Below are 143,842 nucleotides of genomic sequence, written 5' to 3' on the forward strand. Positions count from 1 at the left end.
CAATGTGGGCATGGACAACTTTGGTGGCCGTTATTTAGCCACCAAATGGAGGGGAGTTATGGATAAGAGATACAGGAAGGAGTCAGAGCGACTGAACTTGGTGGGTGTGGGTGGTGAGGGAGTGCCTACAATTCCTAGGGCTTGCATGGTGGGACCAGTCCCCCATGTGGTCTGATGCTTTCCAACAGTGTCCCACAGTCTGGCACAGGCACAGAGCAGTCAGGCAGATGAATCCACTGAGGTTGGAGTTCTTGCCAGATGGGAGGTGCAATGGGAGGATGACAGGGCAAGAGCGCGGGGGGTTGAAATCATGGATCCTGGAATGTAAGGGGGAAAGGGAGGAAAGTGACACTTTCCTCTAACAGGTAAGAAAGTAGACCTGTCAACAGGAGAAGGAACTCACCTTTGTGGGTGCCTGCTGCACACCTGGCCCCTGCTGTACCCTGGGCCTGTGTCCACTCTAGTCCATGGCCCTGCCTCCTGCCGATGTGACAAGCACTTGAAGGTCAGTTGGGAGCCTCAAACTCAACAGGCCCCAAATCAAGCTCCTGACCTCTCCCCATCCTGCTCCTTCTGCAGCCTTTCCCATTCTTCCTTCTGACTACTCAGGCCACAAACCTGGTGTTATTCTTGGCTCTTTTTCTCTTATGATCCCCCACCCAGAGCTTGTCATCTCTTCCTTCAAAGTATTAGCAGAATCAGACCACTTCTGCTCCTTCACTCTGGCCCAAGTGACATTCAGTCTTGCCTGGACTGTTGTGAAAGCTCCTGAGGCATCTCCTTGCCCCTCAGTCTATTCTCCAAGCCCCATACCAATTCTCAGCTTATTCGGCGTAGAATTCAGTCCCAAGATTGGCCCTCAGGGCTCGACATGTTTAGGCACCTGTCGCTGCATGACTGGTGCTTGCCTGTCCCCCCACTCCTGACTCCACCCTGGTCACTGTGGCTTCTTCCCTTTCCACAGGTGTGTAGCCCCACCCTGCTTCAGGGCCTTGCATCCTGCTGTTCCTTCTGCCTGGGACCCTCTTCTCCCAGATACTCGCATAACCTGCTTCTTCACTTCACTCAGGCTTTTGCTCAAACTTACCTTCTCAGTGAAGCCTTATCTGGGCATCCAATTTAGAAAGATAACATCACCTCCATCCCTGCATAAGGGAACGGCTCCGCCCTGGTGCCCTGCATGCAGCCACATGGCCATGCTGCAAAGGCTCCCACCTGTGAACCACAGCCTATCCCAGCTTGGCACAACACCCTGCAGTCCTCCTGGAACACCGGAGGAAGGAGGCCTCTCCCCTGGGAGGCAGCGCTGAGGCAGCTCCACAGTGCCTCCTGGGTCCCCAGCAGAATTGCTGCAGAATCAAAGCCACTTAACTGCAGTCAAGCTGTGTCAGCCTCCTTGGTGATAGGGTGTCCCACAACTCAGACCCAACTCGGACTGTGGTAGTCCAGGCCCTTGGCTTTGGTGGCATCATTTTAGGTGTGCAGGACGGGACCCTGGACGTGGCGCTGTCCCTGAGTCTTCCTTTCACTATCCATGCAGGTCACACACTGTCAGAATCTAAAAGTGGCTCATTGTGTCTGCTCTGCCCGGATCAGTCAGGGCCAGCCTGGTGTTGCTGCAGGTGCCTAACTACCACTCTTTGCTATGTTGTGTATTTTAATTATCATGTTCTGTTGTTTCTCCCTCCGTGAGGACAGGGGTTTTGTCTCCTTTTAAGTAATTCTATGCTCAGTTCCCAGTCCTGGGGCTGGTACACGGCAGGTACTCAGCAACTGTTGAATGAATGAAGATGAACCATCCTCAGGCCCTTTGTCTATAAAGAAATCGAGGCACAGAAAGGTCACACAGCCAGTCCCTGGCACAGGTGGGATTTGAACCCAGGCAGTCCAGCTCCAGAGCCCACCCCTACGATGCACAGCTTCCCATTAGGGGAGAGTTTCTGCAAAGGTGAGGAATAGGTATGGTGGAGCTTGGATGAAAGCAATCAGGAAGAACTGGTATTTGGGTGGAGATCTAGTAGGTTTCTGGTGCTGACCCTAAAGGTGTGGTTGAGGGCCTGGGAGGCTGGAATGGAGTGGAGGATTGAGATCCTGAGAGCCCAGGGTGCTGGACTTGGCATGGGCTGTCCGCGTGGTCACTGAGTTGTCAGGTGGAAGGGCTAGGGAGTAGGGAGGAGGCCTGCAGGCTGGGCCAGAGCCTGCAGCAGAAGGGCCTGGAGTGGGGAGCAGTGGGCCCTGGTGTGGCAGGTGTGTGGTAAATGCCAGGGTGGCCACCCTAATTCTAAGTTATCTTTGGTAAGATTATCCCATTTTTCTAAAAATACCTAAGTCTTGGGTTCATAATTTTTACACAACATTTGCTGGAGTCCCAGAAGGTAGATTTCGAGACGCCTGTAATTCTAATGAACCCATTATCAAAAGATGCCTACGTGGCCAGGCATGGTGACTCACGCCTGTAATCCTAGCACCTTGGGAGGCTGGGGGGGGGTGTGGATCACCTGAGGTCAGGAGTTCAAGACCAGCCTGGCCAAAATGGTGAAACTCCATCTTTACTAAAAATACAAAAATTAGCTGGGTGTGGTGGTGGCACATGTATGTAATCTCAGCTACTCAGGAGGCTGAAGCAGGAGAATCGCTTGAACCCAGGAGGTGGAGATTGCAGTGACCTGAGATCGCGCCACTGCACTCCAGACTGGGCAACAGAGCGAGACTTCATCTCAAAAAAAAAAAAAAAAAAAAAAAAAAAAAGGACCTATGCAAGCCTCTAACTGGGAGAGTGGAGAGGGGACTGGGAGGTGAGATGGCCATCAGGGTGTTCATCTTGGGCTGTGACTGAAGACAATAGGACAACAAGGTCTCGGGGTGGAGAGAGTGGCAGAGAGGGTCAGAGCCAGGAAGCCCCCAGGGAGGGATGAGCTCATTCCATAACTTAGACTCTGTGTCAGTGATGAAGCTGCACTCAGTGGGACACCTGAGGTCCAGGGCCTAGAGGGGCAGCTGCTCCCCCAAGGTGACACTGAAGAGCCAGGTGAGGACAAGGAACCAGGCTTTGATCTCAGTCCTTCCCACCTTAAGCTCCTTTAACCTGTGGGCGCTGGCAGGTGTTCTCCCTCCAGGCCATTCACATGAACCACCTCAGGAGACAGCCCTGGACCAGGTCCAACCTGAGGCGGAGGCCGGAGAGTCTGAGTCCTGTCAGGGTCTTGGTATTGGCTAAGGGGGTACGGCGGGAGTTTCTCCTGGGGTTCAGGGTATTCCAAAGCAACTACTGCAATAATACAAGCAGCGAATAAGCTTGGTCTGTGAACATCCCTGCGTTCTGTGGTTGGTCACTCCCTCCTTGGGGTTCCTTATTTTGGTGTGTGGTAGATGTCATGGCGCCCCCCTCAATACACCTGCCTCTGTTTGACTCCCCAGCCTGAGCCTGGCTGTGGCTGTGCACTTGGCCCTGTGGCTTGCCTGAAGTGGGGAATCCATGTCCCTGAGCAGCCCCTGATCAAGAGGCTAGGTGTTCATGCCCAGCTCCCTGGCTCCCGGGGGTAACTCAGCTCTCTGCTGTGTCAGGCACCAGCTGCCCACTGGGGTGACTGGCAGTGATCTCTGTGCCGGCCCTCACTGTCCCGGATTCACACCCTTTCCCTGCTGGTGTGCCTGGGCCATCCCCATGACCCCCTCCACTGGGGCCCTTGTCTAGGGCTGGCTTTGGGAGAGATCAACCCAAAACCTTGCCTTCTCCTGGTTCTTAAGATAATCAATCCATATTCAGGGCAGAAAGGTGAAAAGTTGGAAAGGGAACAAGGTAACCCAAATCACCCCAATCCCAGTGACACGTGTGCGCTCCCTCTGGGCCTTTCCTCCTGGCAGCACTGTAACTGGCATTTACACAGTGCCGGCTACTGTCACAGACGCTTATCTCCTTTCTCCGACCAGCAACTTCGTGAAGGAGTTACTATTTTATTATCCCCATTTAGCAGATAAAGGAACTGGGACATAGAAAGTTCAGGGAACCTTCCCAAGGCCACAATGCTAACACGTGACAAACAGAAATTCTAACCCAGCAAATGTGTGACTGGCCTTGAAATAGGTGTATTTTATAAAATTGGCGTCACGCTGACCTTCCAATTAGCTTGCCATGAGCATTTTCCTGTCTTAAAAGGCTGTAAAAGCATGATGTTTATAGCTGTTTGATAATTCATTTTCTAAGGGTACTCCAGAATTTATTTTTTGCTCTTCTCTGTTTTTTCTCTCTCTTTTCTTTTTCTTTCTTTTTAAAATTGCTGTTATAAACAACAACTAATGAATGTCTATCTTTGGGATGTTTTTAAGGCTAGTACATCTTTTGGACAATGTTTCCCCAGCTCCTCTCTTTCCCCCCAACAATAGCACTTGGGGACTAAGAGATGGTGTGTCCCCCACTCGCCCGGTCCCCTCTCTACCCTGTGTACTCCAGCCCAGGTGCCACGAGATGGAGCCAGGAAGCCCCAGCGAGGGATGAACTCATTCCGTGACTTAGGCTCTGTGACAGTGATGAAGCTACCTGCAATGGGACACCTGAGGCCCAAGGCCTAGAGGGTCAGCTGCTCCCCCAAGGTGACACTGAAGAGCCAGGTGAGGACAAGGAACCAGGCTTTGATCTGAGTCCTTCCCACCTTAAGCTCCTTTAACTTCTGAGATGAGGCGTCCTCGTGCTGAGTGGTGCTTGGGGCAGGGGGTCTGGCCTCCCCGCTACCAGGGCAGTGGTCAAGATTCATGTCCTGTGTTTTTGTGACCTGGGTGCAAAGACCACTCCCTCATTCACCTGGCTACAGAAGCTCCCACTCGTGGAGGGCCTACTGTGAGTAGGGTCTTGAATTCCCATCCCCAGGGCCCCTGCTGGTACATAACCCATGGCAGGTGAGGTGTGCAAAGTATCCTACTTTTAGCTTCAGTCAACTGATTCCAAGAACAGGGTCCCCGTGGTTCAGACTTGGACTTCTCAGAAAAACTTACAGGTCTGAGCTTTTGATGTGTAATCTCCCATTTTTTTAAGTGTTAACAACCAAATCCACTTTCTTGTTGACTAGATTATACATATAGACAGGCAAGAGCCCTCATCCCTTCCTGTCTCCTGTGCCCAGTGACCACTCCTCCATCCTTTTATTATGAAAGAAGTGGTGTCCTAGTCCATTTTCTGCTACTTATAAATAGAATACCTAAAGCTGGGCAATTTAAAAAGATGAATTTATTTCCATAGTTCTGGAGGCTGAGAAATCCGAGGTGGAGGGGCCACATCTGGTGAGGGTCTTCTTGCTGGAGGGAACCCTCTGCAGAGTCCTGTAGGGCCTCACATGGCGAGGGGGCTGAGCATGCGATCTCAGGCCGCGCTTTCTCTACTAGTCCCACTCTCACGAGAACACATTAATCCCTTAACCCATTAATCCATTAATCCACAAATGGATTAATCCATTCATGAAGGCAGAGACTGCATGATCCAATCACCTCTTAAAGACTCCACCTCTCAATACTACCACATTGGGGATTCAATTTCAACACAAGTTTTGGAGGGGATATTGAAACCATAGCAGCTGGTATATATGTGCTATTCTGCACCTTTCTTATTTTACTTGGTAACAGGTCCTGGAGCCCTTTTCTTATCAGTATTCAGAGAGCTTCCTCTTTCCACCCTAACAGTTGCATAGTATTCTACTGTGTGGAGGTACCAGTTTACTTAACCCAGTGGTTCTCACTCAGGGGAGATTTTGCTCTGACAATGTCAGGAGGCACATTTGACAGTCACTAGGTGTGTCTGTGTGTGTGTGTGTGTGTACTGTCATTTAGTAGGTAGAGACCAAGAGTGCTGCTAAGCCTCCTACAATGCACAGAATGACCCCCATGAAAAAGATTTTTTCTGTCCAAAACGTCCAATAGTATGGAGGCTGAGAAACCCTGATTTAATCCACCTAGAGTTCCCATATTTAGCAACAAGAATACAGGAATAAGGTATGAATGCACCTATTGCCCTAAACAAGCATTCATTGTTTATCTGAAGTTCAAATTTAAATGGGCATCCTGTGTATCATCTGACACCCCTAAATCCATCCCCTGTTGATGGAGACATGAATTGTTTCCAATCTTGTGCTATCACAAAAAGAGTAATGACGAACATCATTGCATATCTCATTTTGTTCACGTACAAGTAAATCTATGGGATAAATTCCTCAAAATGATTAAAGATCACAATTTGTAACTTTTATAGATACTGCCAAATTCCCCTTCATTAGGGTTGTATCAATTTACACTCCCACCAACAAGATATAAGAGTGCCTGTTTCCCTACTGCTTGCCCACCAGAGTGTATTAATAAATTTGGGATTTTTGCCATTTTGATTGGTGGGAAATCTGAATAGAAAACTTGAAGACATTGTGGAAAAACTTGGGTGGAAATGCATATGTGAAAAATGTTAAAATCCTGGGCCAAATTCAGCCTGCGGTGAGCCAGTTTGGTGTGTCCATCGTATGCCTGTTATTGCTGATCTTCTCCATAGCTGTGTGCCCAGGAAGGTTCAGTCACCTGCCCAAGATCACACAGCTGGTCCATGATCATCATGTGAATGCTCGCCTAGTGTTAATACTAAGGTGGCTCAGGATGGGCACTGGAGGGGTGGTCTGGACTCCAGCAAGCTCACATCCCCCACCCTCAGCCCCGAGTCTCCCTGGAAGCGTCCTCCAGCTGCATCATCACTCAGCCTTAAGCTGGCCCACTTGTCTGAGCACATGGCATTAGCAGCAACTGTGGCCCAAGAGTGGGTGTGGAGGGCCTTGCTGAAGGCTGAACAGTCATGTTTGCTTCAGCTAATTGGTTAAATAGATTCTTCTACATGCACAGCGTTGAGCTTTCTGCTTTGATAAGGCATAATATTAATTTTAATTAAATCTCTGAAGGCTTGGCCAAATATTTCCATTTTCTGAACATGTACCTTGATCACAGAGTTTACATTCCCCAGAGACAAGGTCGCTGGGAAGGGCTGTATCCCCCAACCCCCTTCAGCCTCTGAGTGTAGGGGAAATGTGAGGGTGGGGTGGGGAAGGAACTGGCTTGGCTCATGAAAGATTCACATGAACTGAGGACCTACTATGTGCCAGGCACTTCCATATCTTGTTTTCACTTGATGATACAAAATGGAATCTTAAATCCTCACTTGAGCAGTAAACACCGGATCAGTAGATTAACAAGTTTGTTTAGAGTTATGTATCTGCTAAGTGTGGGGTCAGGATCTCCTTGACTGAAGGGATCATGGGTGGTGACACCTGCAGTTTTGCCCCGAAGGCTCTGCTTTCCGGAAACAATGCTTTGCTTTTCCTTTAGGGAGCCACCCCTCTCCCACTCAGTGCAATTCCCATAGAGCTGAGCTTCCCCTGTTCCCAGGCAGCTCCTGCAGCCCCGGCTCTAGAGGCGGGCACCACCTGGACCGGCCTCGGGCTGTCAGAGCACTTTATCCCACGGCCTGGTGATTAGGGATGAACGTGAGACTCAAGCCTGGCCTCTGAGATCTAGTCCCAGGACTTTGGTTGGAGTCCACGGGAAAGAATTGTTGTCTTCCTAGTTGTTAGAGTGCGGTCTGGCACTATGGACAACAGCTTGTGGAGAGGAAGACAAAGCCAAGAAATGGAGGCATGGGTAGGGAAAAGAAAGTAAATGCCTAGGGTGTATCATGTGAGCCCCGAGATTCAGCCGTGCCTGAAGGAAGACTGCCCTTGAACTTTTAGCATTATTTAAACCAGAAAATTATTAAGGTTTTCTTCTTCCTCCTCTTCCTTCTTGATCTTTTTCTTCTTCTCTTTCTCCTAGTCTTCTCCCCCTTCTCCTCCTCCTTGCTTAAGCCATTCTGAGGTACTTAAAATCATTTCCTTGAGTGTCACTTTCCAGGTTCAACTCCAACAGTTGTGAAGGGCAGCCATGAAGAGGTGGGACACAGTGACAAAGGTCCTTCCAGTCAGCTAGTCATCTTAGGTGCAGCTTCCATCCTGGGGTGGCCTGCCCGCTCCCTCTGATAGCCGCACTCCCTCTGATAGGCATCTCAGCAGGCACACCCCTCACCGCCAGCTCTGGCACACATCCCTGGCCTCCTGTTTGTGTGGCACTTTCGCTCCTGTTCTGGGCCCCTCAGTAGCTTGTCTTCTTAGCCAATTTTGGGCCCAGGCTCCCCACCCATGAGCTCGGGAGTCACCACTTCTTGGAGGTGTTGGGAGAGCTAGGGTTTACTTTGGTATTGAGTCCAGGTCAAATACGGAAAATATCCAAGGTTGAGTAAGGGGTCCAGAGGTCCAGAGACCCCCATAGTGAGACTGTGTTTACCATTCACACATATGCATGTGAGCACACTTCACACATGCACACGCACACGTGGCCCTACAGATCCATTTGTGTGTGTATCTGTAGAGAGGGAGTCTGTGGTCAGGCTCAGAAAAATGCTGGGGGTTGTTCTGGGTGGCATGGTGTTTGCTTGCAGAACGTCTTTCTGGGTTACTGGAGTTTTCTAAAATGAGTACGCATTATCTCTGCAAATAGAAATATATATGTGTGTATATATATCTCATATAATGTTTCAAAATTAGTTGCAAGTGTAAAAAATTGTAAGAAGAAAATGTAAAACAATTTCACACAAAATATTCCCAGGGGCAGTGGCTCATTAGCCAAGCATGGTGGCTCATGCCTGTCATCCCAGCTACTTGGGAGGCTGAGGCAAGAGGATGGCTTGAGCTCATGAGGTCGAGGCTGAAGTGAGCTATGATCGTGCCACTGCACTCTAGCCTGGGTGACAGAGCCAGACCCTGTCTCAATAAATAAATAAATAAATAACCACTGTCACCAAGAGAGGAGTGCCCATTTTCTCGCCATCTTTCCAACACAGGATATAATCAATTCTTATAGTTTTTGCCAATCAAATGGGCAAAATCTGGAATTAGATTTTTTATTTTAATTTGTAGTTGCATAATTAGTGAGATTGAGCTTCTTTTCATATGTTTATGGGCTGTTTGTTTTTCTCTGCAAGTAAATTTCCTCTTTATATCCTTTGCCATTGTCTCCACTGGGTTGCCTGTCTTTTGCTTATTAGGGACTTCTAAAAACATCTCTTCAGAGTATTGATGTTTTTCCTGTAATAAATGTTGTTATTTTCTCCCAACCTGTCATTCATGTTGAATTTGTTTATGGTGTCTTTTCCCTTATAGAACTTCCCATTTTATATCGTCAAAAGGATTTCCTTTATGGCACCTCAGTCTTTGGTATTGCTTAGAAAGGCCATTTCTGCTCCAAGTTCTATGGAGCTTGTGCCACATTTTAAGCCCATGCTTTTATGGAATCTTTGTGTTCAGAATATTGATCTATCTGAAATTTATCACCATGTATGCTGTGCAGTAGAATGCCAATTTTATTGTGTTCAAGATTCCCATATATTCCCCAAGTGGTTCCTGAACTTTCTGTGTCCTGTTGCTGTTATTATTTTTAATTCTGGGCTGTTCCAGTGCCTTCCACATGACCTGAAGGAATCAGCTTGTCAAGTTCCTCAGAAAAATTCTGTTGGGTTTTGATTGCTATCATACATAATCAACTTGGAAACCAGGGGCCAATATTGAGTTTATTTATTTATTGGACACCAGAGGCAAACATTAAGTTACTTATTACTCCTCATTTCATGGCCCGCTATTATCATCCATGCAATGCCCTTTTCTTTCTTTGTAGTAATTATTTCCTCCTTTCCCTCTTAATTCTCACTCCTAAGTTGGTACTTACTAACTTGTTTGAAAATTGTCTTTGGATAGTTATTAATCCTTATGAAATATTTAGTGTTGTTTCGTGTCAAGTGCTATAAATTTTTCAATGATCATGTTTTAAAACATGTCTAGGTAGCTATATGTGTATCCAATTTGTTGCTTCTAGTAGTGGCATAGCATTTCTCACACAGCATCTATCATTGTTTTCTTTTTAAGTTTTAAATTTTTTGTAGAGTGAGGTCTTGCTCTCTTGCTCAGCTGGTCTTGAACTTCGGGCCTCAAGCAATCCTCTCACCTTGGCCTCCCTAAGTGTTGGGATTACAGACGTGAGCCACTGAGCCCAGCCTATCACTGTTTTCTTAAACAGTCCTCTGGCAATGAGTACCAAGGATGCCTCCAGCTCTTGGGTTCCTTAAACAATGCTTGGTTGAACATCTTTGTACTTATTCTCCTGTGGAGCTCAGCTCACATTTCTCAAGCGCCTGCAGCCAGGAATGGGTTTGTTGCATCACTTAATTTCCACTAAACGCTGCCTGATTGCTCTTCAGAAAGGCTGCACCCGTTTCGCTCCCACCCAATGCATGCACCATCCTGATTTCCTGTGTCTTTGCCAGTGCAGAGTTTTTTCTGACTTCCTAATTTTTACCACTGTGATGGGGTAATTGTTTTAATGTGCATTTTCTGATTACGAATGAAGTTAAGCATCTCTCCATGTACTTAAGAACTATTTGGGTTTCCCTTGCTATGAGTTGCCTAATCATATCGCTTATCCTTTTGCTGTTGGGTTGATTATTTTGTTGTTAATCTGCAGACATTTCTTGTATATTCGTGGTGTTAGATAATGCAAATATCTTCTCCAGTCTGTCACTTGACTGTATCTTTGTGTGTCTTTATCCAACAAAATGCTTCATTTTTATATAATCAAATCCATCTTTTTTCTACTTTGTGATTTATGCTTTTATGTCTTAAGAGGTCTTCCTCCACCCTTAGTCACAAATATATTCTCTTACATTGCTTTTTTCTATTAGATTTACCTTTTATATTTAAGTTCACCTTAGTAAATGATTAATATATACTTTGGATATGAAGTTCCCTTAGTATGTGATCAAAAGTAGGGATTTAACTTTATTTTGCCACTTATAATGAGCCCATTTCCCTACTACTGTTTCCAGGACACACTGTGCTGAATAGAAGTGCCTGGTCAGGCATTCTTAATTGATTTCTAATTTTAAAGAGAATGTATTTAATATGTCTATATATAAGGGCTTTTGGGTTTGGGTACACACCCTTTATCAGGTTGAGGAAGTTTCCTTCTGTTGCTTTTCTTGGTGTTCTTATCATGCATAGATAGGAACTGGACATGAATAAAGTCATTTCTGTGTCTATTGATATAATCCTGTGACTTTTCCCTTAGGTTATTAATTGGTGGATTTCACTGATAAACTTTCTAATATTAAACTTAATTTTAATTTCTTGCATAAATCCTATTAGGTAAACTACTTTTTCAAAAAGGAAATTGTTTGTCGAGGTGTAACTTGCACACAAAAAAGAGATGAAATGATAAATGAATGCAACAGTGGAAGCAGCGTCTCCATCAAGAAGCAACATGACCATCTGTCTGGAAGCTTCTCAGCCCCTTCCCAGGCCTCCCCCTCCAAGGGGAACCACTGCGTTGACTTCTAACACCATTGGTTAGCTTTGTCTGCTTGTAACTCTTATGTTAGTGGAATCATGAGATGCATTATGTTTTGAAATAGTCTGTTGAGTTTGATTCGCAAATATTAGTTTAAGAAACTTTGCATTTATATTCATAAGTGACATGGCTTGATGATGTTCTTGTCTTGTCCTGTTCTTCTCCAATTTGGGATCCAGATTTTTCTAGCTTCATAAAATAACTAGGGCAGCTTTCTCTCTTTTCTTTGTTTCTGAACAACTTGCCTATAATGAGTATTTTCTTTTCCTTGAAAGTTTGCTTGAACTCCCTTGTGAAACGATTTTGGCTTGAGGTGTCTGAAGAAGCGGGTATTTGATTACTATTTTAACTTCTTTAATTGTTATTGATCTATTTAAGTTTCTGTTTCTTTTTGTTCCAATTTTGGCATTTTATGCTTTAACAGAAATATATCTACTTTGTCCAGGATGCCAAATTTGTAGACTAAACAGTTGTTCGTAATAGTGATTACTTTGGAATTTTATATTATGCCTGTAGTGATTTTCTCTTTTTTGCTCTATATTTTGCTTATTTGCAATTTTCTCCCTTTTTCAGATATGTGGGAATTTTTTAAAAAGGCATCTTCCTGTTGTTACTGCTTTTGTTTTGTTACATTATGGTTAGAGAACGGGTTTATATGATATTGATTTCTTATTTAATTTAGGGAGGCTTCACTTGTGCTTTCATACGTGGTTGATTTTGTGAATGTTCCATGTGTGCTCAAAGATAACACGTTTTGTCTCTGTTGGGTGGAAATTTTTTTATCTATATATCTTTCATATACATTTGCTTATGTTTGTTGTCTGGATCTATTAGTTCCTATGACAAATATGTTACAATTTTCAGCCATAGTTTTTGAGCTCTCTATATCTCTCCATAGTTCTTTCAGTTGTTATTTTATATATATTCAAGGCTGTATTTTAGGTGAATTTTAGGTGAACATATGTTCATTATTAGCATGATATATCTCAATTCGTCATTCTTTTTAACAAAGTAAAATGTCTCTTTTTGTCCTTTTTGATTTTTTTGCCTTGATTCCTGTTTTTTCTCTTCTGATATTAAAGTTGCTGTATTCTTTGTTCCTTATTTGCCTGATTTTTTTCCTCTTCATTTCTTTTATTTTCATCTCTTTCATTGTGCCTTCTATAGACATTACTGGATTCTTTTCAAAAAAATCTCTCTAAGACTCCCTGTCTTTGTTTGCTGCAGTTGCACCATTTATATTTGATTGAATCCTTGTTATATTAGGATCTATTTCTCCTACAGTCTTTTTGTTTTCTATTTATCACATTTTCTTATTTTTAAAATGTTGCCATATTTCAACAGATAGATCAAAATTTCTACTATTGATTTGAAAGTTGGGCATTCCATTTTCATCTTTTAGAGCTTACCCATAACATACTTAGACTTTTACTCAGGAGTATTATTTTTAAATTTATTTTTTGTTATACTTTAAGTTCTAGGGTACATGTGCACAACGTGCAGGTTTGTTACATATGTATACATGTGCCATGTTGGTGTGCTGCACCCATTAACTCGTCATTTACATTAGCTGTATCTCCTAATGCTATCCCTCCCCCCTTCCCTCACCCCACAACAGGCCCCGGTGTGTGATGCTCCCCTTTCTGAGTCCAGGTGTTCTCATTGTTCAATTCCCACCTAAGAGTGAGACCACGCAGTGTTTGGTTTTCTATTCTTGAGATAGTTTGATGAGAATGAAGGTTTCCAGCTGCATCCACGTCCCTACAAAGGACATACTCATGAGTATTTTTATCCAGTGTACATTATTAGTCGAAGTAGCTTATACTTCCAAAGGAATATGGACTCCCAAGGGGGAAAAAGACAACATTGTGTGAGCCTGGGGACTATCGTGGAGAAACAAAGATGGCTGCCAACGGCAAGGTGCTCCTTATATCCAGAGGTGGAGCCACATTCCTCTCCCTCTGATCTGGGCTGGCTTTAGTTACTCATCCTCCTCAATAGAATACGGAGGGATGGCGTTTTGGGCCGGGTCGTATAAAAACTTAGAACTTCCCTGGGTCTTTTGGAATGCTAGTGTTTGAGAGGTTGCCTCTCAGATCTTAACTCTCATGCAGTGAGAAAACAAGCCACGTGGAGAGACCACGTGTGGGCACTGTGACCAGCCACCCAGCTGACCTCCAAACCAACAGCCAGCGTGAACTACCAGCTCCCACTGCAGCCAGGACAAATAACTGCTTCAATATTGTTTCGTCTGGGCGGGTGCTGTTGTTTCATTCCTGCCTTATACAGGTGAGGGGACTGACAACAGTCCTCTCAGTGTGCCAGGGAGAGAAAAGAGCACGGTTAGGAAGCATTACCCTGGCTGGGTACTGTGGTGCGAGCCTGTAGTCCCAGCTACTTGGGAGGCTGAGGAGTGAGAATCGTTTGAGCTCAGGAGCTCAAGGTTACAGTGAGCTATAATCATGCCACTGCACTCCAGCCTGGGTGACAAAGAGACCCTATTTTAGAAAAAAGAAAAAAAAAAAGCATTCTTCTAACCTAATCCACTCCTCCATTGACTGGCTCTTTTCCACTCTGGACTGTCATCCTTCCCTCTCCCTGCACACACACGTGCACGCAAACACGCACACACAAGCACAGGCACACACAAGCCAGAACTCAACCACCTTCTGTCTCATAGTTTTATGCTGGCTTCTCAGATTCATCAACCTCCCTTTCTCTGCTGTGGTATCTCTAATGCTGGGTTTTGGGCAGGGAGCCAACAGTCTGTGCTTGGTATCTTGTTTGCAGTGAATTTATAGACTCCTTGGGGGAGAATCGATCCCTTTGTGTTCAAGAATGTAGTATGTTTCTCTGCTTACTTAAGTTTTTGTTTATGTAAAGTTTGATCATTTTTTCATATAGATGTTGTTACATGTATTATTAATTATTTTCTAGTTTTTGTCACTTTTGTGAATGGGCTACATCTTTTCCCCCAAATATTTTCTAACTGGTCATGGCTATTGGTTTGAACTTGCTAGGTCATGTCTGGTCACTTGCTGAACTCTGTTATTTGTTCTTATAGATTTTCTAGATAGGCAGTTATATCATTTGCAGACGATGACAGTTTATTATTATTACTTCTCTCTAGAGCTTCTTTCTTCTTCTTATTGCAGGGCTTCTTAGGGCTCAGCCTTGAAGGTCCCATAGTATTCCTAAGTCCCAAATTCAGATTCAACGCCTGTTGGCTTTGCATTCCCTGGAATCTCAAGTCCCTTGAATAATAGTGTGGGAGCGGGCATTTGTTGTTTGCTCCCGACTCTGATGGGGATGCTTTTAAAATTTCACCGTTAAGGGTCTAGTTTACTAAGAGTTTCTAATGGACAGTCTCTATTAAATTAATGAATTTCCCTTCTATGTCCTAGCTTACTAATTGGAAGTTTTACAAGTCAGAAACAAATGTCAGATTGTATAAACTGCTTCTTTGGGGGTATCCATGTAAATTATCATATGAGTTTTCTCTTTTAATATGTGAATATAATGGATAATATTACATTCATTATCTTGAGCTGTCTTTCAATTCCTGGATTGCAATCTATTTTATCATGACTGATTAATCTTTTGATTATATTCTGCATGTAATTTGTTAATATTTTACTTAGGCTTTTGGAAAATTTTTAATGTGGGATATTGGTTTACATATTTCTTTTAAAAATTATCCTTGCCTAGTTCTTTTAGAAATAGGTGGAACGTTTTTCATTTTCATTGGTTCTCAAACATACACAATCAAAAAATTTTTAAAAATTGATCAAGAACTCGAGTTAAAAGATAAATCAAAACAAAAATTAAAAATGACCTAAAGATGAACAGCAGTGATAGCATGACATATCGAATTGTACAGGCTGCTGCCAAATCAAACATTTATTTGAAAACAAAATGCATTTATTTGGAAAAATATGGTTGAAAGTAGAGTTAGCTAAGAGTTCTGCAAGACAGGCTATAAAATAGAAGAAAGTTTTTAAGCTCTAGGGATGAATATATAAATATATGCTTAGATTTAAAAATAGGGTCGAAAAATATACTCCAAATTATTTACAAAGGTTAGCTCTGAATGAATGGGAGACTGAAGCTGAGAGAATAAGAATAATCACAAAGGGAAACTCTCATGTTTGGCTCTATGCCCTTCTGTATTGATTGGCTATTTTACAGGGAGGATATGTTTTTACACTGCCTTTGATTTTTTAAACCTGTTTTTTAAAAATTAAAAAGATCATGCCAGTCACATTTCCCAAACACAATGCAAATAAAACTAGAAATGAACAAGAGGGGACCATCCTCAAATCCATCCACTTGGAGATTTAAAAACAAATCTAAATATTGAGAATTAAACAATAACTCAAAACTGAATTATCAACTATTTTGAAATGAACAGCAATAAAGGCACTACATATAAAAACCCACAGGATACCACCCAAGCCGTGTGTACTTAGAGGAAAATGAATAGGCTTAAATGCAGTCATTAGTAAAGAGGAAAGATGAAAAAGATAAGAGAACTAAGCATTTACCTCAATAAGCTAGGAAATCAACATCAAAATAAATCTGAAGAAAGCAGACTGAGGGAATCAATGAAGAAAAGGAGCAGAAATTAATGAAACAGAATAAAACAATAGTAGATGAGACATAAATAGGAAAGATAATTCTTTGAAAAGACTGATAAGCCAGACAAAACTAGCAAATCTGATCAAGAAAACACATCAGTAACCATGCAGAAGGGGGATTATAGATACACAGATATGTTAAAATATGGGAGAATGCAAAGCACATTTTTTGGCCAATAAATCTAATTATCAAAGGTAAAATGAATACTTTTTAGGAAAAATGACATATATACAAAGTGACAGATGCTGCAACTTGGCTAACCCGACCTCCGCCCCAATCCCTTCCAGCATGCCTGTCTCCACCCCATAAGTGGAAAAGCTAAAAACTGCACTTTCCATATGTCCTTGCAGCTCAAGTTGAGTGTGTGACTTGGACTGAGCCAAGCAGGTGTTTCAAAGCAGGACTCCAGAGGCAAAAGTGAGCCACAGTTGGTGGTTGAGGGGACTGTGTTTTTACCAGGGGAGGAGAGCCTGCCTGAAAATGAAGCCAGCAGCAGAGACAGGTGTTGCTTAGAAGTGGCAAAAGATGGATTCCTGGCACTGTTCCTGGATCCAGCTGTGCCTGAAGTCCCAAGGCTTGTCTGGCATACGAGCCAATAGATCTCTTTCCTTTTATTTGTGCCTGTGTAAAATGGGATTATGCTTTTTACCATAGCAAGAGATCTCCTTAATACAAGAGGAGTGACGAGCAATGGGCTGAGAGGATGGCAGGAGCTAGGTCATGTGCAGAGAGATTGGCTCTTGTGGCAAAAGCATTTGGCTCAGCCGAGACAGTTGTGGTGGAGGTACCCAGTGGTGAGTGGTGGAGGCAGTGGGTTTCTGTCAGGACATCGTTTTGGAGGGAATGGAATGTCTCCTCCCTTTTGTCTATGTTGCTCACCTTCACAGAAACTCAAGAAGCTTTCTAAACTCTGCAGTATACTGTGTTTTGCCCTTAACCAGTTGTGGTCTGCAACTCTGGCTCACACTGAAATTGAATCAAGAAGAGGCAAGGGGAAACATTATGAACAGACCTATTCAAAAAAGGAATTAAAAGGTAGCCTAATAAAAAAAGAAAGAAAGAAAAAAGAAGGCACCAGGTCCAGACAGTTTTATGGGGAAGTTCTACCAAACCTTTAAGGAACAGGTAACTCCTTTGTTGGAAATCCTACTTTGTGTGTTCAACCTTCCCATTTTTATATGTTGTTAATGAATTCAGGTTTACACATGCCTTGCAGGTCAGCATGCTGTGAGCTGAACAAAACAGGCTTATGGATTGGGTTTTGCTTGTGGGAACCTCCAGTTTGCCCCTCCAATGCCCAGAACCCGGGGAATGGTCATCTGAGCATGGGAATACAGCAGTGAGCTAAACAGACAAACCCCTGCAGTTGTGGGAGTGACTGTGGACAGTGCTCCAGCAGGGGAAACAGCCTGTGCAAAGGCCCTGGGGCAGGAGCAGCCTGCCTGTCATGTTCATAGAAGGCGGGAGACCAGGGCTGCTGGAGTGAGTGATTGGGGGTGGGGCAAATGAGTCAGAGAGGAAGGAGGTCCGACCTAAGCATGCCCGGGAGGCCACTGAAGGGCTCCGGCTTTTTCTTTGAGTGATGTAAGGAGAAACAGGATGTGGCTTGTGCTTCAGTTAAGATTTCTCTGGCCACCGCGATGAGAAGAGACTGTGGGGGGACCAGATCAGAGCAGGGCTAATGCTATTGTACAGATGAGGGACTTGGGCCAGGGTGGCACCTGTGGAGGTGTGAGAGGGGCCTCACACATGTACGTTTAAAGGGAGGGCTAGCAGGACTTTTCAGTGGGTTCCAGGTGGGGTTGAGGAAAGAGATGCCCGTGAGCTGTGCTCCTGTCCCCTCAGGTGAGTGCAGAGGCCCCCAGGCATTGGGAAGCTGGCACTGTGTAATGAGAAGTGGCACCTGCCTCTGGGTAGGCTGAGGACGTGCAGTTTGGGAGCAGGGGTCAGGGCAGGGCTCCATGGCTCTCAGTGACCACAGGGTCCAGTGCAGAAGGGGATAGTGTACGTGCCGGGGAGAGATGACTGGTGGGTGGTGGAACTGGGGCTGTTCCTAGCCCCTATCTTGCATCCAACTGCATTTCTAAGCACAGCTTTCTCCCCCACCATGCTGGGAAGTGCAATTTTGCTGCTATTGAAATACAATGTGCCTTCTCTTTCCTCGATCTCTCTGCTTTAATTGTGTAGCCTGGCTCTGCGCCTCAGTGCTGGCCGGCTCGGAGATTCAGAATTTCAGGCTGACACCATAGTAACCACTTAGTTTGATTCAAGATTCCAGTGTCATCCCTGGCTGCGCTTGAATAGTACAGGGAGGGGTAGGAGCAGGGAAGGGGGCAACTGAAGACAGCTCCCTAGAGCAGCAGCAATTATTTCTTCGTTTCCAAGGAAAATGTAAACAGAAGGTCAGCTTTGGCCAGGCTTCTGAATTTTCCTCCCTTTGTGGCGACAGGTTGATTTGGGGAAATTGGGTCTGTTTGTTATTTGGCCTTCTGGGCTTCCCCTCCCCCTCTGCTGGGACAGAGGCAGTGGCAGCTGCAGTGACAGGGATGGGGCCGAGCACTGCAGAGTAATGCACGTCTGATGGGAGATGAGCCTTGAAGCAGCTGCAAATGCAGTCAGAGCCTGCCTGGCATCCTGAACAGCCCTCATCTCGTGCTGGCCCCACCCCAGCCGGCGTGGGCCCCTGGGCTGGGGCCAATGCTAGCTAACGCCCAGGGAGTGGCCTGGAGTTGGCCCTGCTTCCCCCTCCCAGCAGAAGCCATGAAGCTCTACCATCCAGTCCCCCCAGTCCCCCAGCTTGTGCCAGCCTGTCCTGGTGGGATTCTGTAGCCCTTCTCCCAGCAGCTGGGGCATGGAGTTACTTGTGCTGCCTTAGCTCTGGGCCCAGGAAGCCGCAGCATCCCGCAGCCCTCCCACCATACCGCTCTTCTGAGTGGCCCCCTGCCTTGGTTGCCCTGCTTGTTCTCCAGGCCTCCTGTGGGTTCTGCCTCATCAGCTGGCCTGTGCTCCTGGAGCCACCCTGCTGGAGCCTGTTTTTGTGAGCCCCTCTAAACCACTAACGCCACCAAGACTCCCAGTGGCTGTGATTCCTTACCTGTCCAAGCCTCAGTTTTTTCATGTGTGAGATGGAGATAATCATAGTGCCCTGCCGGTGTGTTGAGGTCTCAAGTTCTCATGGCACTCAGAGACGGTGGCTCCCCACAGAGCTACACCTTCACCTCAAGTCCAGCTTCCCCCAGGACTCACTGGAGGTGGCAGGCCTGGTCAGCACCCCGTATTGTGTTACCCAGCTCCCTAGAGCCCCAGCCTAGCAGACATGTGATCAGAGTCCCACGATACAGCCAATGACAGTGTCACCCACGTGGCATATCAGGGACTGGCGGCTTCATGGAGTGCTTCCTTGACTCAGCTCGGCCCCTTCTACATCTTGAGGTCTGTCTCTTGTCACATTGCACTTCCAGGTGGCAATTTCTGAATCAGCGAAGCCTCTTTTGGTTGCAAGCGGCAGTGCTGGGGAGGCCAGGTGAAGTCCTTCAGGCACCGCTGGGTCCAGACCCTCGGTGGTAATGTCATCCTGCGCTCCTCTGATCTAGCGGCCAGCTTCCTTCTGTGGCTCCGAGGAGGGGTGATGCAGCGGTCGGCTGCTCTGGATTTACTTTCTGTCAGTCTAGCAGAAAGAAAACCTCTCTGCCCGGCATTGAATCAGGCAGCCCCAGGGAGGACTCCAAGTGACCCTGGTGGGTCTTTTGCCCACCTGCTTGTTTTACTGAGACCAACTGCAGTCTTCGGGGTGGGCAGTGGTCTACGGATGGCCCATCCTGGTGACAGAGCTCACCAGGGACTGGTGTGTGTGTGTGTGTGTGTGTGTGTGTATGTACGTGAGAGATTTTTTCCCCAGGTGGGGTGTGTGTGTGTGTGTGTGTGTACGTGAGAGAATTTTTTCCCCAGGTGGGGTGTGTGTGTGTATGTGAGAGATTTTTTCCCCAGGTGGGGTGTGTGTGTGTGTGTGTGTGTGTGTGTGTATGTGAGAGATTTTTTCCCCAGGTGGGGTGTGTGTGTGTGTGTGTGTGTGTGTGTGTGTATGTGAGAGATTTTTTTCCCCAGGTGGGGTGTGTGTGTGTGTGTGTGTGTGTGTGTGTATGTGAGAGATTTTTTTCCCCAGGTGGGGGGTGGGTGTGTGTGTGTGTGTGTGTGTGTGTATGTGAGAGATTTTTTTCCCCAGGTGGGGTGTGTGTGTGTGTGTGTGTGTGTGTGTGTGTGTATGTGAGAGATTTTTTCCCCAGGTGGGGTGTGTGTGTGTGTGTGTGTGTGTGTATGTGAGAGATTTTTTTCCCCAGGTGGGGGGTGGGTGTGTGTGTGTGTGTGTGTGTGTGTATGTGAGAGATTTTTTTCCCCAGGTGGGGTGTGTGTGTGTGTGTGTGTGTGTGTGTGTGTATGTGAGAGATTTTTTCCCCAGGTGGGGTGTGTGTGTGTGTGTGTGTGTGTGTGTGTGTATGTGAGAGATTTTTTTCCCCAGGTGGGGTGTGTGTGTGTGTGTGTGTGTGTGTGTGTGTGTATGTGAGAGATTTTTTCCCCAGGTGGGGGGTGTGTGTGTGTGTGTGTGTGTGTGTGTATGTGAGAGATTTTTTTCCCCAGGTGGGGTGTGTGTGTGTGTGTGTGTGTGTGTGTGTGTGTGTGTATGTGAGAGATTTTTTTCCCCAGGTGGGGTGTGTGTGTGTGATTTTTCCCCAGGTGGGGGAGGTGTTGTTGCTGTGGAAGGGAAGGGCAGGAGGTCTGGCCTTCTGTAGGGCTGCTGTTCCTGGCTGCCTGGACCCTCAGGGCCACTCCCTATCCTGGGCCTGAACTCCCTGAAACAAGGAGTGAATGTGCCATTCACATTTTATGGCTGTCTGAAGCTTCCCAGCTTCCTGGGCCAGGAAGCTGCCTCTGGGCTGACCTCACTCCTCACCAACCCCGGGAGCCCAGGCAGGCCCAGCAGACACCAACCATCCCCAAACACGCAGTCCCTCTCCTTCAGCTTCCCCCTGGAGCCGCCTTCTCCTCTCTCCTCTCCCATCCTGCCTTATTTCCTTTGTGCCTTCCACCTGTTTACCGTCAGCACACATTTACTGAGCACCTGCTGAATGCTGGTACTCTGCTATGGGCCCCAGTGAGCTGGCCAGGAGCCAGAGATCTGTGCCTGCCTTCTCAGCATTCACAGTCTGGGGTAGGGGAGAGAGACATGAATCGAAGGACCACACAGTTCTAGGATTCCAAACTCTGGAGAGTTCTAGGAAGAAGGGTGTGGGGGCAGTGTCCACCAGGGCCCTCTGCAGTCAGGGAAGCTCCAGGAGGAAGCAGCACTGTGGCCGAGAGTTAAACAATGAGTTCGCAGAAGGAATAGCATGCACAAAGGTCCTGGGGTGGGAGGGAAGGCATTGTGCATGTGTACAGGCAGAGGGGAGGCAGTGTGTGTGAACAGAGAGAGGGAGGCAGTGTGTGTGAACAGGGAGAGGGAGGCAGTGTGTGTGAACAGGGAGAGGGAGGCAGTGTGTGTGAACAGGGAGAGGGAGGCAGTGTGTGTGAACAGGGAGAGGGAGGCAGTGTGTGTGAACAGGGAGAGGGGAGGCAGTGTGTGTGAACAGGGAGAGGGAGGCTGTGTGAACAGGGAGAGGGGAGGCAGTGTGTGTGAACAGGGAGAGGGGAGGCAGTGTGTGTGAACAGGGAGAGGGGAGGCTGTGTGAACAGGGAGAGGGAGGCAGTATGTGTGAACAGGGAGAGGGAGGCAGTATGTGTGAACAGGGAGAGGGAGGCAGTATGTGTGAACAAGGAGAGGGAGGCAGTATGTGTGAACAGGGAGAGGGAGGCAGTATGTGTGAACAGGGAGAGGGAGGCAGTGTGTGTGAACAGGGAGAGGGAGGCAGTGTGTGTGAACAGGGAGAGGGAGGCAGTGTGTGTGAACAGGGAGAGGGGAGGCTGTGTGAACAGGGAGAGGGAGGCAGTATGTGTGAACAGGGAGAGGGGGCAGTGTGTGTGAACAGGGAGAGGGAGGCAGTGTGTGTGAACAGGGAGAGGGGAGGCTGTGTGAACAGGGAGAGGGAGGCAGTGTGTGTGAACAGGGAGAGGGGAGGCTGTGTGAACAGGGAGAGGGAGACAGTGTGTATGAACAGGGAGAGGGAGGCAGTATGTGTGAACAGGGAGAGGGGAGGCAGTGTGTGTGAACAGGGAGCGGGGCAGTGTGTGTGAACAGGGAGAGGGAGGCAGTGTGTGTGAACAGGGAGAGGGAGCAGTGTGTGTGAACAGGGAGAGGGAGGCAGTGTGTGTGAACAGGGAGCAGGGCAGTGTGTGTGAACAGGGAGAGGGAGGCAGCGTGTGTGAACAGGGAGCGGGGCAGTGTGTGTGAACAGGGAGAGGGAGGCAGTGTGTGTGAACAGGGAGAGGGGAGGCAGTGTGTGTGAACAGGGTGAGGGTGGCAGTGTGTGTGAACAGAGAGAGGGCGGCAGTGTGTGTGAATGGTGAGGGGGGCAGTGTGTGAATGGTGAGGGGGGCAGTGTGTGTGAACAGGGAGAGGGAGGCAGTGTGTGTGAACAGGGAGCAGGGCAGTGTGTGTGAACAGGGAGAGGGAGGCAGTTCATGTGAATGCAGGGAGAGGAAAGGCAGCATATGTGAATAGGGAGAGGAAACGCAGTGTGTGTGAACGCAGGGAGAGGGAAGCAGTGGCCGGTGGGGGCGCAGATTGGGGCGACAAGGCCAAGACCACACCTTTGGCCAGCTACTGCTCCTTCCGGAGTCAGCTGAGGTTTCATCTCTTGTGGTAAGCCCTCCCTGAATGCTTCCTTGAGCCTTTCCTTTGGCCCTTGCGGTCCTTCCATTTCCGTTCTGAACTGCGTTTGGTTGCGCGCTTGTCTGTTTTCATCTCCAGGCTTTGAACGCTTTAAGTGCAGGGCTGTTGGCTGTTATCTCTTTTGAGTCCCCAGCACCCGGTGCAAGTCCGGACTCACAAGAAGCAAGTGAGGGAGTCTGGAAACGGTTGGTTCAAATGGCAGTGGGGTCCTAGAACTCAGTCAGAAAGACACAGAACCAGCCATGGCCCTGCCGGTCCAAGGACATTCACTTCCTCATTGCTGCTAGGGTGGCAGGCTGTTGAGGCCCTAGAATTCTACGTCCAGGCTGGGGACCTCAGCCAGGGTCTCACTAAAGTCCTCAGAAAGATGTAGCTCAAAACATTGCGTGTCATTTTCCTCCACCAGTGTTGAGCTGATGGAGAATGACCAGGAAGCCCTGTGGCTTCTGCGTTTGGGTGAGTCCTGGGGCATGGTGTGATTTCTAATTTCTATTTCCAAAGTGCTGAAGGAGGGGAGCTAATGGGGCTCCTCTAAGGGGAAAAAGCTAGGTTTATTCTCTCTTGATACTATTAGAAAGTTAACCTCCTGGCTATAGGACATTTGGAAAATACTCAAAAATAGAAAGGAAGGAGGGAGTGGGGAAGGAGGGAGAGAAGGAGAGGGATGAAGTGGCAGGAAGAGAGACTTTGAAAGAGGAGGAAAGAGAGAGATGGAGAGAGAGGGAGAGAAAGGGAGGGAGAGAGTGGCAGATGGAGGAGGGGAGAGAGAGGAAGATAAAAGGAGGTGGGGGGAGACAGAGAGAGGGAAGAGGGCACAGAGAGAGAGGCAGAGGGAGAGAGGGAGGGAGTGGAGGAAAGAGAATGGAGGGAGGAAGAGACGAAGAGGAGAAAGAGAGCTCCATTTCCACTGCTTACAGAATATGGTGTGCTCCAGAATGGCTTAAACATTGACTTTAAAATCCAGCTGTCTCCTGCCAGCTTTGGGGCCTGCGGAACTATTCCCCTGTCCCTCTCTGAGTGGCTTCCCTGCCTGTGAAATGGGTGCAGGGACAGTCCTGGGGTGAGAATCCTGTGGCTCAGGAAGGCTGGGGCGCCCTGGCGGTTGGCATTCTGCGCTCCCCATGTTGCTAGAAACACTCTTAAACCATACCTTAATTCTTGTGAAGATTTTGAAACCCACACTAACCATGTTCTACCTGCTGCATAGGTACGGACTGAGGAGCTTCGGGTAAGGTGGGCACCTCCTGCCCCGGGCCTTCCCCAGGCGCCCCAGCCTCGGGCTTCCGGGCCCAGCCTCCCGCCTCCACCTCGCGGAGAAACAGCGGGGCTCCCCGCAGATGGAGAGGGGTGACCGTGTCTCGCAGCACTGACCCGTTTCCTAGGAAACCCAGCCACGGAGAAGGGACTGGTGGGTGCTCCTGGGGTTCGCCGGTGCGGGAGGGGCCTCTGCAAGGCCCCAAGGCTGGCCCGTCCGTCCGCGTCCGCGGTCTGCTGTGCTACAGACCTCGTCGCGGCCCCCTGGGGTCTCAGTTTCAGCACGTGTGTATAGGCCAAGGGTTGGGGGGGCCGCAGGCTCCTGGCTCTGCTGCAGTGGGCACTGCCAGCTGGCCGCCCACCAAGCTCCAGCGGACCCCTCACTCCGGATCTGCATCTTCCCTTAGGGGCTCCTCACACTCAGCCCGTGTCCCTTGGCACAACCTGCCCAGTCAGGGTCCCGGTACCTGCTAGTTGCTGGGCTCTCTCTACTCAGGGGCCTTCCTTGCCCCTCTGGGATGCCCCCTCGAGATTGAGGGGAACCTCATGCCATACTTGGTCAGTTCTGGGGCCACTCCCTGCCCCCACCTTCAGTCATACTGCTCCCAAGAGGTAGAAGATTTCCAAACAATCTCTCAGCTCACCTCGCCCTCTCCATTCTGGGAGCCCTGGCACACAGCACCCTTTTCTGTCTGCTCCTTGGAGTAATGGTAGTAGTAGGTCCCATTTGTCATGCTCCTGGCATGTGCCATGGGCATCCCATTCATCATCTCTGATTTTCGCAGCTACCTGAGGATGCCCTTTGTGCAGATGGTAAAACTGAAGCTCAGAGAGACCAAGACTTCACAGATTTCAGAGACTTGGTGCACATCAATGTGTCTGTTTTTTTGGACTAACTGCACAGATACCAAAATTGGTCCACAAGAAACAGGGCGCAGTGGGGCTGCGGCAGCATGATCCCCAGTCCAGGACCGGCCCTTCCACACCTGGACCTTCAGCTGCTGCTCTGGTCCCTGGAGAGACCACTGTGAGCACCAGCATTGGCTCTGGGAGGAGGAATAAACCCCAGATTGTCAGTGGCATTTACCAAGCTACTGCCTTGAGCCGGTTGCTATTTTTGGTGATCTCTGTGACCAACTTCTGCAGGGAAGGCATTTCAAGTCTCTGTCTGAAGAAATTGTCATGATTTGTATAAACGTGCATTAATGAGCCATATCTTGGCCAAGACACGGGTTTTTCCATAATGTTTAGCTAATTTGCAGGTAGCACCTACAAACTAGGAGCAGAGGCACCGATAGGGTCTGGGTTGGAGTCCTGACCTGCACAGGCTGGGGAACCATCAAAGCCTGCTCCTGCCCTCTTCCCTGGGCACTCACAAGGGCTCGCTGGAGCCAGGGTGCAAGGGCCGGGTCGGAGCCACACTGCCTGGGTTTGAATTCTGACTCTTCCACTTTGGAGCTGTGTGACTGTACACAGATCACTTACCATCTCTGAGCCCCAGCTTTCTTATCTGTTAAATGGGAAAGCAGTAGGATTTACTTCAGAAATAGGGTTGTATGCTTATAGTCCCAGCTACTCTGGAGACTGAGGCAGGAGAATGGTGTGAACCCGGGAGGCGGAGCTTGCAGTGAGCCGAGATCGTGCCACTGCACTCCAGCCTGGGCGACAGAGCAGGACTCCGTCTAAAAAAAAAAAAAAAAAGAAAGAAATAGGGTTGTATGAAGATAGAATGAGTTAATATATGTACAGTATTTACAGCAGTGCCTGGCACTACAGAAGTGTTTATAAAACAAAACCCATAGGCTGGTAGAGATGTGCTGGGCAGACAGGACACCCCAAGTGTGCTGTACCCACAGCCTCCTGCAGACGCTCCTGGGCTTTTTGCTCAAAGTGACTGGGTCCTTCACCTCGTAGTAGCCCTCTGTCCTGCACAGCTGATGACACCCCGGCCCCTGGGATCAGCCCGTGTGTGAGCCCAGGGCTCCTGGAGTCAGACAGCCACCTGGGTGAGTACCCGGTTGGAGGGACAGTGACTCACAGACGCAGAGGGCAAAGGACACTGCTTCCTGCTCTGGGGCCCTGTCCCTGCCCCAGGGGAAGGGGGAATATTGTTGGAATCTCCAGATGTTTATAGCTTTTCACATTGGCTATAATCCTCTTTCCTCGTCTCTGGCCCAGGGATTCTGACATTTTCCCCTAGGGAGTGCTTTTCAGAATCCCCGGGAAGTGGCCTGGAGTGTAGTTAGGAAAAAAAGCACCTCAAGGAATTCTGCTCCATTTCCATGCTATTACTGAGAGCCACAGGCAGAGAAAATATTTGATGTTAGAGAAAAAGCATTAGGGCAAAGACTTTTGATGCAAAAATGGCCTGAAGTCTTAGACCTGGAGAGACTCTGGAGTCAGGATGATACCTGGAGACACCCTCTAGTGGGGTGGGACTCGGCCCCCCAGCAGAGTACCAGGTTCCCAGGCCATGTACCTGCTCCAGCAGAGCTAGGCAGAGCACAGCTTGCTGTCCACCCGGCCCCTGGTCCCAGATCAGATGCCGGTCCAGCAGCTGGATCCTGGCCACAGCTGCTGGACCTGGCAGTGCCCCTTGCTGTTTCTCAGACCAGGGTGGGGTGGTCAGCCCCGAGTGTGGGTGTTCCTCTTGGCTTTCCAGCAGCCCTGCTCTTGGTCTAGCTCCCTTCTCTTTGTTTTATTTTGTCAGTTGCCCTCTACCTTCCTCCAGGACAGGATTGAATCTTACATGGCTCTCCCAGCCACCAGCTGTCTCAGGAGAGCATCTGGAGAGGTCAGCAAGGACCAGAGGGCTCAGGGCTTTGAACGCTGGGAGCTGGGAAGGCCAGACTGTGGGAAGGCCCCTCCTGCCCATGGGCTGCAGGGTGAAGGTGGGGACCTGGTTGTCGCAGGGAGGCCAGGGGCTTGTCTTGGCACGTGATGGCAGCCCTCTCTCCACCTTGGCTGATATGTTACTGGGGGAGTTGACGACGATCATGGAGGGGTCTACATTTCCCACCCCAGGGAACATCTTCAAAATATGAGGGACCCAGCCAATCAGAAAGGTTAGTGGGCCACATTCTTGGTGCCAGACACGAACCTGCTGGTGCCTTATGGAGAAGCCCAAGGGTCCTGGGGTTCAAGAGCAGTCAGGGATCCTCCAGGGGGGTTTGGTGGCAGTCATTTGCCAGTCAGTTTTGAAGTGTTTTAGTATTTTTAACAACTAGTGGAGCTATATTGGTGTGTACCAGCTCTGGTTCCCTGAGTCCTCACCTTGGGGCTGCCTCAGGGGGAGCCCTGCAGTGAGGGAGCCATTTCTGGGGACCTATGGGAAGGAGGATGAGGCCTGCATGAGGCTGAGGCCGAGAGGACTGGGGGAGAATTTGGACTGGGGAGATTTAGAAGGCTAATTACTAATCCAGTGACTAGATGCCTACATCTAGAGAGAGCTCTGGGATGGGTCAGGTGTGCCTGTGCAAGTGTGAGTGCGAGTGTGAGTGTGTGTGTGCCCAGTAGGCTGCTGGGGAGTCTTTCTCCTCATTCATCCTCTAAGCCCTGGCCCTGCTCCTCAGTCCCTGGCACTGCCCTCCCCACCCCCACCTGGGCCCCCCCCAGAGATCAGCCTCTTGACAACCATCAGCTCTGCTGGAGTGGAGGGAATTTATCCGCTTGACTGGATCCTCCTCCCTGCCACGGAGGACCGTGGCACCTTCAATTACACCAGGTGCAAATTCATTTCATCCAGATTCATGGGACTGGGCTGCAGAGGGCTGTTCTCTGGCTTTATTGCAAAATGCATTATTTTCCTTCCTCTCTCAAAAATATTTATCTATGCTAATTTAGCACTGGAGCCAGCTAAGTTCTGCATGGGGAATTGCCCTATTAATTCTGCCGCCTGGAAATACCGCGCTGAGCTGTAGAGATGTTTCTGTTGCCTCTGGCTGGGCAGCCTCCTCCTTCAGATAGGATCCCCCAGGCCAGAAGAGGAGCTGGCTGCCTGATTGGCAGTTTTGAAAGGTGCTGGGAACTTGTGTCTCACACATAAACTCCTTCACAGACTGAACATAAAAAATAACGCTTCACCTTTGGGAGGCTCTGTGGGAAGGGGTCGCCCAGATTTTTCAGGTTGCAGACATTGATTTCATTCTGGTACAGTCTTTACTATTTACCCACTGGGTGACCTTGGACAAATGATGCAACCTTTCTGATCCTCTCTGTGTGCATCTATAAAGTAAAACTGATAACCTTGCAAGGAGGCTATGAGGATTATTCATGGGATACTTTTGAAGCCATAGTTGTATGGCAGGGGAGTCATAAAGGGAGGATGTTAATGTCATTTGTCTCCGGAGCCACATTTCCCATCTAACAGATGAGGAAGCTGCCTACCTGACATCTCAGGTGAGTGTCTCAGGGGCCTCTGAACAGCAAGGCCACCCAAGGAGAGCTCCTGAGGGCTCCCACCACATCAAACATGTGATTTCTGTACTCTACCACCCACCGGCTTTGTAGTCTAGAGCCTGCAGCTCCCGTATCTTTCTTTTTCTTTGCCTAGGAGACTACCATCATCCCAACTGACATCGTCTGTGTCTTCCTGTTCATTTTCCACACAGCTGTGACCCTCTTAAAATATAAGTGGGATTGTGCCATCCCACTGGCAGAACTTTTCGGTGGCTTGCCTAGCTCTTGGGGTGAAAGTCAAGCCCTGGCCTCTCCCACCTTCAGCCAAGTCTCCAGCCCGCCTTTCTGTGCTCACTAGGTTACACCGTGGTTATGGGTTCTCCCTCCTGACTCTTGGCTTTTGCTGTGCTATTTTCTTCGATTTGTCCCAACGTTCGGGTCTAGGTTCCAAAGTCACCTCCCCAGAGAGGGTCCATCTGGCCTCCCTGCTGGCCCCAGAAGTCTCTGCCTCTCATACCACACTGCTTTCTTTCCCGTAGCACACAAGCCTACCTGAGCACTTCTGTTTACCAATTTGTTTGCAGTCTGGGACCTTCCATGTGGGAGACCCCCAGACCCCAGAGGCAGCCTGCTTCACACCCATTTCCCTCTCCACCTTTCTTTCTAACAAGACTCTCGATGGGTTCAAGTTACCCCTCCTGCATGCTCCCAGAAAGTCCTGATGAGTCTAAACCAGCCAAGACAATCCCATTCCTTGTGCTAGAAACTGTGGAAGATGCAAGTCCAGCCACTGAGATGGGAGGCTGCTTCTGAGAAATGTTTGTTTTTTCTTTCTTTTATTAAGGTATCACACAAAATAAAACTCACCTTTTGTACTGTACAGTCTGATGAGTTTTGACAAATGCATACAACCACATAAACACCACTATAATCAAGATATAGAACAAGTTCTTCACCCCCAAAACTACCTGTGTAGACACTGTCTCCCCTGCCCCGGTTCCTGCAACCACTGAGCTGATTTCTGTCTCCACAGTCTTCTGCTTTTTCTGAATGCCTAAGCAGCTTTGTGAGTTTGGTTTCTTTCATTTGGAATTTGTGACTCAGCCATGTTGCTGCATATATGGGTAGTTTATTCCTTTTGATTGCTGAATAGTACGCCATTGGATGAGGTACCAGAGTTTGTTTATTCATTTGCCACTTGAGGGACATTTGAGTTGTCCTAGTTTTTGATGATTATGAATAAAACGTCCATAAACATTTAGATAGAGTTTGTGTGGACATATGTTTTCAGTTAACTTAGGTAAATACCTGGGAATGGAGTTGCTGGGTCATATGGTAGATGTATGCTTAGCTTGATAGGAGACTGCCAAATTGTTTTCCAAAGTGGTAGCCTGTTTTGCATTTCCCCTAGCAGTATGAATATATGGAAGGTTAGCTGCTCAACATCCTCACAGGCACTCCGTACTGTGAGGTTTTTGTTTTTGTGTTTTTTAAACGTTAGCCTTTCCAGTATGTATGTAGACACATATGTCTCATCGTGGTGGCTTGGATTTACATTTCTTTAATGATCCTGAGTGTCTTTTCATGTGCTATTTACCATCTGTGTATCTTTTCTGATGAAGTGTCTGTTTAGATCTTGTGCCCATTTTTAAACAGGGTTATTTGTTTTCTTATCATTGAGTTTTGGGAGTGCTTTTATATTCTGGACATAGGCTCTTTATCAGACATGTGATTTGTACCTATTTTCTTTCGGTCTTTTCATGCTGAACTGTGACTTTCAAAGAGTAGAAACTCTAATTTTCATCAAATCGAATCCATCAGTTTCATCTTTTATGGAATGAATTGATTTTGGCATTTGCTTAACCTAAGGTCACAGAGACTCTCACTTAGGCTTTCTTTGGGAAGTTTTATTGTTTTAGGTTGGCACTTAGTTTTAAGTTCTGTTTTGAGTTAGTTTTTTCATATGGTTTAAGACATGAATTGAAGTTGTTCTCCCCTCCTCCTCCCCCTTCTCCTTGCATGCGGATGTCTAATTGTTCCAGCACCATGTGCTGAAAAGACTATCCTTTCTCCATTGAATTGCCTTTGCACCTTTGTCAAAAATCAATTGGCCATAAATGTGTGGGTCTATTTTTGGAGTCTGTTATGATCCATTGATCTATGTATACATCCTTTCTCCTACACCATGTTTCTTGATGATGGAAGCTTTATAATAAGTCCTGAAATCAAGTAGTATGATTCCTCTTTGCTCTTTTTAAAACAATATTTTAAAAATATTGTTTTAATTATTTTAGTTTCTTTGTTTTCCATTTCAACTTTAGAATCAGATTGTCAGTTTCTATAAAAATCCCAGTGGGATTTAACTGGAATTGCATTGTATGTATAGATTAGTTTGGGGAGACTTGACGTTTTAACAATACCAGATATTTTAATTCAGACACATGATTACCTCTTTCCATTTCTTTAGGTCTGTGATTTCTTTCAAGTGTGTTTTATAGTTTTTAGCATGCAGATTTTGAATATATTTTGTAAGATTTATACCTAAGTATTTTATAATTTCGATGCTATTATAAATGGCACTTTTAAATATCAACTTTGAATTATTTATTTTCAGCATATAAAAATAGAACTAATTTTTGTTTATTGGCCTTGTATCCTATGGTCTTGCTAAGCTCACTCATTAGTTCTAGTAACTCTTTTATAGATTCTTTTGGTTTTTTTTTTACATAAATAATTATGTCATCTGCACCTTTCTTTTTTGAGACAGGGTCTTGCTCTGTCGCCCAGACTGAAGTGCAGTTGTGCAATCATGGCTCACTGCAGCCTCACCCTCCCAGGTTCAAGCAATCCTCCCACCTCAGCCTCCTGAGTACCTGGGACCGCAGGTGCACAGCACCATGCCCAGCTAATTTTTCTATTTTTTTGTAGCCATGTTGCCCCGGATGGTCTTGAACTCCTAGGCTCAAGAAATCCACCCTCCCAGGGATTATGGGCATGAGTGACTATGCCCGGCCATGCATTTTTCTTCAATCTGTATGTCTTTTATTTCTATTTTTTGCTTTATTGTATTAGCTAGAACTGCCACAACAATGTTGAATGGAAGCAGTGAGAGTAGACATCCTTGTCTTGTTCATGACCTTAGAGGAAAGTATTCAGCCTTCCACCATTAAGTGTTGAATTAGCTGGAGTTTCTTCACAGATGCCTTTTATCAGGTCGGGAAGGTTTTTAATCATGCATGGATGTTGAAGATTTTTACTGTTCTTAAAAGGAGTTGGAACGAAGAAACTCTGTTCTCTGGAACATTTTTGTACCTGGTTATGATGCCTGGAACTGTGGCAGCCATTTTGTGACCAGGAAGAGAGCTAGTTTGGGGAGCAAAGCCAACCCATTGATAATGGGAAAGTGGAGAGATGGGAAAAACTGGGCCTTTCAATCATTGGTCCATTGAATTAACCAATCCTGGACACTCCTTTACCACCAGAATTCTTGTCATATAAGAAAATAGGACCAGGTGTGGTGGCTTATTCCTGGCCTCCCAGCACTTTGGGAGGCCGAAGCAGGAGGATTGCTTGAGCCCAGGAGTTTGAGACCAGCCTGGGCAATGTAGTAAGACCCCGTCTATATTTTTAAAAATTAAAAATAAAATAAGACCTTAAATAGCTCTATTATTTAAACTTTGTTGTGCTGAAGTTTCATCCCTTGCAGCTGACAGCTGCTAAACTGATACACACGAACACTCGAAGGTAGGAATTTGTTTTCTCACAGCTGCCCCATGCCTAGGATGGTGCCTGGAATATGGTAGGTGCTTGCTTAACATTTGCTGCAGAAATAAATGGAGGCCAGGGCCTGAGGCATTTGCATTCTGAGAGTCAGTTTTGCTTCAGTCTGGTGGGAAGCCCTGGGGAGAGAGGGAGAATTCTTTAGAATGTGTCATGTGAAGGGACGATGAGTACTCTGAGCTTCGGAAAGGAGACATCAGACACTCAAGCAGGAATGGACTGGGTTTAAAATCAGGTCTCAGTCTTGAAGTATGAAAGTGAAAAAAGAGGGGAAAGAGATGTAGAAAGCACCACAGGAAGACAGGAACTGCTCTGGGAGAGCCTTGTTCAAATTCTCCTTTATCAGTTTGAAAGCCCAATTTCTGCCATGTAAGGAATGATATTTTTTTCCTTTCTGGGAGTAGCAGCCTGGGAGACTTGTTCTTTAGTCACGAGCCCTGTTTCAGAAGATAAACTATACAGATTGCAACAAGGAAAGAGAACATGTAATGCTTGCAAATTTCCTGTGCAAAGTTGCTGTCTGCCTAGAAATTATGCTCACTGGCGGTTTAATGTTTCAGTTAGAGAATACCTCCAATGAGGTAATGCAGCTATGACTGGGCGTCACCTTGCCCATCAGCCCATCCTCCCTGGCCCTGGGGAGTAATAAGTGGGGTCAGAATGCCCCCATCCCACGCTGGCTTGTAGCAGCTGCCTGGAGGTGCCCCAGTGTATGTGGGGGTGTGCAGTCCTTTCTCTGTCACCATCCTCTGCACATCTCCTGTGAGAACAAGTGAATCATGCCACACTGGAATGTTCTGAACTACTCTGATTTATCCTTTTGGTTGGACAGTGTAGGGGTTTAAGCTGGGAACTCAAGGCAGAGTGGGTTCAAATCTCAGCTCTGCCACACTGTCTGCGGGCAAGTCATATTGAAACAGGAGGGTTCCCTGGCCCCTCTTGTAGGATGTGCAACAGGGGTGTGTCTCTCTATTGGGCCACCAGGAGCTCAAACCCTTTATGGCAGGGGATGGGGAGGGGGAGCACGCAGACAAGCAGGTGCATAACCAGGGCAAGGGCTTTTGGGCTTGGGCCCCATGGCTGGCCATCACTGATCTGCTGGTCTGCTGGTCTGTCCTGGAGTTTGGGATTTGGGGTTTATATGGGGGCAAGATAGGGGGCATTGTGGGCCAAAAAGGCAACTTTTGGGGCATGAAAACGGGAAAGTCTGTTCTCATTTATTGACCTGGGAATCCAGGCTTGAGGCTGGGGCCTTTGCCGGGGAACCACCCTCTTCTACCTAGTACTTCTCTGTCTCCTGTTTGTATCAGTATTTATGTTGGGCAAATCATTTACCCTCTCTGTGCCTCTGTTTCCTCATCTGTAGGAAAGGGGGATACCATCAGTGCCCACCCCAGATGGTCAAATGAGGATTAATCTACGTGGTTAGGACCCTGGGGCTTGCTGTTATTCTCCCTAGCAGAGGGTGACAGGGGCCTCAGGTTTTTGCATGGGGAAGAGGAGGTGATTCCAGACAGTGACTGGGAATGATTTCCACAGTGGGGCCAGAGCTCAAGAGGCCCCAGCATCGAAGCCTGGAGGTCAGGGACAGCCGTGGGTGGCACCCCCTTGGTGACCTTGAGGGCTGGTGTTCAGACAAATATGGGACAGAGGGGTGGGGACTCCAAACCATGGGTGAGCCACAGGAGGCTTCGAGGTGGGAATCCCAGGTAAAATGGGGCCTGGGGAGGGAGGGCAAGTGTGGTCTGTGCCCAGAGGTAGCAGGGTGCCAGGGAGGTTAATGAAGTTAGGGAACTGGAAATGCTGTGCAGGGAAGTCGGGTAGGGCCACAGTCATTGGCTTCAGACCTGGCCTTGACATCAGAGGCAGAGGAACAGCCTCACAGGAGGACGAAGTGGGCAGGACTCGCTCTGAGGACGGATCCTTCCACCAGTCCCTGAAATCCCTGATCTCTAGGATTGGGGAGAGGGTTAGGAATACCACTGCCCAGCCATAATGGACAAGGAAAGGGAAGCGAAGGTGAGGAGCCTCCAGCGAGGAACTTAACCCTCTGTGCAGACCAGAGAGACCGGTGAGAGGCTGTCAGGCCTCATCTCTGAAGGGCTGGCTCTAGAATGAGTATCCAGGGAAGGTTTGGGGCTAGGCTGGCTTGGACAAAGTGCTCTCTCCTGGATCTGGGCACCTGGCCATGTGATTGTCCCGGGGAGGGCCACATGCTGGGAGAGGGTAGGGCCAGCTGCAGAGGAGGGGCAGCTGCTGAGATAAGGCCCCTGGGGAAGCCACCCAGCTTATCTCTATGTAGCAGGCAGAGAGAAAGGCCCTCTGGACCAAAATGAGATAGATCTGCCAGAGTTCTAATGATAAAGGGTATCCTATTTCCATGTGTCAGTGTTTCCCATGTATATACTTTCCTCAGAGCTGCTCAGCGTGGTGTGAGGACCTGGAAGGTGGGAAGCCTCTGTCCCTGTAGATGCTCAGCTGGCTCTGGTTGGCTCTGGCTGGGCTTTGTGCACCAGCAGGAAGCTGTTCCTCAAGGGCCCGATGATGTCCCTTTGCAATCTCAGATCCTCTGGATCTTTGACAGTCTCCCTTATTTTGGTGCACTGAGCACGTGGCAAGTTCCCCAGGGCAGTAAGGTTGTCATCTTGAGAGGACAAAATGAACAAGGTCTCCAGAGCACCATGTAGACCTTGCTGTCGTAGCAGAGATCTCTCAGGGACTCACTCCTGTGTTCCAGCTGCCCCCTTTTCCCGAGGACAGTCAGAGCCTTGCTGAACTTCCTCGGAATCTGTGTGGATCTGCCCTGGGTGGCTGGAACAGCCCAAGATAAGACTAGAGAGACGTGCGGGCCCTGCAATGGTCCACCTCTGTGCCCAGGCAGGCCAGGCTAACAGTGGGGATGAGAGTGTGCAGGCCTGGGCAGCTGAGAGAGCCTCGTGCTGGCTTGAGCACCAATCAGCTCTTTGCCCCATTTTACCCTGACAGGAGCCCGCAAAGACAGCATCAAGAGTATGGCTATTGTCTTTCATATAAGAGGATGCCAGGTCCCAGAGTGGGCTGGTAGCCACCTCCTAGTGACGCTGTGGATCTGAGACACATCTTTCACTCCTTCTCCTTTTTGATGGTCATGGCTGGGTTCTTCTTCTTCAACAGTGGGGATGGTCTAGGATCTCTTCTCCCAAACAGAAGTCACCCTAGGTCTTATAAACAGAGGTGATTTGATACAGGGAAACTGGTAATCAAACTGGCTAGTGACTTAAGCAAGCCAGAGATTCACTACTACTGTCCCACAGAGAGAAGGTAGTGTCACCAAAGCCCAGAAACCAGGGCACCTTTCAGAGTCGTGGTGGAGGCTTTTGCATGGGAGCTGGGACCATGGAAGGGGGTTCAGTTTGGCGGAAGCTGGAGTTGTGAAGGAAACAGCACTGCCAGAAGTGCTGCCCAGAATGAATGGGGAGAAACACCTGGTTATCCTCCTCCTCCTGCCCACCAGCCTGTATCAGTGCCTCCCCGTAGACATACTTTCAGGAAGCCAGAGGGCAAGGCAATGCCCTACGGTACAGAGCAGGGCAAGGAATGAGATTTGCAAAAGGCAAATCTCAGAGCAGAGCAAGGAATGAGATTTGCAAAAGGCAAATCTCAGATGTAGTGTCCAACATCCCCATGACCAAGTATAGTCCAGGCCCAGCCTCGGACCAGGGCCGAGCCCAGCTCAGGGGTTCCTATGCGAACTGAGGCCATGTTAGTCTTGTGCTCTGAGCTCTGAGTTACAATACAGGCAGATGAACAGGAAGACAATCTGGGAAGCCCCACTGTGGGGCCAAGAGGGCACCACCCATTTCCATGTATACCTGGACTCCAAGCCTGGCTCCTTCACGCCTTAGCTGGGTGACTCTGACTGTCACAAAGGAGCTCCAGCACCCCCATGAGTGTCAGTTGTTCTCATCTGTTCAACTATGCCCTCATGGGCATATTATGGCGAGGACTAAATGAAACAAGACCCTGTGTGAAATGTCCTAGAACTGCCCTTCTCTTCCTTTGGCCAGGGGTTGCTTAGATCAGCAGCAGTCCTTCCATGCGACTGCAGGCTGGGAGGCCAGCAGGGAATTCGGCTCCAGCAGGCAGGGCTGCCAGCTGCAGGGCCTGCCCTGACCTCAGAGGGGGCAGCCACCACGGGGGGGCCGGGGGACAGGAGGCTACAGCTGCAGGCCCCATCTGTCAGTGGTGGATGTGGGGTGAGGGGAAGGGGATGAGCTGGGGAGGGAGGGAGGGAGACAAAGGAAGGGGAGAGTAAGATAAATGAGCAGGGAGCACCAGAGGGTGGGCTGCCTTCTTCCTGGAAGCCACCCTCCCTTCCTCTGCTCCCTGGTGGAAATGTCACAAGGCCACCTCTTAAAGACATAGAAATGATTTGCAAAAGTGAGCAGAGAGAGGGAGTTGTCCCCAGAAGTGAAGGGACAGTGATACCTGGGACAGGTTGTATGAACAGGCAGTGGTGGACAGTGGGATTTGCTAGGGTGGGGAGGGGAGGCAGGGAGGAGGAGGATAGTGGAACTGGCGGTGGAGGAGGTGGCAGGGGTGGGAGCCTGGAGGTATGGCTCTCACACTAGGCTTTAAGAGGGACTGAGGGGAGTGGAACGTCCCACTGAGCCTGACCCCACCTCTTCCAGGTGAGCTGGCCAGAGAGGTTAAGTGACCCCAACCAAGGGTCACTCAGCTAGTTGGTTCTGGAGTCACTCACTGAGCCTGGCTCTAGAACCCCAAAGACAGGGTGCAGCCACCTTGGTGAAGCCTCAGTGGTCACCTCCTAACAGTCCCAGTCACTGTGTCCCAGGGACGCCCAGGATCAACTCATTAACCAGCTGCCTGCACGGCTTGACCTGGAGGCCGGAGCCTTTGCCTCTCTGCACCCTGACACCCATGGGGGGCGGGGGGTGGTCAGAGAGGGAGCGTGGACCGCTGGCAGTGCATCTCTCCGTTGTCATGGCAACCCGGGCACCGTCTGCACCTGTCACTCATGAGGACTGGAGCTCCTGGGGTGGGGGCGGGGTTTTCGGATGCTTAATCTGCCCAAGCGAGGCTGAGACCCCTGGGCTTGCCCCATCCTGCTCTCTTCCCCCGTGTCTTCAAGACAGTCACGGCCTATTTCCACTCCATCCCTTTCCTGGGCCGCACGCCCTGCCCTGAGTGGATGGGGTGGTGGCCAGGCCCGGGTCTGTAGCAGCTTCTGGCCCCATTTTCTGAGTGACCTCCCTGGGGATGGTCAGCCTCTTGCGTTTAAACGCAAGTCCCTCGCTGCTGGAACTCGTTCATTTAGCCAGAGGAGGGTCTGGTCTGGGTCTCTCCCCACCAGAGTCCCAGCCCTGCACCGGCTGCCTACTGGGCAGCTCCTCAGAGGCCTCAGAGGCTCCAACCTCGCCCTGCATCTGAGCAGTGCTGTGGCCTTCTCTGCAGAGCCTGCTCTCCCCTTCCACACTGTCCTCATGGGCACACCAGTCCCCCGTCCAGGTGCTTGGGCCAGAACCTTGGCCTCCTTTCTCACCCAGGCACTCTGTGTCAGCACATCCTGCTGGCTCTACCTTCAAAACATGTCCTCAATCCAACCATTTCTCACTGCCCCACTGCCACCCACTGTCAGGGCCAACCTCCTGTCCTCCTTGGATGACTGTGACAGCCACTCTGCCCCACCTTCTCCACCCAGTCATGCTCACAAAAGCAGTCAGAGCGGCCCCATTGAAAAGTAAGCAAAGCAAGCATCTCCTCCACTTAAAACCCCACCAGCTGTCACCTTGCAGTGAACAAAGGCCACAGTTTTTAGGATTCTGTGACCTGTACCCCCACCCTCTGAAGGCCAGTCTGCAAAGCTGTGGGGCTTGCTGGCACCCAAACTTTCAGTCCTCACTCCAATGTCACCCTCTCCATCAGGCCCGCTCCCTTCAAACTGCCACACCCCACTGCTCCATTTATCCCAAAGCATTGTACTAATAATCACTCACTCTTCATGAAGACCGCTGCCTCCTGGCTGTCTCCCTACATGGGGCCTTTGTGAGGCTGGGGCTCTGGGCCCACACAGGCAGTTAGTTAGCATGTGCTCCGTGACTGAGCCCCAGCGGGGGTGGTGCATTCATTTGTCCACTCCAGGGCCTGCAGCATCTTGGTTTGAATCACACAATCCAGTGTTTCTGTTAATTTGAAGGTGGAGGCCAACTTTAGCCGAAAATCAAGGTAATTGAAATAAAAACCTAGACATCTAAGCTCTCTGGGAAAAAGGAGGAATCTGTCCACAGTGCCCACTCCCATCTGAATAAGTTGGCTGGGGCTGGGCCGAGGTCTTCCCCTTTAGGTGGGGCCACGGTCCCGCCAGCCCCTGGTGCTCACTACCGACCCTATTACTCATGTTCCTAAGCCTCCAGCCCTCTGGGGCTCTGAGTTTGGCTCTCTGATTACCCCAGTCATCTTCCCCCAACCCCGCAGTGGGTCCCTTCTGCTCTGTGGCAGGGTCTGCCTGGAGCCATGGGGCAGACTTGGTCCACTCCGGCTTGGGGTAGGAGGTGGTTGCTGTGCAGGGGTGATTGGAGGCCCAGAGGGTTCTGCATAATACACACAGGACAGTGGTCAGGCACGGCTCCCAGGGAGGCGGCCTCCAGGGAGAAGTCAGCCTAGGGGAGAGGAGACCATGGAGGAGCTAAGGAAGCCTCTGGGGTATTCTGGAGGTATTAGGTGTGAGAGGAGAAGGTAGGGGCAGGTCAGCCCAACAAAGAGCCGGAAGCCAAATGCCACCGACTGAGCAGCATGGAGGCCCAGCTGCATTCTGCCTCTGTGGGGAGACACTGAAGGCTGCAGCCAGGGACGGGACGTGGTGTGGTCGATACGGAGGTGTGCCTCCCCACTCTCGACATGCCTTGTTGTAGGTGTGCAGTGGAGACCACCTCTAGCCGTCAGCTTCTTCAGGGACAGCTTTGCCTGAGGCCACACCCTCCTGAGGGCTCTAGGGGATAAAGGCCCTACCATTTCCGTCCACTTGGGGCACTGAAGGGTGTGTTCTGTCTGGAGCTCCCCTCTGGGTTGGCTGAGGGTTCTCGATTTTGCATTGCAGACTGACTTCTCCCTCTGCCCAACGTACCCCCACCAACACTTCTTCTCACAAGGGTTGATCCCTAATAAACATCTTTCACCCCAAACTCATGTGGCCGGTGGGCCGAGGCAGGCTGGGGAGGAGGGTACACTGCAAAGTCAGGAGGTAAGCTGGGAAGTTCCTGCACCAGCTTGAGCCGAGAGGAGGAGACCTGAGTCGTGCCATGACTATGGGCATGGAAGACCAGAGAGTTTCAGCAACGATGCATCACATGGGATTCAGCCCGCTGCTACTGAAGTAGGAGTGACCTGAGTGCAGATCTTGCCTCCACAATTTCCTGGTGACTCTGGGAAGCCCCCTGTACCTCTCCGAGCTGCAGCGATCATATCTATAAAATGGCAAGTATAGGGACGATGACTGTCTTGCGGGGTGGTTGTGAGGGTTCAATCGGATAATAGACTCAAGAAGCTCAGGCAGGGCTTGGTATGCAGTTTGCACCCTTTTTGTAAAGGTTGCATTGACAGGTTTGGTATCAACCATAGAACCCCAGAGCCAATCATCAATATAAACATCTGAGCAATGTGAGCCCCTCTCGGCCCTGGTGTGGCCCTGAGAGGGTATTCCCACCGAAAGCAAAATACCTATTGTGGTCTTTTCCTCCACAGATGAGTGGGGTCTTTTGAAGTACTGAGAATTGGTTGGGGACACACATTGCTGTCTTTGTGGAGCCTGAGCGGGTCGGGGATCCAGGGCCAAGGGAAATGTTGCCAGAGGGCTCAGAAGGGTCACCAGAGGCCAATGAGATCCCAGCCCAGCAAGTTCCCAGGTTCTTGATACCATCCAAAAAAGAGTTCAGGGAGGAGTTAGAATGAAGCGAGGGTTTGGGTTTCTAATTTTATGGGTGTGTAATTAGTGGGCAGAATAATCATTAGGTATTCTGGAAAAGGAGGGGATCTCAGGGACCCCCCAGTTACTGCCCCCTTTCTCTCTTATTTGGGTTTGCCTGGAAATCCAAAAAAGACGCAGGCATGTTATGGGCGTGTCAGCGTGACCAGGATTTGGGCCGTTTTCTCTCCCTGATTTTGGGTTTTTGGTTATTCTGTGGTTTCTTTACCCAGTTCTCGTTTTATGTTGTTTGTGTTTCTCCATCCTCCTGTGACCACCCAGTACTACTCCTATCTAAGAAACACTGGCCACGTCTTTCCAGCTCCCAGTTGCCGCTGATGGGCCTAAGGGGTGTGTGTGGGGTATGAGCAGGCTGCAGCTTGGCTCTGGGAAACTGACTTCCGAAGGGTTCCTGGTAGTCATGAGTCCCAGTAGGGGAGTCCCAGCAGGGCATGTGATTGGGCACCTGGACGGCCGTGCCCATTATTAAGCTACTGAAGTCTTTGCACAGAGCAGGGTAAAGAGCCACTGCCTGGAGCTCCTTGAGTGTGGCTCCGTTCCAGATCCTCCCCGGCATTCCATCCCCCTTCCTACTCACCCGAGGTGAGTAGATGAACGCCTGGCCCTGGGCCCCTCTGAGTGGCTGGTGCTCTTGCCAAGATGTCACAACTGTCTGCAGGTTGCCTGCGGGACCATTCCTGTGGCTCATTCCAGGAATGTCCTGCCACGCTCTGTGCTACCGGGGACATGGAGCCGTGGTGGCACACAGCTATGACTCTGTTCTCCTGAACCACGTATCTACTGGGGGAGGAGGAGAGCCCAGAGGAAATCCAGGGCACTGTTTTTAGAAACAATATCGTCACCAGCACTTACTGAGAGGCTTTCCTTGAGCCTAGTGTTGTTCTTAGCACTTCCCCTGTGCTATCAGATTCAAGCTGCCCACACTCAGTGGGGTGGGGGCCGTCATTATTTTACTTATTCTCACTCATGTTCTGGGTGAAGGTCACACAGCTAGTGAGTACGGAGCAGGGACCAAACCCAGGCAGTCTGTTTCCAGAGACCGTGCTCTTGGTGGCAAAGGCCCGGCACAGCAGCGTAGAAAAAGGCCAGGTCTCTTGCCCAGGCATTCCGAGGCCACAGCTGATCTGGCATAGCTCCTGACTCCTGGGAGCTGCCCACTGGGCTTCCCTGGCCCCTCTGGGCCCAACCAGGCATCACAGGGAGCCCCCCCAGGTCCTCCCAGGCTTCTCTTTCTTTCCCCTGCACCCTATCACTGCCTCTTCGGAGATCTTGACAGTAGATGAAGTGACAAGCCTTTGCGCTTAATTAAGACACATTGTCCCACCAATTGGGAAGCAGAAATGGCTGGGCTGTTTTACAAATAGAAACAATTCTTGTTCATTATCCCTTAATTGTGGCAACAAAGGGCTCTGGAAAACATCCATCAGAACACATTCATGAACATTAGCAGAGAGGATTCGGTTTAGGACCACACAAAAGGAACAGCAAATGTTCCAATCAGGAGTTATACAGACAAAGGGAAACAAAGGCCTGAAAGCACAAATACTGAAGAATTAGCCCAATTACACACTGGATGTGGTGGGGAACAAGTTTCCTGGCTTCTGGCCAGCTCTTCTCCTTGCCTCTTTTTACCTTCTTCCTTTTCCCTGGTACCAGATGGATAGGGGAAAGAAAGGAACCTCCCAGACCCTCTGGGAACCCGGCTTTGGTCCCCGGGATGGGGAAGAGATGGGTTAACAGAGAGTCTTGAGGGACCCAAAACTGTAATCTGAATTCCAGATGTGGTCTGCCTGTAATTGTCACCTTCTTCATTTTGGTCACTATACTTCTTGTGATGCAACCTAAGATACTCTGTCCCAGTATGGATTTTAAGGTCAGCTTGTGGTTGGTTGAAGTTGCTGAACTGTTTTTATAATTTTTTTTTCAGGCTAGGTATTCCCCATCCTATATTTACACAATTGCATTTTGGGGTCCAAACAAGTTTATATCCATTCTTGTTTGTCCCAGCCCATTTGTCTGGTCACTCAGTGGAGCTGAGTGGATGTGGCCTCCTGGGACCACTACCCAGAACTATTCTTGGAAGCAAGCCTGCTTGTCTTTCTCCTCCAGGTTCTCTTGGGAGCTAGGTAAAGAGAAGCTTGCATGCATTAAGATAGGAAGAGCTTTTAAAAAATCGTTCCTGATTGGTTAGGAAATGACTGATCCTTGTGTCAGAGTCATTTGAACCAGGGCAACTCCATCTTGAATGGTGCTGGGTAAAATGTGGCTGAGACCTACTGGGCTGCATTCCCAGATGGTTAGTCATTCTAAGTCACAGAATGAGATAGGAGGCTGGCACAAGATATAGGTCATAAAGACCTTGCTGATAAAACAGCTTGAATTAAAGGAGCCGGCTAAAACCCGTCAAAACCACGATGGTGACAAGAGTGACCTCTGGTCGTCCGTCCTCACTGCTACACTCCCACCAGTGCCATGACAGTTTACAAATGCCATGGCAATATCAGGAAGTTACCCTATATGGTCTAAAAAGGGGCGGCATAAATAATCCGCCCCTTGTTTAGCATATAATCAAGAAATAATCGTAAAAGTGGGCAACCAGCCTCCCTTGAGGTTGCTCTGTCAATGGAGTAGCTATTCTTTTATTCCTTTACTTTCCCAGTAAACTTGCTTTCACTTTACTCTCCCTGAATTCTTTCTTGCTCGAAATCCAAGAACCCCCTCTTGGGGTCTGGATCGGGGCCTCTTTCTGGTAATATCTTTCTTGCGACCACTGAAGGGACTATAGTGCGGAAACCCCTGACCCAAAGGCTAACTTTGGGTGAGTGGTGAGGTCTGGTAATATCTTTCTAGTGACCCACAGAAGAGACGACACCGAAGAACAAGCCCCACATCGCCCCCCTCCCACCCCCACAATCTTCTTTTTTTTTTTTTTTTTTGAGTCGGAGTCTCGCGCTGTCACCCAGGCTGGAGTGCAGTGGCCGGATCTCAGCTCACTGCAAGCTCCGCCTCCCGGGTTCACGCCATTCTCCTGCCTCCACCTCCCGAGTAGCTGGGACTACAGGCGTCCGCCACCTCGGCCGGCTAGTTTTTTGTATTTTTTAGTAGAGATGGGGTTTCACCGTGTTAGCCAGGATGGTCTCGATCTCCTGACCTCGTGATCCGCCCGTCTCGGCCTCCCAAAGTGCTGGGATTACAGGCTTGAGCCACCGCGCCCGGCCACCCCCACAATCTTCTGAAGGAAATAGACTGCAGCACTGATTGGCTGACTTTGGGTAAGTGGTGGGCTACCCAGGTAAAGGGTGGGACTGGGTTAGAGATCCAGCTTAGGGGAGTTACAGTCTTGCCTAAGACACAGGGTTAAAGGCTCTTCTTGATAAAAGGGAAGGATGCTTGACCAACCTTGGGTTTGAGGACTAACTTAGGAGTGTTAGAGTCCCTCCTAAGACTTAGGCTGTTAGAGGCCCTTTTCAGTAAAGTTCCTCTTGGCTAAGAACAGGTTTGGCACTATGGGATGGTAACTGCTATTCTCTTGGATGAATCTGTCTTGGACTCTTTGCTGATGGTAATGGGTGACAGAGTTAGGCATGTACAGGATTGTTGGACATGGGGAACTTTTTCCTCCCTAAAAGGGGAAACTTGAGAGCTGATGGGACTGCTGGAAGAGATCCCTTCAGGATTGAGAAGCAGCTGCCTGAACTTTTCAGTGTCGCTGCAACGGGTGGATCTTTCCCTGGCCTCCCTGAGTGCCTCCCCTTCCCCACCCTGCCTCAGGCAATGCTTTCTCTCTCTCTCTCTCTCTCTCTCTCTCTCTCTCTGTGTGTGTGTATGAACTGGTTGAATGAATGGTAAAAAAATCACTGTTTATCTCCTCTGTAAAGTTTTGATTAATGGAAAAAATGATTTGTGAGGCTAGTTTCAAGCTGTAGTGAATCTGGTGTGCTTTGTGTGCCTTTCTGTATGGCTCTGTCATGGAGAGAGATACCTTGGGTTAGAATGCGGGCCTAGGACACCTGTGAGCCTGCTGTTCAAGACAGCCCAGCAAATTGATCAGTTACAAACTTTGCTGCTTGTCCCTAAAAAAAGCTGGAGGAGGTTTCCTTCTTGTCTTGTATGTCCTTGGGAGCTTGATCCTGTAACCATGTGGCCATGCTTTCTCTTTTCACAATGGAGGCCCGGGTTCAGGGTTCAATCCCTAGCCTAAGGGATGAGCCTTTCTAATTGATATTTGGGTGACCTTTGCAATTTTTAAATTCTCTTTCCCTCCACAAACCATCTTAAATTTTCCTTTCTCAGAGCCCCTGTGAGGTTACTTTTGGTAAAGTTTAAAAGCCAGAAATATCAGCCGTTTGGCCTGGCTAACGTTGGGTAATAAGAAATTTAAAAGGACTTTTCAAAAGAGTGCTATGGTCAAAAGTCTGCTTAATTAAAAGCAGATATTCAAGTTCTAACAGCCCTAGGGATTCCCTGGGAAAAACAGAGGAGGCACTAAAGACCCCTGTTTTGGGAAAAACCTATTTTCCTCATGAAACCTTAGGAATTGAAAGTGAATAACTCCCTTTCAAAACCTAAGGTGCTGTTTTGTTTTGTATTGCGTTATCTGACCCTTTTTACTTTTGGTGGTATCAGAAGTTACTTTGCATTATGAGAGAATTTAGTGTGTAATAAGTAGGTAGGAAATACACTTTTAGGGAAGTCGAATAGCAGTTATGGGGGATACTTGGCTTTTCGCACATTTGGATCAGAGAAGCATGCTCTTGGCCACCTAGGAAATGTGGAGCTGTCCCCATCCACTACTGAGAAATAAGACTTCCATGGGGTGATGGGGTGAATCTCTCTTTTTGGGGTCCAGGATCTTGTATAAAAATGGGACCCTTACATTTTGGGGATCTGTTTTGCCTTCCAGCTGTGCCTGCTTATTAGGCCCTAAAAACGGCACACTTTAAAGAGAAACTTAGAAACTGGTAAATAAAAATCCTTACAACTACATAATCATCTGTCTGTCTGGGTATTTATATGCATTGTGTGTGTGATGTTTATACCTAAAAGAACTTTACTTAATTGATTTTAAAATAATGAGAGCTTAACTCAAATATTTTAAAAGAAAAAAATTGTAATGTCTTTTCGTTTACATGACTTTAATAATCTTTGGGAAATAAAAACAGCTTTAAAGATTATTGGTAAAATAAAGACACTTGGTCTAAATCAGGCAGGTCAGATTTTAAGTTTGCTAAATGCTTTAAGGTCATAAACTGCTTCTTTGGTTTTTTAAAAATTGTTCAATTTATTTTGAAGCATTAGATTTAGATAAGGCTCGCGGACGTGTGGTGTTAGCCATGCCCCCAGCTGTGCTGAAACAAGACCTTATCTAGTGTCCTAGGCTCCACACCTAGTACATAATTAAAATTGCATACTTACCAAGGTTTTCACCGAAAGCAAAAGTCACTAAGAGTTAACAGTGTAACATGTATTTGAGACTACCGAAGAAACGGTTTTACATGCACGGTATATAAGAAAATGGAAATGTGTTTTTGGTAAAAGATTATAAGAAGTCATAGGAATGTGGATTTTTCTTGCCTAAACTAAAGGGTTAAAGGATTATTTTAAGTCAGATAAGATAAAGCTGAAGGTTTAAGCAAGTTGTGGAAGGTTTGTGAAAAATTAATTGTAAAAGAAATTCTGTGTGTGGACATTGACTAAAATTAAAGGGGTGTTATTCAGTTTTTCTGTAAACTGAACATTGAATAACAGCATGACAGGTTTTTCTTAGAGCGCTATTCTGCTCTTTAACAAAAAATTGTAAAAGGTTAGAAAAGGTTTATGAGAATCTTATGATCAAACACAAAATTGGATAAATTTATTTATAAAGTTTTATTAAGAATTGGGTTTAACATTAATAGTACACTAATGTAAAGGTGAAATTTGGCTTATTTGGTATAAAAGCACACAGGAAGCACTGTCAAATATGAAATAGTATTTGGCTTTCTTTGGGCTATATTTGTATAAATATGTTATTGGTATGGGTTTCAAAATAATGGGAAACTTTTAATTCTGATATGGCTTAGTGTAGGTTATTAATAATTATAATTGTTACATAAAATTATTGTATGCCAAAGAAGTAACCAAATTTGTCAATCATGTTTTTTACTGTGGCTGTCCTAAAATGTTTTGTCATCCATGGACAATTGTTACTTTGTTTTAATCCTCTTTAGAAGGTGGTTTATAATCAGCTATAAACTCTAATAGGTGTTCTTAAATGCAGGTTTCTGATAACTTTGGAAACTGTGATATTAGAATAGAGGAAAAAACTTTCAGTACTCTCATGGAGAGCTGAAATGTTCATGAATCAAACAAAACAGGAGTTAACGGCATGGACTGAACTTTAACTAGAAGATTAAAGTAATCTCTTCGACTTTTTGCTTAAAGTGTTGCTAATCCTTTGTTTTGTTTTACAGAGTCAAGAAAACTTTTCTTTTGAGCTATTTACAGCTTTTAACAATTGAGCAAGGTATATTCCTGTAAACAAAATTTGAGCATATTTGTTTCTGTCTACCTGATTTCTCAAAAATTCAGAAATTGTCTGTGAATAGCTTAACTTGTGGCAATATACTTATTTGCATAAGTGTAATAAGAATCTGTTTTCTTTTGTAACAGGACACAGTTAGAGAAATTGGCTATTTTACCAAGGCTTTGACTGGAATGGTATGTTTTCCTTTAAGGAATTAAACTTGACTTACAGAGCCAATAAAAGACCCTTGGGAAAGATGTCCGTATACCTTGTCTACACAGTCCCTGTACAGGATTCTTGACTTGTGGTAAGTGAAGAATGTCAGTTTCTAGCAGGCCCAGGAGCCCCAGGTCATCTTGCAACCTCAAGAGGAGCCCCAGGTTATCTTGGAACCTCAAGAGGAGAGGAATTTACTCAACTCTTTGATGGTACAAACTCATGGCGGGGCTCAGCTTTAAAAAATCTTATCTGAGATTCCTTATGGAACAGAGTTCCATCAAAGCCAATTAAAAAGTCTATGTGAAAAATAATTATTCTTGCTGCACTTTATACAAATAATTAGGCCAAGTATACAAAGCAAATCAGTTTTAACTGTGATTTGTCTTTAGTAAAAATGGGAAACTGGAGACAGAAATTATGTTTCAACAACTATGGTACACTTGTTATTAGATTCTAGTCTCATCAGTTGTTTTTGAGTTTTTTCCTGCAACTTAGGCTGACCCTGCTTATTCTTGTGAACTAACCAGTGATCTTTGGCTGCTGCTCAAAAGAAACAAAAAGGATGGGTAATGTCAAAAGCTGGATCAGTATTCTAATTCTGGGCACACTGGAATCATCTAGAAACCCCATATCAGCTTGGCCCATATCATCTTGGTTCCAACAGTTACCCAGTTTGTGGAAAGCCTTCTTATTTAGTCTACTTGGAATAATTTTTACTTATTTTGCTTCACTGTTTTGGAATATGTTGCTGTTGTACACTTTGTGTAGGATGCAGGACAAGTTTACACAACGTTTTCTTAAATTAAACACATTAATTTTCTAGATATCACCTTTTGCTGGAACTCAAGAGTTATGAATGGCCCTCAGCATACCTATGCTTTCTGACTGAGCTCCTCTCTGCCATGAATACAACAGACCCAATAGTTGGGTAGGAATAATATCGCCACTATTCAGCCTGAAGAAGTTATGGAAGATGGGTCTTCATCCTTCTGCAACCCTTAGAATTAAAGGTTCTCTTATAACAGGGATGGGGAAAATGTCAGAAGACTTTGAACCAGAGTAACTCCATCTTGAATAGGGAATGGGTGAAATGAGGCTGAGACCTACTGGGCTGCGTTCCCAGATGGTTAGTCATTCTAAGTCACAGGATGAGATAGGAGGTCAGCACAAGATACAGGCCATAAAGACCTTGCTGTTAAAACAAGTTGCAATAAAGAAACCAGCTCAAATCCACCAAAACCAAGATGGTGACAAGAGTGATCTCTGGTCGTCCTCACTGCTACACTCCCACCAGTGCCATGACAGTTTACAGATGCCATGGCAACATCAGGAAGTTACCCTATATGGTCTAAAAAGGCATAAGTAATCCGCTCCTTGTTTAGCGTATAATCAAGAAATAACCATAAAAAATAGGTGACCAGCAGCCTCAGGGCTACTCTGTCTATGGAATAGCCATTCTTTTATTCTTTAACTTTCCTAGTAAACTTGCTTTCACTTTGCTCTATGAACTGTGTACTGAATTCTTTCTTGTGTGGGATCCAAAAATCTTCTCTTGGGGTCTGGATTGGGATCCCTTTCTGGTAACACTGGTACAAAACTTGGAAATCACCAGAAAGTACAAAAAAGCAGAAGTAAATAAATGGATCCCTCTGGACTGCAAGACAGTTTCTATGAACAATTTTATTTCCTTCTAGTCTTTCTTTCAGGCACATTTTCCCATTTGTGGTTGAGAACATGGAACCTGTGACCTCAACTCTGTAACCTGTCTTTTCCCCCTCTACATTTTACCATCTGCATTTTTTCATGTGATCGGAAACTCTTTCTAATCATCATTTTAGTGACTGCACAATGTTCCGTCATATGGATGTGCCATAATTTTTTCCTTATCCCAGAACATGTGGGTTGTTTCTAGCTTTGTTTGTTATGAGTGATTCTGTCTTGGGCATCTTTGTGCAGAGAGTGCTCATATGTCAGATTAGTTCTCTGAGACAGATTCCTCGCAGTGAAATTGTAGGAGTTAAAATAACTATTTTAAGGGTATTGCTACATATCGCCAAATTACTTTGAAAAAAGCTACGCCAATTTATACTCTCATTAGCAAAGTAGGACAGTACTTGTTCCAGTTTTTTTGTTTGTTTTTTAGAGATGGAGCCTTGCTCCATCACCCAGGCCTGAGTGCAGTGGTGCAATCATCGCTTGCCACTGGAACTCTTGGGCTCCATTCCTCCTGCCTCAGCTTCCCAAGTAGCTGAGACTACAGGTACAGTTCCAGTTTTGTAGCACAGATGTTCCTTGAGTTGCGATGGGGCTACGCCCCGATAAATCCACAGTAAATCGATAATATTGTTAAGTTAAAAATGCGTTTAATCCACCTAACCTACTGAACATCGGAGCTTAGCTTAGCCTGCCTTAAACATGCTCGGAACACTTACATCAGCCTACGATTGGGTAAAATCATCTAACACACAGCCTATTTTTTAATAGTGTTGAATAGCTCATATACTGCATATGGCTAGCCCGGGAAAAGATCAAAATTCAAATTCAAAGTATGTCAAAATTGTGATGGTTTCACACCATCATGAAGTTGAAAAATTGTAAGTTGAACTATCCTAAGTCAGAGACCATCTGTATTTATTTTGGCAGTATGTATATGCGTGTTGGGTGTCGAGGGGAGAGTTAGCACGCATCTCACGTGTTTATCTGGCTCTAGGAAAGGGAGAAATCGCCCGAGCCCCCACCGCACTGCAGGGGGCTTCCTCCAAGCTGCATAATCAGCTGCCTGCTTCTCCCCAGTCCCCGCCCCCTCTGCATTCCTCCCAATTTGCCTAAACCTGGTGCAAACTGTGTCCCTCTCCTGTGACAGTTCAACCCTTACTCCTTTTGCCGGTCTGCCCCACCCTCCTCGGAGGCTGGGTCTATTGCTCCAGGACACCCACGCACTGTGTTCAAATCCTGCTCCTGCCCCCTGCCCTAACGTCTGCCTGTGTGACCTGGGCAAGTTATTTCATCTCCCTGTGCCTCCGTTTCTTCCTCCGTAAATGGTGATAAAAATTGTGCCTACCTCCTGGGGCTGTTCTAAGAATTAAAGGAATTCAACATATGTGAAGCATGAGCACATGGTAAGCGCTGATTTGTGTTGGAACCATCTGCTTCCATCGCGGGGAGTTTGTAGACTTTATTACAGGTTTGGGCCCCGCGGGGAGCCTGTGGCCCTGTGTATCTTCTACCTCTCTGTGTTCCCAGCAGGGCAACCAGAGTGGGCCCTTCATCCTCCACAAGAGCGACTTCTGCGGTGACACCAACACCTGGAATGCGGATGCAGGCCTGGTATGCGGATGCAGGCCTGGTATGCGGATGCAGCTCCAGCAAGCTCTCCGTACCTCCCGCCCTTTGAGCCCAAAAGTTATTGTTTGTCATCACCCCAGGCAGGTTTTGGAGAAGCTGACAGCAGAGAATGGCTGGCAGGATCATCGGGACAGCTAGATGTTCTCAGGGCTGCTGGGTCCTGACTTTTGCAGGCAGAGAGGAAAGAGTCTTCAAGTCAGAGGCTCCCAGAGGAGTGCTCAGCGGAGGCTCCTGCTGCCTTGCACCGCCCAGGGAAGCAGCCACTGGATGCTTCCTTTTAAGATGCCAACAGCTGTAGTCCTGACCCCTGTGGAGAGTGGTCAGGCCAGCAGGGGATGGACTAGCCAAGTCTACCTAGGGGAGCCAGGTACTCAGGGGATGGGTTACCCAAGGGCTAATAACCAACCAAGTCTTTCAGATCATGCATCCGAGGCCAAGCACTCCCTTGTATCTCAGACCTAGAACTGGCCTCCCTGTCTGCCAGCCACTTTCACTGTTTAAGCACGAAGGATTTAGCCCAGGTGGACAGGGGGAGCGGCTCTCAGCCCAATCTCCAGGACTGGCCCACAGTGGGCCTGCCCTCCTGCCATCACGGGGATGCCAGGGAATCTGAAAGCCTGGATGTTCCTGCTAGAGCCACACCAGCAGCCCTCAGAAGTCTCATTGCTCCCTCTCAACCCTCGGAGCTGTGACCATGTGCACTCAGGCAAGATGTGATGTGGACGGCAAGAGGGAGGCCCCATAGGCTCTGCTTTCACTGGAAGCCTCGTCATAGAGACCCTGGGTTTGGCTGCAGCAAAAGCACTGGCAGGGCCTCTTGCTCTCTTCTGTGTTCTAGATCTCAGCCAGTGCATGTGAGTGGCTGAAGCAGAAATCCTACCTAGAACGGGGATGTGAGGGAGCCTGGGAAAGGCTGGGCCCACCTCCAGCTTCTGCGTCATGGGGAGCACAGCAGAGGATGTCTTTCTCCACCTGCTTCATCCATCCAAGTGCTACTGTCCAGCCATTGAGGGGCGTCAACTGTCCTCTCTGCCTTAATGACATCTGTCTCCTGTGACAGACAGGATCATTTGCTCCCAGGGGTGGGGTGGAGTCAGGCCCCAGGGAATTCAGACCAAGACCTACTCCCTGCTGCCTCTCCCTTGGTGAAGTTGGGAGAACATCTCTCCCTTTTTCATGTATTTTTCTCACAACCAGTTCCCTTGGACTCTTACCTTCAAGCACCAGTGCTCTTAAAAATATTTCCTGCAAATAGAGACAGTGCTGTCCCCAAGAGGAATTCTGGGGATGAAAAGATTTTCCATCTCATTACAGGTGTAATTGCTCTTTTCTCCCTTTGTTTGCAAGTCATAGAAATGTGCACAGACTGGCTTATGCAAGAAAAGGAATTTATCGGCTCATAGAACTAAAAAGTCTGAGGTGGAATTCAGGTGTGGCTGGATGTAGGTGCTTCAGTGATGTCATCAGCCTTCTCTCTTTTCTCCTTGTCTCTGCTCTGCCTTCCTCCACAGTGCTCAGGAAAAAATATCCCAAAGAGGTGGCAAAAATGGTCATTATCAACTCTTTGTTTTCATTTCACAAGATTGGTCATCCCAGCAGAAAAAATATGTCTGCTTCCCAAGAGTTCTCACCAAACTCCCAGAGTGGATTCTTATTGTCCCAGCTTAGGTCAATATCCCTAAGTCTAACACTGATTGGCTGGGTCTGGATCAGGTGCCTGCCTCTGATAGCACCATGGTGGGCCCCATCTGGCCCCCTGAATGGAGGATAATGGACAGATGTTGTTGCCACACGGCCAGCTGCCATTTTCTCCACTGCAGTTACCCAACCTCTGTCCCACTCACTGGATCCATCCTCAGTGCTCTGCTCCTCCTTAATGCACCTGGGGATGGCACCTGCTTCCCAGGTTATTGTGGGCAGCAGGGCACTGGTGGGGTGGGGTCCCCAGATGGGCATTATGGGCTTGAGCCCTGGAACATGCCTTGCTTTCAGGCCCCTCCTCAGTGTCCCCTCTCCTGGGCTTTGAGATTAGGGGCCTTTCCAGAACAGTGAGGGGTGAAGCAGGATAGCGAGATTCTGGTTGTCACGTGGAAGGCACCCCCCGGTTATCACTGGGGGTGGCGTGGACATACAGAGGCTTCACCTTAAGGCCACCCCACATGTCGTGGTCCTTGCATTCTCCAGCTTATTTCTATCATGTCCTGAAGCACATTCACACCAACACAGGGCCAGAGATACCAAGAACTCCCGCAGCTCCCTGAAGACTCTGCTTACAGGGGGGTTTTGGAGAAAATATTCCCTACAACCTTCAGCTTTTCCTCTCTGTCCCTCCCACAGTGGTCAGCACTCACTTTCTGAAGCTTGGCCTGACTTCACTCCAGGCTGGAGCCTCTGCGGATGTCTCTGCTGTGTGGCCGCAGGCCTAGCTGCTAGGCCTGTTTTCAAGGCCTCTGGTGACTGAATCTGCACCTCTGTTCTGAATTCACCCCAAGGTGCCAGCCACTAGTGTTTAGGCCAGTTAGGCCCTTCTTGACTCTGAGCCTTCCCCTGGGGGCCCTGGTAGGAGCCCTCTGCCTCCTTTAGACCCCACTCCCATCCACAAGGGTCACCTCCTTCTGTCTTGCAGGACATCTGATTCTACATCACTCTGCAACCACACTTCTCTGGTCTGCCTGTCACTGTCCCTCAGAGATGCTGCCTGTCCCTCTCCCTCAGAGATGAGTTCCCAGTGACTCTTGCAGGATGACAAAGCACCATCAAAACAGTGCCTTAAGACAACGGCAGTCACATTGTTTTCTCTGGTGGGTGGTGCTGGACTGGGCTGGCTCGGCATCTCCGTGTGGTTGTTGCCAGGTGCAGAGGTGGGGCAACTGGGCTGGCTGCATCTCTGCATGGTCTTAGGGCTCCTCTGTGTCTCTGAGCCTGGGCTAGTTTGGCTTCCTCTCAGCATGGTGGCCTCAGGCAGCTGGACTGCCAGTGTGGTGGCTCAGGGCTTCAGGGGCTTGTCCTCCAGGGAGCAGACACCACAGCACCTTTTATGATCCAGCCTTGGAAGTCATGGACCATCAATTCTGCCATATCTGTTGGTTTAAACAGCTACACAACCCACCAATCCCAGTCACTCATAAGAAGAGCAGGTGGGACAGGAGATCTTGGCATTGTTGTCTTTGGACAACTCCTTTGTGCAGGTGAGGAGGGAGGAAGACACATCTCTGGATCCCCGGGAGCGGCCAGCACAGTCAGCCCCAGACATGCCGGGGAATTCTCTGCCCATTCCCCCTGTTGGGGGAATCACAAATTCTGCCTCAGTGAAGAGAGTTTACACCCCCATAGCATCTGAGGGTCAAAGGAACCTGATTTGTCCTCCCTAGCTCCCTCTGGAACCCGTTCTCTGCAGCCCAGGGGAGTGGAGCCTGTGTGGTCTCCTGAGCATCACTGCAGAGTTGATCTTCCTACCTCCAGGGAGATCCTGAGAGAGCTCGAGTGTGCCCATTGTGGATCTCGGCCCCACTGCTTTGGAGCTGGGAGACCCTGACACACAACTTAACCCGAGTCTCCATTCCTGCACTTGCAAAATGGAGATAATAATCCCCTCTTCTCAGAGCCGCGGCCAGGATCGATGGAGATAATAGATGAGAAAATGCTTGGCTGGGGCAAAAGTGCAGTCTCGGCAGAGTGTTCTCCCCCAGCACCCCTCCCACCTGATGCAGGACTTAATGAGAGCTGGCTGCTCCCTGGGATCTTTAATTAATTGCCCCAGCCCCACAGTCCCAGTGCCAGCAGATTAAATCCAGCCACGGTGGGAAGTAGGCTGAGGACCGCTTTGGATGCAAATGCCTGAAGCGAAGAATTTCTGCCTGTGAAATGGCTGAGTGGGTGATTTTAGAGCAGCTGCGCTTGGGGCTGCCCCCAGGGAAATAACCCTCCCCACCCTCAGCAGAATCAGTGCAGCCAGAGGGTGCCCTTTTCTTACCAACTCATCTCCGGTGCCTGTGGGGTGGGAACCGAGGCCTGCCAGCCGCAGCCCCAGCCCCAGCCCCAGCCCCAGCGTGCCTTGGCCAGCCCCAGAAACAGGAGGGAGGACGCAGGCAGATCAGTTCCACAGTGACCTAGAGGTAACCATCCAGGTGTCCTCCAGGTTCCCCAGCTGTTTTGTTCCCGAGGTGGTGCTTGGCCTGCCCTCTGCCCTCCAGCTTCTCCTGCATCAGGCCTCAGCCTTTGCTGTCTCCGTGGCTTGGGATACTGTTTCCTGGCTGTCACAGCAGGGCTGTCTCCTCTGCAGCCTTCAGGGCTCCATGTGAGTGTCTGTCCTCGAAGGATACCCTCCTGGGCACCCCCAGGCCGCTCTTTGCCTCACCTGCACAGCTCCTGCAGCAGAGCCTGGAAAGCTCCCCCACCCCCACCCGACTTGTTTTGTCACCTCGCCCGCTGGTTGTCAGCCCCATGGAAACCTGGCGTCGGTGCCTGGGACCAGCTACAGGGGCTCTCAGGAGGGCCTGGCCCAGGTCTGGGACAGGCAGGGAGGAGTAGGAGCAGGCAGAGGGGACACCGAGCTTCACTGCAGGCACAAGGACAGCCAGGACTCCCCTTAGACCCAGGACTGGAGTAGACCAGAACTGTCCTGAGCAGGGCGTTGTCCACGTCTGCATGGTTGAGTCATAGGACATGGGCCTGGGGAGGATGGCAGCAGGGGTGGTGTCTGTTTGCAGCTGGGGGTGATGCTGAGCACGTCTGGTTACAGCTCCTAGCAGCTGGGCAGCGCATCCTTCCATGAAGCAGGTTTGAGGCACATCCCTGCATCTCCCACAGAGGTAAGTGCCTTCACCTCTAAGTAGACAAAGCACTTGTAACATAGTGTGCGCTTAGTTACTCTTTGGCTGGCCGTATAGGGTCTAGTCCCTACCAAGCACCCCAATTCTGATAATTTTTGGTTGTCTGTGTCTGAGTCCCTGTTCTGTAGCAAAGGACACCCACACTGTGGAGCCCAGCGTCCTGTGCTGGGAGCTTCCCACAGCCTCTGTTGCTCCTCCTCCCCGCTGGCCAGTGGGTCCTACTGTGTCTATTACGGATGAAGAGGTGAAGGTATGGGCCCCAGGACGTGACGCCTTAACCCCTGTGTTCACTGCCACGCTGAGCGTGGCTCCCCGGGAGCCTGACCTTGAGGTCTGGCATGGATGAACCCTGGGCTGGCCTTCCTCCCTTTGCCCCTGGTCTGCACCCAGCACGAGCGCCTCTGGGAAACACCCCAACCCCCAGGACAGTCCGAGTTCCTGCCCTCTTCAGCCCGTGCTTGCCTGAAGATGGCTGCGTCTTTCAGCACCTGCATCTTCAGTGACTGCCCAGACTCCCTTCAGGCCCCACTCCCCACCTTCCTGGACCCACAATATGCAGCCACACTCCAGGCAGCCCAGGTCCCAGCAGCGGTGCCACACATTCCCAGAATGCTTACTCTGTGCCAAATTCAGCCTGTGCCTCTCCACAGCCAATTCTGCACTTGCCAGCCCCTGACTCTGTAGCTGCACACAGGGCCTGGGCCCTTGAGACCCCAGACTTGCCACCAGCTCCTCAGAACCCCTGCTCAGGTCACCTGTGTAAGGAGAACACAGTGCCAATGCAGCACAGCATAGTGACACCTGGCCTGCCTGGATTTAGCCCCCACCCTATCTAGCGGTTCTGGAGCTGCCACTGTGACCCATGCAGGGCCGAGCCTCCCAGGTGAGTGCAGAGCCCCTGACCCAGGGATATCACTGCTTTGTGGGACTGTCATAGTGATACAGGAATAGAATCGAGGGGCATAGAGGCAGCTCTGCCAGCACAGACCATCAGTAGCATCCAGCTTGGGGTTGCACAGCATCAGAAAAGCCTTCCTGGAGGAGGTGGAGTCTGAGCTGCTTCTTTAGGGTAAGTCTTTTAACAAGAAGAGGACCAAGAGGGTGGGCTAAGCTGGGAGAACAGAGGGGTGGGAGCCTCTCTGTAGGTGCTGTGTTCAGAACGCCTGGGCTTGGGGTGAGCTGTGGGGGTGGGAAGTCAGGCTGTGGAGATGTGGCTGCTGCTGGGGACCCTGTGCCTGGTGACGGGGTGCCTCTGGTACCTGGAACCAGGTGGAGCAGGTGGGAGTGGTTTGACAGGGATAATGCCCACCTGGTCCCCCCTAAAGCCCTTGGAATCCTCATTCAGGGTCCAAGGACACCCTTCAAGCTGGCCTTGCCCATCCCTCCAGGCTCCCACCAGGGCTCCCCCACATCTGTGTTCCCCAGACACTCTGGCCTTCTCTCAGGCCCTCCCAGCCACTGCTGGGCCTTAGCACTTCTAGAATGTTCTCCTCTACTCCCCTGCACCCCACTACCAAGTCTTTGCCCAGTTAACTGCATCGTATCCTTTGGGTTTGAGCATCATCTGTACTGGCTCAGGAAGCCCTTCCTTGCCCCAGATGGGATGAGCCTGCCCTGTCCCCTCTCCCGAGGGGCTCGCACATCTTGGTGCTCTCACGGTGGTATGCCCTGTGACTCTTAGAGTTCCTGGTGCACTGCAGGGACTCAGGAAATACTTGCCATGTGAGTGGAAGAGTGAATGGATGGATGAGTCACTATTCATATGGTGACCTGAGGGCTAGCTGGATTCCAGGACAGACAGAGAGCCCAGGAGAGTGGGGCCTGGGTCTCCTTGCCTTCATTGTGTCCTTGGCACCTACCAGGCATCTGGAGTCTAGCAGGCACTCAATAAGTATGTGATAATATCGTATTTTTGTGTGTTAAACATTATTTTTTTGTTCATCCTAATTCCTCTTTGACTAGTACTTCTTCACCTATTAAAACTTGACCGTGAGACATCCAGTCGCCTTATGGAGGAAAGTTACTGCAGGTGAACAAGGGTTAGAGTCTCAGTTTTTCCATTTCAGGAGTCAGTGCTTTTAATTTGCAAGAGCCCGGTGTTCCCCTATCAAATGCCCTGAGGGTCTCAAAGCTTCTCAGAGACGTGAAGGAACAGGTGTGGAGCCAGTGACAGCTTCTCCCTCTCAGGAGGAAACAGAGTCTCTGGGGCTGCAGAAGTAGGAGGAGGTGCATCGGTTAGCTTTTACGGCATAGCAAGCCTTCTCAAAACCCAGGGGCGGAAGGTAGCACAACTGACCATAATTTCTCATTGTTCTGTGGGTTGCCAGGGTAGTTCTGGTCTTGGTGGGCTCAGCTGGGGCTGGATCATTGTGGCAGCCTCACTCACATATCTGGGTGGCCACTCAGAGGCCCGGGGGTGAGTGCCAGTCTCCTATCCTCAAGGAACCCAGCCCAGGCTTCTTCCTTGGGCAGTCTCAGAGGGCTGGAAAGCCAGGCCCTTTTCCAGTCTCTTCTTGCATCATTCGCCAGCGTCCCCTTGGCCAGGCCCAGGCTGGGGGGTAGAAGGGAGGAGCCCCTACTCTCCTGATGGGAGAAGCAGAGCACAGGGTCTTCTTGCGAGGGGGTGAGCATAGGGGAGTAAAGACATTTGTGACCTTTTTATTTGCAACTCACCACAGGAAGAGGAGAAGGATTTGAGTGAGACAGACCTGTGTCCTGAGAAGGCTCTATGCCCTGCCAGCGTCTTTTGGGTGGAGCTGGGGAGCAGGGATGGTAGAAACTGGGGGAGGAGTTGGGGGATCAGGAGAGATGGCTGTCTTTGTAGCATTTTCTGGAAGACAACATGGCTCAGACAAGGTGAGGTGGATGGGGTACAGAACACCAGGGAATGGACATAGTGGGTATTACTACTCGACCCTGGCGTGGGGTGAACAAGACACAGAACTATCTGGGGACCTAGGCCTAGAGACAAGAGGGCTAGCAGAGAGCCCAGCAGATACCAGGGAGAGCAAACGATGATGCAAAATGGTACACTCCCAGGTCCCCAGGGGCGGGGGAAGCCCAGGCGGGGGAAGTTAAAAACCCATTCGCACTGCAAGTGCCAGCTGGATGGGTGACACTGCTGGGTGCATGACACTGCTGGGGGGTTGAGACTGCTGGGTGGGTGACACTGCCGGGTGGGTGACACTGGTGGGTGGATGACACCGCCGGGTAGATGATACTGCTGAGTGGGTGACACTGGCAGGTGGGTGACACTGGTGGACGGATGACACTGGCGGGGCTGACACTGGTGGGGGTGACACTGGTGAGGGGGTGACACTTGCAGGGGGATGATACTGGCAGGAGGAGGAAACTGGTGGGGGATGACACTGCTGGGTGGGTGACACTGGCTGGGGGTGACACTAGTGGGTGGGTGACACTGGCAGGAGGATGAAACTGGTGGAATGACACTGTTGGGTGGTGACACTGGTAGGGGATGACACTGGTGGGTGGGTGTCATTGGCAGGGGATGACACTTGCGGGGGGGATGACACTGCTTGGTGGGTGACACTGGTGAGTGGCTGACACTGGTGGGGGGATGACACTGCCAAGTGAGTGACATTGGCAGGGGATGACACCTCTGGGGGAATGACACTGCTGGGTGGATGACACTGCCAGAAGGATGGATGCCGCTGGGGAATGGACACTGCTGGGTGAGGGACTCTTGACAGCCTAGAGCAGGGCTTGGCCAGGGGCATCTTTTGTTTTTACACGATGACAAATGTTTAGATATGCTGCTGGAGATTTAAACAATTAAATAGTCCTAGTGATCTGTTTCCACAACAGAGGACGTCATTCTGAGATGTTTTCTATCAGAGACAAAGTCAGCTTCTCTGTCTTTGTGTGAATCATTTACTAATTTGAGGACAAAACATTTTAAATAACACTTTAATTGATATGGAATTCACATTCCTTAAAATTTACCTTTTAAAAATAAACAATTCAGTGGGTTTTTTTTGTGGCATTCACCAATATCCAATCCCAGAACATGTCACCCCAAAAAGAAACCACAGCCATGCCCTGTGGCCTATCCCCATGCCCTTGCACCCACCAATCTACTTTCTGTCTGCAGGGATGCACTATTCCAGACCTTTCGTAAAGATGGAATTTGGCTTGCAGATGGTGCAGCCCCATGCCTGGCTTCTTTCACCAGCCATAGGGGTTTCAGGGCCGCAACACTTCATTCCTTGATTCTTCTTTTTTGTTTTTTTAGATGGAGTTTTGCTCTTGTTGACCAGGCTGGAGTGCAATGGCATGATCTCAGCTCACCGCAACCTCTGCCTCCCAGGTTCAAGCGATTCTCCTGCCTCAGCCTCCTGAGTAACTGGGATTACAGGCATGTGCCACCACGTCCAGCTAATTTTGTATTTTTAGTAGAGATGGAGTTTCTCCACATTGGTCAGGCTGGTCTCGAACTCCCAACCTCAGGGGGTTGGCCAGCCTTGGCCTCCCATAGTGCTGGGGTTATAGGCGTGAGCCACTGCCCCCGGCTGATTCTTTTATGGTTGAGTAATATTCCACATGGATGTGCCACGTTGCATCCACCCCTTCAGCACTTGATAGACATTTGAGTGGTTTCTACCGTTTCCACTTTTATGTCTTTACAAGTGTTTTAATAAATCTTTGTCTAAGCATTTTCCCCTAATGCTTCAATTTTGAAACACTAGAAAATCTTATTATCTGTATACCATATACTTTATAAAATTTGCCTTTTTTCTTCAAGTTCCCTACATAATGCAAATGCGCAGCTTCTTGCAGAACTATTGCTACAGGGCCACCAGGATGTGTCACTAGAGGACTGTGCCATTTCATCCTTGTGTGGGTCTGGGTCACAGCCACCCACGTGCTGTGCTCCCTGGCTGCCTCTTTTGTGAAAAAGAGGGTGAGGAGGACCAGCAAGGAGACACGCCCACTTCAGGGGAACACTTCCTCCCACAGGTGGGTGCTTTGTGGGGGGAGCCATATTCACACTTCTGCATACTTAAGGCAAGAGAATACTAATGCCCATTTTACAGATGGGAAAACTGAGATAAAGACAAGTCCAGAGGTAGCAAGAGGCTGAGCTGAGATGCACCTCAGGATTGCCCTGGAGGCTTCCCCTGCTCAAGGCTGCCTCCTGCACAACCCAACAGCCTCTAGCAGGCAGGGCCATGAATGGGACCCTCTGGCCTTGAAGGAGGATCAGCCCATTAGCATCCCTCTCCTCTTCTCTGCCTGCCCTAAGGGAGGAAACCTCTACTTAATCTTCAAGGAGACAACTTAACTACAGGTGATGTAGGGTGTTTAGCTTTTAAAGTGAAACTTACTGCAGTCTTCCCCTCGGGTACTGGAATCCACTTTCCCAATGCACTGCCTTATCCAAACCTCCAGGGCAGGCAGTGAGGCAGCTCGGGGGATGAGGGCTGGGCGTGTGTATAAAATCCCTGACCCCCCAAGAGCCTTGGGAAGCCGAGAGTAGATGTGTGCTGATCACCACCACCTGAGGGTTCCAGGACACAGACATCATCGTCCCTGTTCTACAGAGGAGGAAATGGAGCTTTCTATGCAAGTTACATCCTTCTTCACACTGTGACTTTTGAGGGGCAGGGGTCTTACTGGGCTCCCTGTGTCTCATGTCCTGCACAAGGCCTGGCTCCGAGGAGGGGCTGCACAACCTTCCTGCACAAGAATGAAGGCGGGAGCAAAGCAGTGACTGTGTGAGTCCATGGGAATGCCCAGGACCAGCACTCAGGACCTTTGTCTTCTGGTCAAAGCACCAGGGAGCAGATATGAGCAGCTTCGGCAAGACCCGGCTCAGCTGAATGAGGTCGAGAGTCTTAGGTCATGAACAGTACAGAAAGAGCTGTCCCTCTTCAGAACCAAGCACTGTGGGGAGGGAGGGTGTGGTGAGGGTCATCACCTCCTGCTCCGCTCCCCTGGCCTGAACGGACTGGGCAGGGCAGCCCTGAGGAGGGGCCACTGGACAGCAGAAGTTGAGAGCAGCCTCCCTCGGGTCTGTCTGTTCTGCTCTTCAGTTTTGTCAAAGGTCATTTGAAAACTGGTCACAACAATATTTCCTGCTTCTTCTCAGCAACAGCCAAAGGCCCTATCCATGATGTTATATATAATAAATGGCTTTTGATTTACTGGCAGAAAAAACAATATCACTGCCGATGCAATCTTATGCTGTCTTCTTACCAGTTAACAAGGGTGGGGTTGCTTGATGAAGAATCAAGTGGTTACATGTGTTCATTCACCAAACGTTTATTGAAAAACTGCTTGGGTTGGGATTGGCCCAGGGCTGAGAACACTGAGGTGGCCGGGACACCGTCTTTGACCTCTGGGAGCTCACAGTCTAGTTCCACTCTTTACTCTGGCCACTGGGAAGTTTATGGCTGCAATCTGAAACCTTCATAATTGAAATATTTGCCCCTCTTCCTTTCGTCAGTTCTGATCTTCTATTTCTATTTTAATTTTATTCTATGCATATCCTTTATTATCAGCAGTTGTAATATACTTTTATATGGGGATAAAAAAGGAAAAGATACAGATGGCAGATTAAGCATGCACCCCTCCCCCACCTCCTCCTCCTGCTCCAGATCCCTGGAAATGACAGAAAGTGTCTTTCTGTCTCTTTGCCTCTCTCTTTCTCTCCCGCTCCCATGAATCCAGAATAGCTCTAGAAAACAATGACCAAAGAAGTGCCATAAACAAGGCAGAGATGCTGAGGAGTTCCTGAGAGTTCGAACACAGAGGGACTGGCTGGATGAAGAATCCCAGGTAGGAGCTGTCCATGGTGTTCTAAAGGCAAGGCTCGCAGACAAGGAGCAGAAGGCTTGGAGACAGTTGCTCAGGTGTCTGGGTGCAGAGCTGGCGTCTGAGTAATTGTCAGGCTCCCTCCTCTTCCCTGACACCTGTCAACAGGGAGGTGGGAGGAAGTCTGCCTCCAGGCTGGAGCAGTGGAGTGGCCATTGAATAATTCTCTGGTGATGGGGGATCTGAGAGAAACTGAGGTTCCAGGGGGGACCCCCTACCATACCCCCACCGCCACAGTAAACAAAAGCAACTGGGGATACCATAATCTCCCCTACAAACATGAGCATCCATCCCAAATCAGCAAACCAAAATACAGCATTCAATAACTAGGGAACTAACACCCAGGGAGACGCGGCTAGCAGCACAAAGAGAAAAGTAGAATTAACATCTTCAGAGGGACAAGTTTAAGATAGTAACAGTGTGGAAAAGAGCCAGTTACAGGTCTCAGGAATAAAGCCATTGAAGTCAGGTTTCAGTGGCAGGCTGAACAGTGAGTGGCCACCTCTGAAGGTGACTTGGTGAATGTGACCATGGAATGAGGAACTCTCCCGGTGCAATACTGAAGAGGTGGAGAGAATGAGAGAAAGGTGCTGTACAAGCTCAAGTTTTCTAAGTGCACTGGTGGGCATTCTATACAGGGTGTGTGGAGGGGTTCAGATCCATGATTAAGGCACAGCTTGTCAGACAAAGGGTCATAGTGAGAACACATTAGAGGAAGGTGCATTGCTCAGAGATCTGGGACTAGGAGCTGCTGACGTTATCTCAATGTGATTTGGGTTGTATCCCTTCGAGGAGGGAAATGTATTTTGGATGTACGTGGGATGAAAGCATAATTTAAGCAAGGAAGAGTTTTGAGATTTTATGCATGGTGAGAGCGTGTGTTTCTCTTCTGAGCAGCCAAGGGGTGGATTGTAGTCGGCTGTTGCTGCTATGTTGTGTGCTCTCAGAATGCCTGCCACCTCCCTTTTCCAGTGATATTAGCACCACTTGCCTTGGGAAAACTCTTGTCCCATTCCATGTGGTCCTGTTGAACCTACCAATTAAGGTCCTCCCTTCCCCCACTGGCCACGCTCCCTCCCCCGCCCACACACACGGAGTCACCAGGATAGCCACATGGTCCTGGCTGGACTACTAATGACATCCTATTTGCCTAGGGCAGTTGGAATGTGACCCAAGGCAGACCAACAATCCTCTCTGAAAATATTCTTTAAATGTGGTGTGGGAGAAACACTGTTTCTTCTGGGATTGTATGTCTAGGGTTGCCAGTGGCTGTTTCTTCTGATGCTTATAAAATTTCTGTCTGAAAAATGGAGCCAGACATAGACAGGCAGAGATAAAAACAAAAAGAAAATTAAAAAGCTGTTTTGGCATCATTGGAGGCCCTCAAGCTAGTTGTGCTTAAGATGGAAATGTCCACAGCCTGTCTTGTTAAGGAGCAAACCCACCTCTCACCAAACCAGAACACAAAATCCCAAACTTTCTTGCTTTTAACCATTTTCAGTTGGGTGCCCTTGGGACCAGTATCATCATGACTTATATAGGATATTTGAAAATAGTGTTGTATTTGTATATGAATATCATATCTGAATATCTTTCTGAAGTCTCTTCTTGAATTTTCCAGATAGATGTTTACAGTAGCCACGAAGACTTATAGTTTTATCCTTTTCTTTCCAATATTTACCCTTTGTCTCTTTTTCCTCTTTTTTTTTTGCCTCATCTATAATCCCTAGGATATAGAATGGTAATAGTGGGCATATTTGATTTGTTTCTATTTTTTCACTCATTCACCATTGATTTAACATTAGCTGTGTGGCAGAGGTTGCTCTAGGTCCTAGAAATACAGATGTGAACGAGATGGACAAAGTCTGTCAGAAGCTTTGAGGAGAAACAAGGATGGGGAGAGTGAAAGTGTATAGTGGGGAAACTGGATGCAGCTGTACCCTGGAGAATATGAGGTCTTCCTGGAAGAAATCATGCCAATGATACCCTGCATCTTTTATAATGAAATCTGATCTTTCCTATTTGGTTTCTGATAAATACTCTATCAAAGGTAAGAAAGTTTCTTTTTATATTCTGTTTACTGAAAGCTTTTTTAAAAAAATCAACAATGGATGTTTGATTTTATCAAATTCCTTTTTACAGCCATGAACATAGTCCAAGCCCTCCTTTTTAGCCTGTTAATGTGAACAACACCAAAAGCTCTGCTAACATTGAACCGGCCTTGCATTCCTATATTTCTGCATTGTATTAGCATATTATTCTGTTACTAATATTGGATTCATTCTGCTAATATTTTATTCAGGAGTTTTGCATCTTTTTATAAGTAAAAATTAGTTTAGTAAGTATATTTTGTTAAGTTTTATGAAATGAAGTTAGAAAAATTTCCCCCATCTCTATACTCTGAACTAGTTTAAGTTACATGGGTGTAATCTGGATGTCAGCTAAGATGTCTCGTCCTTGGAGAGGTCTGATTCTCTCTCAGGTTCTCTGGGTATTTTGGAGGAGGTGTACATTTTCCCACTTCCCTCTTAGCTCTGAGCTTCTGTTGCAACTGAGGTGGTTCCATTTTTGGATTGTCTTTCTGAGCCATATGGGCTGTTTCTGTTCTGCCTTCAATTGCTCCTAACGTATGACACATTCTCTTTTCCTTACACCAGGCAGGTGGGTGTCTTGCAAAACTGACTGAAGATTTAAGATTGAGGAGGGCTATGTCACAGTATCTCCCAGCAGATAGCCCCAAGGTAAACAGAAGACATCCCCTGTCCTCAAGGCTCCTTTGGCCTCCCCAGGAAGGGCCCCACACACTCACATACTCTGTCTCCTCCAAGGAATGGCCAGGTCTCTGTTTTCTGGGACCCTCAGCTTTTGGCTCCCCCAACTTCATTCCTCTACTCAGGCAGACTGATTTCACTAACCTCTGTTCTCAGCACAGCTCCACTTTTGCATGGCTAGAGACCCATCATATCTGTGTTGTGCCAAACCAGGACCACTTCCTCCTTCTACAATTTTCTCCATCAAAGGGACAGCACACAAAAATACCGATTTTTCTGCTGTTTGGGATTGTTCCACACAACTCGGAAAGCAGAGGTGGCTATCATCACTTTTGATTTTAAATCCTTCCCCCTGCTCCATCAGATGTGTCATTAGCCAGTGCTTTTCAGTTTCTCTGACTCCTGGGCCAGCTCACTCCATCAATAAAGTCAGAGGCTGGGACTGGCATGAGAGAGTGAGAGAGATCAACATAGGGCCAGTCTGTCTTTGTGATTTCCAGCTTGTCCCAGCGCCCCACACTTCACATCCACATTTTCATTACTGGGCATTTGGGTAGCTTCTCATTTTTGGTTTTCATGAATAATGCTGCTATGAACTTTCCCTTCTTTTTTTTTTTTTTTTTTTGAGACGGAGTCTCACTCTGTCGCCCAGGCTGGAGTACAGTGGCTGGATCTCAGCTCAGTGCAATGCGAGCTCCGCCTCCGGGGTTTACGCCATTCTCCTGCCTCAGCCTCCTGAGTAGCTGGGACTACAGGCGCCTGCCACCGCGCCCGGCTAGTGTTTTTTTTTTTTTTTGTAATTTTTAGTAGAGATGGGGTTTCACTGTGTTAGCCAGGATGGTCTCGATCTCCTGACCTCGTGATCCGCCCGTCTCGGCCTCCCAAAGTGCTGGGATTACAGGCTTGAGCCACTGCGCGTCATACCCTTCTTTTAATGAATGTAGGTATGCCATTCAATTGACTATAGGCCTAGGAGTGGAAGTGCTTGGTCATAGGGTTGGCATATGTTAGCTTTAATAGATGCTGCAAATCTCTCTTCCACAGAGATTGTACCAATGTAGTCCCCCACCAGAAGCCTACGAGTGTTCCAGGATTTCCAGCACATGGCCTTTTTCTGTCATTTTCATTATAACCGTTCTGAAGGTGTGCAGCAGTAGCTCATTGGTGTTTTAATTTGCATTCCTTTGATGATCATTGAAGTCAGGCACCCTCTCCTGCGTTTACTGGCTATTGGGCTATCCTGTTTCATGAAGGTCCAAGTCCTGCTCATTTTTCTATTGAGTGGTGTCTCTTTTTATTGCTTTGTAGGAAATGTTTCTATTCTGGGTGAATCCTTTGACAGATGTACATGTTCTGAATATCCTCTCCCACTCCATGGCTTGCATTTTCAGTCTCCTGATGGTGCTTTCTGATGGATGGAAAGTCTTCACTTCAATGTAGTCCAACTTGCCAATTATATTCTTTATGGTTGAAGGTTTTCTGTATATCATTCAAGCCATCTTTGCGTGCCCCGAGGTAATATGGTTATTCTCCTAAGTCCTCTTTTTCCCAAGATATTTACATGGTGCATTCATTTAGGTCTCTGTTCAAATGTCACCTCCTCATAGAGATATTCCCAGACCGTTCCATCTAAATCAGTGTTCTACCATCACATGCCACCCCTCACTCCATTTTAATGTTCTTCAATGAACTGATCATTATTTAACTTTATATTATATATTGAGTTGTTCTTTATTTGTTAGTTTATTGCCTGTCCTCTACACTAAATGTCAGCTCCACAAGGGCAGGCATTTTTCCTTGTTGTTCACTGTTTTAACCCCAGCGCCTAGAACAGTGTGTGGCACACATAATTGCTTGCTATAGATTTATTAAATGAATGATTCAATAATTGCATTTAGTCCTCACCACTGCCCAGTGAGGAAGGGCTTATTCTGTTGTCCCTTTGAGTCCAAAGATACTCCTCTTTAAAATCTCTGCAAAATCCTATCAGCCATTCACACTTTAGTAAAAACAAATATTTTTACTCTGCTTTTCCTTGGTAACATTTTGCAGGTGAGGACACTGAAGCTCAGAGAATCTATCATCCATCTCAACAATGTTTTTACAGCCTTTTTTTTTTTTTTTTTTGGTGCCAGGCTCTGGGGGGTCTGGAGGTATAAAATTGGTAAAATAGCGGTTCTTTGAAGCCATTTTAGGGACAAGTGGTAGAGTGAAGCATGGAGCTCAAGATCATCTGACTCCAAAGCCCACATTCTGTTTTCTGAGATGTGCAGGGGACTGAAAGAGGGACTTTTCTGGATGGAAGAATCTTGAGCTTGTTTGCAGGCTGTGTGGCAGGGCCCACAGGAGAGAAGGATTAAAGGTAAAGAAAGGCTAGGGCCTCAGGAGGCAGCCAACCCCTTTCCCTGATGCCCCCTGAGCCCTCCTTTACCTCCAGACCTTACAAGGCCTGTGGTCTCAGTTGTGTCCAGTCTGACCCCAACTTCTGGAAGGGACCCCCCAGCAAGTCTCCATCCCCAGATCCATAATCATCCCTTCCCATAAACCTTTCCCTAATAAAATTCCCTTTCCTGCTTGAGGCTCTCCTCTGAGAAAGTATAGGTACCAACTCATTTATACTAAAGTATAAATGACTAATTAGACATGTTGTGTTGTTCCTAGTAGGATTTTGCTTTTCCCAGAAGGGATTTGAAATAGGCAGTCCTGTCACTGGAGGGATGACTCCATAATTGTGTGAATTCTGGCCAGATAAGATACTTGGGGAACCGAGAAAACTATCCACATTTAAAATACCATGAAGGCAGCAACTCTTTCGCTATACCTGATTATAACCAGTCTCCATATCAGCATAACATTTTCTAATCTGCAAAGTCCTTTCATCTCAACCAGGTGGGTCTGAGAAAAGGAGTCTCAAGGGGTTCGAGGTCTTCTGGAAGGGGTGGGGGTGAGGCTTGAGCCATTTTCTGCCTCTTCTGCCCATGTCCTTTCCACGCTGTCTGGAGCTTGGGCAAGCAGAGCCTAAGCAGCTGCATTCTGTGCTTCGCCTTAGAGGCTCCGGTTCCCAAGCACTCGATAATTAATGCCAATGAGCCCTGTTAGCCACATAATAGGGAGGGAGAGAGTTCAGTCCCCCTCGCTCTCCGGCCTGCAATGGCACCTTTCGTACTTGTGAGTTGGGCCCAGATCACTGGATTCTGGGATGACAAGGGGCAGGGAAGAAGGGACAGTGGATGTGGAGGTTTATCTGCGGGAAGCCAGGGATGGCCTGCTGGGTTTCAATGAGGGGCAGTTTTTCAGACTAGCTCCCTGGCCCCTGCGAGCCTGTCTTGAGAAGCTTCAAGCCCTGGACCTCATTTTTGGTCTGCATCCTGTGGCCTTGGGAGGCCCTGCTTCTCCAGGGCCTCAGTCCCCCATCTGTGCAGCGTGTATTTGGGAGACCAGTGCTCTCTAAGGCCTTTGAGCAGCCTGGAAACCTCCAGTGCTTGGAGCCAGGGTGAGCTTGCATCTCCTCCAGGTGGGTCCGATTGGACACCAGAAGCCTGGTCACCTGGGGGTAAGGGCTTGGGATGGGAGTGGTCCTGAGCACAGTGTAGGGAGAACTCAGGGTGTAAGAGTCAGGTAGGTCTGGGCTCAGGCCCCTGTTGGGACTCATGCCAGCTGAGTTACCTTCAGGATGCCACTTAATCTCTCTGATTCTTCATCTGTAAAAGGCAACTAATGGTTCCCTCTAATGAGGATGGCAGGTGCTTACCAGAATTGAGGGATCTGGAATGGGTCCCCGTTTGAGGGGTAGGGATGTTTTTTTAAATAAAAATCAGTTTGTTTTTGAGACGGAGTCTTGCTCTGTTGCCGAGGCTGTAAAGTAGTCGTGCCATCTCAGTTTACTGCAACCTCCCACTTCCAGGTTCAAGCAATTCTTCTGCCTCAGCCTCCAGAGTAGCTGGGATTACAGGCGCATGCCAGCAAGCCCAGCTGATTTTCTGTATTTTCAGTAGAGACGGGGTTTCACCATGTTGGCCAGGCTGGTCTTGAACTCCTGACCTCAGGTGAGCCACCCACCTTGGCCTCCCAAAGTGCTGGGATTATAGGCCTGAACCACTGTGCCCAGCCATAACAATCAGTTTCTGTTGCTTGCCTGCTTTAAGACTCTATTGTGGTTTCTCTGTCCCTAGCCTCCTGACTTGGCCCACAGGATGTATGTCACCACCCCCCCCAGCCTTGCAGCTCCTTCTCTCTGCTTCAACCCTAGCAGCCTCCTTTAGGATTTTTCTCCCATTTAAGAGCTTCTCCCCCTTCTCTCTCCTTGGCCAACTTTTGTCTGTCCTTTAGTACCCAAGTCGAAGAGATTTCCTCAAAGACATCTTTTCCCCATTGAAATGAATCCCCCTGTTACAATTTCTCAGAGGGCCATTGTGTCGGGACAGCTATGACAGAGCTAGAGGAAGATTTATTTCTCTCTTTTGTAAGCAAAGTCTGGAGGTCAACAGTGCCAGACTCCCACAGCACCTCTGTTAGCCTCAAGAACCCAGGCTCCTCTCTTGCTCCATGCCTCTCAACATGTGGCATACCCCTCATAGACTCAGAAGGCTGCTCCAGCTCCGGCCGTCATGTGTCCCTTCCAATGGGAAGGAGGGAGGAAGAGGAAGGAGGAGGCTCACCTCTCCAACCATAAGATACCTCTAAGGAAGTATGGTCTGTTTGTGTCCCTCCAAAATTTATATATTGGAGCCTAATACCTAGTGTAATAGTGTAAAGAGGTGGTGTGTTTAGGGAGTGATTAAGTTATGAGGGTATTCCATTCCACCAATGGAATTAGTGCCCTTATAAAAGAGGCCTGAAGGAGGCAGTCCACCCTTTCCACCACATGGAGACATGTAGTAGGCTCCATCCACAAGGAACAGGCCCTCACCAGACATCAAATTGGTGCCTTGATCTTGAACTTTCCAGCTTCTAGAACTGTGAGCAGTAAATTTCTATTGTTTGCAAATTACCCAGTCTAAGTCGTTTTGTTATAGCAGCCTGGTCAGACTAAGACAGAAGTCACCCATTTACTTCTGCCCAAATTCCATTGGCAGGAACTCTTTTGTGGCCACACCCAGTTGCAGAAGAGGCTGGAAAGTGTGCACGATGGCTGTACCTAGCTGAAAAGTAGGCAAGAATAGATATTGGGAGATGAATGTGTGTGCCAAGACCCTGCCTCTTTCCTGCAGGGTCTGTAGTCATATGTCCATGTAGCACTGGCCTGGTTGTTTCCTATCTCTCCCGACTAAGTCAGGGCCTGGAGAGCAGGGAGCCCCCACCTGCTCCCAGGGGTCCCCTGTGCCTGGCACAGTATCTGGGATACAGTCAGTAGAAGCTCGGGAAATATTTGCTAAACAGGTCGATAAAACTAGTCTTGGACTCCTCCCTTTGCTCTCCTCTGATCAAGCCTTTAGGATTAAGCCCCTTCCTCCACACTCCATGCCTTTTATTCTCTCTGGAGAAGGCCTCTGGGGTTTTCCCTCCAGGGGCTTCATGTTTCCAGCTGCTCAGTGATTGGACCTGGATGTTCAGACCCCTCTCCCTCCCGATAGCTGTGCAGGGATTATATCATGGGGTTTGATGTGCAGATGCTGGGAGTAGGGGGAGAGCTGGTATGAATCGGAACTGACAGGTTCCAGCGTGAAGACGGCCCGAGTCCCGAGAACACCAGCAGCCTAATTGGCAGTGCTGTACATCAGTGCTTCTCAAGCGCAGTTCGGCTGAGAATCACCTGGGGAACTTGTTAAAAATACAAAACTTCTGAGTCAGTAGGTTTGGGGTGATATATTTGGTTGCAAGTGACATAACGCCAAATAACTTAGGCAAGAAGGGAATTGATTGTGAGGGCACAGGGGCTTCTCTTGGAACTGCGAGGAGGCTGGGGCACCCTGGTGGCTGGCCAAGAATCCTGTTGCCTTTGGGGCTGCCCTCTTCTCTGCTTCTCCAGTTCTGGGTGCACTGAGGAGCAGCTCCCATCCCAGAGGAGTGACCCCTCTCTCCACAGGGTTCCTGCAGGAAAAATCCCTGGGAGGACTCTGATTGTCCTGGCCTGGGTGTGCCCCAGAAATGCTGCTGGGGGGCTGGGTTCTGTGACTGGCCATGTTGAGGTTGGGGCCAGGGTGGGGGCACAGGGCATGTGCAGAGCCCCCTGAGGACTCTGCCGTCTCATGTACCGGGACAGTTCTGGAGGGTGTGTTCCTGGAGCTGGGCACTGGAGCCAGCTGGTTCTCTCTCATGCAGAAACCAGGGAGCCCTAGTTTTCCAAAGCCTCTAGGGACCTGGGATGCACAGCCAGACTGGAGACTCACCCTTGCAGACCAAGAGGACAGAACCACAGCTGAAGACCAGAGCCTGAGACAAACACCTCCAAATTGGTCTCAAGGGTTGGGTAGGAGAAGCCCCCACTGCTTGCTGCAGGCCTGGTTCTTAAGTGCCAGGTGGGGCATGCACTAGCCAGAAGGACCTGTGGGTGGAGATGCTCCACAGCTTCCTTCTGGGAGTCACCACGCAATGAGGGGGAGTCTGTGCTCCCCTTAGATTCATTGGCATGGAGGCAGCCATAGCAGGAGCCTGGGCGCTAGCTGGGGACACAGCAGGTCCTGGGAGGTCTAGGGGCTGGGCGAGAGGGGCAGGACACCAGATTCCACTCCTCCCTGTCTTTTCAGCGGGTCTGTAGCACACCTATCAGAGTCCCTCGGGATGCTTCTTAAAATGCACACTCCCAGGCCCCAAGGAATCAGACTCGGCAGGGCTGGGCTCCAGGAAGCTGCATTTTAATTGAGCTCCTCAGGGTGGCAGTCACAATCCCCAGCACCTGCCCAGGATCATTTGCAAACGGTGGTGTTTGACCACCCTCCCCACCTACACAGTGCCTGGTTCTGAGCCACGAGCGCTGGCCCTCTCTCTGCGCCTCTGTGTGTCCAAGGTGCTGGGCAGCAGGGGCAGCACCATGGACAGGTGTGGTGGGGAAGGAGCTGCAGCAGAACTGAGGGTCTCCCACAGCCCGGCTGAGGTCCAGGATCCTCCAGGAGCCATGGTGCCTGGGGAATGGGGCCCGGTGTGCAGCACCTGCTCCTGAGGGACAGACAGTTTTGGACTAAGCTGTTCCTGCACAGCCTCTTTGAGCTGCTGGGCCCCAGCAGCCCTGGCAAGGGTGCCTCCTGCCAATGGATCAAGCCCTGAGCCGATGGTTCACTGTGAGAGGAGGTGAAGGTACAAACTGGCTGACACAGCCCATCTAGCCCTGGATATTTTATTTGGCCTGCAACGTGCTTTGAAAAAGGAATTGGTTACCAATATTTAAAACTCAAATGTTCGGCATTAAAAATTCTTATTTCCAGCTCCTTTTGAAAACTTGGCAGAGTTTGCCCCCCTGGGTCCCCAACGCACCTGAGTCCAGGTTGGGGGGTGGGTCTGGGCTCTGCAGTCCCACCTCCATGGAGTCTCACATTGCTTCTGTTGCTGGCCCCAAGGCTTTGAGGTTCTGACCCTGGCCAGGCATCCAGCTCTCCCTCTGCCAAAAAGTTATGATTATCGTTCTCATTGTCATCATGCTCACTGTTTGTCCTTAGAGCTATCACTGCCTGCACACATACATGCACTGTCAGACCCTGGCTCACTGCACACACACACTCTCAGAGCCTCGCTCCTGGCTCACTGCACACATGCACTCTCAGAGCCTCACTCCAGCAATTGCTCTGGGCAGGGCCTATTTACCCACTTTATATGTGGGAAAGCTGAGTCCCAGAGTGGCTACGTGACTCCATGGTGGTCAGTGGCAAAGCGGGTGCTGCAATCTAGGTTTGCCTGCTATGCTGCCTCTGAGGGGAACCTGAGCTTTGCCCATGCCCTCTGACCCCTGACTTCTAACCTCAGCCTTTTTACTCCTCTGGTCCATTTTCCCAGCCTCCAGCCTAACAGCCTCCTGAGGTCAGAATCATGCCAGATGCTGAGAGCCAAGGAGTTTTGGGCCTGGGTGGGGTAGAGGCTCAGGCACAGATGCAAGGGCTTGAGAGGAGGCCACAGGGCCAACCTGCCTGCCAGGCCCCTCCCTCCACCCTCCGCGTGGCTGCCACTGAGTGTGGGGCAGCTACAGGTTCCCATGCCCTGGCCCCGATCCTTAGCCCTAAGCTGGAACCCAGGACCCTCCTGATCCTCCTCCATGTGCTTTGAGGGGAGCCTCTGTTCCCTATTGTCTGCTAGGGTGGCTGGAATTACACCATTGGCATCTTTAGCAATGTCATTCTCACTTTTAGGAAGGAGTAAGGGGTCTGGGAATGAGCAGGGTGGCCATCCAGAGGGACATCCTCACAACGACCTCATCCCAGGCTAGCTGTGGAGGAGCGTGGCAAAGGCAAGAGAGGCAGAGTGTATGCGGGAAACAGCAGGGTGCTTTGGCGAGGGTGAGGTGTCTGGTTAGGGGAGAAGCCTGCCTGGGGCAGGGAAAGGGGAGGAGGAGAGGCAGCTTGGCTTGGAGGGGCCCTCAGAGGCCGTGGTGCCCAGGCCAGGCACTGGGGCTCCTGCTGCCTTCTCCTGTCTCCTCTCTGCCACCCTCAGTCTGTCCCCTCCTGCCTGTGCCCCTCTTCCCCTCCATCCACTCCCCCTGCCCAGCCCCATCTGTCTCCTCTCCATTGCACTGTGTGTCTGTCTTTTCTGTCTCTCTGGGTTGGTCTCTTCCCGCATCAGTGTCTGTCTGTCTGTCACTCTGCATGTCCATCTCTTTCTTGCTCTCTGTCTCATTCTGCCCATCCACTCCGGCATCTCTGGGTCCCCACGTCGCTATCTCCCTGGGGGTCTTTGTCTCTTTGTGCCAGGTCTTTTTGCTTTTCTCTCTCTGTGTCTCTCTCTGCCCATCTCTGCCTCTCTGTGTCTCTGTCTTCCCTGAGGGGGTATGTGTCTGTCTGTCTGTCCACTGGGTCTCAGGCAACTGAAAATACCCCCTGCGTCCTATTTGATGTGCAGTTGTGAGATTCCCTTTGAATATTGCAGCAGCGAGTTGACGGTTGCCAAGGGAACAGGTCAGGAGAAATGGGGGGATTAAGGGGGGGACCGGGAGCCAGGCGGGGGGTGTGGGTACGCTTTTCTGTTTTCATCTTCTTTGGCGCTTTCCTTTTCCAAAGCATGAAAAAGGGCGACAATTTAAAATGATTTTTCAAGAATCAACACGACAGAAATAATGGCTCCTAATTGTGTTGGACTAAAAGCCAGGCAGGGAGAGTGGCAGTTCCCCCTCCTGTGCCTGGAGGGAGTTAATGGCCAGATTCTGGGAGTGGGGTGATTAGAGGGCCTGGAAACCACTTTGCCTGGCACCTGGGGCTGGCATCGCCTGCAGTCGGCTCTCCCTGCTCAGCTCTGAGCGCGATTTCAGACCCCTGCTAAGCCTGGAGCATCACAGCCGGACACGAGATGAGGTTTTGTGGCCACACGTGGAAGTGGGAGGTGCATTGTACCTCTTGCTGGCCTTTTAGCTGGAGGTGGGGGCCAGGGGCTGGGGACAAGAGGTGGGCAGAAGAGGCCAGGCTCTGGCCATTCTCAGACCAGGTACACATTCCAGTTTCCCCAGGCAGCTTTGCAAAAGCATCCTTGCTCTCCTCTGCCCAGCCCCAATTTGGTCATCATGGGGATTAACAGAGATGATCCCTGCACAGCACCCAGCACGGTGCCACACTGGCCTGGCCGGACACACACCAGCCTCTGCTGTCCAAGTTAGAGAACCCTGTGAACTTGGACTGGACTTGAACCATCTGCTTCTGGAATGGCCCCGGTTGTTTCACCAGCATTTACTCACTTGTACACCAGAGTTGTCTGTGAGTAGGATGTGGGTTTGTTCAATAATAATGATTACTTATTAGCTATATAATGAGTAGTAATTATTAATGGACTTGTTTTCTTGTGTCTTTTTCTAAACTGTCTATGCGCCCTTATTCATTTAACCTGCACAGTAAATCTTTGAGATAGGTACTATTATTGTTCCCATTTTACAGATGAGGAAATTGAGGAATTCAGCAACTATAATACAGAAATGAAAGTGCAATGATTTGGGGAAATACAGGAAGTCAGGGGATCAAAGAAGCAGATGCCCCTCTGCTCCCACCACCCTGTTAATGGAAGGCAGAGCCGGAGGGTACCACCAGATGAGGTCTGAGCAGGGTCTGGTGGGGTGTGTGGGCGTCTACTGGGTGCATTGTGCGAAGCTGGGTTTGGAGGGGGGCGTGCACGGACTGTAGACAGGTGTGGAGCTGGGTGTGAAGCCCACCTGGGCAGATTAGGAAGGACCTGGAGTGGGGTGAAGGCTCCTTGCAGGGAGGCCAGGGGGCTCAGGAGAGGGCTGAGTGCCTACATTCTCTTCCCCACTCCCAGCTACCTGTGCGGAACTGAGTTGAAGAACAAGACTGTTACCATCCTGGGACTTCCAGCCCCAGCCAGCCATTGCTTCTGCAGGACCGGACTGCAGGGAGCCAGCTCTGCCCAACAAGAACCCCCAGGAGGGAAGGGCTTCTCCTTTCAGCCACCTGCCCCTCGTCCCCTCCCAAGGCAGCCTGAAGCCTATCCTCTGTCCCTCTCTCTCCGGTTGCTTTGACCGCATCTGTTCCCATTAGTTATCCTACCTCTTTCTAAGAGATGCCTGGTGAGGGTGGGGCTGGGTGGTAGGGACAGTGCCACTGCTCTGTCCTGGAGCCTGCATGTGGCTCCGTGTAGTCTCTTCTCAAGGTGGAAGCTTCTCCCCTCTTGTCAAACCCTGTTCCGGCAGCTCCAAGTGCCAGCTGATGCTGCCCAGGGCGTCTGAGCTGTCTTTCTCACAACCTGCAGGAAATGTGGGTCTGCAGCCTCCACCATTGGGTGAGAGGGAACCAGTATTGGCAACGGGACTGGGAGAAGGACACAGGTAGGAGTTAAACTCTCTATGGAGGCTGCACCTGCAGCGGGAGGTGGTGGGAGGACAGTGTGGGCCCCAGTGTCAGGAGGGCGGCAGTGAAGAGGTGCGGTGGGCCTCGGCTGGTGGGGAGGCCTTGGAAAGGTGGAGAGAAAGGGGCTGAGCACCTCCTGGGGCTCTCTAGCAGCCTGGACCCGTGCCCCAGTGCCTGATAATCGAATTACGACTGACTGATGCCTTTAAAGACTTCTTTTGGCAACTGGCCTTCCCTCCCCATGGGCCTCCCAGTACTAGGCAGGAGCCTGAGTTTTAGAGAGGTGCTTTTTAGTTTTTATATTCTGATGTTTTGGTATTCTGGGGCTTTGCTGATCTTGGAGGGACCACCCCTTCCAGTTCCTAGAAACAGGAGATGTTCCCCTGCCAGCATGCCTTTTATGTACAAACCAGCCAGTCCAGAGCTCACACCCAGCCAGCACCTCTCACACTCCGGACCACTGTCGTCCTGCCCTATACCCCCAGGGCCAGGATCAGACACCCAGGGACAGTCCTGTGCCCCAGAGCCCCAAAATTATTCAAATGAATTAACCCTATACCTGCTTACCTAACTCGCTGTTTCTTCTTGTGTATTCTGTAATGGAGGCTCCTGCGCACGACCCCCTCTTCCTCTGCCTCCTGCAGACCCGCTGCTTCTCTACGTGGTGCACCCCCCCGCTGTTCCTCAGGATCTGTGAGTAACCGGCCGTCTTTCAAATGGCAGTCTGCTCCTCTGCTGGCCTCACCACACTGAGCATTTAATGCAGCCTCCCAGGGTGTGTGCCAGGCCCCTCCACATGCCCCTGCAGGCCCATCGCTTTCTTCCTCTTCTCGGGGCGCTGGAAGCCTGTCTTTGGCAAGGATGACCCCTGTAGACTCTGGGCTTCTGGCTTCCAGGCATCTTTGGAGACACCAGCCAGAACCCTAAGGGCAGGGGGAGAGTGAGGTTGGGGGGATTATCCCCGTGCCCTTCCCTACAGGGCATAGGCTCTCTGAGTTACTCTGCAGAGGCCACGGCTCTTCTTGGGTGCCCCGCTCCCATACGGGTTCTTTCTCTGGGTTCCGGGATGTGCTTTCTTTTCTCACCCTGCAGGTCTTGGCATGGCAAGGGCTTCCTGCTGTCGCTGGCCCCAAGTGCTTCACCGTCACCATTTCCTTGAGCCCTGATGGCTCTTTGTAAACAGTCCTGAGTGAAATGCTCCTTCATTGTTCCACTGGTGTGAGTTTTGGTCTCCTGCCAGCCTTGATAACAGGGATGACAATGGCAGGGCCCAGCTGGACAAGGGGTGGGGGTGATCCCGAAGCATTAACCTGAGAAACTGCCTTTCATCTTTAGAGAGTTTTCTCATTGATGCTTCAATTAAACTATTCCAGGACAAACCACCAAAATGCTAAATTATGCAGATCAGATGGGAGAAAATAGGCACACCCATTCACCTTCTTAAGTTACTTTTTTCGTTTTTTTAGAGAGAGATAATTGGGACTAAGTGTTTCCCAAAATGTGTTCATTCTTCTACCACCTCCACAATTTTTGTCATATCTGCACACCACCTGTATGATTATTTATCTAATAATTTCCTTTCACTCAGCTTGCTTTTTGAAACAGTCAGCTGTGTATAATTTACATAATTGGAGATATAATTTACATACAGTAGAATTTACCCCTTTGAAGTATGTCGTTCAGTGAGTTTTGACAAATGCACACAGCCACGTGACCACCACCACCGAGACCTAGACTGGGGCACCACCCCCATGCTGCCCTGGTGTCCCTCAGTGGTCAGACCTGTCTACTGCCCGAGGCCCCAGGCCACCCCGATCTGATTCCTGTTCCCAGGGTTTCCCACGGTTCTACCTTTTCCGGAACTTCGTGTGAATGGGGTCATACAGTGTGTGGCTTTTGTATCTCACTCCTTTCACTTAGCGTGATGCTGCCACCCCAACCTTTCTCAGTTTTTTATTTATTTTATTTCTTTTATTTTTTAGGCAGAGTCTTGCTTTGTCACCCAGACTAGAGTGCAATGACATGATCTCAGCTCACTGCAACCTCTGCCTCCCAGATTCAAGTGATTCACCTGCCTCAGCCTCCCGAGTACCTGGGATTATAGGCATATGCCACCACACCTGTAATTTTGTATATTTAGTAAAGACAGTGTTTTGCTATGTTGGTCAGGCTGGTCTTGAACTCCTGACCTCGGGTGATCTGCCTGCCTTGGCTTCCCAAAGTGCTGGAATTACAGGCATGAGCTACCTTGCCTGGCCCACTTTTTTTTTTTTTTTAATCAAGCTAAAACCAAAACCATAATGTACTCATTTTATTGTCCAACATTCTTGTTTCTGTATGCTTTGTTTGCCTGTAATAATTCAACAAACCCATAGCCTGGCTCTAATTTTGAAACGCTTTCAGGCAGTAGAATTCTCCCTTCTTAGTTGTGACAAATGCATACAGTTACGTATCCACCACCACAAGCAAGGTACAGACAGTGCCGTCACCCCAAAAACCTCTTGAGCCTCCCTTTGCCATAAATCACTTCCTCCTCCCCAAACCCACCCCGTGAAGCCACTGAGCTGACATCCCTCCCATAGGTTTACTTTTGCCAGAGTTTTGTGTGAGTGGAATAGATGTGGCCTTTCAAGTCTGGTGTCTGTCACTGAGCATGTTTGAGATTCCTCCATAGTCCTGCATGTATTAATATTTGTTTCCTTTTCATTACTGAGTACTATTTTATTGTACAGATGTGCCACTGTCCCTTAATCCATTCACCAGCCGATGGACACTTGGTTGTTTCTGGTGTGAACCTGTTATGAATAAAGCTGCTATAAATATTTGTGCACAGGTCTTTGGCCATATGTGTTCATTTCTCTCACCTCGCACAGACTGGCAGGGTTGTATGGGAAATGTATGTATAGCTTTATAAGAGATGGCCCAACTGTCTTCCAACCAGGCAGCACTCTTTCCCTTCCCACCAGCAGTGTGTGAGAGTTCCAGTAGCTCTGCATCCGTCTGCACTCAGCTGTGAAGTTTTACATTTTAGCAGATTGAATAGGTGTGAAGTGGTAGCTCACTGTGGCTTTAATTTGCATCTCCCTAATGACTAAGGACACTAATGATGTTGAGCATCCTTTTGGAGGCTCATTTCCACCTGTATCTCATCTTGGGTGATGTATCTCTTTAACTCTTTTGTCCATTTTTATTGGGTAAAGGTTTGCCTTTTTCTTATGGAGTTGTAGGAGTTTACTTTATATTCTAGACATCAGCCTTTGGTCAGATATATGTTTGGCAAGTATTTTTCCCAGTCCTTGGATGCTTTTTCATTCTCTTAACAGTGTCCTTTTTCTTTCTGTTAACTTTTTTTTTTTTTTTTTTTTTTTTTTTTTGAGACAGGGTCTTGCTCTGTCACCCAGGCTGGAGTGCAGTGGTGCAATCTTAGCTAACTGCAGCCTCAACCTCCTAGGCTCAAGAGACCTTCCCACCTCAGCCTCCTGAGTAGCTGGGACCATGAGTGGGCACCACCACACCTGGCTAATTTTTGTATTTTTGTAGAGATGAGGTTTTGCCATGTTGCCCAGGATGGTCTTGAACAACTGGGCTTAAGTGATCCACCTGCCTCAGCCTCCCAAAGTGTTGAGATTACAGGTATGTACCACCACATCCAGCTTCTTAATGTGTTTTTTCAAAGAGCCGGGTGTTGTCAAGGGTCTTCCCACCTCTCCACACCACCTTCAGATTCCGCAGCCTGATGATGTTTGCCTTTAGTCTCATTGCTTTGAGTTACTGGATGGCTGCCCAGTTCTGGGCATCACACCCAAGGTTCAGAGCAGGAAGAAGAGCAAAGGCAGACAGAGCAGGGCTGGGCCAGCCAGCCAGGGACCCAGGGTGGCACATTGAAGGAGGCATTGGTCTTGGTGCATGGCCCTGATGGTGAGCACCTCCTTAAATATGATACCCTGGGCACCTCTCTTGCCTCACCTTAGTCCCAGCACTAGCACAGAGCTGGGAGTTTCCTTGCCTTTCTCTTATCATGTGATCTCTCTCCCAGAAGCTCTCCCAGCAGACTGCTCTATGTCTCATGGTTAGAACTTGGACTGTACTCATAGCCATTCCTGAATGCAAGGGTGGCCAGGGGAGAAGATATCTTGGCATGTTGCAAGAAAAAGTGGAGAAAGCATGCTTCTATGTAAAGGGGAAGAACTTTCCTGTGTTTAAGATGCAAGCAAATTATGCGTGTCCAAAGAACATAACCCAAGATACTGTTTTGAAGCTGCCGGCTTTGCTAACTTACAAAACCTGTTTAGTTCTGGATGCATTTGAGTTTGTGGCCCTTGTTAAAATCCATATACATTATGGAATTACAAAGAACACAGAATGATCAGAGCAATCCTGGAAAAGAACACGTTGGGAGGACTACACATCCCAATTTCAAAGTTACAGTGTGGTACTACTTAAGAACAGACATATAGACCCATGGATAGAATTGAGAGCCTAGCAATAATTTATGGTCATTTGTGTTCAACTGATTTTTGGTAAAGGTGCCAAAAAACTGTTCAATGCAGAAAGAATGGTCTTTTGAACAACAGTGCTGGGGAAATTGAATATCTACACACACACAAATAAATTTGGGCCCCTACCTCACACCATGTACAAAAAATTAACTCAAAATGGATGAAATACCTAAAACTATAAGAGTTAAAACTATAAAACTCTTAGAAGGAATGATAGGGGAAAAGATGTGTGACCCTGAGTTAGGCAACAGTTTCTTAGATATTATTCCCAGAGCACGAACAATAAAATAAAAAATAGATGAAGTAGATTGCAAAACTAGTAAAAAACTAGTGCATCAAAGGACACTACCAATAAAGTGAAAAGACAACTCACAGAATGGGAGAAAATATGTTCAAATCATATATCTGATAGGGGTCTAGTATTCAGAACACTTAAAGACCTCTTACAACTCAAATATAAAAGGATGAAGAACCCAATTAAAAAACAGACAAAGGATCTGAGTAGACATTTCTCCAAAGAAGATGTACAAATGGTCAGTAAGACCTGAAAATATCCTCTGAATATCACTAGTCATTAGGGAAATGGAAATCAAACCCACAACAAGATAATGATTTCACACCAGTTAGGATGGCTACAATTTTTTAAAAAGGGAAAATAACAAGTGTTTTTGAGGATGTAAAGAAATTAGAATGCTGGTGTATTGCTGATGGGAATGTAAAATGATGCAGCCACTGTGGAAAATAGCTTGGCAGTCCCTCAAAAAGTTAAACATAGAACTACCATATGACCCAGCAATTCCACTCCTGGGTATAAAACGTATGTTCACACAAAAACTTGTACATGAATATTCATAGCAGCATTATTCATAATAGTCAAAAAGTGGAACCCATCCAAATGTGGCATATCCATACAATGAAATATTATTCAGCCATAAAAAGGCATGAATAGCTTGCTATTCCAAGTAGTGAACCTTGGAAACATTGTCCTAAGGAGAAGAAGCCAGTCACAAAAGATTGTGTAGCCTGCGATTCCATTTATATGAAACATTCCGAAGAGGCAAATCCATGGAGACAGAAAGCAGATGAATGACTCCCAGGGGCTGAGAGAAGGCAGAAATGGGCCATGGTGTTAAGGGTATAGGTTTCTTGGAGCATCATTAAAATGTTCTGGAATTAGATGGTGGTGGTGCTTGTGCAACATGGTGAATATACTAAGAACCATGGAAGTACCCATTTTTAAATGGTGAAGTTTATGTTATTTGACTTATATCTCAATTAAAAAATTGTTAAAAAGGACCTTGTGCCTGGAGAGGCTCCAGACTGAAAGCTGAAGAGGAAGGCTGTTCCACCGGAGAATATATGCCTTCTTCCCCATCAGAGGCACCCAATGGTGGAGGGGGATCTATATGGGGAGAGGCAGGGGCAGCTCCTCAACCTGGGGAGGACAGGCGCGTGCTGCCTTCTGAAGGCAGCAGGGGCCATCTGTGGTCTTGGAATACAATGGCAGTGTCAGCTCAGGGCCCAGAACACCGTATATCCAGGCAAACGTCACCTGCAGAAGTTTCAAGCCAGCCTGGCGTAGGCTGCTCTCGCCACACGTGCGTGGAGCCTCAGAGACACCTGGGGTGCCAGCTTCTGGGCCACAGCCCCAAGAGACAGACAACTTGCCGCCTCCTTTCCCTCTGTGTGCACAGCCTGGCTTCATTCGTGGGGAGGTGATGATCTAATTTCCTCCAAACAAATGTTTGGGATGTGGAGTTTTCCTTCAACAATGAGCAGTGGCAGACGGTGAGAAATCTGCTTGCACCTTCTGGGGCTGGGTGGGGGGGAGCCACCCTGACATGCCTGCCAGCCTGGCAGGCACTGACTACTGTGGCCCAGGGTTTCCTCACGTCCTGGGCTGGGACATGACTGGCTAGAGCTATAGAAAGGACGATGCTGGTCCATCAGTGGTAGGGGTATAAGGCAGGCAGACTGGCAGGAGTTCTTCCGACGGCCCCTTCACCAGCTCGGAGTTGGGGAGCCCTGCATTTCCCACACCCTTGAGAGTGACTTGGGCAGGGTACTAGCCCACCTGAGTCTCCAGGAAGGGGAACTTGAGACAAAGTTCCATAGGCAGGGTGTTGGGGGGCCAGTCCTGTGGCAGGGAGGGAGGAAGCAGGAAGGGGCAGAGGGGCACGCTAAGCTGCAGTGCAGGTGCAGTGACAGCCTCCATTACCCTTGTAGGAATCCCAGACCTGTTCTGAGTCTGGGATGTGGCTGGGCCATGCTTATGTGGGACATAGGCTCTCCCTGGGGCAATGACGTATGCATCTGGGGAGACATCTGCCAAGGCCTTTCTGCTCCCAGCACTGCTGGGAGCTGGTGAGTAAGCCCTAGAAGGGCCTGGTTGGTGTGATGCGGCCTCCAGCACACCAGCCTCTAGGGTGTGGAACTCGGAAGCCTCTTGCTCTGGGTGAGATGCAATGATGAGGACAGGGAGGCAGCAGGGAGCTCACCCTGTCCACGGCTTTCGGCCACATTATCAGTCCTTACAAGGATGGTGTGATCTTGGCAGGCTGCCTCTGAGATATTTTACCACTCAGAAAAAGATCCCAGGTCCGATTTGTCCCTGTGTCTTGGGGCCCCAGGGCCAGGCTTTCCTGGTGTGCAGCGGGCACTGGTAATCTGTTAGTGCCTTCACTTCTCAGTTCAACTGCGGCTTCCACCATTGTCCTATCATTTTCTTAGCATTACTTCCCCTTCTACCAGATGCCCTATGACATCAGGATGTGCCAGATCTAACATTTAGGTCTTTTATTGTCCTTCTTAAAAATTTTTTTTTATTTTTAGAGACAGGGTCTCACTCTATTGCCCAGGCTGGAGTGCAGTGGCACAGACATGGTTCACTGAAACCTCAGACTCCTAGGCTCAAGTGCTCCTCCCACCTCAGCCTCCTGAGTAGCTAGACCGCAAGCATGCACCACCATGCCCAGTGAATTTTCTTATTTTTGGTAGAGATGGGGTTTCACCATGTTTTCCAGGCTGGTCTCGAACTCCTGAGCCCAAGTGATCTGCTAGCATCGGCCTCCCAAAGTGCTGGGATTATAGGCATGAGCCACTGTGCCCCAAGTGTCCTTTTTTTTAAATTACATGATCTTTTCTTAATAAAGTCAATGAATGAAATGATTTTTGTCATAGTAGAAACCAATAGTTGAAAAGATATTCACAGAAACTCTGTGAGACTCTTTCCTGTGTTTGAACCAGCTTCGAGCCTTGACTCAAATGTCACCCCCTCCACAAAGCAGCCCCAAATGTCCCTGTGGTCCGGGCACCGTGCACAGCCAGCACACACCACCACCTTGAGTGGCTCCTGCTGCCAGGCCTCTTTATAACACAAATTACAGAAAACTCCGTGCAAACCACCATCAGTGGCAGAGGAAGGGTGGCCCAGGCACTCAGGAGTCTAGTGGGCGCCTCCATTGAGACTGGATCTGCCCATCAAGCAACAATCCCAAGAGCCTGGGACCTCCTTGGCTCCCCCACTCCCCCGCAGCTCTGGTGCCCACACCCTGATACCCCTGCATCCTTCCCAAAAGTTCAGATGGCACTGGCTCTCATGGGGCCATGTAGCCTGAGAGTGGATGATCAGGATAGGCCCCAGAAGAAAACCAGGTTTGTTGTTTTCCTAACCAAGGGAAGGATGAATGAACTTGGCAGAAGACCCTCAAGTTCTCTCAAAAACAGATGTTACCACACCCACATCTGAATTATTTGAACTCCTGTTAGCCAAAGGACAGCCTGAAGGCCACCACATCCTGGAAGCCCTCCAGCCACCTGCTAAAGCTCCAGGCTACTCCATGCTGGCAGGACTCCTTGCCAGTCTGTCTGCTGTGCTGTGATGATGGTGGTCGAGACCATAGCCCTGAGGGCCCTCATGATGCCTGGCTGCTCTCTTGGTCTCCAGTCTGCAGCACAACCCAGCCTAGAGAAGGAGCTGACAGATGTCTTTTCGCTGCATGAACTGGCTTGTCAGGCTGATGAGGTGGGGACCGTGGAGCAGGCATGGAGCTTGGGTTCATGGGGAGAATCCCAGGGTTGGGAACAGGCCAGGCCAGGCACAGTCTCCGCAGTGTCACTGGGGACTGCCACGCAGCTGTGACCCCATGCATTGAATGCAGCAGTGGGGGAAAAGGTGGGGAACACACCCTAGGGTGCCACAGATGGCTCTGGGGTTCAGCCACCTCAACTCTGGACCCCGTCGCCCCAACCCAAGCCCAGATGGGGCTCTGAAACGGCCACTCCCACACTGAACACCTGCCCTCCACTTCCCATCATGTTGCGTTTCCTCCTCTGTGCCCTTCACAGCTGTGGTATGTCCAAAAAATCTTGGAGGAGCTTGGGGTTGCAGGAGGCGGTGGGGACGTGTGAGACTTGCTTTATTCAGTTTGCATGTTCACTTGGGGAGACTGTTGTGGGATGTTGGAGACTATGGGAGAGGGAGCTAAAGCACTCTCAGACGTTGGTGCCACCACGACAAACTTCTAGAAAGAGCTTCTATACTTGCTGTCTCCATTTCTCATTCTTCAACCCATTTCCACCTGCATTGGGGGCTGTCTCACCTCACCCCCTAAAACTGTCCCATCTTAGGGCCACCAGCAACCTGTATGCTGCTAACATGAGTAGCTCTTAAGTTCTTGTGTTAGCTGACCTCTCAGAAGCTTCAGTGAAATCCAAAATAATATGAGGCTGACACGACAGTTGAGTTCTCTCTACTGCCTACGCACACAGTCCAGGCCTGACGCAGCAGCTCCAATGTCTGCACAAACTCAGACTCCTTCCACAGTGCTGCTCCTGCATCTCAGACATGCAGTTCATTCCCTTGTGGTCTAAAAGACTGCTGCAGCTCCAGCCATCATGCCTACATTCCAGTCAGTGGGAGGGAGAATGAGGAGAGAGTTTTGCCCCTGCCTGTGGGGGCTCTTCCACCAAGCTGCACGCTCCACTTCTGCTTATGTCCGCTGGTCAGAACTTTGTCACATGGCCACACCTAGCTGCAAGGAAGTCTGGGAAATGTCGTTTTGCTCAGCACCTATGTCCCCTGCTAAGGACAGGGGCTGGTTACCAGGTGACAGCTGGCCATTCCCGTACTTTTGACTTCGATGACATCAGCCCACCTGGTCCTCATTTGCCTCTCTGATAGGATGACACTTCTGCTAGCCCCTGGCATGCTGGGGTGTCCGCAGGGCTCTGCCTCAGATCGCCCTGTCATTTTCTTCTCATTCTGCACTCCTGCCCTTAGTTGGTTGCTTCCCATCCATGAAGGGACCATGAGCTCCCAAGCTCCCAACTCCAGCTAGGTTTTCATCCCTGAGCACCAGATACCCTTTCTAAGTGCCTGCTGGACAGCCCTGCCCAGCATCATACAGGCCTTGCAGCCTTCCCACACATGTGCCCCTCTGGCCATCCCAGGGAACAGCTCCTGCCTGTCCAGTTCCTCAGGCAGTGTCCTGGGCCTCAGTGTGTGAATTCTGTCCTCCCCCACCTCACTTTATTTATTTATTTATTTTTGACCAAGTCTCTATCGCTCAGGCTGGAGTGCAGTGGGGAGATCTCAGCTCCCTATATCCTCTGCTACTGGGTTCAAGTGATTCTTCTGCCTCAGCCTCCTGAGTAGCTGGGACTACAGGCAAGCATGACCACACTCCACTAATTTTGTATTTTTAGTAGAGACAGGGTTTCACCATGTTGATCAGGCTGGTCTCAAACTCCTGACCTCAGGTGGTCTGCCCTTCTTGGCCTCCCACAGTGTTGGGATTACAGGTCTGAGCCACTGTGCCCAGCCTACTTCTTTATCAGACATAATCACGAGGTCTCAGCAATTCCACTTCCAGATGTCTCTCAATCCTCCCACCCCCGCCTTCTAGCCAGTGTCACCGCCCGATTCTTACTGAGGCCCTTTCCCCCTGCACCCACTCACCATATCTGCCTGCAGTGCCTCTGCTCCCATCTGTGCTCCACACTCTTGCTGGGAGGCCCTTGATAATGTGGAGTAGCCACTTCCCTCTCAGAGGCTGCCTGCGACTCCATGTTTTTCTCCATGTGCATCTCTGTCTTTATCCATCACCTCCACCCTTGTCCCAGAGTGTCCATGGCACCCACTGTATTTTAGGGACTCCTGTAAGTTCCTGGAGGGCTGGCACACATCTGTCCTATTCTTTGCTGTATCATCTAAACAAGTGCCTGGCATGGGTAGGGCTCAGTGAGTACTGGTTGTCAATAGGGACAGTAGAGAGGAAGAATGGAGACAGCTCAGCAGAGAATGCCATGTTGGTGGGACAGAACAGAAAGCTACACATAGGCCCAGGTCCATATGGATTCAATACGGATGGAAGTGGCATTTCCAACCAAAGGGGAAAGGTGGATTTTAAAAAAAGTTATCAGGACAATTAGTTTGGGAAAGAAAATGAAGCTGAATTTAGACCTGTTGTGAGGCCCAAATGAATGGGTTTCTGCCTAGCACAGTTCAAGGCAGGGGACATAACAGTGACAGAACAAATTCCCCCCTCACAGTGCTCAGTGCCAGCAGAGGAACAGAGGTCAAACCTACAGGGGAAAGAGGAGGCGTGGGGAGTGCAGGGAAACAGGCAAACCAGGGCCTGGAGGCAACAGCTGCTATTTTAGATATGCCTCAGGCAGAGTAAGGAATGAGGCATGTAAATATTTTCAGGAGGGGGCTGGTGCCCAGGTGGACGGAACAGAAAAAAGATCTCTGTGTGGTTGAGGAAAAAGAAGGCCAGTGACACCGTTTGGCTCTTTGTCTCCACCCACATCTCACCTTGAATAATTACCACGTGTCAAGGGCAGGACCAGGTGGAGGTAGTCAGATCATGGGGGTGGTTTCCCTCATGCTGTTCTCATGAATTCTCGTGAGATCTGATGGTTTTATAAGGGGCTTCCCTCTTGGCTTGGCTCTCATTCTCTCTCCTGCCACCCTGAGAAGAGCTGACTTCCACCCTGAGGCCTCCCCAGCCATGTGGAACTGTAAGTTGATTAAACTTCTTTTCTTTATACATTACCCAGTCTTAGGTATTTCTTCATAGCAGCATGAGAACAGACTAATACACTAAGGTGGTACCCCAAAGAGTGGGGTGCTGCTATTAGGATACCCCAAAACAGGGAAGCAACTTTGGAACTGTGTAACAGGCAGGGGTTGGAACAGTTTGGAGGGCTCAGAAGAAGACAGGAAAATGTGGGAAAGTTTGGAACTTCCTTGAGATTGGAGGGCTCAGAAGACTGGAAGATGTGGGAAAGTTTGGAACTTCCTAGAGACTTGTTGAATGGCTTTGACCAAAATGCTGATAGCGATATGGATGATGAAGTTCAGGCTGAGGTGGTCTCAGATGGAGATGAGGAATTTGTTGGGAACTGGAATAAAGGTGACTTATTGCTTTGCTTAAGCAAAGAGACTGGTGACATTTTGCCCCTGTCCTAGAGATTTGTGGAACATTGAACTTGAGAGAAATGATTTAGGGTATCTGGTGGAAGAAATTTCTAAGCAGCAAAGGTTCAAGAGGAAGCAGAGCATAAAAGTTTGGAAAATTTGCAGCCTGATGATACCATAGAAAAGAAAAACCAATTTTCTGCGCAGAAGTTCAATCTGGCTGCAGAAATTTGCAAAAGTAACGAGGAGCCAAATGTTAATCACCAAGGCAATGGAAAATGTCTCCAGGGCATGTCAGAGAGTTTCAAAGCAGCCCCTGCCATGACAGGCCTGGAGGCCTAGGAGGAAAAAATGGTTTCATTGACTGAGCGTAGGGACACCCTGCTCTACACAGCCTTGGGACATAGTGGGTGCCCTGTGTCCCAGCTGCTTCAGCTCCAGCTGTAGCTAAAATAGGCTAAGATACAGTTTGGGCCATTGTTCAGAGGGTGCAAGCCCCAAGCCTTGGCAGCTTACACATGGTGCTGGGCCTGCAGGTGCATGGAAGTCAAGAATTGAGGTTGGGGAACCTCTCTCTAGATATCAAAGGATGTATGGAAATGCCTGGATATCCGGGCAGAAGTTTGTTGCAGGGATGTAGCCCTCATGAAAAACCTCTGCTAGGTCAGTGCAGAAGGGAAATATGGGGTTGGAGCCCACACACAGATTCCCTACTGGGGCACTGCCTAGTGGAGCTGTGAGAAGAGGGCCACTGTCTTCCAGACCCCAGAATGGTAGATCCACCAACAGCTTGCACCATGAACTTGGAGAAGCCATAGACATTCAACACCAGCTTGTGAAAGCAGCCAGGCTGGGGCTGTAAACTGCAAAGCCACAGGGGCAGAGCTGCCTCAGGCAATGGGAGCCTACCGCTTGCATCACTGTGACCTGGATGTGAGACAAGGAGTCAACGGAGATCATTTTGGAACTTTAAGGTTTAGTGACTGCCCTATTGGATTTCACACTTGCATGGGGCCTGTAACCCCATTGTTTTGGCCAATTTCTGCCATTTGGAATGGGTGTATTTACCCAATGCCTGTACCACCATTGTACATAGGAAGTAACTAACTTGCTTTTGATTTTACAGGCTCATAGGAGGAATGGACTTGCCTTGTCTCAGTTGAGACTTTGGACTTAGACTTCCGAGTTAATGCTGGAATGAGTTAAGACTTTGGAGGACTGTTGGAAGGCCATGGTTGCATTTTGAAATGTGAGGACATGAGATTTTGGAGGGGCCAGGGGCAGAATGACATGGTTTGGCTCTGTGTCCCACCCAAATCTCACCTTGAATAATAATAATACCCACATGTCAAGGGCAGGACCGGGTGGAGATAATTGAATTATGGGAACGGTTTCCCCCATGCTGTTCTCATGATAGTAAGTTCTCACAAGATCTACTGGTTTTATAAGGGGTTTCCTCCTTAGCTCAGCCCTAATTCTCTCTCCTGCCACCCTGAGAAGAGGTGCCTTCCACCATATTGTAAGTTTACTGAGGCCCTGGAACTGTGAGTCAATTAAACCTTTTTTCTTTATAAATTACCCAGTCTCAGGCATTTCTCCACAGCAGAATGAAAACAGTAATACAGCCAGCATGATTGGAGCAAAGCCAGGGATGGGGAGGGTGGTGTGTGTGGAGGGTGGTGAGGGCAGACAGGGAGCCAGCCCCAGGAGCTTGGGCTGTTCTTCTAATTCTAAGCACAAGGGTAATCTTTGGAGACGATGAGCCAGGTATGGTTCTAGCCTTTATGGAGACTGTATTAGGGAGAAATTGACTGTGAACAACCAAACAGGCAAATAAACAAAAGTTTAAATAGTGGCACATACTAAGGTAGGAGGTGGGACTCAGCTGTGGATGTGAGACCCAGGTGTGGGGACAAATTGAGGACTAACTGAAACAGGGACAGAGTGGAAACAGCCATCCATAGGACATGCCCACCAGTGTGCCATGTCAGTTTACTGTTTCCATGGCAACACCTGGAAGTTACTGACTGCCCCTTTCCATAGCAACTACCCAGTAACCTAGAAGTTACTACCCTTTTTCTGGAAATTTCTGCATAATCCCCCCCTTAATTTGCGTACAATTAAAAGTGGGTATAAATATGACTTCAGGGCTGCCGCTGAGCTGCTGCTCTGGGCATGCTGCCTATGGGGTGGCTCTGCCCTGCTCCACAAGAAGCAGTACCTCTGCTGCTACTGTGCACTGCTGCTTCAATAAAAGTTGCTGTCTAATATCACTGGCTTGCCCTTGAATTCTTTCCTGAGTGAAGCCAAGAACCTTCCCCAACTAAGTCCCAGTTTTGGGGCTTATTTGCCTTGTACCAATGCTATCAAGAAAATATTCAGGGTATAAGGGGAGAGAGGGAGGGATGGGTGAGAGCTATGGTCAGGGAAGGTAGCCTGGAGGAGGTACTACTGAAGAAAAGTTGGCCACATGCAGGGCCTGAGGCAGAGCAGGCCACACATAGGCAGGGCAGCTGGCCTCTGAGGTGCTCAGAGCCAGATGCTCTAAAGGTCATCAGGACATAATTGGGACCTGCACAAAATAGAGAAAGGAAGAGAGCAGAGCAAGGGGAGGCTGGAGTGATCCCTGTGGGCAGCAACATGCTGGACTGAACAACTCCAACACTGGGGCCATGTTGCTTCCAACTTTTTCTCTCTTATCAGTGTGTGTTGTGCATTTCCCCAAGCCAATGCATATTGACCGCATGTTATTTCATACCAGGGATGGGCTTACTGTAGTGGAGAATCCAATTCCCTCTAGACGTTTGATGTTTGTTTTTTGTTTTGTTTTGATTTGCGCATTCTATGATAGCAAGCAAAGCTGTAGTCTTGCCCATGTATCTTTGAGTAGGTATGGATGCAAGATAAATTCCTAGAATTTGAATCTCCAGGTAAAAAGTTTTTGAAATTACAATTATATTAGTTGTCACCAGTGGTCCTCCAGAAAAGCTGTCTTTGTTTATTCACTCACCTTTCCTGAGCTCCTTACCAGCAATGGGTATGTAATCTTTTTCATTGTTTCCAGTAGAGGTGATGAATGTAATATACTGTAATTTAATTTGTGTTTCTCTTACTAGTAGTGAAACTGGGCTTCTTTTCATGTGTCTGTTTTTGGAGGGTAGCATTTGAATTTTTTCTTTGATAAATTGCCTGCCCATTTACTTTGCCCACTTTTCTATTGTGTTATAATTTCCCCGCATGACTTGTGAGAGTAATTTATAATTTAGGGAAATTGGACCTTTGTCTAGCTTCTGGATGGCAGCTAATTTTTCCCAGTATGTCTATTATGTTTTTAAATGGGTATTTTGCTGAAGTCTTCCACTTTTACTTAGTCAAATCAGTCAGTCTTTTCCATTCTGGCTTCTGGGCTTTTTGTTATGCTTAGAAAGACTTTTTCTCACACCAGGATAAAAAATTCACCCACGTTTTCTTCTATTACATTTTTAGATTCATTTTTGACATTTGAATTTTGATACTTTTGGATTTTTTTTTTCTTTTTAGTCTAAGAAAGTAGAGATTCAGCTTTATTGTTTTCCAAGGGCTTACACATTTATCCCAATACCATTTATTAAACAAACCATCATTTCTTCCATTTTCATGCCATTTTTATCAGTGTTTAAACATTCACATATTCATGGGCTTATTTCTGGATGCTCTATTAGCCCCCATTGATGTATCTGTTCATATTTTGAATACTTTGTCAAGTTCAATTGAGTTTCTTTGTCAAAAAATTCAATTAGAATTTTGATTTAGAGAGGATTGACATCTTTACAACTTTAAATCTTTCTCTTCAATAAGAAGATATGACTCTCCCATTATTCTATCTTATTTTATGTCTTAGTCAAGCTTTATAGTTTTTTTCATGTAAGGCCTTCACATTTCTTAAGTTTTTTTTTCTTAGGCATTTTATACTTTCAGTTGCTATTGAGAATGAGTTCTTTTCTTTCATTATATTTTTAGTTGCTTATGTTTTATATAAAAGAAAGTTATTGATTTTGATATGCTAATTTTATAACTAACTACATTAATAAATTTGCTTGTTGTTTCCAATATTTTAAAAATCTTTACCCAGTGATACCATACTATTATTTTCAATGGTAAATATGTCTCCTCCTTTCCAATTTGTATGCATCTTATTTATTTATTTATTTATTTTTAAAGACAGGGTCTTGCTCTGTTGCCCAGGATGGAGTGCAGTGGTGTGATCATGGCTCATTGAAGGCTTGAACTACTAAGTTCAAGCAATCCTCCCATCTCAACCTCCTGAGTTGCTGAGACCACAGGCGCGCACCAGCATGCTGAGCTGATTTTAAAACATCTTTCGTAGACATAGGGTCTCAATTTGTTGCCTAAACTGGTCTTAAACTGCTGGGCTCAAATGATCCTCCTTCCTGGGCTTCCCAAAGTGCTGTAATTACAGGTAGGAGCCACCGAGCCTGGCCACGTATTTAATTGCATTGACTAACTCTTCCAGGAGAATGTTGTAATAAGTTATTGTTTGCCCTATGAGACTGTTACCTTGCAGCCCTTAGTGTTGAACTTCTGTCTTCTTTCTCCTGACAGGTAGGTGGAGAGGCAAACCCGAGAGCTGTCTCGGCAGTGGGAGGTGGGCTTCAGGTGGGCCGCTCTCTGCACTTTTCTTTTTTCTCCCTTAAGCCACGGTTTTGGTTTGTTGGCTGAGATACTTAATTCCAGATGCACACTGTTTGATATGATAGCTATTCGCCAAGCATGGCTTTTTAAGTTTAAATTTAAGTTAATTACAATGAAATAAAAGTTAAAATTCAGCATCTCAGTTGCATTAGCCACATTTCAATGGCTCAGAGCCACATGTGGCTTGTGGCTCCTGTACCTGACAAAGCAGACATGGGACTTTTCTGTTACGGCAGAATCTTCTCCTGGGTAGTGCCGCTGTAGCCAGGCATCTCCACCCCCCACACAGCTGGTGAGCACTCATACCACCTCTAGGCTTTCCAGATTCGTTTTCTAGGTTGTGGGGAGAATTCTTAGGGCTCTTAAAACTCCATTCTATGTGGCTCTTGTTGTTTCCTCCCAGAACGCCCTCACCCTGTCTGTCAAACCGGAAAGTGCCGACAGGCTGCTTTCCCTTCCGGCACTGTGTTCCCTTACCGCCTTCCCAGTTCCAGGCTCCTCTCTGAGGATAAGGGCAGGGTGGCCACGTGGCATCTCCTATTTCACTGTCCCTTCAGAACTTTGCCACTGCCAGGTCAAGTGTGGGGTCTAATTTCCCTCCTCTTGCCACTCCCTCAAGTAAACTATAGCAGGTGGCAGAGTGATGCTACATAGTGCGGGACCAGGTCTGAAGAGGCTGCGTGCAGCTTCTGCCTCAGGCAGGCACATGTGTCTGTGTCAGCACACACCTCAGCAGGCTTGTGTGAAGAGAGATGCCCAGCAGCCACCGCCGCTCCAGCCACCAGCCACAACAGCAGCAGAGGCCCCACGCCCAACCACCTGGCTAAGCCCTTTCTGCATTCCTGACCCACAAAAGAATGAGGATAATAAATTGATGGTTGTTGTTTTAAGCTACTAAATTTTAGGAATTGGAACAGAAGGGAAATGGGTGTGTGTATGTGGTGTGTGTGTGTGTGTGCGCATGTATGTGTGTCGGGGGAGTCGTGTGTCAGTTCCTTCCAATGCTTCTTTCCATGGAGAGAAGTTTCGGGCATTGTGGGGTGACGCTGGGAATGTGGAGTGATGCTGGGGATGTGGGGTGATGCATGGACATGACTTCCATCCTGCTCCGGCTAGAACAATAACCGTGGTGTTTTTGTGGGAAGACGCGCTCGGCTTCTCTCTGTGCTGGCATTTGGCGCCTACCTGTTGCCATGGCAGCCATGATTGGCACTCCCTTTGCCATCCGGGAAGGGAGGCTGCTCCAAGTAGACTTTTTCTGATTCCCTAAATCTCTCCTCATCTCAGTAATTCTCAGCTGTTAGAATTCAGATGTCTTCTCTGTTCCTTTTATGCTTTCAAGAAGAAAATCCCTTAGCTCTTCTGCCTAGGCTGTTTGAATTGGTATCAAAATCACATTTGATTTGAATTTAGCTGCCAAGACTCTAAGTTTTGTTGAGGCTAATACTCCTTCTCTGCAGCTTCCTTCAGAGTTTGCGTCTCAGTCTCTCCGGCTCAGCCACCCCTGGGGGCTCTCCAGGGAGGGTGGGAGAGGAGGCAGCCTAGTTTCCTGGGCGAGGCCTTCTCCTGACCGGGACTCTGGCCGTGATGGGGGTGGCGGTGAGGAGGAAAAGTCCAGGAAACCACAGAGAAGCTGAGATTGGGAGTAGACCCGGTGGAGATGACGTGTGTGCCGGGGAGGGAGTGGGCAAAGGCCTCAGGGGGCACTGGCCACTCAGCCTGGGCAGGGACAACACATCCATCCAGCCATCTGCACATGGGAAACAGCACATAGGAGGTGGGAGTGCAAGTTTAACTAAGGTGGTCAGGGCGGCCTTACCGGGAAGGCAGCAGTGGCTGATGCAGAGGAGTTTGGGCCGGGGGGCTGTGGGTGTCTGGGTGACAGCACCCATTCGAGACGGGAACAGTAGGTGTGGAGTCGGGCCATTCCCGGCTCCTTCAGGAAACAGCAAGGTGAGACCTAGGTGGTGAGGCCAGAGGGGTCATGGGGACCAGACTGGGCTTTCATGGAAGGGAGATGGGGAGGAGCAGCCAGAAGGGGCATGGGGTTCTGATCTGGTGGCCCCTGTGTTCCCGTACTTATGAGCAGGCATCCAGTGTTTGCTGGAGGAGCTCTGGGAGTGTGGGTTTGCAGAACCTTACTATGGCGAGCTCACCATTGATCATGCCCGAGCAGATGAGCCCGCAGAGGCTGGGGCCTGCAGGGCCCTGTGAACTCCTTCTCTTTTGTGCAGAAAGCCCAGGCTGAAAAAGTGCCACGTGGGCATTGTCATGGGAATCCTAAAAGGAGGTACTTCCAGGGATAAGATGACTAGGGCTCAACAAGGACGCCGAGCCATTGCAGCCCCCCACTTACACATCTGCACAGCTGTGCGGCCAGCACAAGCCCTTGGTATTTGACAGGAAAGCCGCGGAGAAAAAGAGACAGAGCGAGGGTTAGGATTCCTCACCCTGCACCCAGGCCTGACGCTGCCTCTCCTTGGAGCTCCCTGCTTTCTCCAAAGGAACAAGCGGGGTGGCTGGGCTTCTCCACGGCATTCCCTGGGGGTTCCCCTGTGGGTCTTTCTGTGGCTCAGAGGTGGGAGGCCCCAGCACCCCGCCTGGGCAGAGCAAGCAATAGGAGCAGAGGACATCCTCTTGACCTGTAGGGGGTCTGAGGCCACCCTCCAGGGGACCTGCCCTAGCCTGCCCAGCAGCCTCGGCGGATGCAGGGGCTGCACCAGTAGAGAGGCTGACAACCCTGGCCAGGGCGGGAGGAGTCTGAGCGGGGCGCAGAGGTGTAGGCCAGGAGAGAGGGCACTCGCTGTCGGGGGAGGGGAGCACCATGTCCAGGAGGGAGGCCGCTGCCAAGACCTGTGCCAAGAGGTGGGTAGGACAGACTTGGACTCTGCACACATGGCCCTCAGGGGACCCTTGATGTCTAGGGTTACCCACCTCTCCAGAGGGATGCCGTTTGCTCGAGGGCCGAGCAGGGAACCCCTGACCCCTGACAAATGAGGCTGCTTTGATTAGGAACTTCCTCTGTAATGAGCGCCACACTCCTGGCAGGACGGGAAGAAGCACAGCTTCGGGGTTGGCCAGACCCAGTCTCCTTTCCCAGTCCTGGCACTGACTTGTGCCAGACTTAGCATCTCTCTGTGGCTCTATTTCTTCATCTCTAAAGTGGGCACAGTGATGGTCCCGCCTCACAGATCGTTTCGTCCCTCACCAGCAAAAAATATAACAGGAGCTCAAGGCTCTTGGCTCCTGCTCCCTGCTCAGAGCACCCTTCGCTCCTGGGCTGACATTTCATCCACTCTCTCCCTGACGACTTGACTTTTATTTCTTATTCCATGACGTCTCTTTGGTCTAACCAAACTGCACTATCATCCATTCGTTCTGAAACGTTCCTTGTCATTTTGCTTTAGGAGTTTTTGCTTAAAAACAGCAGTGGTTTTGGATTTTTAAAAAACTCTTATGTTTTTTAATGAGGAAGTTTAGCCTATTTACTTAAATGCCATAACTATTTGGTCTCACTTCTCGTGTTGTTTTCTGCTTTCTCACTTCATTTCTTTGCTATCTTTTTGCTCTTTTAATTTCACTGTCTTTGGTTTACCCTGTAGTGACTGGGAAGTAGACTTATATTTAATTTTGCTTGTTTACCTTTATTTTATTTTTAAGTGGACCTATGTCATAAATATGAATATCAAAAATAAAGTGATAACTATTGATTCCTCTGTGTAAAAATTATTTACCCCTCTCCACTGCGTTTCGTAGGTATAATCTAGGATTTCAGATGCAATTTTCATTTTTAATTTTTTCATTTATTTTACTAGTATGCATCTTCTAGTTCAGGAAGTAATTGTCAATACTGAGAATCTCTTTCTTTTCTAACTTAACTTTCCCATTCCTGAATCTTAATTAGGTGGAATTTTTTTCTACTGATTTTTCCAGAAGGTTGTAATGTACAAACTCATGGACATCTGAGATGATCTTTCTGTTGGTCTCACACACAAACAACAATTTGGCTGGACATTGACTAATTTTTAAAAATTTACTTCTAATTGTGTAAATCAAAGTTTTAAGTCATATTTTAAATTTCCAAGAGCTCTATGTTCCTTTTGTTTAATAATACTCTGTTCTTATTTCATGGTCAGAATATCATTTCTTAGCTCTCTGCTTGTATTAATGACAATGATTTTGAAGTTTTCTTCCTCCCAAGTAAACTTTTCCTTTAAGTTGCTTTTTTTTTTTTTCCCATTTGTGTTTGTTCTGACCTCTGTCTCTCATATCAGAGGCTCCCTCAGATGTCTGACGATCCTTTTGATTGCTCATATTTGAAAGCATGGCACTAAAACACTGGTGGAAAGTTTTGTGCATGTGCATGTGTGTGCATGTGCGTGTGTGCATATGTGTGTGTGTGTCATGGGAAATGGTGGCTTGTCAACTGTGGACTTCATTGTAGGATGATATGCTTGTGCTGTTTCATTGGGAGGTCCTCAGATCTTTCTTCCTGATCAGGTTGAATTCCCCTGAGTATCTGAGGCCTGGAAAGAGAAGCCTGGGTACCAGTATTCTGGATGCTGGCAGGGAACAGGGCTGGAGTGCTCAGCACGGAGTGTGTCAGGTTCATTCATTTCCCCCGTTTCTTCTGACTTTAACTGTGCCGAGTTCAGAGACCCCACTGTGGTTTCTAGAAGTTAGCCTTCTGCAGGAATGAGGTTGTGCAGTCTGACGGAGAGGCTCTGGGCATCCACCTGCTTATGAAAATGCTTTCAGTCCACTCTCTGTTTCTATTACTGTCTTCACCCTTGCTGCAGAGGCACCTCGTGCCTTCCGTTCTCAGGACTTTTGGAGCTGCTCTTTATTAGGTTCCCCACAGCTGGCTCAGGGGTCAGCTTTCTAAAATCAGCGAATTCATTTATCCCTCACCCATCTCCTTTCCTGACTCTAACTTTGGTTGCTATTTTCTCCTCTTCTGTTCTCTTTGTCCTTATAAGTGTAGGCTTCCCTCCTTTTAACATTCTCTTATTGCCATGTTAGTGGGAAGTCAGGATGGAGCAGAGGTTAATATCCATTTTTGGTCAGTTACATTTAAGCAGAACTCGGCATTGAGTTCTGAGTCCCCCCATGGGTAAGAGGAGGAGACCTGTTCTTTCATAGCGACACCCACCTCACATTCATTGTTGGCAGCCAATTTCAAGGTCCCAGTAGCTGGATTGTGTAACTGATAAATTTCTCTTTCACATCAGCTTCTAGAAAGTTTTAAGACATATTTATGCCCTAAATATTTGCTGTAGCAAATCTATAGAATCTTAAAGACTTTTTTTTTTTTAGACACAGGGTCTTGCTCTATTGCCCAGGCTAGAGTACAGTGGCACCATCATAGCTCACTGCAGTCTTGAACTTCTGGGCTCAAGTCTCCTGAGTAGCTGGGACTACAGGCATGAGCTACCATACCTGGCTAATTTTTGTAGAGATGAGGTCTTACCATGTTGCCCAGGCTGCCAATTTTAACATCTTAATAGATTCTCTGCACTTACCTTCACAGAATGAGTCATTAAAGGAATGAAAAGTCCATTGCTGGGATAGACCAGTCACAACATTGAGTGGTTACTGACTTCAAAAAACACATTAGGTATTTTTTTGTTTGTTTGTTTGTTTTTCTTTTTCTTTCTTTTTTTTTTTTTTTGACAGAGTCTCACTCTGTTGTCCAGGCTGGAATGCAATGGCACGATCTCAGCTCACTGCCTCCTGGGTTCAAGCAATTCTCCTGCCTCAGTCTCCCGAGTAGTTGGGATTACAGGCATATGCCCGCCACCACACCCAGTTAATTTTTGTATTTGTGGGGTTTTGCCATGTTGGCCAGGCTGGTCTTGAACTCCCAACCTCAGGTGATCCGCCTGTCTCTGCCTCCCAAAGTGCTGGGGTTATAGGCATGAGCCTCTGTGCCCAGCCACATTAGGTTTAATGTGAGACTATAGTAATATCAAGATTGTTTGGAGACAGGGTCTTGTTATGTTGCCCAGGCTGGTCTTGAACTCCTGGTCTCAAGCCATCCTCCTGCTTTGGCCTTGCAGAGTGCTGGGATTACAGGCATGAGCTGCTGCACCTGCCTATATTATCTTTAGTTATAGGCCTTGCCTTTGGTTCCACCCTTCCACATCCTTATTTGTTTATCTCATTTAGTAATGTTTTCCAAGGATGCTTTTGTAGTATTGATTATATATACAAGACATAGTTCATTTTGCAACCACCCACCTATAGTGACTGACTCAGGTGAAGGTCATCCGTGAATGTAACAACCTTCAGGTCAAAGTCTGTTGGGGAACTGGAGAGTCACGGGGTCTTAAAGCATTGCCCTGAAAACTAGTTAATTTAAAAACTTGGAAAAGGCATCTTTGTATGATGGAGTCTGAGGGACACCACCTTCACCAAGGGATAATGCTTAGCATCCCCAGCAATGGGGTGGACGTACGTCACGCAACTCCCGAGGCAAGACAGTAGGAAGAACCCCTGCCACCTACGGAAAGCTCCTGCTCAAGTGTCTAACCTGGGTCTAATGACAAGCACACAGTTGGCCAAATCTAGGTGCTGTCCTAAAATCTGGACTCCTCAAAACCTCCATGTCATGAAAGATAACAGAAAATCAGGAGAAGTGTTCTAGATTAAAGGAGACTAAAAGAATCAGTCTAATGAAGTACAAAATGCTTAATTAGATCTTGGGTCATAAAACAATATATGAAGGAAATTTGGGGACAATCAGGCAATTTTACTATGTGTCAGATAGTAGATAATGTTATTGTTTAAATGTTAAATTCCTCGGGTGTGGTTACGGTATTGAAGTTTTTAGTCTAGCTCCCTATCCTGGAGTCTAAGTAGCTTGTATTTATTTTATATACGTTATGGGCTGGCTTATGTATTCCCACAATTCATATGTTGAAATCTTAACCCCTAGTACCTCAGAATGTGGCTATACTTGGAGATAGGGTCTTAAAAAGGTAATTGAGTTACAATGAAGCTGTCAGGGTGGGTTTTAATTCTATGTGACTGGTATCCACATAAGAATATCAGACACACAGATCACCAAGAGGGAAGGACATGGGAAAACAGTGAGAAGGTGGCCATGCACAAGCCAAGGAGAGTGGCCTCAGAAGGAAGCAGCTGCTCTGACACCTTCATCTCAAACTTTCAGTCTCCAGAGCTGAGACAATGAGTGTCTGCCGTTTATGGCAGCCAGTCTTGATGCTTTGTTGTGGCCGCGCTAGCAAAGTGAAACAATACATTTTTAAAAACTGACTCTTTGGGAGTTCCCATGCACTTGGAGTCCATGAGCCAATGGGATATGCAAAGACGCTTAAACATTTCAGGGCTTGTTTCTCTGTTCATATCCAATTCTGGTGCTTAGGAGCAGGGACCCATGCTGATGTCCAAAGGCAAAAAGCCTCACTTCCTTTAAGGAAGGTGAGCAGGCCTGACCCTGATGCCTAATAACAGGCAACCCTAGGCTTTTTGTTTTTCTTGTTTTTATTCCTTTTTGTTGTTGGCCTTGTGCTGGGTTTGTTTACAAAAGATCTATTTTGTTTAACCAAATATTAAAAATGGAAAACTCTGTATTAAAAAAAAATTGACTCTTTGGAACATTGAGCAAACATAATTCAAAGGGAGTGACTGTGAAAGCTAGGGCCTGTGCTGAGCCTTCTCTGATTGGCCTCAGGTGATTAAAAAGAGCCCTGTGGTCACTTTAAGTCACATTTCAGTAATTGAGAGCGTCCAGGTCCAAGTAATTGAAAAATGTGTCCTCTCCTCTCCTGAGTGCCACCGAGGGTTGGTAGTTTACGGCGGGAGGCAAGATAGTCCTTCTGTGGGTACATTTCTCTCTTCTTGTCCCGCTCTGGAGCAGAGGAGACCTAAGGCAACAGGAGCATTCACCTGTGACTGGTGCTTTGCTCAGAGGCTATCTCCCAGTCATCTGGGCTCCTTCCGGTGGGGGCTTTTGTGGGATCCTGGCAGCCCCGTTCCTCTGGCTTGCCCTTCTCTCAGCATGCACCTTCTCTGCTGGAGTCCTACCACCCCTGTTGGGCAGGATAAAGAATGGCCCTGACTGTTTCTCCCTCCCGTGTGGCCACATCTGGTGCACAACGTACTCTTCCCCCTTCACATTGTCCTGGTTTATGGTGTAGCTGCTGTCCCTGCAGAGGTCATGTGCCGTGCAGCCGGTGCAGCTTCGGCTTCAGAGCTGTGACTTGCCCGGGCCCCTTCCCAGATCCTGAGGGCCCCACCAGGTGCTTCTATGGTAATTTGATATTCTTGTCCTTAGCAAGGGGATCCCAAATTGTGTACTCTACAGGCTCCACAGAACCTGGATCCGCCCTTTCTCCCAATGTGGGTCTTTTTTCTCTCAGCCCTGAGGCCCAAGAGCCACAACCACCTGCTGCCCTAGTCCTCCGCTGTGTCACCTGCCAGCCCTTGTGTCCCCCAAACTCAGAGGTACACCCCACATCCTGCTGAAGGTATTCCCCAGAGTCCCTCCCACTGAGTAAGAGGTGAGGGGCACACTCCCCTTCATCCACTCCCCTCGGCCCTCCCAGCACACAAGCCACTGTCTGCTCAACATCCTTCTTCAGAAACCGTCTCTCTCCACTCGACTCTTACTCTTGCTGCAAGCCATCTTCTTTGTGAATTCTGCATCCGGCCTCTCAACACCTTAAGGTGCGGCATCTATTGGATTTGGACATTTCCACTGAAATTCCCAACTAAGCATCCAGTTGCATTTAAACACATTTATTTTAAATGGGAACACTACATCAAAGATTGCTAGGGCTAGCTATATTTTAGTTAAATATACCTGAGAATAAATTTCTATAGACTGAATGTTTGTGTGCCCTCAAAATACCTGCTGAAATGGAATCCCCCATGTGATAGTGTTAAGAGGTGGTGCCTTAAGGAGGTGACGAGGTCGTGAGGGTGGAGCCATCATGGTTGGATTAGTGCCCATATACAAGAGGCTCCAGAGACACCCCGTTTCCCCTCTCCCATGGTACAGGGACAAGGTAAGAAGGTGCCACCTAAGGACCAGATAGTGGGCCCTCAGCAGACTCTGAGTCTGCCAGCACCTTGACCTTGAACTTGCCAGGTGTGAAATAAATTTCTGTTGTTTATAAGCCCCCCAGTCTATGGTATTTTGTTACGGCAGCTTGAAGGGTAAGGGATAAGTATGCACTTGGCGCACCATGTCCAAGTGTTCTGCATCATGGATTAAATCAACTACAGATCAAAGATAGGTTTGTTTGTTTGTTTGTTTTGAGATGGAGTCTCGCTCTGTTGCCTAGGCTGGAGTGCAGCGGCGTGATCTCGGTTCACTGCAAGCTCCGCCTCCCGGGTTCATGCCATTCTCCTGCCTCAGCCTCCCAAGTAGCTGGGACTACAGGCGCCTGCCGCCACACCCAGCTAATTTTTTTTTTCTGTATTTTTAGTAGAGACAGGGTTTCACCGTCTTAGCCAGGATGGTCTCGATCTCCTGATCTCATGATCTGCCTGCTTCAGCCTCCCAAAGTGCAGGGATTACAGGCATGAGCCACCGTGCCCAGCCCAAAGATAGTTTTTTAAAAATCCAATAAAAATAACATATAACAATGAAAAATAATACAAATAAAACAATACAGCATCATGACTATTTAAATCACATTACTTTATATTAGGCATTATAAGTAATCCAGAGATGATTTAAAGTATACGAGAGGATGTATGTAGGTATGTGAAGAGGATGTGTGTGTGTATATAAATACAACACTATTTCATATCAGGGACTTGAGCATCCACAGAATTTGGTCTCCTTGGGGGCCAATCCCCACACATACCAAGGGATGACAATGCTGGAATAGTGTTACAATCGAAATGGAACAATTAGCATTTAAAATGTTTGACCCTGTACCACCTACAATCATTGTTTGCATCCCCAGTGGTAACTGCACCATCCTTTGGGAACCACTCGGCTAACAGGACACCAAGGCAAGCCTCTGTGCAAAAGCACACCCAGAGCTTGACCTGGTTGGCTTGAAGAGGGAGAGAGAAATTGCCAGCATAATTCAGCAAGAAGCTTGCTGAGACTTCTCTAGCAGACTGGGGAACAGTGAGTGGTAGGGGACCTAGGGTAGGAGAAGCTAGGGTGGGTGAGAGGGGCTGGGGAGTTTTGAGCAGGGACAAGGTTGTCTGGTGATTAGTGTCAACCTATTTGCTGTGATGCTATGTACACTTTCCCCTTCATTTCCTGCCACCTGGCTTCAGGATAGGGGGCTAGATTCTCACCTCACCCCCAGGGTTCTTAGGCTCTGTCCAAAGGCTGGGGTGGGAGGATATCATTGGAATAACCTAACAGAGTCTATACCTTCCCACCTGGTGCCTCTAACAGAGGGGGGCATGCTCTTATGTATCACTTAGCTGTCGCTGTGTAACAATTACCCCATAACCTAGTGGCTTGAAACCATAAACATTATTTCTTATAAGTCTATAGTTTGGCTGGGCAATTCTGATAATCTCAGGTGGGCTGGCTCATGCATCCAGTGCCAGTAAGGGTTGGCAAGGCAGCTCTGTTGATCTAGGTTGGGGTCTGTCACTCGTTTGAGGGTTTGCTGGGTGGAGGCTGGTCTAGGATAGTCTACAAGCTCTCTTCTGGGTTCCCCAGCAGGTTCACCCTAGCTTGTTTACATTGCAGGTGAACTGGCACAGTGTCACTTTCACTTCCACCCCATTCTACTGATAAGGCAAGTCACAGGCCAGCCCAGACTGAAGGGGCAGGAGAATGGATCTCACATCTCGATGGGAAGAACTACGCAGCCATACTGCAAGGGCATGAACACAGGGAGGGATGCAGAATTGGGACCATGTTTGCATCAATCTATCACATCTTGCACCCTGTAACTAAAGGCTCCTGGGAAGACCTCCAGCAGAGGCCATTGCTGCTGTCCGTCCTACGGGTTGCTCCCTCAATGTAGTCTCCGGTGTGAGAGGCACATGTCGCTCCAGGCTGGGGCAGGACTGATGTGGTGGACACTGCAAAAGAGTCCCAGAGCCGAAGGGTCAATATGCAACAGCCCTGTGGCCAGCCACACCCGGGCCAGGTCTGGGAGTCATGGGGGCCTCTGATGGGCAGTGAAGAACCGTCCACATCAAGGTGGGGAGGCTACCCAGGCTCTCAGCCCTGCTCCAGTGCAGCCAGCCAGCGGGAAACGGCAGTGCCAGAAGAAACTGGGAAATCATCTCCCGGCCTCAAGACGTCCTGGGCAGGGAACTGAAGGACTAGGGGCACAGATGGTGTTTTTTATCTTGTATTCCAATTGGCGGCTAAAGCTTTGGAAGAGAAAGGAGCATATGGGAACTGAACAGCTGGCTAAGTAGATGCAATTGAAGAACAAGATTTGATTTTCTGGACCATGGCTTAAGACGGGTTCTTGGCTGGGGCCTAATATTAACAATCTTAATATCATGCGTTTGCACAGGACTTAACTGTTTAGAAATCACTTTGACTGATCTGCCATTTCATTGTCACTTTACATTAACTGGGGTTGAGGGAGGGTGGATTTCTGCCCCATATCACAGATAAGGCAAGAGAGGAGAGATTCCCTGCCCTTCTAGATCCTAGGGCTGGTAGGTGTCAGGGCCAGCCTAGAATTCCGGTCTGTTTGATCCAAAATCCACGCTCTTTTTAGCATTTCACATGTGAGCATGGCTTAGAGCAATGTTTTTCTACCTCTTTGTGACCCATAGAAATAATAACTTTACATTGAGACCGAGGACGTATGTGTGTGTGTGTATGTGTGCCTATGTGTGTATATGTGTATGTGTGCATATATGTGTATATGTGTAGCATGTATGTGTGCATGTGTGTAGTGTGTGCATATGGGTGAGGTGTGTGTATGTTTGCCTATGTGTGTGTGTAGTGTGTAGTGTGTGTATGTCTGCCTATGTATGTGTAGTGTATGTGTGCATATGCATGCATGTGTGTATAGTGTGTATAGTGTGTATGTCTATGTATGTGTAGTGTGTATGTGTGTAGTGCATCTGTGTGTATAGATGTGTATAGCACGTGTATGTGTCTATGTGTGTGTAGCATGTGTATGTGTGCCTATGTGTGCATGTGCATGTAGTGTGTGCACATGTGTGCATGTGTGTATAGTGTGTGTGGTGTGTCTATGTATGTATAGTGCATATAAGTGTAGTGTATGTTGGTGGATAGATGTGTATGAAGCATTGTATGTGTCTACATGTGTAGCATGTGTGCATACGCGTGTAGCATGTATGTGCACATGTGTGTGTACGTGTGTAGTCTATGTATACATATGTTGTAGCATGTGCATGTGTACCAATGAGTGTAGTGTGTGCCTATGTGTGTAGTGTGTGCATGTGCGTGTACATGTGTAGTGTATGTGTGTATATATGTGTGTAGCATGTGTATGTATGCATATGTGTTTGTGTAATGTGCATACGTGTGCATACATGTGTGTATGTGTGTGTGCCCGCCTATGTGCGTGTAGTGTGTGGGCATGTGTTTGTAGTATGTGTATATGTGCCTATGTGTGTGTAGTGTGTGTGCATATGTGTGCATAGGTGTGTGTAGTGTGTGTATATCTGCATATATGTGTATATATGTGTGTGTGTGTAGCCTGTGTTTGTCTACTATTTGTGAAAAATAACATCAGAGGGAGATGTACACTGGTTCACAGAAGGAGATAGCTGGGAAGAGGGTCCCCCGCGTGCCTGGCAGCCTGTGGACAGAGGATGGAGAACGTGGAGCCTCCTTTGCTCCCGGGCCTCTCATGGGCCCTGCCCATGAGGGTGGGTGCTCCAAGCCTGAGGCGCTGCCCTCTCCCTGCCTGCCTGCTCTGCGCCTGCTGTGGGACACAGTCCTGAGGCCAAGGGAAGGCGCTGGCTGCTCCGCGTCCGCTCATGGCATCCCCTCCCTTCCCGGCCCCTCACCTGCGGTCCCGCCTCCCGCCCCTGGCCTCGGCAGGGCAGGGGCGCGACTCGGGCCCATGGAGCGTCTACCTCCCAGAACTGAGCTGGACACCTCTGCCTGACCCAGGCCGGGGAGCCGCTACCAAATCGGAGCTCCTCCTCTGTGCCTTCTCAGGAACGTGCGAGTCCGTGCCTCCCATACCCCGCTAGAGTCTCAGGTGAGAGCCACGTGCGCCCGCTGTGCCGCAGCCTCAGGAACTCCGAACTCCGCGCAAGAGCGTCGTATCCGCGGGCACTGAGAAATCGGGGACAGGCGTCCCAAGCGCGGCTCCAGGGCCCCTCCAGCGGGCTGCAGGCTGCTCCTCTCTGGCAGTCACCTCCCCTTCCCCACGCTCCTCCCGGCAGCCACCGCCCGCCTGGGCGACACATGCCCACCTTGACGTCCCCCACGGGAGGCGGCTCAGCAGGTGCACTGAAGGGCCCAAGCCCAGCCCACTGCCATCAGACTCCACAGCAGAAGAAGTTGCTTCCTTACAAATTATCCTTCCCATCTCCTAATGACTTCCAGGGGAACGTCTGGATTTGGTGCTAGCATGTTTAACACCTTTATAATACTCGCTAATCTCTCTGCTCTAACAAAGAGAGAGTAGGCCTGGGGCTTAGAGTCCTGCCAGGCTGCGGTATCAAATTAGGGCTTAATAACTTTATTGTGACTTCATTGTGCTTTCTTGTAGTTGCATTATGGAAAATGAGGCTTTCTTCCATTTGTGAAGAGATATAAAGTGTCCTGTTAGGTATACACTAAACGTAAATTAAAGAAATACAAAAAATCAAAGAAAAATTAAGTATAAATTAAGACATAATGAATATTTGAGAAAGCATAATTTGAGAAAGTCTGAAATGAGGGAAAGGAGGAAAGTGGGTAGCTGAAGAGATGTTTGGCAGCTGTGTAGGATCAAGAAGATGTGGGCGACAGTGGGCCAGCGTGCTGCCACCTCACACAGGCAGGAGGGAAGTGGGCATCTGGGACCACACCTGAGGTGCCAACGGCCCACTGAGGTCTCTTGTAAGGGCTTCTCAACTCAGCCCTTCCTTTGCCACCATATCCCTGAGTGTGGACACACCTCTACCGGAGGGTCAAGACACAACTGTGGGATTGCTGAGCTGCACCCATGAGAAAGTTGACTGACAGGATATCCACTTGCCAGGGGCTGGGGTTGGGTGAGCCCAGGCCCAATTCAGGGGAACTTGTCCATCTTCTCTAAGCCCCAGGGTGCTTGCTGTGGTCCCAGTGCACTGGCCAACTCTTTCCCAGCATATCCCTCAGTCTGAATCTTGATAATTATGGAGAACTACCTGTCACACTCCTAAACAGAGACTCTGTCGTGACTACCTGCCGCCGTGCCTGCCCTTCCTCATGCCCAGGTTCAGCAGGACTCTTTTGGGTGCTTAGACAAAGGTACTGGGACACCTGATCTAACCAGGGTAGACCGAACCTTGTTGGTTACTCACACATATTCACCGCTGCCTGTTGCTGCCATTGTTTTCTGTATCGCTAGAGCCCCAGTCCTGTCTGGATGTCCACTGTCCTCCATGGAACCCTGGGGAGGGGTGGGTCTTAACTAGCCTAAGCCAATGATAGTAACTTCATTTCCCTAGTCATTGGGCTTACGAAGAAGCAGGTGACCTGATTCCAGCCATGGAGACCTGAGGTTGCCTCTGTAATGCCTGGAATTTTGGCAGCCATCTTGGGATCATGAGGAACCTCAGCCTGAAGGAAGAGAGCTGAGAAAGACAAAGAAAGGTGGAAGGCTCTAGGACCTATGGCTTCTTACTGAGCAGGATGATAAAGTCTATTAGCTAAGCCACATTAAATTGGATTTTCTGCTGCTTGCAGCCAAAAATATAGCCCAACTGACATGCAGATGGAGGGCGGCGAGCCAATACCCAGCCTGTCTGTCTGCAACTCTCCTTGTCTTCCCCATCTCTTTTCAATTCTCCCGAGAAGCTTGGTGTTTTCTTCTATTCCAGTTTCTGCAGGCTGAGGGCATGAAAGCGGCTGTGGGAAGCTTCTTTGGCCTATTCCCTCTCCTGGAACTCCATGAAGTGTGAGATGGGGGCCACTCCTCAATCGGGTGTGCCCCCCAGCAACTGCTGGGCTCCAGCTTCTCCTGCATGCAGCAAAGCTTGGAAGCCCCTCAGTCCTGCCACACTGTACTCACCTTCATCCAATGCACCTCCCGAGACCCCTCCATCCAACCACATCTAGATCAGAGGCTGCCCAGGAGGCTCAGGGCCACATAGACTTGAATGGCAGGGGACAAACTCAGGATGGCCTGAGACCTGAATGTTTCTTTTCATGAGACTGTATGGTGTACAATATGATGTTCTGATATAAGTATACATTTTGAAATGATTAAATTGAGCCAATGAACATATTGATCACTTCACATACTTATCAATTTTTGGGGCGGTGTGAGTATATTCAGGATCTACGTTCAGTAATTTTCAAGTATACATACATTATTATTAACTAATAATGCACCTTGTATAGCATTCTGTACAATAGATCTCCAGAACTTATTTATCCTGTCCCTTTGACCAATGTCTCCTTATCCTCCTCATCCCTTAGTTCCTAGCAACCACCATTTTTCTCTCTGCTTCTATAAGGTCAACTTCTTAGATTCCACACATAAATGAGGTCATATAGTATTTGTTTTTCTGTTACTGACTTATTTCACTTAGCACAGTGTCCTCCAGGTTCATCTATGTTGTCACAAATGGCAGGATTTTCTTCTTTTTTAGGGCTGCATTGTATCCCATGTGTCTATATTCCATGTTTTCTTTATCCATTCATCTGTTGATGGACACTTAGATTGATTTCATATCTTGGCTACTGTGAGCAGTGTTACAGTGAATGAGTATGGATATGTCTTCAACATACTGATTTCATTTCCTTTGAGTATATACCTAGAAATGGAATTGTTGGATCAAATGGTAGTTCTATTTTTAGTTTTTTGAGAAGCCTCTAAACTATTTTCAGTAATGGCTGTACTAATTTACATTCCCATCAACAGTGTACAAAGGTTCCCTTTTCTCCACATTGTCACTAGCACCTGTTATCTTTTGTCTTTTTGATAATAGCTGTTCTAACAGGTGTGAGATGATATCTAATCACAATTGTCATTTGCATTTTCCTGATGATTAGTTATGTTGAGTTTTTTTCATACACTTCTTGACCATTTTTATGTCCCCTTTTGAGAAATGTCTATTCAGGTCCTTCAACCAGTTTGTAATCAAGTTATTCGCTTTCTTGCTATTGAGTTGTTTGAATTCCTTATATATTTTGTATATTAACCCCTTATCAGATGTATGGCTTGCATATATTTTCTCCTATTCCATAGCTTGTCTCTTAACTCTGTTGATTGTTTCCTTTGCTGTGCAGAAGCTTTTAAGTTCAATGCAATTTCTTTGATCTATTTTACTTTTGTTGCCTGTGCTTTTGGGGTCATATCCAAAAAAATCATTTCCCAGACCAGCATCATGGAGCTTTTCCCCTGTTTTCTTCTAGTAGTTTTACAGTTTCAGGTCTTACATTTAAGTCTTTAATTCATTTTAAGTTGATTTTCATATGTGGTATGAGATGAGGATCTAATTTTATTCTTTGGTATATGGATTTCACAGCACCATTTATTGAAGAAACTGTCCATTCTCTATTTTACATTCTTGGAAACTTTGTCAAAGATCAATTGAGCAAAAATGCATGAAGTTATGTATGGGATCTTTATTCTGTTCCATTGGCATCTGTGTCTGTTTTTATGCCACTGCCAAGCTGTTTTGATTATTATAACTTTGTAGTATATTTTAAAATCAGGGGTTGTGTTGCATTCAGCTTTGTTTTTTCCCCTGAAGATTGCTTTGACTCTTTGGGGTCTTTTGTGGTTCCATATAAATTTTAGGATTTTTTCCCCTTTCTGTGAAAAATGACATCGGGATTCTTGCAGAGATTGCCTATAATCTGTAGATTGCTTGGGTAGTTTGGACATTTTAACAATATTAATTTTTCAAATGCATATACCTGGCTATCTTTCCGTTTATTCATGTCTTCTTCAATTTCTTTCTTCAATGTATTACAGTTTTCTGTGTAGAGATCTTTTAATTCTTTGGTTAAATTCATTCCTAAGTATTTTATTCTTTGTAATGTCATTGTAAATCAGATTGCTTTCTTAATTTCTTTATTAGACAGTTTATTGTTGATATATAGAAATACAACTGATTTTTTGTATTTTGATTTTGTATTGTACAAGTTTTCTAAATTCATTTATTCTAACAGTTTTGTGGTAGAGCCTTTAGGGTTTTCTATATATAAGATCATGCCATCTGGAATCATGCCATCTGGAACACACAGTTTAACTTTTTCCATTCCAATTTGGATGCCTTTTATTACTTTTTTCTTGACTAATTTCTCAAGCTAGGACTTTCAGTACTATGTAGAACAGAAGTAGCAAGAGTGAGCATCCTTGTATTGTTCCTATTCTTAGAGTAAAAGCTTTCAGCTTTTCACCCTTGAATGTGATATTAGTTTGGGCTTGTCATATATGGCCTTTATTATGTTGAGGTACATTCTTTCTAAACCTGATTTGTTGAGAGTGTTTTATTTTTAATCATGAAAGAATGTTAAATGTTGTTGAACACTTTTTTTTTTTTTTTTTGATGGAGTTTCTCTTGTCACCCAGGCTGGAGTTCGATGGCATGATCTCGGCTCACTACAACCTCCACCTCCTGGATTCAAGAGATTCTCCCATCTCAGCCTCCCAAGTAGCTGGGATTACAGGCGTGTGCCATGACACCCGGATAATTTTTGTGTTATTAGTAGAGATGGGGTTTCACCATGTTGACCAGTCTGGTCTTGAACTCCTGACCTCAAGGTGATCCACCTGCCTTGGTCTCCCAAAGTGCTGGGGTTACAGGGGTGACCCACCACTCCTGGCCTTGTTGAACACTTTTTATGCGTTCATTGAGATGTTCATATTATTTTTGTTAATGTGGTGTGTCACATTTATTGATTTGTATATATTGAACCATACTTGTATTCCACAGATAAACCCCACTTAATCATGGTGAATGCTTGAATGCTCTCTTTAATGTGTTGTTGAATTCTGTTTGTTAGTATTTTGTTAAGGATTTGTACATCTATATTCATCAGGGATATTGGCCTGTAATTTTCTTTTCTTGTTGTGTTCTTAGTTGGCTTTGGTATGACAATAATGATGGCTTCATAAAACAGATTTCGAAGTGTTCCCTTATTTTCAGTTTTTTGGAAGAGTTTGAGAAAGGTTGGCATTAATTATTTTTTAAATGCTTGGTAGAATTTGCCTGTAAAGCCATATGGTCCTGGAATTTTCTTTCTTGGGAATTTTGTATTACTGATTCAATCTCCTTACATGTTGTTAAGTTGTTCAGCTTTTCTATTTCTTCGTGATTCAGTCTAGGTAGGTTGCATGTTTCTAGAAATTTATCAATTTCTTTTAAGTTATCAAATTTGTTGGCACATAATTGCTCATAGTAGTCTCTTAGCATCTTTGAGTTTTTGTGACATCAGTTGTAATATCTCCTTTTTCGTTTAAAACTTTATTTATTTGACTCCTCTCTCCTTTTTCTAGGTTAGTCTAGCTATATGTTTTCAACTTTATTTTTTCCCAGAAAACATCTTTTAGTTTTATTGATGTTTCCTATTGTCTTTATAGTGTCTATTTCATCTCTAATCTTTATTTCCTTCCTGCTGTTGACTTTGGGTTTTAGTTTTTCTTCTTTTTCTGGTTCCTTGCGGTGTAAAGTTAGGGTGTTTACTTCAGATTTTTTTTTTTTTTAAATAGGCATTTACTACTCTAAGCTTCCTTCATAAAAATGTTTTTGCTGCATCCCATAAGTTTTGGTATGTTGTGTTTCCATTTTTATTTGTCTCAAGATACTTTTTGAGTTCCTTTTTTATTTCTTCTTTGATTTATTGGTTGTTCAGGAGTGTGTTTAATTTTGTGGCTCAGCATATGATCTGTCCTGGAGAATGTTGCATGTGTGCTTGAGAAAAAAATGTATCCCACTGCTGTCAAGTGGAATGCTCTATAAATGTCTGTTAGGTCCATTCAGTCTACAGTGTTATTCAAGGCCACTGTTTTCTTATTGATTTTCTGTCTGGATGATCTATTTATTGTTGAAAGTGAGGTATTGAAGTCCCCTAGTATTTCTATATTGTTCCTCTCTCCCTTCAAATCTTTTAACATTTGATTTATATATTTAGATGCTTCAATGTGGAGTGCATAAATATTTACAATTATTGTATCCTCTTGATGAATCGACAGCTTTATCATTATATAGTGACCTTTTTTATTTTGTGACAAGTTTTGACTGAAAGTCTATTTTGCCTTATACTAGTAGAGGCACTTCTGCTTTCTTTTGGTTACCATTTGCATGGAATATCTTTTCCATCTCTTCACTTTCAGGCTGTATGTGTCCTCAAAGTTAAAATGAGCCTCTTGTAGCCAGCATGTTGTTGGATATTAATTGTTGTTTTTAAAATTCATTCAGCTATATTTTGTCTTTTTATTAGATAATTTAATTCATTTACATTTAAAGTAATTATTGATGTGGAAAGACTTACTATTGCCATTCTGTTTATTGTGTTTGGACTGTTTTGTAGTTATTTTGCTCCTTTCTCTCTTGCTTTCTTTCTTTGTGATTTGTTGATTTTTTGTATCCATATGCTTTGATTCTTTTCTCTATATCTTTTGTGTATCTACTACTGGTCTTCTCATTGTGGTTTCCATGAAGCTTACCTAAAACATCGTGTAGTTATAATATCTATTTTAATCTGATAGGAGCTTAATTTTAATTGCATGTAAACACTACATTTTACCTCTTCACTGCTGCCCCTTTTTTATGCTATGAATGCCATACTTTATTTACATCTTTTCATATTGTGTATCCATTAGCAAATTACTAAATCTATGGTTTTTAAAATACTCTTTTTAACGTTTCCAGTAGAGTTAAAAGTGATTTATATGTCATCATTATAGTATTAGAGTATACTGAATTTTATTATATATTTATTTTTGCCAGTGAGTATTATACTTTCATCTGTTTTTATGTTGTTACTTAGCATCACTTTTTTTCAACCTAAAGAATTTTCTATAGTATTTCTGTAAGGTAGATCTCATGGAGATAAAGTCCCTCAGCTTTTATTTGTCTGGGACAAACCAAATGGTCTCAGAAAAATAAAAGCTGAGGGACTTTATCATTCAGATATGAAAACTGAAAGGATAGAGGGACTCTGTTCTTCAGAAATGAAAGCTTTGCTGAGTATAGTGTTCTTGGTTGGCAGGTTTTTTTCTTTCAGTACTTTAAAAATATCATCTAATTCCCAACTAACTTCCAAGTTTTCTGCTGAGAAGTCCATTGTGGGTTCCCTTGTAATTGATGAGTCTCTTTTCTTATGCTGTTTTCAGGGTTCTCTTTGTTTTTGTCTTTTGACAATTTGATTAGAATGTGCCTTGGAGTATTCTTCTCTGGGTTAATTTTTCGTGGGATCCTTTGAACTTCATGCATCTGGATGTCTCTCCTAAGATTTGGGAATTGTTTTCTTTTAAAGCCAGTATTTCTTTAAATAAGTTTTCTGTCTCTTGCTCTCTCTTTTCTCCTTCTGAGACTCCCATAATTTGTATATTTATCCTCTTGATAGTGTCCCATAGGTCTCTTATGCTTCACTTTTTTTCATTAATTTTTCTTTCTGTTCCTCTGGTTAGCTATTTTCAAATGACCTGTCTTTGAGTTCACTGATTATTTCTTCTGCATGATTGAGTCTGCTGTTGAAACTCTCTTGTATTTTTTAGTTCTTTCATTATATTCTTTAGCTCCAGTATTTCTGTTTGGTTCTTTTTAATGGTTCCTGTTTCTTTATTAAACTTCTCATTTTGTTTATGCATTGTTTTTCTTATTTCATTTAGTTGTCTGTATTGTCTTGCCTCTCACTGAGCTTCTATAAAATGTTTATTTTGAATTATTTTTCAGGAAATTTATAGATCTCCATTTCTTTGGAACCAATTACTGAAGCTTTATTAGTTTCTTTGGTGGTGTCATACTTGCTAGATTCTTTGTCATCTGCATAGCCTTGTGTTTGTATCTGTGAATTTGAAAAAGGAAACACCTCTTTAGTCTTTATAGACTGGTTTTGGCAGATGAAGACCTCCCACTGGGTCCCTGACCTCATGGGACTGCTTCTGGGCTTGTAGCCAAGTGGGATTTCACCTGGATCATGTGGATGTTGTTGCATCTGCAGTGAGTCTACGGCTAGTGGGCCCTGGTGCTGGCAAAAAATCAGCAGCCTGTTACCAGGCGTTTGAAGCATTGTAGATCCTGTCTGGTCCCTGGGTGGACTGGATTGCCTTTAGGACCTTGGTAAGTAGGGGCTGGTGCTGGGATGGGAGTCTGATTCAGGGTCCACAAATAGTGGGTCTGTTACTAAGTATGTAGATAGATGTGGCTTCCTCCAAATTCCTTGGAAGCCTTCGGTCAGTGGGTGGGTCCCTGGGCAGGCAGTACTGGCTTCAGTCTATGGCTGAGAGGGGCTGTAACCAAGTCATAAAGATGCTTAAGAGTTCACAGCTGAGATTAAGGTCTGCAGGCTTGTCTCTGGTGGTACAGACAAGCAGGTCTCCCTCTGGGTCCTTGGGCTGGCAAGACAGTGTTTAAGACAACGGTGGAGAGGAACTGGAGCCAAGTTACAGGACCATTTTAAGATCTACAGTGGCACTAGGCTTGGTGAGTCTACCTACAGGGGCATGGGTAGGTAAAAGTGACTTCATGACATGTGGTTTTTCTATTTCTTTGTAGGTTTCTGTTAATCAATTTTTACCTTTTAAATAGATTTTTTTCCCTTTTGTTCTTACTATTTTAATTTGTTTCACTAGGTAGGAGATTCTGTGATCCTGCTTCATTTCATTATCTTTACCCAAATTTTAGCTTGGCCAGGCTCTGTAACCCTCCTTCCTGAGCAAGCCACTTTGTCACAAGCCCCATCAGGAATGGTGCCTATCTCAAGCAAAGCAGAGGTGTATCTGCCATCACTCTGCAGCTTAGCATCTAAAAGTAAACAATCCAGAAGCTGCAGTTTCTTTACCAGCACCAGGCCTGCTACTGGGGGCAAAAGATGACCCTGCCACATTGACCCTGAGTTATAGGGCATTCTTCCGTAATTCTTGCTTATAACAAAACAAAGTAGAATTTTGTGAGTTTAGCTCAGCATAAGTGTTAACTGTATTTTTAAAAATGAAGCTTATTTATGAAAACAGGTTTAGTGCAATGGATCAGAACAAGGTTTTTAGAATCAGAGCTAGGTCTGAATCCTGGTCCTGTGTTTTACTACCTGTGTTTGTAAGTATTCAATGGGTTCTTATTTAATTAAGGAAAAAAAAAATGGGCAAGTTATGTTGTCTCTCCAAGCCTCAAATGCTTTATCTACAAAATAAAGATAATAATAAAAGTACTCCTTCAGTTGTTGTTACAGGGATTAAAAGAGATCATGTATGTGAAGTGCCGATGCAAGGCTTGGTCTGCATCAAAGTCACCATTTAGAACAGGATTTAAAGAAATGCAACCCTCAGGCACACTTACGTACATCATTCATTAATTTAGATTGTTTGCCAATAATTATTGCTTGATTTAGTCCCAGTTTTCTCACAGACTTGAGCAAACCCAACATAATAAGATGCTTGTAAATCTCCCAGTCTGTACCAGAATTGCAGCTGTTCATCCACAGCTAAGGCTATGTCAGCAGTTGCTAACCTCCTTCACTTCTGGCTCAACACATTTAAATCTGAGTTCTTCTTTACCCTCTGTGCAGGCGAAAAAGGGCTCCCTTTTTCCAGCTACTCTGTTCCATCAGTGTTACCCTCTTTCCTCCAGTTTCCCAACCTACAAATGCACTGTTGGCTTTCCTCTCCTGTATCTAGTCTTACATTAAATCCACACAATCTGACCAGATGTCCTATCTCAGACTTCTCTCACTCTTGGGTACACAAGCTTTGCTTCCCCAACAAAGCTGTAGAGTAGGGCTCATGTCTCTTCTCTGGAGTTCCTCAGAGCTCCCATTCAGAGCTGGACATGCTGTAGGTGCTTGGGAAATTCTCACTGACTGAGTACACTCTGGGTTTCCATGACCACCTTATCTGGAATAGTTTCCCATTCACGCTCCATCTTCTTGCCCTAATTACTTTCTTCATAATGCTCATGACTACTTGATGTGAGATGTTTACCCTTTGTTAATTGCCTGTTTGGGTCTCAGGATACAGAAGCACCATAAGGACAGCAGCACCATCTGTTTTGTTCCCTGCTCTATCTCTATCATCTGTAAGATTTGCTCAGCATAGAGTAGATTTTCCGTAAACATGTGTGAAATGAACAGAGCCCCCAGAGTCCACCACTATGGAAATTTGGTTACATGTTGAACATTGGGTTCTGAGAGGAGGTCCCTAGTAAGTCTTTTGTGTGAGCGCACTTGCTTTATCAAATGAGATAAAGTGGGGGGCAAAGGAAAGAGGGAGAGAGGAGAGAGACAAAGATAGAGAGAGGCAAAGAACACACACATGCACACACACATACAGAATTGCACCAGTTAATTGTATCTAGTGACAAGTAACTGGGAGTCAGCTCAATACCTTTTTACCTGTCTGATGGCCTAATCAAAGTCTGCCTTCCTTAATCCCATTCGCCATCCCTCACATTGATCCCAAACCAGAGAAGAGAGCGGAGCACAGGCCCCGGGGCAAAGTGAATGCAATTAACAGCCCTGTGGCTTCATTTCAAAGCTGTCACCCAGCAGTTTGCCCTAATGCTGCAGATTTTTTTTCTCCTTTGGGCTATTTCTCTTTTCACCTTTCCTTTCTGCAATTCATGTTTTGAGGACAAAAACTTATAAAAAGAAGTGGTGGGATTACACCAGGGATTCCCAAACTTTTGGAAGTCATGGAACCTTGGTTTAAAGAAAATTCATGGCAAATTGAGACTTTACGATTACATCTAGAGGTCACAAACATTTATTGGGCACTTTCTACTCACACCAATTTTTTCAGGCTCAGAGAGGTAAAGACAGTTGGTAAGGTCACACAGCTAATAAATGGTAGAGCTGGGATTTGAACCCAAGTCCTGGTTCTTGGCACAGGGCTCCAGCCTCTTACACACAGGACTGCTTCCTAAGCCATGGGAGGAAGGTCCATGCAAGGCCCAAGTGCCTCCCATGTGAAAGTGTCAACTCAGGACATGTGAGGAATGAGTAGCAGAGATAAGGGCAGGCAAGGCTTCTAGATTCAGGCATCCTCCCTGACCAGTACAGAGGCACCCTGCCAGTTCCTTTCAGATCTGACCTGAAAGGTCAGATCTTGACTATGGAGTGACTGAAGGAACTTGTTCTAGAAAGGCTGGGGGGTAGCATTTGGTGTTTCTCACTGGGCTAGACTTTCAGCCATCCAGCCAATTTCATGGCAGTGCTGGGTGGGCCAAGTGGGGAGGGATTGATCTGTGGATGGCAGAGAAGAGTCAATTGAGATGTATGGCAGGAGGGGTTGCCCAGGGCAATAGGACTGGAACTAGACATGGACTCCTTTGAAGGCTGCCCTACCTGGGTCTTCAGTGTGTGCTTCTCTGCTGGCTGGCCCTCAGAACTGGGTATGAACTTCAGGGCTGGTTGGGGGTTCCCCTAGCTGTCATTCAGTCCAGGTCCTTCTGGAGCAGCATCTGGCCAAGGTGATGGCACAGGCTTGCTAGGACAGTACATGCAGCTTCCCTGCTTGGTTCCTGGATGGAGGGCAGCCAGGTACAACAAGAGTAGGAGACTGGGTGCACACAGATGGTAGAGGGGGTGCAGGGGTCATATGCCATGGCATTAAGGGAGAGTCCCTCCATCCCTCTGGAGAGCTCTCTGGCTTCCACCTGAGAGGGTTTGTGTGTGGGGAGGTAGGGTGAGCAGGATGGAGGCTCCTGACATCTGCTGCAAGGACCTGGTGTGAGGTCTGCAAAATTCTTACATTTTTTCCTTGCTCCCCTAGAGAGTGTCCTGGTGGGTCTTTCTTAGTGGTTTGTAGCACCTTTAGGCCTGCCAGTCCATCAGAATGGCAATGGCACAAGGACACTGCAGGGGTAGAAGCCACAGCAGCTGTTGCAGGGTGTGTTCTAGACTAATTAGTGCACTGAGTGTGTGCTCACTGGGGGTCGTGAGGGATGCAGATGAACAACATGGTCAGGGAACATGGCCCTCTTGGTTTTGGTTGAAACAAATGGCTACTACTCTTCACTCCTGCCTAAAGCCTTGCCTTTTGCCTATGACTTTGCATACCTCCCATTAAAAGGTGAGTCTATTTTCCTACCCTGTGAGTCAAGACTTGGCCAACAGAATGTGATGGGAACCATAGTGTGCCATCTCTGAGCTAGGTTTCAAGAGGCTGTACTTACCCTGCTTGCTCTTGGATGCCTGTGCCTGTTGCTCAGACAACCCTGGGCCAGCCCACCAGAGAGCGAGCCATCCAGGGCCTGCTATTCCTGCTGCTCCAGCTGGTGGGAGTGAGGCTGCTGCAGACCAACCAGTCAACTGGCCACCCCCCCACTGACTGCAGACATAGGTGAGCCAGCCAGGTTCAGATGGACCTGTCCCAAACCGCAAGCATTTCCCAACCAACTCACAAATGTGTGAGGCAAAAACAATTGGTGATTGTTTTAAGTCATTAAGTTTTGGGGCAGTTTTTTCCTCAGCAATAGCTAGTGGCATGGTCTGAAGTATTTTTAGATATTCTCCATGCTGGTCTGTGGGGTGGCTGGCAGGGCAAAAATGGGTGTGAACTGAAGAACCCTAAGTGTCTCATAAAAATAGGAGATGGAGGGTATGAGGAGACTGTCCATTAGCTGGTGCCGAATGCAGAGGACCTCCCTGCTTAAGGACAGGAGACAAGACAGTAGAGGGGGAAAATGTATGCCCAAGACAGACTCCAAACATCATCTTCTAATTACACAAGAAATACATCAAGATGCTGTCTTTTAAGACAGTTGAAAGATTTCAGATAAACCCCAAATTCCCTTTGACCAACCTCTTATCCTGGTGCATTCCCCAAAGCAATTATTCCTAGGAAGTTGATGGTGTCCTTCTAGACCTCAAAAACATTCTTCCATGTTGATACAGGTAGATCTAAGTTCGTTTTTTTTGTTGTTGTTGTTGTGCAATATTCTATTGCGTGATTACAGAACATCTTAGCTGTTCCCCAGTTGATGGAAATGCCCTTATTTCCAGCGTCCACTTGCAACATCCCTGGATATGCCTCCTTAGGCACCATGGGTTCTCTGGGGAACCAAAACCAGAAGTGAAGTTGCTGGGTCCTGAGACACCTGCATTTTCACAGGCATGAGAACAGCCAATTTCCTTCCACCTTGACAGCACATGAGATTATCAAACCAATTTTTGCCAATTATGTAGGGGAATAAAACAACATCTCATGGTTGATTTAATTTGCATTTCCTTGATTACTAGTAAAGTTGAGCATCTTTTTTTATGGCAGTTGGCCTATCTACATCCTCATCAGCAAACTCATATCATTTGGCCATTTTCCTATTTGGTTGCTTATGTTTTCTTATTAATGTGATCTGTTGTTTGTATATTGTAGGCGCTCCCTCCAAGACAGACTTCTCTGTGGGAGCAGCATATTGGAGGCCTACCAGGACAGTTCACAGGAGTGGCTGTGGAGGGCTGCAGGCATGTTTCTAATCAGAACCTGTCGGTTTTTTTGATTGATAGTTGGACTTTCTCCACCAAGAAGTGGGTACTATGCAAGTTATGGTCATAGTGAAGGTGGGGGACGTGGCAAGTCCTTATCATGCAGATAGTCATTTCCTGTTTTCAATCCCACCTGTAAATGGAATCTCCACTTGGGAGATACCCCGATTCTGGGGCAGTCCCAGTAAGGATCTGCTTCTGTGAGTGGGGAAATCCAGCATGAACACCCGAAATACACCCAGCAGGGAGATCAGCATTGGTCCTCAAGCTAAGAAAAGGGGTAGCCACACACTGTCACTCAGAGATGTGTGCTGAACAAAGCGCAGGTGGAGTGGTGTGCAGGAAACACTAAAGACCAAATCAATGCATTTTTCTAAGAGCACAGGGTGCTGCACCCCTGGCATGGAAGGCAGCACAGGGAGTCGGGGAGCCTCCCTGACAGCAGGCAGGAGCCTCCCCAGGAGGCCAGAGGATTGGACAGAGGAGGAGCTGGCTGCAGTACAGTCTCACTGAGGGCCTCTGCCAAACTCACTGAGCTCTGGGGCTGGAGTGGGCTTAGAACATGTCCCATATTGATGGAAGGGGGCTGGGCCTTTCAGTCCTGCACTTTCCAAGGAAGGGGGAGCCTTGACAGAGGCAGCCCCTTTCAGCAGAGGGTGATGCCTGGGGACAGCTTGGTTGGGGTCCTCAGCAAACAGCCATCCTCACCAGGAACTAAGCAGCTCTGTCCGAAGGGGACATGTCCCAGTGTCTGCATGCTCTGTTAGCTCCCGTCTCCTTCAGAGCAGAGCCAGGCTCACAGTGGCTGTCAAGCCCTGTCTGCTGTTGCTTCTATGACCTCCTCTTCCCCAGCTGTCCCTCTCTTTCCCCTTCATGCACTCTAAACTGGCCCAGTCCCACTGTCTCTGAACTGTGCCAAGCATTCTCTGGCCTTGGACCCTGGCTGGAATGTCCCCCACCTACCTCATAATAGCATGGCTTGGTTCTTGTCTTCTTCCTCTTGTTGTTGAAATGTTCCCTTCTCGAGAGATATACTCTAACCACCCTGCTTAATGGGGGGATCACTCCCCAGATACCCTCTGTCCTTCAAACCCTGTTTTATGATTTTCCGCAACATTTCTCACCACCAGGCAGATCTTATTCATTCATGAACTCCCTCTCCATGGGAGAATGGAAGCCTGAGAGCAGGCATTTCTGTGCCCCGTTCACTGCTGGATCTCCGGGGCCTGGAGCGGGGCCTGGCTTGTGGTGGCCATGTGACAGTGTTCACTGTATGAGTGAATGAACAAATGAATGAATGAACAGTAGAGGGGAGGGAACTGCAGGCAGTGGACAGACTCAGATTCTTCTATGGCTATGGAATTCACTGCATCAGAGCCACAAATACAAATGTCACTATGCTGTGAAGGCAAGTTTGGCTTTCTGTGTCAGAGATGTGCTAAGAACATAGCCCATGTTCTTTCTAAATTGTCCCCACAAGTGTGGGTAGGAGACAGTCATGTGATATATCTGGAGGAAGTGTTCGGACTAACAGAGAATTCCTGTTGGAGACTAGGGTGCTGGCCAACAGTGACACCAAACATCCCTAAAGTCATGCATAGATGGACAATGGACAATGTTTAGTGGGTGTGTCAGGAAGGAAGCAGAGCTGACCAAAACCCCAGGTCTCACCTCCATCCATGGCTGATGAAATTGGCCTTACCAAGTGTCAGAAGAAGACTCTATCTTATTCAGATGAACAGTAAGGAGACCCACCTTTGTAACGAGGGGACCTGCGGAGGCAGCCCTTCTCACATGGAGTGCCCAGTGATTCAGTCACACATGGGCCCAGGTGCTGCTGGGAGGTGTTTTGTAGATGTGGTTAATGTCTGCAATCTGTTGACTTTATGTACAGGAGATAATCCCGAATGAGCTGCGTAGGCCTCATCGAATCATTGGAAAGCCTTGAGAACAGAGCCAAAGTTTCTCTGAGGAAGAGGAAATTTTACTTGTAGACAGCAGCTTCAGTTCCTGCTGTAGTTTCCAGCCTGCCCTTTCTGAGGGCCTTCCCTGTGGATTCCAGAGTTGCCAGCCAGTCCTCACAGCCACATAAGCCAATTGCTTGCAATAAATCTCTTAGTGTTAATGATCCTTTAATAATATACATATAAACAATATATCCTAGTATTAATAAGTCAATCTCCCTCTCTCCATCTCTCTCTCTCCCTCTCTCTCTATCACACACACACACACACACACACACACACACACACACACACACACAAACACATTTTACTAGCTCTACGTCTCTGGTGGAACCCTGACTGATACAGATGTGTAATCAGAAAAGATGTAATGTGGAGTGGGGGCTTGACCAGATGTTTTACCAATCTGTATAGACAACTTTCCAAAATGTGGTCAGTCAGGACACAGTTATCAATAGTCTAATCAGGTGGACTTAAATATCTAAGGCTAAAGCACAGCCAGCCAGTGTCATAGATCTGGATGGCACAATCAGTACAGCAGCTGTCCAAAACACAGCTGACCAGGCAGGATGGATTAAGGCTACAGTGTAGAAGAAAAGATGAAGACAGGCAATTGTCCTGGATGTGACTGTCCAAGAAGACAATCATGGGGGAAATGGCCAGTGTTTCCCAGGACCTGGGTCACCAATCCATAATCATGAGGCTAAAACCAAAAAGGATTCACTGTCCAGGACACTATGGCCAAGAACATAGAACATAGTCTTCAAGGGCAAAGCCAGTGTAGATAGAGCAGATAGGACATCATTGACCAAGAACAAGTCCTGAGGATGCACAGCCGATGCCAACAGTGTAGATGATTCTAAACTGTACAGGATACTCATGGCCATGCATAACCTTGAGGGAAGTGTCCTTGAGACAGCCACCATGTGTACTTGTGGTAAAAGGTAGGCTGTGGTTTATTTTTCTCATTTATCCAAGAAGCTATTTTTGTTCATTAAAACCTAGTTACTTGCTGTATCTAGCCAGGATCCTGGAGTGCTCGCTTGGTTAATTTAAGCAAGCAGAGCTTTGACAAAGTAATTTTATTGTCCTCTGGGATTGGCCAGCTTATGCCCAGCCTCACTCTTTCTGTTGAAATGGAGTTAATTTTCGCTGAAATTGCTTCTTAGCAGACAAACACATTCCCCATCATTGAGGGCTTATGCTTCTGCAGCTCTATTATTCCTTAATTTACGCACTCGGGCAGCGCAGGATCCATGCCTAAGACAGACAGAGACTCCTGCAGGTGGAGGGAGGCAGAGAAGATGGCAGCCCTTGTTCAGCTCCTCATTCCTGGTTAGAATTAGCCATTAGCAATTAGTTATCAATCATCCAATCAGTCTGTGCAGCCAGAGCCCCCAGTGTGCCCAGCTCTGTGCCAACCACAGCAAGAGGATGCAAGGAGGAGGGATTCCCTGTCTCAAGAACCCAGTTTATTTGGGAAGGTGAGACTCAGACATGGGACTCAGAACTGACATAGCACAATATTAGCTCAGGCTTTGGCTCTGGTCCAGGATATGGAAGAATGGAGTGACTTGCTGATGGGACATGAAAGGATGGAATGGTCTGAAAAAGAAGGAAAGAGAATGGCCCTTGGAGGGGACCTGCCATAGAGGAGCCCTGAAACTTCTGGTTAACCTTCAGGGAGGGGCTGTAAAAGTGGGCAGAATGGGATGGACTGGGTAAATGGGTCCAGGAGGAGCACAGTGGCAATCATTGTTCTTCAGAGTAAGGAAGGACAGGAAGTGTTCAGGACAGGGCAAAGGCCAGGACTGGGATCAAGACCATGATGATTAAGCCAGCATCTGAGTCACTATCATTGCTGGCCTTAGAGTCATGAAGGGAGTCCAAGGTGAGATCAACGATGGAGGAAGGGCAGCTTGGCCCACAGCGGATATCATGGCCAGCACCACGGAGAGCTCCCGTAGGTTCTGGTGCCTGCAGTGGGCATAAATATTCAGATTACAGTTGTAGAAGCAGAAATAAACAAGCCCATGTTCTTTCATTCAGCCTTGGCTAGGAAATATAACTGAAGCAGAAGCCATGGGCTTTGCCTAGCAGCTAATGAAGAACCTTGAAAAAAAAATGGGAGTCTGTTGACACAGATGCTTTGAGAAGACAAGCAATAAGCTAGCCATTACATCTTGTTAGATGGATTAGGAGAACACGGGGGAATATTTGCATACCAATTACCATAAAATTTGAGTTCAATCTATACTTATTTTATGACTTGCCTTCAGAAAGTTGAGTTTCTGTGTACATCTGTTTGCTAAGAAGATTCATTTTCCTGTTATATTGAAATTTTTGTCATAATAGTTTCAAAAAGTGTTGACTTGTAACACTGAAGATTTAAAATGTTTATTAGAAAAAAATACATTTGTTAAGATGTTTGTAGTGGAAAGTGTTCATGCAAAGCTGCTTATTTACCTTGATAATTAACCCAAGTCAAGCAGTGTAAGTGTTGAGTTCCTTAATATTAGAAATATAGTAAGATGCACACTTCCATGTAAAATGTATCTGCAAGCACAACAAAATTACTGTAACATACCAGCTGTGAAACCCAAAGCATAATCTTTGTTCACAGACGGTCAGGTATATCTGGCTCCAGGCTCCAAGGAATCACATATCTGAACCTGCCCCATTCTGCTGTCTCTCTCTATGACTCTGCTGGGACACTAAACCCCTGCTTCCTTGGAGACCTTGCTCCTGTGCATCATGTGTTGTTGTCATTGTTGTTGAGACAGAGTCTTGCTCTGTCACCCAGGCTAGAGTGCAATGGTGTGATATTGGCTCAATGCAACCTACGCCTCCTGGGTTCAAGCAATTCTCGTACCTCAGCCTCCTGAGTAGCTGGGATTACAGGCACAAACCTGCCACCATGCCCCACTAAGTTTTGTATTTTTAGTAGAGACTGGGTTTCACCATGTTGGCCAGACTGGTCTGGAACTCCTGACCTCAAGTGATACCCCGACCTTGGCCTTCCAAAGTTCTGGGATTACAGTCATGAGCCACTATGCCTGGTCTGTGTGTCATGTGTTTTTAATTTTATTCACTTGTACTGAGTTTGTGTCTGCCACCTGGAAATTTCACTTACTGCTTTAGAGCTCAGCTAAGTTCTTAAAACTTAAGTATGTAGCTGGATGCTGTCTCAGTCCATTTGGGGTGCTGTAATGAAACACCTTAGACTGGGTAGTTTACAAACAACTGAAATGTATTTCTTGCAGTGCTGGAGTCTGGGAAGTCCAAGATCAACACAGCAGCAGGTTCAGTGCCTGGTGAGGGCCCATTCCTCATAGATGATGCCTTCTTTGTGTCTTCACGTGGCAGAAGGAACAAACAAGTTCTCCCTGGCCTCTTTTATAAAGGCACTAATCCCATTCACAAGGGCTCTACCCTTATGATCTAATTGCCTCCCAGATGCCCCACCTCTCAACACTACTGAACTAGAAATTAGGTTTCAACATATGAATTATGCGGTGGGGGACACAAAGCCTTCAGACATAGCAGGTACCTCCACACTTTTGGGGTGCATGTTGGGGGTAGATTTTACATGTGCCTGCTCTGTCATTTGACCTACAAGTTCCATTTTTCGCTCCTGGCTGGTTAACTAGTTGGGTAGTAATGTAGACTGTGAACTTTCACAATGCTTAGCACAAAATAAGACTTAATTGTTGTTTGATGAATCGATGAACAAAGAGATGAATGAATGAATGAATGAATGAATGATACTTCCTAGGAGAGCAAACAATTTAAATTCAAGAGACAAATCACCAGCACTGAAGGAGCAGGAGCAGGACAATCTATCGGGAGTTGATTAAAGCAAAAGCTTACACAGCCTCACCTGGCCCTGGAGGCTGCTCAGTGTGCAACTCAGCCAAAACTTGGACAATGTGAAGGAGGAGTTTGTTCAATTGACCCTGGATACTTTCACTTGCTCTTAAGGGAGGAAGAGGCAGCAAGACTGAGATTCTCCAGTTTGAGGATCTAAAGTTAGACAAATTTGAGGTTGAGTCTTAGCACTGCACTATGAGGTGTGTGGCCTCGGCCAGGTTACTCAATGTTTACTGCCTCAATTTTCTCAACTGTGAAATAGGGAAGGATAAACAAGAGTGTAGCCTCATCAGGGCACAGAGATGCATAGACATCAAGCACTGCATCTGGCACCAAGGAAGTGCTCACATAGCCATTAGTATTGTGAAGCAGGTGACACCTGCTGCCTACCACCAGTAGCAGGATGTCAACCCACTGCACAGTTTGCAGGTGTCAGGGTTGCCAAGAAAGGGTTGCCAAGAAAACTCACACAGGCACTGGATGGAACAATACTTTACTTACATGGAGAAACTTCACTAGTGACTGTTGGTTCCCCATGGCCAGTAGGTCTTGTCCTGAAGCCGATGCAGGGAGGTGGTCTGCACGTGCCCCTCTCAGGCTGCAGGCAAAGGACCTTATTTCCTTCTTGTTGGCAACAGATGTGGCAGTGAGGTTAGCCAGGTACCATATGATGGATACTATGAAACAGACCAAAGAAATACACACAAGGAAACAACTGAGAAAGGTGTCCTCAAGCACGGTGGTGAGTTCAGCGCAGGTTGTGTTTCCTGAGTTCCTTATCTCCAGGGAAGAATGGCTCCAGGCACAACTTCATGAGATTGAGCAGGGGTCGAGCAAGCTGCTCACGGCTGCCTTTCCTGGCAAGTGTTGCTACCAATATGACGGTCCTGGTGGTCATTTCTCGTTGACCCCCTCTGCATCTCATTCTCCTTCTCACCTTCTCTCTTTTTTTATTATATCCTTCTCACCTTCTTTATGAGAACTCACCTGTGCGCCATGAGTCTCGGACTTCAGCTTCAGAGGAAGCCCCAGCAGTCTTGGTGCTTTCTTCACCTCTTTGGTTTATTTCGTTTTTCATTTATACTATTGTCTGATTACAACATTAACATATGTTCATTGTTTTAAAAAGACAAAAAATCCCTGAACATGCAGAAAAATGGAAAGAACAAAATTTAAATTATTAATAAGTTTATCATTGCTGTCAGTATTTTGGAGTATTTCTTTCAAGCTTTCTTTCTACACATAAACATACACACATTATAAGCAAACTTGAAATTATATTACATATAAAGTTCTTAATATATGTTTTTACTTAACATTTTCTCATCTCATTACATATTCTTTGAAAGCACCTTTTTATGCCTACAAAGCATTTTATCTTATGGGTGCAACATGCTTATATAACTGCAGCGATGTAATTCTGGTAGATGTGATATTTTTGAGTCTTGTCCTCAGATAACAAACATTTGTAGCATGTTGCATTTATCTAAGTCTGTACTCAATTCCACCTCACATCCTTTCTTCAGAAGGCAGCAACTTTGATCTAGTCATTTCCAGGTAAAGTCAGTCACTTGAGATTTAAAATTAGATCATTTTTGCTTCTCTCCTTTTTCCTCTTCTCCTAGGTTGGCATCTAAGATTCATTCTTTTCTGTTTTTCAAAAGCAAAACCCTAAAAGCCTCAAGACACAAAGTCAACACCACCAACCACAGTCAGTTTTCCCACCAGTCCGGGTAGGATAAAGCCATGCAACAGCAAGTCAAAAGGAGTGGGGGCCTGAAGCCCAAAGACAGCAGAGTGCAGGTCCCTGGAACTTGCCTGGGTCTGTACTTCTCCCTAGCTGCATGGCACCATCCCTTGGGAGCTTTCCAAATTCCTGAAACCAGGCCATGCTCCAGGTGAAGGACATCAGATTCTATGGCTGGCTCCTGGCTTCAGTGCTTTTTATCTCTCTCCAGACGATTCCAGTGTGCAGCAGCCAATGCTACTTGCCTTTTGCTGTGCACGTGTGGTCCAATCAACGGATACCATTCCATTAAAATGTGGAATCTCGGTCCCACCTCAGACCTGCCCCCTCAGAATCTGCACCTTAGCAAGGTCTCCAGGTGGCTTAAATGCACATTAAAGTGTGAAGAATTTATATGAAAAATAATAAAAGTCATAAAAACCATTTATACAGCTCTTAACCTCTCATGCGTATTGATGGTATAAGAGGACCAATAATTGGCTTTTGAGAAATACTGGAATAGGATTACTTTAGAGAGAGCTCTGCTGTGATTCCCACCTGCCCAAGGGGTGTGGTGGTGGTGTGATCTTGTCATCGTACCAAAGAATCTGCTGAGAACTTGCTGTCTGCCCTTGTGGTTTGGGGAATGCCATAGCACACTGTCTGAATCACATATAAAAGTACAGGCCGGGCGCTGTGGCTCATGCCTGCAATCCCAGCAGTTTGGGAGGCCAAGGAGGGCAGATCACGAGGTCAGGAGTTAAAGACCAGCCTGGCCAATATGGTGAAACCCTGTCTCTACTAAAAATACAAAAAATAATTAGTAGGGCCTGGTGGCACATACCTGTAGTCCCAGCTACTCGGGAGGCTGAGGCAGAAGAATCACTTGAACCCTGGAGGTGGAGGTTGTAGTGAGCTGAGATTGCACCACTGTGCTCCAGCTTGGGTGACAGAGTGAACCTCTGTCTCAAACAACAACAGCAACAACAACAACAACAATAACAACAACAACGAAAGTACAGAGGGTGAGGGCTGGCTGAGTGACCTGCAGAGGCTAAACTAAAGGACTCTGGTTTGGAAAGTCACTCTGCTTCCAAGAATTGCTGGGTTAAGGAGTGAGTGAGTGTGTCCCCTGGACTGGAGGTGGACACATGCCTGAGAGAGTATCCTGGATGCCCAGGGCTTAAAGGGACACACAGATCTGGGGCTGTAGAAGGAATTGGGAGTGATCACAGCAAGGCAGCTGTCAATATGAGGCATCCCCTAGGATGAGCAGACCCTGGAAGGCCCTGTAAGAGGAAGTACCAGCTCGAAACACCTGGCACATTCCAGAAACCAGAGAACAATCATAGTCCCAATCAAGGAAAATTCTTCCTGTCCCCTGCTTCCCAGTGGGGGTAATGTAGTTTGGCATGATGGAGGAGTGGAAGGAGCTGAGCACGCGGTTCTTCCTGGTCTGCAGCAGGCCCCAGAGCAGGGGAAGGAGACATGGCTCTAAATCCTGGCTGATTGCTTCCTGCATGAGGATGTCAGATCACTGATTTGAAACAGAGGCTGGTTATTTCATGTGGCCCTGGGATGCTGTATTGGCAACACGATGACTATAACTATCACTGCCCTTGCCATCTACAGGACCAGAGAAGTTATGGGGCCTGCCCAGCACAGAAGAACAAGGAATGGAGAAAGAAAACTCAGAATGAAGTTACTTCTCCTTGTCCTGCAATGGCTGGTATGGCATTTGCAGGCTGGGTGGGGTTGGGGAAGCCCCCGGGCAGAGGCCTCTGAGGCGGGATGGATAGAATCCCAGATGTGTTTGGGAATCTGGATAGGAGAAACTCTAGTGCCTGCTGCCCTCCAGCGCTCTGGAAGGCCACGAGTGGTCCAGGGTTCCTCTGGGGCCTGGCCTTCCTCACTCCACACCTGGCCATGGAGTGAGGCAAAGGAGGTCCTGGTGGGAGGTGTTTGGGTCATGGGGGGAGTCCCTCATCCTGCTGTACGAGCTCCACGAGAACTGATTGTTCAAAAGAGTCTGGCACCTCCCTCCCCTCTCTCTCTTTCTTGCTCTGCTCTCACCATGTGACGTGCTAGCTCCGCTCCACTTCCACCATGAGTGGAGGCTTCCTGAGGCCTCACCAAGAGCAGGTGCTGGAGCCACGCCTCCTATACAGTCTGCAGAACCATGAGCCAAATAAGCCAAATAAACCTCCCTTCTTTATAAATTACCCAGCCTCAGGTATTTCTTTATAGCAATGCAAATGGACTAAGACAGGGTCTATTATAGCATTATATACATATTCATATGTAATCTCTGGAAAGCTTTATATTAAATGTTAGTAGAGAACTCTTTGGGTTATGGAATTGTGGGTAATTTTTATTTTAGTAATAGCTGTGCTATGATTTTTACATAGAATATGTATTACTTTGATAAAAACAATAAAATTTACCTTAGAAGTCCTTTTCCATTTTGGCATAGGTAAATTATCATGTTTATTTTCTTCCACTCATTTTATTTGTTCACTTTTTACTTTGAAATCTTTAATCCATCTGTAATTAACTTTGGTGCAAGGTGATGATCTGTATTTTTTTAGAGTATTTAGCCAATATCCCAGTAGCATTTATTGCACAGTCCAGCCTTTTCTTCTGATGTCTTAGCCTTTCTTCCTATTTCCCTTGTTCCTGTATTCTGTGTCACCTCTATCACACATAAGTTTGTCATACATACAAGGTCAGTTTCCATTTATCTGCTCAGCTGTTCTAGTGCCAGGATCACACCATGGTATTACGCCTTTTAATAATATTATTATCTAGTAATGTAAGATCATGCTCATCATTTTTAAAGTGTATTCTTCCACGTAATCTTTAGAACTACCCTGCCAAGTTTGAATTAGATATCACAATTATTTAAGAAGAAATAGCATATCTATTTAGGCTTTCCATTCAGGGACATGGATCTAACAGACTTCTTTAATGTCTATTATTATCTTAATTTTTTTTCCTTTGACTAGTACCTGCAGTCTTCGGGGGGAAGAAAAGTCTTGGCTGAAGAAAAATAAGACTTCAATTAAAATTTGTTTAAAAAGCAACAATAGTGAAAACACTACATACTTAAACAAATAGGGACACTTAAAACTATATTCAGAGGATTATTCAAAGCCTTAAGTACTTTTTTTTTTGAGATGGAGTCTCACTCTGTCACCAGGCTGCAATGCAGTGGTATGATCTCAGCTCACTGCAACCTCTGGCTCCTGCGTTCAAGTGATTCTCCTGCCTCAGCCTCCCGAGTAGCTGGGACTACAGGTGTGGTCCACCACCCCCAGATAATTTTTGTATTTTTAGTAGAGACGAGGTTTCATCATGTTGGCCAGGATGGTCTCGATCTCTTGACCTTGTGATCTGCCCACCTTGGCTTCCCAAAGTGCTGGGATTACCGACGTGAGCCACCTAGCCTGGCCAAGTACTTTCAGTAGTACATAAGAAAACCTGAAAATAAGAATTCAATTAAAAAACAAAAAAAACACAAAAAACAAACAACAACAACAACAACAACAACAGCAGAGCCAAAGAAAGCAAGAGAAAGGAAATGGTAGCATTACAGTCAGAATTTTGAAAACAAGAAAATTAGAACTGATGAATAAATCCAAGGTCCACTTATTTAGTCTGTAGACGTATTAATGAATTTATTTGTTTCTTCTTTCAGTCCTATCAGTTTCTGCTCCATGTGTTTTAAGATTCTGTTGCTAGATGCATGTATGTTCAGGATTATTCATGTCTTCTTGCAGAATTGACTCCTTTATCACTGTGCAAAAATGTCCCCTTTCTCACGAAAAATATTTACTTCTATCTTTTGTGATGACTGTGTTTGTCTGCAGCTTTCAGTTAGTATTTTCATGGTATTTGTTTTCATCCCATTGCTTTTATCCTCTTTTTGTCTTACCTTTTGTAATAAATACTTATTTCTTTTTGTGATAAATTGGCAATAGTAAGTAAAATGTTTCTTTGAGTTCTTTGATTTGTCCTGGCAAATTATTAAACATGAGAAGGGCAGTCGTGGGAACCCTGATTCACAGCAGGTCAGTCAGAAGCACAGGAAAAATGACCTGGGGCTCCCATTTAAAGTGGGAGCAGACTTGTGGTGCTGAGCCCTCAAACTGTGGTATCTGACACAATCTCCAGGTAGGTGGTGTCGGAATTGAGTTAAATTGTGAGACACCCAGCTGGTGTCTGCTAGAGGATTGCTTGGTCTGTGGGAAAAACCCACACGTTTGATGTCAGAAGTGAAATATTGAGGGTGTCGAGTGAGAATATAGTAGGAGAAAAAGCTGGTTTTATTCCTTTACAGACAAGTGATCAATACAATAAACGTGGAGCCCTCTAATTTATTGACCGCAGCCTGTTAGCAGTATAGAAAATTTAGTCATAGGATGAAAACGTTTTACAACATTGAAATGAGGAAGGTACTGTGTCTACAAATAGGGGACATGTGTGTTACAAATGCACGCTGCATTCAGATCTATGCTGGTCATTTCGAAACCTTGAAAAAGTGAAAGATTTTATCTTAAAAATACAAATGATCAAAATTGATTCAAGAAAATGTAGAAATGGGATATATCGGGAACTATGAAATAATAAAGGTATGCAAAGCAAAAATGACCTTTAATGATAGCACTGGAGTTTTGCTGGGTAGGATTTTTTTTTTTCACACTTCGAGGGAATTGGTAAATTCCTGGCTATACAAAGATTTGGTGATATTCCTCCCTGAGGATAGCTACAGGAGTTATTTCTTTCCTTGTGTAGTCTGGATTTATTATCTTTTGTTGTTCATACCCTATTGATTTTTTTCTGGGCTGGTTACTTCTCCCCATTGGGGCCCCATTTTTCCCTGGAGAGGAGACTGACAGGTGCTTCCATCCCAGCTCGAGTGCAGGCATTTAATAATAAAATCCTTAGGAACCAGTTTCTTTAAAAATGTGTAAATACACAAGGAATGCATTATCGTTATGAGGAAATAAGGAGAAAAACAGCTATTGCCAAAGTCTCTGTTTCCAGAACTCTGTTGTACAACTCTGTATGTATAGTTAACAATACTGTATTGTACACTTAAAAATTTAAGAGCGTAGATCTCATGTTAAGTGTTTTTACCATGACAAAAAAAGAATATTACAGTTCATGAAGCCTTTAAAAATAAAGCCTTTATTGAATCCTTGTACTGAAGGAAATAACTTTATCTTGTATAAAAAAGTGTTTTACTTCGGGAATATAAAAGATATGTGCCTAGAAATAAAAATAAAGCTTGATTTTTTTTTTTTTTTTTTTTTTTTTTTGAGACGGAGTCCAGCTCTGTCGCCCAGGCTGGAGTGCAGTGGCTGGATCTCAGCTCACTGCAAGCTCTGCCTCCTGGGTTTACACCATTCTCCTGCCTCAGCCTCCCGAGTAGCTGGGACTACAGGCGCCTGCCACCTGGCCCGGCTAGTTTTTCGTATTTTTTTTTAGTAGAGATGGAGTTTCACCGTGTTAGCCAGGATGGTCTCGATCTCCTGACCTCGTGATCCGCCCGTCTCGGCCTCCCAAAGTGCTAGGATTACAGGCTTGAGCCACCGCACCCGGCCAAAGCTTGATTTTTTAAATGGGTGAAAAGGAGGAAAGAAAGAAGGAAAGAAGGAAAGAAGGAAAGAAAGAAAGAAAGAAAGAAAGAAAGAAAGAAAGAAAGAAAGAAAGAAAGAAAGAAAGAAAGAAAGAAAGAAAGAAAGAGAAAGAAAGAAAGAAAAAGTCAGTCAGTCCCTGGAGACAATCTTCTCCATTCCAAGACACTTTCCTCCTCGTGGGCAGTGAGTGGAATTAATGGGTGAGAGCCACATTCTTAACAGGGTCAGTCAAGATCTTCATGGCTTCCTGCAGAGATGAAAGGTCCTTTTTGCAGAGTTTATTTCCTCATTTTATAATTGTACTATATCTAAATTATCTTTATCTTATTTTCTTTGCTTTTCCTTTTGATGTATATAAACGTTATGGGAAATTTTTTTTTATTGGTATCCAAACTAAGGTAAAAAACATACTTTGATTAGACATTAACTTGGGTGCTCATTTTATGCCTCAAGAGAAAACCGACATAAAAATTAATAGAACACACCAACCCCATTCCCGTTTCCCCGAAGATGTCCACCCCTCAGCCCCTTGATGGAGCTTAGGAAGTTTTGGCTACAGTTGTAGAACCTCAGATACCTGATGTCTCTTACTCACCCAAGTGAGTTGCGTGGGCTCAGATCTTTGAAGAATTCCATCTTTCAGAGAGCAGTCTGAGGGGAGTGCATGAAATGTCTGGCATGGTATGAAAAGAGGATGTGAAAAATGGGACTTTTGCTGACATCTGGAGTTTGGCGGAGGCCCCAAGTCCGAGGCCCCAGTGTCAATGCTCACATCCTGGGGCCAGATGCTGGCTTATCTGTGGTAGAGACTCCTGCCCTTCCTGACAACCATTCTCCTTTCTTCCCTGGTCTTCCTTGGAGTTCATGTGGTCCTGTGATACCTCGAAACATAAGGGAGAGGAAGGAAGGCTGACTCCAGGAGCCTGTCCCTCTTCGCCTTTCCCTGTTTTTCTGCTTGAAATACGAAGAGGAAAGCGAGAGTTCTGCAACCATCCTGAGGACTCAACAGTGGCTCAGACATTTGGAAAGGCAGAATGTGACCCTCAGGGCATGGCCTCATGCCAACGTGGAGTTCTACCTCCAGTCTTCCTCTGGGTGATACACTCAGGCCACTGTTTGGGAAGCTCTGCAAGTACAGCCAAGCACAACTACTGGCTTGGACATTGAAATGCAACATGGTGCTGGATTTGCAAAGGCCATAGAAGGGAGGGCTGAGACCTGACTGTGGAAGGGAGACTGGAGGGGAGGGCTGCTGGCACACCCTGCCACTTTCTCCACTTTGCTAGGTGAGGGGCCTCAGGAGGACAACTCTGAGATTGGCAAGCACCTCTTCCTGAGCTTCAGAGCATGTAGTGACTGACCTGACTCCCCTGAGCCACCTTTAAGAGAGACTGGGAAGGCGGAGTGTGGGGGACAACTGCTGGGCTGCTGGCTCCTCGGCACTGACCTTACTCCCACCACAGCTGTCCTGCAGGCCCCAGGAGGGCCCCATAAAGAGAAGCCGGACTGGGCCACCTCGAATGAGATTCTGCTCAGAAAAGGCACCTGCAGAAGGGTGGCCTGGAAGTCAGCATGGGGCGGAGGGCCAGGGACAGAGGAAAGAGGGCGCGACGCTGTAGACAGTCTCAGTCTCGCCTGGAAGCTGCCAGGGTGGCTAGGGAGAATGTCAAGAAGCTGGGAGCCCCATGGAAGGGAAGAGTCAGTGTCAGAGGGACCTGTGGCTGCTGCAACAAAGCCCAGGCATGGTTGGTGGCTTGGTGGCAGCAGACATTTACTCCTCACGGGGCTGCAGGCTGGAGCCCGAGGTTGGGCACCCGTGGGGCTGGGCTCCGGGCTGCTCCCTTTCAGGCTGTAAGCGGCTGCCTTCTCGCTGTCCTCACACGGTAGAGAGAGGCAGGAGCTCTCTTGGGGCCTCTTTCATAAGGGCTCTTATCCCATTCATGGGGCCCCCATCCTCATAACCCAATCACTAATGCCACACCCAAAAGCCCCACTCCTAACACCATCCTTTTAGGGGCTAAGATTTCAAGATGTGGATTGGGGGCACACAAACATTCACTTCATAGGAGGCAGCATCTGGGCTCTCATCATGGGGAGCTCTGGCAATGCCAAGGGATGGAAGGCTGCCTGATGCGGTCCTCGACCCAGGTGACCTCTGCAGCCACAGGGTCTGCCATGCAGAGGAGGAGTGGGGGACAAGGAGAGGAAAAAGTAACCACTCTTCCTTTCCCAGCCGAAGGCCTCATTGAGATAAGCGCTAGAGGAGCAAAAGTTTTTAATGAGATAAAAGTCTGGAGTTTTGATATCGGACCAGACCAGACTTTGTCTTCTTTGTTAGGGATCAGAAATGCTGTGAAGCCTGCCTGAGATTTCACTGAGGTGGGGAAGAAAGATTTAACACAGCCGGGAGAAAAGGCGGCAGTGTCAAAGATGGAGGCTGCTTTCTATCTGCCCCTTTCTGAGCCAAGCTTGTTTAGTGACATGCCTGGAAATTTAAAGGGGACCGAAAGGGGGGTGAGCTCCTCTAGCTGGTAGCTGCCTCTTGGTGTCCTGCGGTTTCTGTTTCGTTGGAAGCAAAGGAATCAAAGCACTTTGCTGTCAGAGAGGTAAGGCATTCCCAATTTTGGCACACCATCAGATAACAGACGCACAAAAAGAATAAAATAAAAGTCGCCTGTATTCTGCTTCTCACAGATAACATTTTTGTGTCTGGTCTTTCAAATTTGATAACTGGACAGCAATGGCACTTTCTGTTGTCTCAGAGAAGTGTCTCTGAAAAACTGGTGCTAGACACATCCCTGCAGGATTTAACAATAGCCAACTGGATCCATCTTCATCACCCATTGCCTCTAGCTTTGAGAAGAGGTGAGCTGCTCAGCAGAAGAAAAGATTATTTGCTGGAAACTTTTAGACGTAGAGGCCTCTGCCTTTGATTTTCCTTTCAATACCTATAGTCAAGGAGAGTGTGTTCCTTCTTTGGGTCAAATACGGGGGTGCCCCAAGAGAGTCACTATAAAATTTAGGTTGGCATGCAATAGGGGAGTCCACGGCTGGAGGAGCTGTGGAAACTTGTGCTATGCTTGGGTGGAAGTATCAGCTGGTTCTTGGAAGAAACTTGTGTCCCTTGGAGTTTAGGGGTGTATGAACATGAGGACAGGTGCCTGACTCACCCAAGAACCTGGATGGCAGTGCTTCCCATGGCAGCCAGGAACAGGGAGCAGGAAGGTTGCCTGCAGGTACCGCCAGTCATGGCAAGGACATTTGATGTCTTCATGTCAGTGGACAGTAGGGTAGAGGTCTGGTCATGAGTCATCCCAGAAGGACCCCAGCCCAAAGCCTGCCTGCCAAAGGGACTGTAGACATTCTCTTAGGGGACAGGAGTGGAGAGCAGAGGTGGTTTTTTTTTTTTTGTTTTTTGAGACAGAGTCTCGCTCTGTCGCCCAGGCTGGAGTGCAGTGGCGAGATCTCGGCTCATTGCAAGCTCTGCCTCCTGGGTTTACGCCATTCTCCTGCCTCAGCCTCCTGAGTAGCTGGGACTACAGGCACCCGCCACCGCGCCCGGCTAATTTTTTGTATTTTTAGTAGAGACGGGGTTTCACCGTGGTCTCGATCTCCTGACCTTGTGATCCGCCCGCCTCGGCCTCCCAAAGTGCTGGGATTACAGGCGTGAGCCACCGCGCCCGGCCTAGAGAGCAGAGGTGGGAAAGAGGAGTACTCATTGGCAAGTCAGGGCATGGTGCAGTGCGTGTCCCTTGGGCGGTGGCTCTAGAACCACAGCATCCGCAAATGGAAAGGGCTTTGCCCTTTTCCTCATATCCTAGAGGATCCAGAGCATGGAGGGTGGAAGTGCAGACTGTGCCCTCTCTCTGCCTTGCACTGGTCCGGAGGTCGAGCACCATGCCACGGCCTGGGGAAGGGAGACCTGAGGGTCCTCTGGAAAGGCCGTGGTGGGAGGAGAGCAGTGCCCTGTGCCACTGTACCTGGGAGGGGGCGGAGTTGTATGCCACTGTACCTGGGAGGGGGCGGAGTTGTATGCCACTGTACCTGGGAGGGGGCGGGCAGAGCTGTGTGTATTGTACCCGGGAGGGGGCGGGGCAGAACTGCGTGCACTGTACTCAGGAGGGGGCAGGGCGGAGCTTTGTGTATTGCACTCAGAAGGGGGCGGGCAAGTCTGTATGTACTGTATCCGGGACGGGGCGTGGCAAAGCTGTGTGTACTGTACCTGGGAGGGGGCGGGGCAGAACTGTGTGTTCTGTACCCGAGAGGGGGCGGGGCAGAGCTTTGTGTACTGTACCCTGGAAGGGGTGGGCAGAGCTGCATGCCACTGTACCTGAGAGAGGGCAGAGCTGTGTATACTGTACTAGAGAGGGGGCGGGGTGGAGCTGTGTGTACTGTACCCGGGAGAGGGCGGGGCCGAGTTCTGTGCACTGTGCCGGGGAGGGAGTGGTGCCCAGCTGTGTGCACTGTACCCGGGAGGGTGCAGGTCCACAGCCTTCTGGATGTCATGTGATTTCTCCTTAAGCAATGAAGGAATAAGTAGTGTTTAGGATCTTGCATTTAACCTAAAAATGTATTGTGATCATTTTTCCGTATAGATAAACTTCTACAGCTTCATTGTCAGTGCTTAATTGACACATTTATTTAATTCCCTAAAAGAAATTGGGTATTTGGAAGGATTCTTCTTTATTCAGTCTGAAACTCAATCTCACATCAGCAGCCATCACACCAAAGTCTAATAGAAATTAGGACTAAAATGTGGATATTGGTTTCTATTATTTTTATTTAACATTTTCCTGCAGTTTCTAGCTACTTCAATTACATATGAACTATAAATAAGAGGTATAATTCTTATAAGTGAAGAAACAAAATTATAATTATTTGCAAATAATATGTTTATGTATCTATGCTTCCCAAGAGTATCAAAGAAAAAATAACTGGAATTAATTAAGAGGCTTCAGTCTAAATACAATTTTACTCAAGTGAATTTTCTGTAACGTAAGTAACCAGTACCATTGAAAAAGAGATCATTTACATAGGGACAGAAAATATTTAAATATTTGAAAGTAGCATTTACCAAAAAATTTTAAGACTGCTATAAATACATTTACTATATTTTGCTGAAAAGAAAATCAATGGAGAACTGTATTTCTGGATAAGAATACTTAATATATTTTAAAACATGTTGTGACAACTAAGCATATTTATAAAATTTTCATCATCATATGCCATCAGGGAAATGAAAATTAAAACAATGAGATACCACTGCACACCTATTAGAATGGCCAAAATTCAGAACACTACAACACCAAATGCTGGCGAAAAAGTGAGGCAGAAAGAACTCTCATTCATTGCTGATGGGAATGCAAAATGGTACAGCCACCTTGAAAGATACTTTGGCCATTTCTGACAAAGCTACCCATAGTGTTACTGTATAATTTGGCAATTTTGCACTCCTAGGTATTTACTCAAATTATTTGAAAACTTATGCCCAGAAAAAATTGCACATGAATGTTGATAGCAGTTTTATGCCTTACTGTCAAATCTTGGAAGCAACCAAGATGTCCTTTAATAGGCGAATGGATAACTAAATGGTGGTACATCTATACAATGAAATATTATTCAGCAATAAAAGTAAATGAGCTATCACACCATGAAAAGACATGGAGAAATGTCTTAAGGGTTTAAATGCATGTTACTAAGTGAAAGAACTCAGTCTGAAAAGGCTACAAACTGTATGATTCCAACTACATGATATTCTGGAAAAAGATAAAACTATGGGGACAGTAAACAGATGAGTGGTTGCCAAGGGTTCGTAGGAAGAGAAGGATAAATACATACAACACAGAAAATATTTAGGGTGATGGAGCTGCTCTACCTGACACTATAATGGTGAATACATGACATTATATATTTGTGAAAACCCACAAAATGTACTCCACAAAGAGCAAACCCTAGTGTAAAGTGCAGGTCATCATAAAGTATGTATGTTCATTCATCAGTTTTAAGAAGTGTACCCCACTAGTGCAAGATATTAACAATAGAGGAAACTGGGGAGGTGGGTATAAACTCTGTATTTTTTGTTTAGTTTTTCTGTAAACCTAAAACTGCTCTAAAACAAACAAAAAAAAGCTATTAATTAAAAGAAAAAAACTATCCAGTCACAAAAAAGCATGGATAAATATTCATCGCTAAGTGAAATAAGTCAGTCCGAAAAAGCTACATAGTGCATGATTCCAATTATATGACATTCTAGAAAAAGAAAAACTATAGAGACAATTGAAATATGAGGGGCTGGGGGCTGGTTGAGCAGGGGAAGCACAGATTTTTTTATTGTGGTGAAACTATTCTACATAATACTGTAGTGGTGAATGCGACACTATGCATTTGTTAAAGCCCATAGAACTTCAGAGCACAAAGAATGAACCTTAATATATTCAAATTAAAGAAACAGTCACTTAGGAGGTGGAAGGATCCCAATGTAGGATGCAGGATATGACAAAACAATCTAACTGTATTACAAATGTACGAAACCACCTCACTGAAGGGGATGAAGGAAAATGGCACTGACCTAAGTAACTTTAGAAATGAGTGGAGACTGAAAATATAATAAATATATGTCAATAAAAATATATATCAACTCTTTCTTAGACAATTTACTGATTTAATGTAATTCAAAATCTCCAGTAAAATTGTTTTTTCCAAAAAAATCACAAAAATAATACAGATTATTTTTAAAAGGGGAGGAATAGCTAAGTAAATATTGGATAAGCAAAGCTGGGAGGTGAATTTCCATAACTGGTTATAGGCAAAAAGAACTTTACAAAATCATAGGACTGTTGATAAAGTCGTTTCCCATTGGCATTCAGTATAACACTTCTAAGTTAATGGATTGGATGGTGGGAGCCAAGTTTCTCACTGTTGGGGTGGGATGTTCCAGTTAAGCAAGGGAGGAAGCTAGAATGATCCATGTGGCAATGGATTAGAGTTGGAGACATCAGCATGAACTTAGGTTTAGCTTAATATGGATGTAATTGGTTATACAGAGAGATTCACACATGTAGATAGATGATCTTTATAAAATTTTCATCATCATATGCCATCAGGGAAATGAAAATTAAAACAATGAGATACCACTGCACACCTATTAGAATGGCCAAAATTCAGAACACTACAACACCAAATGCTGGTGAAAAAGTGAGGCAGAAAGAACTCTCATTCGTTGCTGATGGGAATAGATAGGAATTCATTGCTGGGATGGGAATTCATTGCTGATGGTCAATAGATAGATGTATGTGATTTGTATACACACCTACTTCCTTGTTCTGTCAGCTGAGCAGACTTTGAAGCAATGACACTCCAGCAGCAACAAGCAGAGCTGGGGCCCAGGTATTGGTTTCTAATACTCTCCAATGAAAGGAACCAAAGCTCATTGGAAAAATGACTGGTTTTAGGACCAGGGCAGGAAATATACCAAATCCAAAACCAAAACCCCTATGATGATGGGAGTATTTAAAAGGACAGAGGCACTACCTGAAAGAGTTCCCAATGAACCTTTGAATGGCAAAATAAATAGTGTAGCATCAAGTTATAACCCCCCCTTAATGAGCTGCAAAATAAATGCCCGTAAGTCCATACTGATATAGACAAGTGATTGAATAAAGAACTTAGTAGGGTTGGGGAAGGGAAAGACAAATCTATAGAGAAGAATGCCAAATAATTTAGATGCTCTGCCCTCAGGAAGGTAGGGCATAGCCCCCACCCCTTAAGTGTGGGCTGCACATAGTATCTTCCTTCTAAAGATTATGGTGGAAATGGGAAAAAAGGACTAACTGCAGTGGAGAAACCTGACAAACCCTACCTCTGCCAGGTGACCATAGTCAATGTTAGTAGTGGTTTCAGTCCTGTTGAGAGCAGGTGCCCTTGATAGACATGATGAGAAGGGTACTTCTCCTCTGTGGTCTTCCTCCCTAGCACACCTCATCTTGGTCTAATCATGAGAAAAATACCAGACAAATCTCAATGGCAAGACATCCTGCAAAATATCCGACCAGTATGCCTCAAAAATGTCAAGGTCATCACAAGCAAAGAATGTCTGAGAAACTGTCACAGCCATGAGGAGCTGAAGGAGGTGTGATGACTAGTTGTAACGTGGCACCCTGATAGGATCCTGGGACAGCAAGAAAGCCATCGCATAAAACCGAAGAAAATCTGAATGCAGTATGGGCTGTAGTTAATAATAATTATCAATATTGGTTCATTAATTGTAACAAATACAAGGCAATTATAACTAATTTAAGATGTTAGTAATGGGAAACTGGGTACCAAGTGTATGGAGAACATCAGTAAGAGCTCTACAATTTTTCTGTAAATATGAAACTATTCTAAAGTTGAAAATTTACTTAAAATTATATGTCAACTCTTTCTTAGCCAATTAAGTAATTTTAATGTAATTCAAAATCCCCAATAATTTTTTTTCCAAAGTGGAAAACTGATCACAAAAATTATGCAGGTTATTTCCCAAGGAGGAGGAATAGCTAAGTAAATATTGGATTAGCAAAGCTGGGGGGTGAATTTCTATAAGTGATTTTAAAACACATAAAGGGACAACCTTAAAACAATATAGTTCTGATGCAAAAACAGAGCAAGGAAATGGAATGCTTGACCCCAAAACAGGCTTGAGAGCTTGCCTCTATAAAGGTGGCTGCTCTGAAGGACCAAAAAAAGAAGGAATTGCCATATTTGCAGATGTATCAGGCATAGAGTCATTCAAAAAGCATCTCATTTTATTTTAAAATATGGTCTGAGGAGCAGAAGGCTGTTGGTAGCACTCCTCAGATCATGGCTGGCTCTCATCCTCACTCCATGCAAAGTTCTTTCTGGTTCTTTTATGTTTCCCCCTTATCCTTCATCCTGATCTTACCTCCCCAGCAGTAGCCAATCCAGTGTGTTTGGTTTATGTCTTTAGAAAAGCAAGTACTTCTGAAAAATAGGTAGTATTGTTTTATGTATATATTTTCAGCTTAGATAAATGGTAATATCCAGTAGGTCTAAATGTATTTCTTTCCTTTTTAGCCCAACAATACTCATCTTCAGATGAAGCCATGTTGCTGTATGTGCTCTAGTGTAAGGCTTTGGGCTGCTGCACGGTGTCACGTAGAATGTGCCCACCTTGTGGATCTCTCCCTTCCTCTAGCAACGGAAGTTGCCTCACCCTTCCCAGTCCCACATGTGATACTACAATGAAATAACTTTCTGGTTCTCATTTCTTGTGTATGTGTGACTTTCACCAGGATTGACTCAGGAGGGTGGGTGCTGGGTCATAGGGCCACTCATACTTAATTTCCTGAGTGCTACCAGCTTGCTCTTCATAATAAATGCACAGCGCACATTACAGCCAGCTGTGCACAGGGCTTCCATGACCTACATTCTCCCCAACATGTGTATTACCCAATTTCCTCATTTTGCCCATTGAACAGGAATATGTTGCATCCTGTGGATGCAGTGTTTTCGTTTAATTACTGAAAAGGCTGAGCACTGCTCCCTCTTCTTCTCTAGTCCAGCTTCTTCAACGGACAGCCCATTCATATTTTTGCTCATTGTTCTATTGAATTTCCTGCCTTTTTTGACCATCTTGTTATGTTATCTTATTTATTTATTATGTTTTATAGATTGAGAGGGCACAGATGTAGTTTTGTTACATAGATATATTGCATAGTGTGCAGGTGGGCTTTGAGTGTAGCCATCACCTGAACAATGACATTGTACCCACTAGACAGTTTCTCACCCCCACCCCCAGTCCACCCTCCCACCTTTCTGAGTCTCCAGGGTGTATTACTTCACTCACTAGGCCCATGTGTACACATTATTTAGCTCCCACTTAAAAATAAGAATAAATGTCCTGACTTTTGCTCATTGATTTGCATGAGTCCCTGGTATATCCCAGATTCGCCCCTCTGGCTGATGGCTGTCTTTCTGCCTTACTGTGGAGATCAGCAGGCCATGGCTTACTTGAGACAATGTGGAGACTAGAGTTACCCCCAAAGTCCTCCTCCTCCACCTCTGTCTTGTGCTAAGGGCCTTCCTCCTCCACCTCTGTCCTGTGCAAAGGGTCCTGCCCTCTCTTCTACTCAAAAGTGCCAGTGCTCCATCTCCCTGCCAGTTCTCCAAGCACCAGTCACAGCCAGTGGCCCCAGGGGGTCTCACTGCTTTTAGTGTTGGTTTGACAAATCCATCCACCTCCCTCTGGCATTGGTGTATCTCTGAGGCTATCTTTGGAAGCAGTGACCCTGTGCTAATTTGACATCTTACCAAGAGACAGAAGACAGTGTGCCACATGCCAGTTTTACAGGGAAAAAGATTCAGGAGAAAAGTATTTAAGTACTTTTCACATTGTATATTGAAAATATATTAAAGTTTTTTTTTTATTTTTTATTTTAAGGGAAAACATGTAATTATTGTGTTTGTCACATCTAGTGGTTGAAAGCTGCTCTTCTTGTTTTCTCCAAGTCCTTATCATTTTCTTGGTGGGTGGCAGACCTCACATGAGGCCTGTACCATTAAACAGAACCCAGGGTCATGGCAACAACTTGAGTGCTTCTGCACCATGGACTGTGGGAGCGAAGGATTGAAATCTGAATGACTCAAGAATAACGCAAACTGTAGTTCCTATGTACCGAATGGCCTGTGATTCATTATTTTTATGAAGAAATATACAAAAGGAAGTGGAGTTGGTGTTTGGAAGTGGAGCTGGTGTTTTCCTTGTGAGTTTTTTTTCCATGACCGCACTTCATCAGAATCTCTGGGAGTGGGACCCAGGCGTCCTTGTTTTTAAAACTCTTCAGGTGACTTCAAGGACAGTCAAGGTTGAAAGCCACTGCCAACCTAGACAACTGGTTTTTAAACCCGGCTACACATTGTATTGCCCGAGAGGATCCTGCTTCCTGGCTCCCACTCCCAGAGGTTCCTATTTAATTGGTATGGAATACAGCCCGGGCACTGGGATTTCTAATGCTGCTCTAGTGATTCTAATGTGCAGCAAGGTTGAAGAGCCTTGGCCTTTGAGTGTGGCAGTTCCTCTCCCCTATACCTCTCACACCACTGTGTTCTTTGGTTTCATTCCATCTGGTTTTTGAGCTTCCCTTCCAATAGTCACTATTTATTTATTTTTGTCCTGAAGGCTCTTTTGGAATGTTGCATATGTTTATCTGTTGTTTATTCACCATTGCTTTTTGTATCTCATGCCTTTCTTTGGTACTCTTTCTTTTCCCTACACAACAGCTTCCTTTAGAAGTTCGTTTAGCAGGAGTCTGGATGGAGCTATACATTTTCTGCACAGGTTTTAGAAAATCTATTTTTTTTTAATCTACTGTACTGACGGTTTGGCTGGGTATGGAATTCTGCCTTGATGGGCTCTCCCACTCTGAAGGCATTGTTCCACTGCCTTCTTTCCTCCAGGGCTGCCAGCGAGAGGGCTCTGCCAGGCTGTTAGGTGTTTTATATAATGTCTCTTTTTTGTCCGGTTGCTTTTATGCTT

General features: G+C 47.2%; 2 long non-coding RNA genes across 2 annotated transcripts; both read left to right on the plus strand.

The window, feature by feature from the left end:
• The first annotated feature begins 22,690 nt into the window (after positions 1-22,690).
• LOC114676404 (uncharacterized) lies at positions 22,691-66,611 on the plus strand. Its single transcript, XR_003727440.2, has 5 exons — positions 22,691-22,876; positions 59,473-60,197; positions 61,911-64,104; positions 64,712-64,795; positions 66,134-66,611. It is a non-coding gene; the product is annotated as an uncharacterized LOC114676404 (long non-coding RNA).
• Positions 66,612-75,560: 8,949 nt separating this feature from the next.
• On the plus strand, positions 75,561-78,586 carry LOC144339353 (uncharacterized). The gene is made up of 3 exons (XR_013414327.1): positions 75,561-75,731; positions 76,398-76,971; positions 77,736-78,586. It is a non-coding gene; the product is annotated as an uncharacterized LOC144339353 (long non-coding RNA).
• The last annotated feature ends 65,256 nt before the right edge of the window (positions 78,587-143,842 follow it).

This window comes from Macaca mulatta, chromosome 2 (assembly GCF_049350105.2).
Source record: "Macaca mulatta isolate MMU2019108-1 chromosome 2, T2T-MMU8v2.0, whole genome shotgun sequence".
Lineage (NCBI taxonomy): Eukaryota > Metazoa > Chordata > Mammalia > Primates > Cercopithecidae > Macaca > Macaca mulatta.